We start from the raw sequence: 144,179 nt of genomic DNA, 5'->3' as shown, positions 1-144,179 counted from the left end.
GTTATCATTTATCATTCCTTCCGGGCCACTGGCGTTTGAGCGCGGAACCCTGGTCTCCCTCCCTGCCCACTCTGTTTTTCCTTGCCCCTACCCATTCAGTGGAGTTGGTGAGGGTAAGCAAATCTAGCACGCCTGTCCAGAGAGGAATGCTCAGTTCTTTAAATCCAGGTATTGCCAAAACAATTTAGCCTTCCTCTGTCTAATGTGAGCATGGGTAGCTGAATCGGAAGGCATGCAAAAACTCTGCATCTAGTGACTTCCCGGGCCTGGCAATCATTTAGTCTTATAAATCAACCTTCTCAGGCTCCAGTGGAATGAAATGGGACTTGTGAAAATAAACCTTTTTTAAGTTATTGAATGTCTGCCAAGAAGATGCCCTGGGCTGAGAACTCTAGGAAGCCATCTAGTGGCTTTAGAGCAGGAAGCCGCAGGCCTCTGTGGAAGTTCCCGTCACCTGTCTGCAGTCAGTGCCTGCGGAGGGCAGGGGGTGGATTTGTACTGCGCAGTTGCTATGCAACAACGCACCTGGCCCTTGCCATGCAGATGTGATAACCTTTAACTCACGCACTTTCTTGAGCATACGGCTAATTTCCAGGCACGCGGCCTCCACACTGGTTCCACCTCTCCATTAGAAATGGCGGAGCCATGCTAAATAGTGTGTGCATGACATACACACCGGAGGCCTGGCAGTTCGGGTTAATCTACGGCGCCAGCTCTGCACCGTGGACCTTATGGTGATGAAGAATCGAAAGCTGTGCTCTGTATCACTTTAATGGGCCATGGAGTTATGTTTTGGCTTCAAAGCAAAGCCGGATAACTAATCGCTGCCTCCCATTTATTAGCGGAATGTGAGCTCATTATTGCCCTTGTAAACTGAGCATGCTTGAGATGCTGCCCATTGAGCCTTGGTCAGGAACAAGGGGCATCCTCCTTCATCCATAAGTGGTTGGTTTTTTTTCTTTTTTTCACCCCAATTCAACCCTGAGCCACCCCGAAAAGCCAGATCCTATTGTTGGCCACCCTAAATTTTGTACCAAGATCATAAGATCATAAGTAGCACCACAGAGTTTTTAGAACAAGTTTCACTTCTTCACACGCTCATCTCTAACATAATCTTCACAGTAGTCCCTGACAGGGAGCATATGGTCCGCAGTCTCAGCTTATGGCACATGGTGAATTCTCAGTGATATTTATCAAACGTGCAGCCTGACATTAGCCACTGAAAGTCTTCTCCTCCCTTATTCTAGAAACTTAATCTACACACCCTTGCCCCTCCTTGTCATGGTGTTGTGCCTGTCACACAGAATAGTCCAGTAATAGTACCTTATTCTTATTGCCATAGTGAAGGAACAAAAAGTGGGCACATGACCCCAAGCCATGCTAGTCAAAGCCCTTCCTAGGAGTGTTTGAAATGATTTGCAGGGCTCAAGGCAAGAATACAAACACAGCATACGTAGCATATGACTAAGGATTTAAACTTCATTAATAAGAATAGTCTTATTCCTATTAATGTAGCCCAGCTGGCATCCGTGACCATCAGTCATTCCTAGGGTCCTGCCCCAGGAACTGCAAGTCGAAGGGACCCAACCCCTCTCCTCCAACCTCTTAGCCCTGCTACCTTCAAGCCTGAGTGATGGCAGACTCCTGGAAGATGAGTCATCCACCCAGGAGACCCACCCTGCCTGGTCACTGAGACCTGGGGATGAGGGGCCAGCACGGGGGGATGTTCCCCCTTCTAAGGTCACTTCCTGACTTAGAATCCCCAGACTACAGCAGCCCCCCATTATCCACAGGGGTACGTTCCAACACCCCCAGTGGATGCCTGAAACTGCAGGGAGTACAGAACTCGTATATAAACATACAATGTTTTCCCCTGTACATACACATCTATGATGGGTTTTTTTAATAAATGAGGCACAGTAAGAGATTTACAACAATAATTAATAATAAAATAAAATACTTATAATAATAAACTATAATAAAAGTTATATGCATGCAGCAGTATGAAGTAAAGTAAGGGTTACTGAAACAAGTGCAGTGATAGAAGATGGTCAACCTTATAGTTGGCGACTCAGGGACCACTTGGTGGGGTCCATCTACGGCGTGGAGACAAAGGGATGAGTCACATCCCTGGCAGGACGGAGTGGGAGGCCTCGAGCTTTTGTCACACAAATGATCAATTGTTTATTTCTGGACTTTTCTATGTAATGTTTTCGGACTGAGGTTGACCAACAATAACTGAAATCACGGAAAGCAGAACTGCGGATAAGGGGAGCTACTGTGTTCTGGAATAGCAGTCCCGGATAACGGGGAGAGACCACCGCAGGGGTCTGCAGAACCCACTCTTCCAGAACACCCGCTTTGGTTTTAGGATTTACATAAAAGTGTTTGTCTTCCTTGGTGGCCCAGCACAAGGACTCGAATTTTCCTCTCTTGCAATTTCTGTTTATAGAAATTAACAAATGCCCTGGCCGGTTGGCTCAGCGGTAGAGCGTCGGCCTGGTGTGCGGGGGACCCGGGTTCGATTCCCGGGCAGGGCACATGGGAGAAGCACCCATTTGCTTCTCCACCCTCCTCCCCTCCTTCCTCTCTGTCTCTTCCCCTCCCACAGCCAAGGCTCCATTGGAGCAAAGATGGCCTGGGCGCTGGGGATGGCTCCTTGGCTTCTGCCCCAGGCACTAGAGTGGCTCTGGTCGCGGCAGAGTGACGCCCCGGAAGAGCAGAGCATCGCCCCCTGGTGGGCAGAGCATCGCCCCTGGTGGGTGTGCCGGGTGGATCCCGGTCGGGCGCATGCGGGAGTCTGTCTGGCTGTCTCTCCCCGTTTCCAGCTTCAGAAAAATACAAAAAAAAAAAAAAAAAAAAAGAAATTAACAAACTTTCAAAAATATTTTTATAAGAATGAAAAAAAAAGAAAACCTGTATTTTAACACAAAGCAAGGCCACTAAGGTTCAGGTTCCTGAGCTGTGGTTTGTACAGACAGGTGCCCTAAGGGGCTGGGCCCTAAGATGCTCAGTGTCGGAAGGGCAAGGTCTTTAGCCTGCAGAGCATCCTAAGACAGAACATTCTTCAGACACAGCCTACTAACATAGACGTCCCCTAGTGTGCAGGGTCCTCTGACATGGAGGGTCCCCTCTCAGAGAAAGTGCAATGAGGGAATCTCAGGGAAATCCCTGTTAGGGGCCTGACCAACGCATGTTGTAGTTTCTTTCTGCTTATAAGACGTCAATCCGATTTTTATTTTTTGTAAAGATTCTTATGGTGTTTCTCAGAAAACAGATTCAGAAGTATTAAAATAAGAAAGAGAGAGAGATAATAGTATCTACAAATTCCTTATTGCCAAGATGTCAATCTTTGTCCTAATCTACTAAAGATTACACACACACACACACACACATGCATTTCTGTTAGCATTCTCAATGAGATCAGTCATGATTAGATTTTACTATTGACTCATAATTACTTCATAAAAAAGTAAGAAAGAAAACCTCACCCATGCATGTGGGCTGCATTCAGTATATTGAGGGCCAGAATGGAACATCAAGACCAGACCATGGAAGGGCGGGTTGGCTCTCAGCTTGACCTGGAACATCCATCGTTCACTGCCTACGGACATTGATGTTCTTGGTTTTCAGATTTCAGACTCAGACTAGGACTCATACCATCCCCCTACCCCGGTTGATTCTTAGTTTTGGGGTTTGGTACGCCATGTTACACCGGCAGCAGCCTTGAATATGTAGTGTTTACCATATCTCTTGATTATATCATTTTGTCTTGTGCTTGTTTTAATCTGTGTAGTCTTATACATCTAATGTAGCCTAAGGGTACAGTGTTCATAAAGTCTGCACCAGTGGACAGTGTGTCCTAGGCCTTCACAGTCACTCAGCACGCACTCATGACTCACCCAGAGCAACTTCCAGTCCTGCGAGCTCCACTCATGGGTGCCCTCTACCAGTTTTGTCTTTTAAACTGTATATTTGCTGTGACTTCTCTACGTTTAGGATACGCTCAATCCACAAATACTTATCATTGTGTTACAATTGCCTAAAGTGTTCAGTACAGGAGCATGGGGTACAGGTCTGTAGCCTAGGAGCCATAGGCTATATAACACATAGCCTAGAGTAGAGTAGGCTGGACCATCTAGGTTTGTGTAAGTGCACGCTATGATATGATAATGATCATCTTGATTATAATAATAATCAACTACAGTGTGTCCATAAAGTCATGGTGCACTTTTGACGAGTCACAGGAAAGCAACAAAAGATGATAGAAATCTGCACCAAATAAAAGGAAAACCCTCCCAGTTTCTGTAGGATGATGTGGCAGCATGCGCAGATGATGACGTAGCACTGTGTATACAGCAGAGCAGCCCACGACCATGCCAGTCGAGATGTGGACGGTACAGAGGAAAGTTCAGTGTGTTCTGTGGCTTGCTAAATTCGAATCCGTGACCAAAGTGCAACGTGAATATCGGCGCGTTTATAATGAAGCGCCACCACATAGGAATAACATTACTCAGTGGGATAAACAGTTGAAGGAAACCGGCAGTTTGGTGGAGAAACCCCGTTCTGGTAGGCCATCAGTCAGTGACGAGTCTGTAGAGGCTATACGGGATAGCTACCTAAGGAGCCCTAAAAAATCTGTGCGTGAGCCCACATTGAACTGCACTGAATAGGTATGAAACTGGGAGAGTTTTCCTTTTATTTGGTGCAGATTTTACATTTCTGTCATCTTTTGTTGCTTTCCTGTGACCGGTCAAAAGTGTACCATGACTTTACAGACACACTGTATATTACTGCTTTATGTAATGATGCATTTGTCAGAACATGCCCCCATTGTTATGTGACCCATGACCGTGTATTTCTCTATCCTGTTTCAGTTGACCCTTGAACAATGCGGGAGTCTGGGGTGCCAATGTCTCATGCAGTCAGAAATACACATGTCTCTACATAGTTCTGTTTCTCTGAAGAGCCCTGACTAATCGCAGTGCTGATGTGATTAGTGCTGACAGAAGCTTGCCTGTGCTTGGCTGGGACACTTTTCATCATCCACCCTGAAGACTGAGTGAGCTGAGTCAGCTCTGGTTCCCAGAACCGCACAGGCAGTAAGAGGAGTCCACCTCCTGGTAGAGGGCAGGAGGTGAGACATGAAGGGTGAGTAGAAGCTAGCCAGGTGAAAATCTGGGGTGCGGGAGGAGGGAGTCCTTGCTGGACAAAGGAGATGTCGGAAGAAGAAGCTGAAGGCTGGAAAGGGGTTAGCAAATTCAAGGAACTGAAAAGTGTTCTAAGAGGGAGGAATAAGAGGAGGAGAGAGGGGGAGAGAAAGGGCTTGGATGAGTTTGGAGAAATTGACCCTTATATAAATATAAAACATTCTAACCTTCCAGCCTGAGGAGGAACTTGCATATTTCATTCTATGCCTCAGGAAATCATTGATGAGTTCCAAAGGAATGACTAATAAGATGTGACTTAATTTTTTTTAAAAACTCCTTCGGTGGGTTTGAGGACAGGAAAGTGAATCCAGCTGACATCAGCTTGGACTAGGGTGGTGATAATGGGCATGCTACGATGTGTATATCATGAGCTAACGCAAATGAATGTTTGCGTGAAATGGATTTCTGTCTCCTGTGTCTGGGTTCTGTGTGTATTTCTCACAGGCATTTTCTCTCCTCATTTCTCTCTCAGCTATAAGTTCAGCCCAACTTTACCTATGACACGGGAAGGCCAGCTGTGGCAGAAGGGATTCTTTATCTCCATGTGAGATGAGAAGCCAAAAAGTTCCCTGGGTCACAAACATGCCCACATAGACTGTTGGAGTTTTAAAAAAAATACCCCTTTAGACCAACTTCTGCATGAAATGAACTCAAAGAACAAAGAAAAGAAAGCTTTGGTAAATGTGAAAACCCTTCAACCTCTCTACCCTTCATGCATGGTTTTAAAATGTCATACTCGAAACAACTCAAGAACAAAGGCTGTTTCTACACAAACAACAAAAAGTACCCATATAGGACAGTTACCTGCCCCAAATTCCAAAATTATCCACAACTTTGCCTGAATGACCTATATAATATAGGGGAAAAAAATATTTAATTACCCAAATTAGAATTTGAACATTATGACTTACTTTTATTTGCAGGTAAAAATAGCCATTCAGGGGGTCATTGACATCTGTTTTCTGTTATCCTTTTTTTTTTTTCTTTTCCTAGATAAAGTGGAGAAATTTTAAGCTGCTCAAAATGATCTTACTCCAATATTTATCAATCAAACACTTTGCAATGGATAAAGTGTTAACGGATATATTATGGGATTTAGAAATCTTATCCTAAAGCAAACTTCATCTCAAGGATGAGCTTGTGTGTGATTTGGTCATATCCTCCCTCCCTCATTGTAGAAGAACCCAAAGAGAAATGTAAACAGGGAGAGAAATGAAAAGTCATTTCGGCATAGAGAACCCAGCTTCTGTGTTCTGCATTGGGAGAATTGAGTTTCCTGGTATTCAAGAAAAACAATGATTTCTAACCTTAATTGTGTTGCCCAAATCCATTGAATGTCTTATAGTGAAGAGAACTCTGCACTCTATATTCTAATATTTATCTATAGAGCTTTCTCAGCCTAGACACTGCTGACATTTTGGATCAGACAGTTCTTAGATCCATAGTGGGTGGGGGAGGGAGTGGGGTGCTGTCCTGTGCATTGTAAGATGCCTAGTGGCATCCCTGGTCTCCACCTACTTGCTACCAGGAGCACCCCACTCCCATTTCTTGAACACTAAGCATGTCTCCAATTGTTGATGAATGTCTTCTGGGGACAAACTGCTCTTTTTTGAGAAACATGGTTGCAGAAGACATTGGAAAATATTTGGGCAGCCAAATCATTCTTTGTTTTAGGAATTACCTTTGGTCATCAATATAATAAATTCGTCTGACCTATGGTGGTGGCGCAGTGGATAAAGCCTCGACCTGGAATGCTGAGGTCGCCAGTTCAATAAATTTGTGTGCCACTTCTTCCACTACAAAAGCTGGAGGAATCCCTAAAGTCTATGTTAGCCAGATTCCTTGGGGAGACTCCTAGGGAATCCTGCTGGCACAGCTCCTCAGTGAACCATGACCTCTCTGACAAGTCACATCACAGTCCTGGGGGACGGAGGGCCACTTCCGTGGGTGCTGTATCTCAGCCCGAGACATGGCAGATGCTTTCTTACCTGCTATTTCTGAAAATTCTTTTTACCTCTTACTAGCCAAGCCCATATTACTATTATCCCCTGTTAAAGTTCAATAATTCCTTTGCATTATACTTTTCATATTCAAATTACTGGGTAGTTTCTGTGTGCACATTGGACCCTGATGCATTATATTTTTACATCACTAATGTCCTTGTCTGTTAATTCTGACATGTGGATCATGTATGAGTATTTTTCTATTGATTTTTTTCTTTTAACTATAAATCACAATTTTCTGTTTGTTCAAATGCCTAGTCATTTTTTATTGTGTAGTGGACATTGCGGATAATACTTTGTAGAGATTCTAGCTTCTCTTGTCTTCTGAAGAATGATGACTTTTGTTCTATCATGTAGTGTGATGACTGAAAGATCTCCTTGATGTGTGGCCAAACTTGCACTAGCTGGGGTTTTGAGTAAACATGACAGTCACATATTGTTTACTTTTTTATATACTACCTTATAACGTTGCAAATTTGCTTACACACTTTATGTGGTCCAGTATAGCTTGACTATTAAATTGGAGGAGAGTGAAGCATTACGACAGTCATGATTATGCCTCATATATGGAGGACACTTTCTATACAAGAGATTTTTCTTGACAACTAAGCCTGGTTCAAAATTCCCACGATTCAAGACAAACTTTGATATTGTGTAATTCTGGATACAAAGTAGCATATAGACATTAGAATTATTTCCAATTTCTCATAAGGTCAGAGTTTTTTTTATGTAATTGAATAATTCAGTTTCTGCTAAAATGCAACCGTGATATATATTCAGAGATACACTGAAGTAGCTTTATTCCCAGGGATGCATAAAATAAATTAATCTGACAATTTGAGTTAGTACCTTTTGGGATTGCAGTATATTATTGTTTGGTATATAATACTTGGCAGGGCAAAAGAATTTATTATAGTTTCAAAATAATTTAATGGTATTTAATAAAATCTAAATAAAACTGAAGCCTTTGAATATCTCTGCTAAAAGGAACAGAGTTTTAAATTCTACTTCATATGCGGGCACTGCTACAAAACGATTGATGTCTTGGAAATAGACTCCCTGTCCTATGGTGTCCTAAACTCCTAGAAGAAATGATGCCCAATGATGTCCTATTGTGTCCTAAACTCCTAGAAAAAATGATGCCCAATGATGTCCTTAACTGAGATTTAATCAAGTTATGAGCAACATGGTTAGTGGTGACCTAAATTTTGTCCCTGAATGGTGGTTTATTTTGCAGTGAAGACTGTAAGTAAGGCACCATAAATAACATCGCTTATTAAGTTATTCATTAAACATTATTGAGGTCATATTATGAACTCAGGTGCTGTGGGAAGTCTAGTGGATACCAATAGGCATACTGAATAATTTTTTGTAATTATGCAACTCACAATATAGAAATGATAATAAATATAACCAGGGAGCTTATTCTAAGGAGAAATAGAAATAGATCCAGTGCTTATGGGCCATCCTGATGGCAACATTTTAGCAGGCCAGTGGGGATCTTCTAAGAAAGTCTGGATACAAACCTATATTTGAGAATCATGAACATGGTGGTTCAAACCATGGGAGTAAACTAGCCACAATCTACCTGTAGATCGAAAAGAACTATTGTTGGTCAAGAATGGAATCCTGGGTGATCATGAGGGACTAGACCAGAAAATTATTTTGTCTGATGCTTTTCAAGCTGTATTTCTTAACAGGCTGAGTCAGTAGGAGTCTTGTCTTCTGTACCCACTTTTATCAAAATTATTCAATGTTTCCTCCCTTCTGTATGAGGAGGCAGGTTGGTAAGGTCTTACAGATGGCCTGTACGAATGGTGGTGAAATATTCTAAACCATTCCCGGACTCCTGGGTGGTTAGGGATTACCTGCTAGTGGGATTAGGGAACATCTTTAGACAGACAAACTGCTTAAAATGTTATAAGTACTTTTAATTGGCAAAATAATTTGCTAATGAATTGAAAGCAATGAATTTCTGTCTTTCCTGTTTCAAAAGATTGATGCACATTACAATATGTCCGTAAAGTCATGGTGCACTTTTGACCAGTCACAGGAAAGCAACAAAAGATGATAGAAATCTGCACCAAATAAAAGGAAAACCCTCCCAGTTTCTGTAGGATGACGTGGCAGCATGTGCGCATGCGCAGATGATGACGTGGGCAGCAGAGCAGCCCACGGCCATGTCAGTCGAGATGTGGACGGTACAGAGGAAAGTTCAGTGTGTTCTGTGGCTCGCTAAATTCAAATCTGTGAACAAAGTGCAACGTGAATATCAGCGCGTTTATAACGAAGCACCACCACATAGGAATAACATGACTCGGTGGGATAAGCAGTTGAAGGAAACCGGCAGTTTGGTGCAGAAACCCCATTCTGGTAGGCCATCAGTCAGTGACGAGTCTGTAGAGGCTATACGGGATAGCTACCTAAGGAGCCCTAAAAAATCTGTGCGTGAGCCCACATTGAATTGCACTGAATAGGTATGAAACTGGGAAAGTTTTCCTTTTATTTGGTGCAGATTTTACATTTCTATTGTCTTTTGTTGCTTTCCTGTGACCGGTCAAAAGTGTACCATGACTTTATGGACACACTGTATTTTATTAACTCAACTACAAAAAGGACTAAAATATCCTTTTAAAAAAATTAAACTTGCCCGGAAATGAGCAGAAATTCCAAAGAAAGTTGATCAGAGACAGCATCACTGTTTGTTTGTTTATTTTTCTTGTGGTTTGTGTTTATTGCTAATTCACTGATTATTTTTTCTTAAAATTGACTTGTAGTCTTCTAGATTTGTAAGAGAATTTACAGGTAGAATGGAATTCAGTTTTCTCAATTTTATCACTGGAAGGTGAAGTTTCTATGTGTAGTTTTGGATTTGTGACTTTTCCAGAGTCATAAAGGTGGAAGAAAACTTGAGATGAAACTTCATTCACTCCAGAGTCCTACGCTGATAGACCATGGACCAGCTCTGCCCTTCGCCATGTTTGTTAGATTTCATTACAACTTTAGTCAGTTGTAAATTTCTTTAAAGGGGAGATTTATTGTAGATCCTGGACTTTTCAGTTTTCTGTATAAAACATTCAGAGGAGTATGCAGGACAGGGGCACATTCTCACGTGGGAGCCATCAGCCAGGACTGAGCTAGCTGATAAGGGTGTGAGTTCCAGTTGCTAAACTCTGGCTCCATCCTGCCAGCTCCATGGGTTTCCCTGCCTATCTATCTCCATGGACACCCAAGTTGAGACACCAGAGATAGGCCAACACACTGACTCATATCATTTATATCAATCAGGTTCCACTAGGCACTGGAAAATAAGACCCCTGAGGGATAATTTTGTTCTCTGCTCCATCTCCTGCACCTAGAAGAGTGCCTGGCATAGAGTAGGCAGATGGACAATACATTTTAAATGAAAAATGCCAAGGTTCTGAGGATTCTTACTGTCAGGCAGCTCAACTAGGCAAGTGGCAATGTCTACAAGCTACCATAGCACCTGGTCAGGACAATGTTGAGAATATTGCTTACAAGGAAACAGACAAGAGAAATGGAAAGATGTGATAGCATCATTCAGTGGTTAGTGTTAAAATCAATGCTCAAACCCTAGCCTTCCAAGTTATGTTAAGTAAGAATACAAAGTCAAATGAAAGACAACTTATCTTGGGAAAATGAGCAGAAAGAGTTATATGCCAAGGAATGTGGGAACAAGGAAATCCCCATTTAATGTTGGCCAATTTCTTAAACATGTACGTTCCCCTAAACCAAGAAAATAAAATTCAGTATTATCCAACCATAATTTCTGTTCAACCATAATTTGTTTGTAGTTATTACTAGATTAATCTGTAGATACACATGGAGATTTTTTAGATGTAATTTTAGACAATGTCTGTTGAACATGTTAGCTGAGCATACTTTTGCCCAACTGGTTTTATTCCAGAGGAAACTAATTCGTGTTGTCACTTCTATGATAATTTCTTGCATTTATAGGACAATTTGAGACTCAGTCTGGTACTATTTTCTCTTTAGTGTGCAAAAATAATGTAATTTTCTACTCATTATATATAGATGTTATAGGAAGTATATGAACATTCTGGAATAAAAAAAAATTTAAATACAGCAACTTTGCATCTCTATTAAAGCAATTCAGACTTGAACATCTCACAGTATTCTTGCCAACATCTGTCTAATCCAGGAAGTGAGGCTGATCCGAGGCTGATCCAGTGATAATAGCCTGAGCTTGAATTTGAGCTCTTTACTGTGAGATTCTGGGCACTTTCTTGCTTGAATTATTGTTCTGAGTGATGCAGAAACTGGCTAAGACAAAGCACCTTTGGGACTAAGACAGATGTTGTGACATCTTGTTCCTTTAATTTTTAGAATCTATTATTTGCCTGGCTTGATAAAGCTGGTGTCAGTAAATTGAGACTATCTAGAATTTAAGATAAAAATATGTTCTATAATTTTTACAGGAAGAATACTTAGAGAGTCGGGGTGTAGTCTGGGACAGCTGATGTTGAAATGTCAACAGCTGTTCAAAATGCCCGAGCTTCATCCAGCCTAAGTCAGAACAGACCCAAGATCGTCTCTACAGGTGAAAACTAAATAGTTGGTATGAAAGAGACAATGAAGCTACAGACTGAAATTGTCCAGAATAATTGACAGCTAGTCTTCATTCTTTGGTGGCACTTTCCTTGATAACTAGAATGCTGAAGTGGAGACCTCATTCCTGGTTGAGCCATTGATCCACAGGTCAAAGCTTGAAAAGCAGGAGTGGATAAAGGTTCAAAAGGAAATCCAGTGTCCAAGAAATTCCACAATCCAGATAACTGGAGGATAGCAAGTCCAGAGACGCACACTTAATCATCCTTGGCCCATGGCATCGTTAGTCAACTGGGCACTCTTTGCTTCTCAATCCCATCATTCAGAGAGCTCACAGGTTGAAGCCGAATTACTATCCTAGGCAGAAGCTACCTAGTTCCCTTTCCTTAAAGACCAGAGCAGAATGCCTGTAAGGGCTACCACTGAGTCACACTGTTATTTATTACATTAGCACCAACCAAGAATGGACCGAGCATCTTCTCAAACCACTCTAAGGATGGAGCTTCCAGGTGAGAAGGAAGAGAATATCTCTCAGTAAACTCAGTGTCTGTGAACAATGGTTGCTACCACTTTCAGCAAAAGGGTTTATTTTACTGAAGGAGATGTGTTGGATTTAAATTACACTATTGATTTGCACTGCTTGGAAAGAATCTGTTTCCTATTCATGTTGAGTTGTATGAACATGGCTGAATCTAATTTACTGCTTCAATAAAGGTTGCTATTGTGTATCCTGGGAAGCTAAGAATATGTTGTTCTTCATAAAACCCATTACCTGTGGGGAGAATGTTACCTTCTGGATAGAACGTTCTGTTGCAAGCTGGTTGTTCCTTCTGTCACTCACCAGTGAGTTTGTGACACTCTGACTATCCAACCTTTGTCATTGTATTCATTTGTTCTTTCATGAATTTTATACATGACCCATGTATATTTAGGCTTCTGTTTGAATATAACCAACTAATTCTGGATCTTGTCAGAGTCTCCTCTGTATTTTTGCTCTCGCCTTTGTCTTTCATTGTTGTGTTATTGCTTTAAGATATTATCCATCAGCCGCATAAGGCATTTTGTCTAACGTGACCTTGTCTTCTTCAAGGTCTTTTTTTTCATATATCTTCATCTTTAGGGAAGAGTGGTATAGAACATGGCCAAGAACATGCATGAATAAGCTATGTTGCTAAAACCGGACAGAACTTTCCGGTAGACCTTTATATTTATATTTCTGACATTGAAACTGCTGGAATAAAATATAGACCCATAGAAGCTATTGATAAGCAATTGATAATTTCTAAGTCATCAAAACATTTTCACCAGTAGTGCATACTAACTGTAGAAAGAATGATAAAAGAATAAAGTAAGAATGGCTTTTCATCTCACTCACCTACGATGGCTTTTATTGTATAGTGTTATAGACTGCGTTTATTAAATACACCAAATTATCTTCCTATCTGCAATCCTTGTGGTAGACAATACTCCTTAGTATATGATAAATGATCTACTACAAAACTTGTTGTATGCAATATGTTATAAAAAATATGATGTAAGGTAGGTGATATTGCTGTATGTTATACACCACCTAATAATTTGTCATTTTCATTATTGAGATCCTACATATTGACCTTTGTTTTTATTTTAAATGAGATTTCACATTTCCTCTTATTATGGTAGATGGGTCATTTTTCTTATATGATATAGATAAACATTGTTACTACATACGTAAGCTATCGATTTAATATATTTCATTTGTAGCAAGTCAACTTACTAAGCTCTCTTAAAACTTTTAATGCTTTTTTTTCAGGTAATTTTTGTGAATTATCTAGACAAAATAACTTTCCTTTTTTTAAAAAATAGGATAATTTGGTTTAATCATATCTGAGATATTTTTTCTTCCCCTTTTATCCTGCCTTCCCTCAATTCCCCCTCCCTCCCTCCCTTCCTTCCTTCTTATCTTTTCGCTTTGGCTGAAACCTGACGAACAATGTTCGATAATAGGGCTGACTATAATTATGCCATTTCATCCATTAGTTCTGAAGGCTACTGTCTGTTGCATTTTTATTAAATGCTGGAAGAAAGGGAGGGACATTTCATGACTGTTATTTTATTTTATTTTATTTTATTTTTTTTAATTCTACCTGTGGTATTTTTTTGTATTCATCTGCTAATATTTAATTTGTGGTTTTGTTCTGACTTGGTTCTAAATTCTGAAGAGAGGTGGGACTGTGAGCTCGTGTGCGCGGGGCACGTGTACATGCATGCGTGTGCTGTCTCGGCTTTGGGCCACATGGAAATACTAGCCTTTCTAGCTGAATTGGAAAATGTACAATTTTCTTCTGGGCTTTAAAAATGTTTAAATATCCTGAAACTTATCTTTTTCTGAGAAAATGTGAGTGAACAGCTCCTGAGACGATCCTTGTCTGAGTAGCACCATCTCTTGCCCAGACCTAACGGAGGTCCCAGCCCCCTGCCCCCAGTCCCCTGTGGGATAGTCTTTATCCGGCAGCCAGGTGGAGCCTGGTACTGTATCAGAACATTCTCCCACTTCTCTGCTAGGAATTATCCAGAGCTTCCTGCCTCCTCCTGAGGGCTACAGTCGGTCCGCCCCCTTCTTCTCTGATCTTCTCGCACTGCTCAGGGTATCCTTTGGTTGTTTCTGAAATATTCCCAGCATGCTCTCCCCATAGGGACTTTCCGTCAAATCTTCTCTCTCCCGGAACTTACCCCAGTTCCCAACCAGGTGTCTTACCTTGCTTCCTCCAGGTGTTCTTCTAGGGCAGTCTTCTCAGAAGGGCTTACCTGGCACACTATAGAAGAGAGACCCTCCACTTGCGTCCCTTAAACTGACGTAACTGGAATTCATTATTTGCCAGGCACGATTTTGAAGATTTGCAACGTGATCTCATTCGCCACCGCAACACTGTTGGGTAAGTGCTATTCATCCCATCTTGCAGAGGGGAAGGATAAGGCACACAGGTTTGAAGTTTGAAGTCACTTGCACACACAGCTTCTGCCTGGGTTGTGTACTGGGGCTCAGAGCTGGACAGGGAGGTTCACTGGCCACCTCTCATGCTTTCCTCTCCTCTGCCTCGTCCCCCTGGATTGCTCCTTTCCAGGACTTAGCCAACACCCCACGTTTGAGGTCTATCTCTGTCTCACCACAGTGGGGATTTGCTCAGCTCACAGCTGTTTCCCTGCTGTTTTCCCGGGCCCGGGAGCAGCATGAGGCATTCACACGTTCCCAATGATATAACATTTTGAAGTAATAAATGGAAAAAAAGAATCTGAAAAGTGAGCTTAAGTATAGAGATACTTTTTTTTATAGTAATTCTTTGATAACTTTTCAAAACTTTCGTTATAGCTTGTTCTATTAGGTTATGGACATCCTAATAGATGTAAATAGTGGCCGTTTCCCCCCCCCCCCATAGAAAATTACTCATCTGGATGTACCCAAGCCCATCCCAGCTGTATATATAGAAAGCTACCACTTTAAATATTGCGTTCATGTGACAGTCTCCCTTCCCTGTCTTACGATTGTGCTTGGTGACTGATCTCTTGTTTCTCTCAATGAACCTAGTGAGGCCGTTAGAAACAGGGAGGCAGGGAGGACAAAGGACCAGCAGTTCCTAAGCATCTTCAGTATATCCACTGCTTCTTCTGATTTCCATTTTTTGCCAAAGTTCTACTTTTTTGTTGATCTGTTGTTTTTCTTTCTTTCATTAATTTCCATCAGCATTGCTCCTCGCCCATTCCGCGCGTGGCTCTTTCTCCTCAGGTCACACTGGGATCCCTTGATGCTGAGCGGGTTCCACACTGCAGTTCGGGGGGGGGGCACCTCACAGTGCACACATCAAGTGTTTTATTGTTTTTATGTTCCAAATAACCTCTGATTGCAATTTAAATTACTTCTTTTACTCAATAGTTAATTAAGCATTTTTTTGTTTTCCCAAAGGCTGGGGCAGTTTAGGTATTTTAATCTTTTTACATTAGCAGCTATGTTTGTTGCATGATAATCAGATACTGTGGACAGCAGGATTTACACTTTGGGGGAAATTGCTGAGGCTTTTGCTCAGGGCTCGAGAAATGGGGTAATTTTTACTATTTTTTTTTCAAGGAAGTGTAAAAATAATGCATATCATTTTCTGAGGGTTCACACATCTATATATACATATACATTTCATCTACTGAGATTTATTGTATTGTTTGCTTCTTATACTAAATACATTATATTATTAATTATGTAACACAAGGCTATCACTAACAATAAATGTCATGAAAGTTTTAGAATGGTCAATGCTAACTGGATAAGCTATTCTGTATATTATCTCATTAGTCTTTTCTTTAACCCAATGATGAGTTACTATTTTCATTGATTAGTAAACTGAAGCGTGGAGAGGTTAGTTAACTTTCTCATGATTACATGGCTGGTAAAGAGTAAAGCAAGATTTAAACTCAGACCTGGCAGAATGTAAAGCCTGTGAGTCTAATCATGGTCATTTACTGCTAGCATAATCCATCTTGTTTATCACCTATAAGAGCAATTGATAAGTCAGTGGAGGGTTCTCTACTTCCGAAAAAGGAGCTGCACCTTTCAGACTTGTATTTAATGCAGACTTGTATTTACTTAGAATAGTAAGAATATTTTCCCCAGGACACTACTTTATACATCATCTCAAATAGTTATATAATATTTCATTTTATTAAATTTCCACAATTCTTTTATTTTTTCTTTAAGTGAGAGGCAGAGAGGAATAGAGACAGACTCCCTCATGCACCTGGATGAGATCCAGCCAGTAAGCCCCCTAGGGGGTGATGTTCTGCCCATCTGGGGCCATTGCTCCATTGCTCAGCAACCAAGCTATTTTAGTACCTGAGGCAAGGCCATGGAGCCATCCTCATTTCCCTGGAGCCAACTTGCTCTAGCCAATTGAGCTATGGATGTGGGAGAAGAAGAGAGAGAGAAAGAGAAGGAGGAGGGGGAGGGGGGAGAAACAGATGGGTGCTTTTCCTGTGTGCCCTGATGGGGAATTAAACCCTGGACATCCACATGCCAGGCTGATGCTCTATCACTAAGCCAACTGGCCAGTGTCCCACAATTCATTTAATCAGTCCCTTTGTAATTTATTCATGTTAAGTATTTCCAGTGTATTTTTGTCATTATTATTTTTCACAGCCTTTTGATGACAACCCAGTAAATAAAGTCTGGTTATTTCCATGTGAGAAAATGTTAGAAGTGGAAAAGCAGGCTCAAAATTCATACACACTATAAAGGCCTTTGATCTCAATTTCTAAATTTCTCTCCAGAAACTGCTATGCCAATGATGCTGCTCTCAGCAGCTTGGGGCCCGTTTGTTTGTATCTTTGCTTATTATTCCCATTTCAAAGGGTTTTTTTAATAATTTTCAAGGTAAATGTTATCATTTTTTTCTTAATTAAAACATTTCCTGGCTCTCACTGCCCACCGATATTCAGGGTTGAATGAAGCAGTCCTTTTCTCTTTTATTCAATTGTTTTTGTGTACTCTCCATAGTAAAGATGCTGTGAAGTTTACACATATAAACTGCTCACAAAAATTAGGGGATATTTCAAAATGAATATGAAGCAATAAAATATCCCCTAATTTTTGTGAGCAGTATAGGTTCAGAATATAAAGGTTTCTGTTACCCTTGGGTATTTCACGTGAGTTAGTTTGGCAGGGATCCCCAAACTTTTTATAGAGGGGGCCAGTTCACTGTCCTTCAGACCGTTGGAGGGCCACCACATACAGTGCTCCTCTCACTGACCACCAATGAAAGAGGTGCCCTTTCTGGAAGTGCGGTGGGGGGGCTGGATAAATGGCCTCAGGGGGCCGCATGCTGCCTGCTGGCTGTAGTTTGGATGCCTGGTTTATAGGGAAGTTTGCTTTATTTTCTCCCTATCAGCCCTTCCTAGGTACTGTTAATATATGGAGATGTTATTGCTGTTTTATATCTATTTTTGAGTCCTGCAAAATTATCAAGGCTCCCATTTTTTAAAACGGTTTTTCAGTTGACTTCTCCTTGTGTTTTTATTTTTATCCAGAGGAATAATATCTTCTCTGCATAATGAGAATTCTATGTTATCTTGGTATTAATTTCACTTAAAATTCTTTTTGGTGGTGTTTTCTAATTTCACTGGCTAGGATTTTAGGACATTATTAAATTAGAGTGGTGATAACAGGAATCAGGTGGTCATACTTTAGTCAGAATGCCTCTCTCTTTTATTTCTTTCTGTACAATGTTAGCTATTGGTTTCGGATATATTTTCTTGCTCATAAATATTTTTTAAATTCCTAGCTTCCTAATGTCATACCTTATTAGAGATGGATGTTAAATGTTATTAAATATATTTTTTCACATATAGACTATATGGATTTTATAGCATAACTTTCTAATGTGATAAAATAGATTTATGGATTTCAAAATTATAAACTATGCTTGTAGTTCATGAGATAACCTGACTTGATAATGATATAGATGGGGAGAGAGAGAGAGAGATGTCATTGATAGATGTGATTTCTGCTCTGTTGTACGATTCTGTAGACTAATATTTACTTAGAAATATTTCTCTTGTAGCAATAAAAGAGATAGATATTACTCTGGTGTGTGTGTGTGTTTGTTTATGTATGTGTGATTCTTTTCAGGTTTTGCTCTAAAAGATGTACTGATATTTGAAATATGAAATAGGGAGCAGTGTGTCTATAGTTTGTTTCTTTTCCTTTTTCTGGGATACTATAAAAAATGAGGTTATCTGTTCCTTCACTTTAAAATAACTTATCTTGTAAATATGTGCACACTTGTCATGATAAAATACACAATAGAATGGAACAGGAAGCCAGAAAATATGACCACACATATGTAAAACTTTACGTGTCACACAGCCTTCATCACAGGTCCCTGAAAGAACAATAGACTATTGAATAAACTATGTCAGGGCAATCCTGTGTAGACTCATGAAAAGTCAAATCTCAAGCTCATACTAGACAGAAACATCAGTTCCAGGTGGATTTATGGTTTAAATTTAAAAGAAAATTCTTTACTTCTTGAAAGAAAACTTAGAAGAATATCTTATAACATTGAAATAGGGCATTTTAAATTACAAATATGAAGAAAATGGGAAACCATAAGGAAAAAATATTAATGTTTGATTACATTAAAGATTACTTGTTACCAAAAAAATATTATAAAGCTTCCTGCCTTAGTGCCTTTCTGAATGGAAGTCCCACTTTATATCACACTTGTGTATTTAAAGGGCTATTTTGATATATGCTTTATTTAGAGTTTTAGACATTTTATAGCAGGAGGGACTTTCAGATTTTGACTATATTTTTAGGAACAGGGTCAAGTCCCACATATATTACAACCTAAGCAGCACATTACGCTTGAAATCAGTTTGTTGTTAACTCTAGTTTGAAGTGACCTCAACTGCATATGAAAAACCAGGAGACAGAGAAGACTTACCTGCCCTCTGTTGCGAGCTAGATTTTTGCCTCTTGGTTGCTGGTTGCCTTTCTGTGAGATCCTCAGATGAGAGTACATTCTTGTGGGAATTAAATATGTCAGGGATCCACTCTAAGAAATATTGGAGAAAAACAAAGCTCATTGAATGAGGCTCTTCAACTTGAGAAGTGGAACGCAGCAGAAGGAGGACACAGGAGGGTTGGCAGGCTTTGGAAAGCCAACAAAGCCGCACAGAATTCTGGGTCCTTTTCAAGGGAAATTACAAGACAGTAAGGGGAGCATGAAAACGAGATGGTGGAAAACAATGACAACTGCATATTTCCAAATACAAGAGATGGCTGACTATTCGAAAATCTGTATTAAGAGTCTTCCAAATGCCCTCTTTCAATAATACCTCAATTTACTTGTATGCATCAGATAATTATTTAAAATTCTAAAATTCTGTCCTCATTATTTGAATACAGAAACAATTTGACTCATTTTTTTTCTCCCCTATTAGCTATGTAACTCTGATTTGTTTGTTTTCGGAAGAAAACTTTTTTTGAGACTATGTTGAGCTTATCTTCAATCTACATTTTGGGTTGGATCAAAGTGAAGAAGTGGAAAATTTCATGAGGGTAATACAGTTCTTATCAGCGATGGGTTGTATCTACATATTCAATTTATAAAAAGCTAAGAATAATGCGTAAACATGTTGGCTAAACACCTGGGCCCCCAAACTCTACGTTTTCTTTACCATGCACTTTCCATGATAAGTGTATGCAGCAGAGGCAGACTTGGTTGCTCTGCCCCCCATTATTCACTCACACCTCCACTTTCAGTCACATTTGGTCTCTTCCCACTCATCGCCTGCAGATTGTAAATCCTCCCCGAGTTGCTTAGCAACTGCCACTCAGCCCCACCTGCAAAAGGTTAGCCCAACATCTTTCTCCCCCCTAATGTTTTTGACTCTAGAAATAAGCACGCCAGCTGGTAGCATTCTAAACAGAGCTGTTCAGGTCTGGGTTTTCTGTACAATACTATTGTCTTCCCCATTGTTGCCACTTTAGGGATATAGAAAGAACACTCTATAAGGAGGCAGGGAACTTGCCAGGAACTGGCCATCTTGACTGCGCCTTCTCTCTTGTCTTTTCTTGAGCTCATTTTTCTCTTCTCTATAATGAAGTCATATAGGAGTCATTTGGGTTGCTTCCAGATCTGACATTCTGGCCATCACAGGAAGAAAAATATTTGTGATTTAGTTAAATTACTTATAGAATCCACAAGGTCACATTTTGTGGTCTATGCTTCTATGTTCAGAAGTTCGGAACGATTGAATACATTGCTTAAGGTTATACGGTAAAGGGCAGTCTTGGAATTTGAACATTAGGCAGCTGGATTCCCTAAGCAGGGCCCCTATAGTCAGGTTTTAAGATTACCTTTTATTTGACGATGGCACACACACACACACACACAGACACACACAGAGTATTTTTTTAGGGTTCGATTGGCAGAAAATTAGAAAGTCATTTCAATCTAGCTTTGAAAGTAAATAAAAATTAATTAATTAATTAATTAACCTGATTCTTAGCTTAAGTAAATGGAAAGTCCAGATATGCATTTTATCAGGCTTCAGATCAAGGCTTCTCTCTCCACCTCTGAACTCTGCCGACCGTCATATTAGCCTTGTTCTAAGGCAATGGTCAGCAAATCACGGCTTGCGAGCCACATGCGGCTTTGGCCCCTTAAGTGTGGCTGCTCCACAAAATACCACGTGTGGGCATGCAGGTACCCGCAGGGGTGTTGTTGGCTGAGCGACAGGAGACGCGGCGCAGGCGGGAGGGGGGACACACAGCGCGGGGGAGGCACACGCAATTCACGCAGGAGTTGAGTGAGCCAATCAGTCAGCAGTCTCCTGTGCAGTGGTTGGTGCTAGTCGCGTTCGCAAATCTCGCACGGGTGACAAAGGTACCACTCAAAGCATAAAGTTACCTGTATTTTTCCAACCAGCTGCAAATCCTACAGGTGCTTTTGTCATCAATTTAAGAATTGTAATTATTTTGTGTTGGTGACTTTCTTATTATTAAATGAAACATTTTTTTTAGGTGCCCTGTTTGACATGGCTACAAAGAAGAAGCAAAAAAAAAAAAAAAAAAAAAAAAAAAACGAAGACGAAAACCGTGAATTTAAAGTTGAATGGACTGAGACTTTCGCGTTTATTCAAACCTTAAATGGCCTTCCGACCTGTCTTATTTGTCAGGGAAAAAATGGCGCATAACAAGAAATCAAATTTGGAGAGACACTTTACAACTAAATACATTTTAGTACTAAATGTCCTGTTGGTGATGCAAGGAAGAAAGCAGTTGAGGAACTTCAGAAGAGTCAAGAAAAATCAAGTTCTGTATTTAATTACTGGATGCAATCTTCCAACAATGTTAATATTACAAGTTTTGTGGTTAGTCAAGAGATTGCTAAAAGAGGAAAACCATATATAGACGGCGAATACATAAAAAGTTATTTTATAAATGCATCCGGAGAGCTATTTCAAGATTTTAAGAACAAAGCAGATATTCTAAAAAAAAAAAAAAATTAAAGAGTAAGAGTTATCATTGTATGTTAAAACAGTGAAAGAGTCTGATCTGTGGTGGCACAGTGGATAAAGCGTCGACCTGGAAATGCTGAGGTCGCTGGATCGAAACCCTGGGCTTGCCTGGTCAAGGCACATATGGGAATTGATGCTTCCAGCTCCTCCCCCACTTCTCTCTCTCTGTCTCCTCTCTCTCTGTCTCTCCCTCTCCTCTCTAAAATGAATAAATAAAAAAATTTAAAAAAAAACAGTGAAAGATAGAACAGTCAAAATGTCTTCGAATATAACCAACTAGCAAGTCGAAGATCTTAAATTGGTTTCAGCTTTATCAATAGCAGTTGATGAGTCTTGTGACATAAATGATACAGCACAAGTTTCACTTTTTGTACGATTTATTTCATCTACAGGTCCTAAAGAAGAACTTTTAGGATTATTGCCACTCAAAGGTCAAACACGTGGAAAGGATATAGCAAATGCTGTAATTGAGTGCATGGTAAAACATCATATTCCACTCAATAAAATTATTCAATTTCAACAGATTGGGCAAAAAGTATGACCGGTGTAAGAAACGGGTTTGTTACTATTTTGAAAGAAAAAATCACGAGATACTTACTTATCATTGCATCATTCATCAAGAAGTGCTTTGTGCGCAGACATTTCCGGAAGAAATTTGCAAAGTTATGGAATTGGAGATTAAGATGATCAACTCCATTATAGCTAAAGCTCTTAATCATCGCCAATTTAAAGAATTTTTAGTTGAAATGGAGAGTGAGTATGCAGATCTTCTGCTGCATAACAAGGTACATTGGTTATCAAGTAGAAACGTTTTTGAAATGTTTTGCTTTCTTATTAACAGAAATTAAAGCATTTCTCCTTGAGCTGTTTACTATCCAGAACTGACAAATGATCCAAAAATTTTATTTCATGGTAGACATTAAGTCTCATGTAAATCAGCTTAATCATGCCTGACCAGGCAGTGGCGCAATGGATAGAGCGTTGGACTGAGATGTGGAGGACCCAGGTTCAAGACCCCGAGGTCGCCAGCTTGAGCACGGGCTCATTTGGTTTGAGTAAAGCTCACCAGCTTGGACCCAAGGTCACTGGCTCAAGCAAGGGGTTACTCAGTCTGCTGCAGCCCACAGTCAAGGCACATATGAGAAGGCAATCAATGAACAACTAAGATGTCACAACGAAAAACTGATGATTGATGCTTCTCATCTTTCTCTGTTCCTGTCTGTCTGTCCCTATCTATCTCTGTCTCTGTTAAAAAAAAAAAAAAAACAGCTTAATTGTAAACTACAGGGGAAAGGAAACAATTTTTTTTATGTTAGAAGAAGTTATTTCATTCGAAAACAAATTCTCTGTTTTTGCTCAAGATTTTGAAAGAGAAACTTTGATTCACTTTCCAAGCCTGTTGAAATATTGCCAAGAAAATAATTCTGATATTAACATTTGCTATTTCAAAACAACACTTTTAAATATGAGGGAAGCTTTTCTTAACAGGTTTCAGGAATTCAGAAACAGCAAAGCAATGTTAGCCTTTGTTAAAAAACCTCAATGCTACTGTAACAGAATTAAATTTTTCTCCCCTTAATATTGACATTGGCAACTTTGAAATGCAATTGCTGGATTTAAAAAACAAAGAATTGTGGAGCTGGAAATCTGAATGTCTTTGTGCTGATATAAAAATATGGAGAAAAACAAATGTGAACTTAATTCACAGCACAAGTGGTCTGCTTTGAAAGACCTGGAGAAGGAAGACATGTTGATTTTTAACACCTGGAATAGTATTCCTGACTCATATAGTCAGCTGAAAAAACTAGTGTTTGCTGTTCTTTCCTTATTCGGGTCTACATATTTATGCGAACAATCATTTTCAAGCATGAACCTTATCAAGAGTAAATTGAGAAGTTGTCTTATTGATGAGAACCTGGAATCATTCCTAAAATGAAAAACAACAACATACAAACCTGATTTACCCAAACTTTCCAAAGAGATGCAAGGCCATTGTTCACATTAGTGTTTGTCAGTCACTGTCATGATTTAATTTTATGGATACTTTACAATTTAATTTTGTCAATAAATAATATCATTATTAAGTATAATATCAAGTTTTAGTCAATGTACTTATAGTTTAACTAAGACTTAAAACTATAAGTAAAGTTTATTAAGTTAATATTAGGGAGTGCTGTAAAGTGAAAGAAGATGTAGTGTCGAGGATTGAGAAAGGTATGTTGAGATGGTTTGGACATATAGAGAGGATGAACGAAAGGAGACAGACAAAACAAGTATACAAGACGAGTGTGGAGGGGAGAGTTTGAAGGGGTCGACCTCAGCGAACATACCTCAATCAGATTGAGGATGTTTTTAGCAAAGGCCAGTTTAGGAGTACCCTAATTAAGTTAATAACAATGTACCTATCTACATAGTTTAAGTTTAAAAAATTTGGCTCTCAAAAAAAATTTTAATCGTTGTACTGTTGATATTTGGCTCTGTTGACTAATGAGTTTGCCGACCACTGTTCTAAGACAAGCCTACCCCATGTGGTGATGAGTTGACAACAGAATCTTAAGCCTTACATTCCCAGAAATCCCAGTGGAAAGACAAATCCTATGTCCCAGGAGCTCCAATTGAAGTTATACATTGAAAGTTTTTTGTCAGTTGGCTTGGGTCATCTGCCTAGCATTGCAGTGACCATTGGGAACAGCATCCCCTGTCCCCAGACCTGAGATGCCTGCTCCAACCTGAGTTCTGTGAGGGAAGCGTTAACCTCACTAAAGCCCAGGGATAGAAACAGCATCAGGCGTGGGCTCTGGGAAGGAAATCATGGGGCCAGAGTGGGGCTGGCAGACGCTGGTGCGCAAAAGATAATGTTCATACATCACCAGTCTTTTCACTTTCCAAAAACTGACACGCAACAGCTGTCCCTGTCAGGCTCAGGAGCGAATGCAGTGATGGAATAAATTCTGCGTTTTGAAGCTCTATTGTCTATGTAATAGTTCAGCTAAGCCGATTGACGTTGTATTGAGAAGCCTGTGCATTGCCAGGTTGTAGCTCTGGTTGACATAGGAACAAATTATTTTATATACATCTCCTCTTCTTCTGTCCTTCATGCTCTAGCTCTGATGTTGTCTCAAAAATGGAGATGGACAAAAGGAGACACTGCTATTGGTCAGTAATAACTTGGAAGGAAACCACTGATTCTTCCAGTATTGTTTTCTTTAAAATATCCCATATTCATCTTTTAATGTCTTGGACAGCAATCCCAGGAAATTGGTTTTCTCCCTTGATGGAAAGTGCTTGTTCCCCTCACAGACACGGGCAGAATGTTGGCTTTCAGACTTCTTCTACCATTTCCAAAGATTATTACTATGTCATCTTTCTCTTAATAGTGATTTTTCAGAAGTATCCAGTATTCTCTCAGACAAGTTTTCAAGTCAATCTCTTGAATGGCTCTACAAGGGAAAAGGTTATTAAATAATTGCCTGATAATTTGAAAAGACACGTTCTATGTAATGAAAAAGGTTTTACTCAAAAAACATGCTGACTCTACAGTTTTGGGTTTTGTTTTCTTTTTTTGATGGGAGGGTTGGCTTAAAAAATGGAATGGTATATTCTCATCAACAGAATCTGTGGTTTTATTTCCTTTGTGGCTCCCTCAGCAAACAGTAAGCTCATACTTACTTTTGATTGCAAGAATTAATTAGATCATACTTCAGCATCAGCAAGTGATACCCTATGCAAAATTGATACTGTATTTAATTTGATACTGTATTTAATACATATACAAAATTACATAAAATTGATGATGATTGGAGAAAAGCATGTTTCTTTACCATTGTGAAAGGTACAACTATTTCATAAAGTGGATATAATTTCCTTATTCTCAGAAATATTTATATAGTAATAATTCTTCTTGGAGAAAGTGTCTATGGACCTTTAAACACTATCCCAATAAGAACAGTGTTTGCCCTGGCAAGGATGGCACAAAGAAAGAAAACTACAGACCAATATCTCTAATGAATACAGATGCTAAAATACTAAACAAAATACTGGCAAACCGAATACAACAACATATTAAAAAAATAATACATCATGATCAAGTGGGATTCATCCCAGAATCTCAAGGATGGTTCAACATACGCAAAACGGTTAACGTAATACACCATATCAACAAAACAAAGAACAAAAACCACATGATCTTATCAATAGATGCAGAAAAGGCTTTTGATAAAATACAACACAATTTTATGTTTAAGACTCTCAACAAAATGGGTATAGAAGGAAAATATCTCAACATGATAAAGGCCATATATGATAAACCATCAGCCAACATCCTATTAAACGGCATAAAACTGAGGACTTTCTACCTTAAATCAGGAACAAGACAGGGTTGTCCACTCTCTCCACTCTTATTCAACGTGGTGCTAGAAGTTCTGGCCAGAGCAATCAGACAAGACAAAGAAATAAAAGGCATCCATATCGGAAAAGAAGAAGTAAAGGTATCACTTTTTGCTGATGATATGATCCTATACATCGAAAACCCGAAGGACTCCACAAAAAGATTATTAGAAACAATAAACCAATACAGTAAGGTCGCAGGATACAAAATTAACATACAAAAGTCCATAGCCTTTCTATATGCCAACAATGAAATATTAGAAAACGAACTAAAAAAAATAATCCCCTTCATGATTGCAACAAAAAAAATAAAATACCTAGGAATAAACATAACAAAGAATGTAAAGGACCTTTATAATGAAAATTACAAAGCATTGTTAAGGGAAATCAAAAAAGATACAATGAGATGGAAAAATATTCCTTGTTCTTGGATAGAAAGAATAAATATAATCAAAATGGCCATATTACCCAAAGCAATATACAAATTTAATGCAATTCCCATCAAAATTCCTATGAGATTTTTTAAAGAAATGGAACAAAAAATCATCAGATTTATATGGAACTATAAAAAACCCTGAATAGCCAAAACAATCCTAAGGAAAAAGAATGAAGCTGGGGGCATTACAATACCTGACTTTAAACTATATTATAGGGCCACGATAATCAAAACAGCATGGTATTGGCAGAAAAATAGACACTCAGACCAATGGAACAGAATAGAAAGCCCAGAAATAAAACCACATATATATGGTCAAATAATCTTTGATAAAGGGGCCAACAACACACAATGGAGAAAAGAAAGCCTCTTCAACAAATGGTGTTGGGAAAACTGGAAAGCCACATGCAAAAGAATGAAACTCGACTACAGCCTGTCCCCGTGTACTAAAATTAATTCAAAATGGATCAAAGACCTAAATATAAGACCTGAAACAATAAAGTACATAGAAGAAGACATAGGTACTAAAATCATGGACCTGGGTTTTAAAGAACATTTTATGAACTTGACTCCAATGGCAAGAGAAGTGAAGGCAAAGATAAATGAATGGGACTACATCAGAATAAAAAGTTTTTGCTCAGCAAGAGAAACTGATATCAAAATAAACAGACAGCCAACTAAATGGGAAATAATATTTTCAAACAACAGCTCAGATAAGGGCCTAATATCCAAAATTTACAAAGAACTCATAAAACTCAACAACAAACAAACAAACAATCCAATAAGAAAATAGGAAGAGGACATGAACAGACACTTCTCCCAGGAAGAGATACAAATGGCCAACAGATATATGAAAAGATGCTCAGATTCATTAGTTATTAGAGAAATGCAAATCAAAACTACAATGAGATACCACCTCACCCCTGTTAGATTAGCTATTATCAACAAGACGGGGAATAGCAAATGTTGGAGAGGCTGTGGAGAAAAAGGAACCCTCATTCACTGTTGGTGGGACTGTAAAGTAGTACAACCATTATGGAGGAAAGTATGGTGGTTCCTCAAAAAACTGCAAATAGAACTACCTTATGACCCAGCAATCCCTCTACTGGGTATATATCCCAAAACCTCAGAAACATTGATACGTGAAGACACATGTAGCCCCATGTTCATTGCAGCACTGTTCACAGTGGCCAAGACATGGAAACAACCAAAAAGCCCTTCAATAGAAGACTGGATAAAGAAGATGTGGCACATATATACTATGGAATACTACTCAGCCATAAGAAATGATGACATCAGATCATTTACAGCAAAATGGTGGGAACTTGATAACATTATACGGAGTGAAATAAGTAAATCAGAAAAAAACAAGAACTATATGATTCCATACATTGGTGGAACATAAAAACGAGACTAAGAGACATGGACAAGAGTGTGGTGGTTACCAGGGGTGGGGGGAGGGAGGACATGGGAGGGAGGGAGGGAGAGAGTTAGGGGGAGGGGGAGGGGCACAGAGAACTAGATAGAGGGTGGCGGAGGACAATCTGACTTTGGGTGAGGGGTATGCAACATAATTTAATGACAAAATAACCTAGACATGTTTTCTTTGAATATATGTACCCTGATTTATTAATGTTATCCCATTACCATTAATAAAAATTTATTTAAAAAAAAAAAAAGAACAGTGTTTGCTTTGTTTTTTAATTTCTCTTCTCAGCATGCAACACAGTGCCTAGTACACCATACATGCTTAATAAATATTTGTTGAATGAATTAGTAAGTACGAATGCACCTTTATTTTTCATCTTTTAATTAGTCTCAGATACTTGAGAAACCAATTATGAGATAGAAAAAAGCCTCCACATTTTCTGTGAGTGGAAATTATTTTGACAGGAGCTTGAATAGGATCTGAATCTCTTTTAAAAAGAAAAAAAAAGAAAAAAGCATAATTTACTATTTGAAGCACGTTGACTTGATTTGTAAATAAAAGGAATCAAATCAAAGGAGCCCCAGCCACCCAAAGAGTAAAGCATATTTCCAATTGAGTTGTAGCTGGTAACCTTTAATTTGTGATTCATAATGAACATCCCTGTTTCAGAAATTAATTGAATGGGACTCCAGTATATATTTATAATATGAAATGAACAAGAAGTCGTAAGAGAAAACCAAACAGATCTTAACTCAGTGACCGTGTCATACTAACATTTTCAGGAAGTGGAGACTCCAGCTGATACATGATTTAAGCCACAATGTAATTACACACCTGGGCTGCAAATGAAAGCCTGATGTATCCCGAATAAAGTCTGATGAGTTGTCATTCGAATGACACCAATGTATCAACAGCCCAAATAATGCCATGTTGATGGTTAAAACAATGAATAATTAAGTTGTTCACTGTGTTGTTAAAAACAAAAAAGTGGTATCTTGCACGGTCAGTTGCCATTGCAATTATAAATGGGCATTCTTTCCTCCCCGTACAGGGATACTGAGCAGTCGGTTCTTTTAAGTAGCGTTTCCGAGGCATCTGGAATAGGTGTTGTGAGTCAGTGTCATTTTAGATTTAACCCAGGTATTAAATTTGACCAGGTATTATTATGTCAAAAGTGGTCAATTGTTACTAAGTTAACTTCTCTCAATATGGATAAACACATACTAATTTTAAACTCTCCAGAAAGCCCTCCTACAAGAAGAATTTGTTTAAAAGTTGTACGATTTCCTCCATGCTGTGTAATTGCCCATAAATTACTGTTTCATCCCATAGCAAAGGGAGAACACGCCCTGGCAATTTATCTATTAAGTGGAAGGAGTCAGATTGTTCTGAGTCCATGTCTGGGAGTGAATGTATCACCAGGAGTTCATGTGAGCAGAAGCTAAATTGTTCCAGTTGATTCTCTTGGTGTCTCAGATTGGACATCACCCCTGTAATGCAGTTTCATGTTCTCAGGGCATTGACCTTTTGGAAAAAGAACATGATCTTGAACCCAGTCTGGCCTCTAGCACCCATGACCCAATAGATGGGTTGGGTATTTTTCTCATCTCTCATTATCTGGACACTTGCTCCAATAACTCCTTATATCATTAAGAACTTTTAGTTGTCAATGACAGAGAACTATTTCAAATTGTTCTAATGAAAAATAAAGAACTTACTGATTTTTCATAAATTAAAAGTTCAAATTTAGTGTTTGCTGTTGGCACAACTAGCTCCAGCACCCCGAACAATGTCATCAGACTCTTTTCTCTCCATTTTACTGCTTCATCAGTTAATAGTCACTTGGGTTACTTCTCCTTGTCTATTATGAATAATGTTTCCAGGAACATTTGTGTAAAGTCTCTGTGTGAGTATGGACATGTTATTTGCAGCTCTCTTGGATAAATACCTAGGAGTGGAATTGCTGGGTTACAAGGTAACTCTAAGTTTAGTTTTCTGAAAAGTGATATTGATTTCTACACCTTGCTATATTGTCATCACCAATTAATATTTTCAAGGGGATCGGAGTAAGGAAACCGTTAGCAACATTAGACAGTCCGTGTTGAGCAAACAATTTGCCATTCTTTTTTTACCCACAATTTATTTCTTATAGTTTACCCAATAAATGCTCAAGAAATAAAACTCGAAACAGAAATACTAAACACTGACCAAGCATCATGTGGTTTGTGTAGCACATGGACTTTGTGGAACACAGGAAAATTTATACCCACACCCCCATTTTTTAGAACTATTTCTATAAATAGGGGTCCAATGACTTCTTCTCTATCAATTTGCAATAGTGGGTGCCTTCTCCTCGTGGTATTCTGTAGGTACCACGAGGAGAAGGCACCCACTCATATTCTGTTGAATTGAGAATGATGCTCCCTCATATTCTGTTGTGTTGAGAATGATGTCTGTGTCCTGGTGTTCAGAAAGAAAAGCAAGCTGTTCTTCGAAAGAGAACACCAAAGGGAATTTCACTTGGTGTTCTTCTCCTCCCTCTGTGATTTTCTCATTGAGTATGTATTAAGGGAAACTTTGTTTTTCTAATTGGAAAGCTTTGCTATTTTGCATCAAGACAACCGAACTTCATTAAACAAATGAGAACTGTGTATAAAACAACAGTGATTTTCTGCGGTGGTTTTGGCAGCAGGTTGGTGTGGAAATATTTCATCTTCATTTTGATTCAGAGCTTTTGTGCTTTCTGGTTGTTGTTCCCACAAATACGTAGTTTAGGTACAAATGCTTGCAGATGTTCCAAGCTTGATTTATTAAAATGGTTTCCATACAAATCCCTTATGCAATTAAATGCCTTATTCATGTGCTCTTTTCACAATGAAATGCTGTTAACAAATAGCTCTAATATAAGAGCGTAACAGTTAAGGGGAAACTTGGGTGCAAGTGGCTAATAGATACGAGCTGGTATAATTTTATAAAGAATAGTGTTTCTTTTTTTACTCACTAGAAAGTAAGTGTGTGCCCTTTGTGGGGAATTTGGAAAAGGCAGAAAGGTACAAAAAATACATATTACTTATAATTCCAACCTCCCAAAATAAGCACTCTTAATGGTATGCTATGTATTTTCCCAATGTTCTTCTTAGTGTTGTTAATTTTGAAAACGAGGAATTTCACCTGGATTTGTCTTAATGTGCGTCTCTTTTTATTAATTTTTCCTGAACAGCTTCCTATTATACTAGAAAAAAAATCAGTAGTAATAGTAACACAATTGTTATTCTTGTTCAGTTTTATGTGAAAATCTGGATTAAAATGCTGATATTAGTTATTTTAATTTTTTTAATCTTAAGAGATCTTTTTCATGATTGAACACAAATAACTTTTTAAAACATAGCTTATTTTATTTTAATTTTATAATTTACTTAATATGCTTTCCTTTATATCATTACATTTTTGAAAAATCCTTAATAGAGCACAGATTTAGTAAAGATCTTGATTAGGATGATGTAATGTGTGATTTTGAAGAAACGAAAGCAAGAAAAATATACTACATGTTATAAATATATACTAATTTCATTACTTATCCAAATAGAACACACAGACAGCTACAATGATAATTAAATGTACTACTTTTTGTTAGTTTCCCAACGTTCAGTCTCATCAAAGCTTTAAATTACATATTTTAAAAAATTTGACTTTGTGACTATGTGCTTGCCAACATAGGAAGATAAACTATATTTTACTTAATACAGTGTTAGTGGAATTTATAACTGTAAAATATTTAGACATCTGCTCTGTGGGCCTTCGTGTATGTGACGGGGTGGGGGGATGGATGATGGAGGAGGAAATCGTGTTTGAACCCCCTGCGGGAGACTCCCCGCTAGTGTGGCTGTTGTCATCTGGCTGAGAAAAGTTCTGCCTAAGGAACAGATGAAAATGTGGAGTGATTGATGGTGTGTGTGTGTGTGTGTGTGTATGTGTGTGTGTCACCCCGCAGTTCTTTCTGGGGCCCTCCCACTCTTTTTTCAAAATGAAATGATGCCCAGAGTACTAGTGTACTAGTGATTTTTATCTATTGATCTGAACACTGCTACCACTTTGCATCACTTTATATATTTTACTATGCGTTTGTGAAGACTTGTGGGAAAGGGGATAGAATGCACCTATTGGACATCACTATCTAATGCTGGAGAAGTCTTTTCTAATCCAGTGTTTATTGTCCCCCCCCTCCCCCGTCACAGCATTGCTGTTCTTTACTTCCCGTATGTCTTCATGCTACTGTGCCAGTGCCTTCTCTGGGCTGAGCCGGAATGATTGCACTGCAGGGGAATAGTTACACACTTACGGTTGAAACGAATACAAACAATTAGCTATGTTAATGACAATCATGCCGAAAGTGCACTTCCATTATGTTCTCATCTGTTTAATGGAAATTTTCAAAAACTAAATATGTTTAAGGGGCATTTACATAGCATGCTTGATTAATTTTATTTTAATAGCTGTTATCATAATTTAAACACATTTACGAGTCTGTGCAAGAACCCTTCCAAGAGGTTGTCAAAGGCTCTCTGCATGCAAGTCTAAAGCAGGTTTTATGCTATTTGGGGGTCAAAGTTTTATCTTTTCGAATGCGTGTGCCCATACGTGACAGTCCTCGAGCACTTGCCATTTCTTTGTATCCAGTCCAAACTCCTCACTTTTCACTGACTTGTCTTTTGAATTTGCAACTCTGGCTGTGTTCATTATCAGCCAATGAATGCACTCCTTCAGTCATAGTTTTGCATATTAGTAATCGTTGGCCATGAAGTCAATGATTGATTCAGTGAACATGTGTGACAAACCATTGTGCCAGGCATCAGGGATGCGATGGCTTCTGTCTTCACAGAGCTTCCATTCTGATGGTGGAAGTCAACCACAGACAAAAAAATTAGCTTTGCCAGTTCTATGGCCATGTCAAGCGAACACCTGGAAAGCACTTAGTGCAGAAATGAAGTCAACATAGGCTTTTCAGGGAAGTCAGGGAGGGAGCATGATGCCGCGGCAGGTGGGGAAGGACAGGAGGCAGGGGAGGCAGGCAGGGACCAACCGCAGGAGACGTGACAGAGGAGGGCGGTGTGATGATAAAGGCGACGTAGGGTCCTCATCTCAGTTTTTCTCATGGGGATGGAAAAGCGAGTGGATTCCAGAGCTGCTCATAAATCAGAATGTGTAGGACTTTTAAATCGATTTAATTGGGGAAGGAGAGAAAAGAATTCAGTGTTTCCCAACCCTGTCCTATCATAAAAGTTACTTGACTATTTAAACACAGAGTCTCAGCCAAACCCCAGGTGACCTGAATCAGAATTTCAGGGGAGGACCTGGGAGTCTGCGTTCACACCCAGCATGGGGGGAGCAGGTGATCAGAGGAGCTGGGGAAACCGGAATAGAGGCTGAGGTTCACATTTTTAACTTGAGCAGCTGGGTGGTGGTATTCGTGCTCTAAGGGCACCAGGGGAGAGCTGGTAGAGTGATGGAGAATGGATAAAAGGATGAAATTGATTTTTGCACACTTGCGTGTCACAGGCCTGTGGGACTTCGCAGGAGAGCTGGCCTGCAGGCAGGTGGCTAGGAAGTCCCCGTGCACAGGCAACTGATCTGGCTGGAAGGTGTGGTGTTGAGATGCTAGCAAGTTATAAAATGTGGTCATCACCATGAATACAGCTGAGACTGTCCACGCAGGGTGAGAATAGAAGAGGCCCACAGCTATTAAAATAAATACAGAAGAAGACTTTCCTGCAAAACAGAGTACTAAGAGGAAAATAAGACTGCTTCACCAGGCAAGCTAGTTAAGAATGCCTAATTGAGGGTCAGGACACTATGGATGGGGGACAAATTTCCAATACAGACAGGCAGAGGATAAGACAATGAATAGAATAGTCTTTCAAATTAGCAGTAAGTTTATAGATGCTGGAATTGAGTTATAGCCACTTTGATGTGGGTTAGGGAGGAAACATTATTTCTTTGTAAAGAGTATCATAAAATAACCAGCTGTTCACTCAAAATAATATCTAATCTAAAACTAACTTGCACTGTATATGTTTTAAGAAATTCAGTTCTCACCATAACTCATAGTAAAGCATTATGGTTCAGGTCAGAAAAAAAAAAGGAGGAATATCTGAGGGTTTTTGTTTCATTTATTTCATTGAACCGAAAACATCTTAGAGTAGTATAAGTTTCATCTAGCATGCAGATTACATTTCCATTTGGCATTATCGGGATTGAGGCCATTTCCTGTGTTGCTTCCTAGTCATTAATTATGATTGATATTTGAGGAAAAAGGTCCTCAATCTTTTCCTTCTCAAGAATCCCAAGAAATTAAAATCTGTCCTATAAGGCCAATATGGCTATTGACTCCCTAAATAAATCATTTTCCCCTTCAGTCTCTCTAAGGTATTCATAGTTGGGTCAATGTCAGTCTGGTGCCTCCTTATGATTCTTAGTGTCTGGACAATCAGCCTTCAATGATCCAGAGATTGTGTGTATAGCCCCAACACTATTGTATTGGAAAAAAGGAGGAGTTGATTCTATGGTTTACTATCTAGTTTTTGATAGATTTTGTTTAATATTGTCTAGAATCAACATAAATGTAAATAAATAAGACCATTAAAAAATAACTGACTTAACTGATTACAGCTTGAATATTTTACGTTTTGTAGTATACATAGATCAGTAATAAGAGGACATTATAAAATTTGAAATAATACAAAAGGGTCTATAGTGAAAAGTTCCCCCTCTTTTTTTCTTTTTTCTTTTTAAATTTAGTCTCTCAATTCCTTGGCCCTATTATCTAGGGCAAATGTTATTAGTGCAATTTTTTCTGCATCCTCTCCAGTGTGTCCGTAAAGTCATGGTGCACTTTTGACCGGTCACAGGAAAGCAACAAAAGACGATAGAAATGTGAAATCTGCACCAAATAAAAGGAAAACTTTCCCAGTTTCATACCTATTCAGTGCAGTTCAATGTGGGCTCACGCACAGATTTTTTAGGGCTCCTTAGGTAGCTATCCCGTATAGCCTCTACATACTCATCACTGACTGATGGCCTACCAGAACGGGGTTTCTCCACCAAACTGCCGGTTTCCTTCAACTACTTATCCCACCGAGTCATGTTATTCTTATGTGGTGGTGCTTCGTTATAAACGTGCTGATATTCATGTTGCACTTTGATCATGGATTCGAATTTAGCAAGCCACAGAACACACTGAACTTTCCTCTGTACTGTCCACATCTTGACTGGCATGGCTGTGGGCTGCTCCGCTGTATAAGTGGTGTTATGTCATCATCTGCGCATGCGCACATGCTGCCACATCATCCTATAGAAAGTGGGAGGGTTTTCCTTTTATTTGGTGCAGATTTCACATTTCTATCGTCTTTTGTTGCTTTACTGTGACCACTCAAAAGTACACCATGACTTTATGGACACACTGTCTATAAAATTCGATATGTGTGTATCACTTTTGGCAGAAAGGGGAGCAGACGGCTGGGTTATAATTTAAGCATATTTTCATGTCTAAGGAAATCAAATATCATTTTATATATTTGCATTCTTTTATCATCTTATCTGAACAAGAGATGATAATTAGCCTTTAAATGTCATTAATTGATAATGACTTTAGACCTATGCTTATGTCAATGCACATAGGAAGATATTATTTCTATAAAATAAATACTCCCATCTGGAAACCATCAAAGTGTTCTCTGTATTATTTAATTTTTCCAATTTATGGAGTATAGTATAATAATATCTCCATCATGCAGATGAGAAAATTGAGGCTTTGAGAATTGATTTATTAGATTTTCATAGGAAGTGAAGTCACAGAGCCAAAATTTAAAACAACTTCTAAATTTAGAACCTAAGTTCTACATGTGGCTTTCCCTCCCTTCCTCCTTCTGTCCTTCCCTCTTCACCCTCCTCCTCCTTCTTCTCTCATTCTCCCCTACCTCCACTAACCTGGGTTTGAAAACGAGCAGTACATTTTAAGGATAGCTTCTGTATAAAAAAGGATGCACACCTGCTCATTGTGCAGCACAATAACATGAATTCTAGATACAGGCCCTTTTGTTCCTGGCTTCACCAAGAAAGAAGGTCCCATAGAGAAAAAGAGGATTGTGATCGCCTGAGTAAGACTCTTGCCCAAGAGAAATGCACCGCTCTTGAAAATTTCAAGGGAAAATAACCACCAGTGACCAATCCTCCTGTGCAGTGAGCTGGTAAAAGAGATCAATGAAAGTCGGTGTCTGTGATCCATCGCCCTGAGCAATGCCAGTCCCAGCTCTGTGCACAGAGAGACACTTCTGGGGGTCAGGATGTGCTGAGTCAGCGGGCATCTGCTCACCCTGCAAACGGAGAGCGATGCATGAAGAGGAAACTGTCTGGCTGCCCCATTAGTAATGTGGTGGAAGAAAGGAGATTCAAAATCCTCTCCTTAGGTTGCTAGCTGAAATACATCTTTTAGAGTGTGGAGTCGGGGAGAACCATTTACTTAAAGAGGATAAAGACAGTTATGCAAACCGCCAGCTCAGGGAATCTAGAGACTTGAGGACACTCCAAGTGTGGTCAAGTCCCCGTCACACCTCTACCAGGAGCGCCACACTAAACGATGAAAGCGGGACTCCGCCCTGGCCGGTTGGCTCAGCGGTAGAGCGTCGGCCTGGTGTGCGGGGGACCCGGGTTCGATTCTCGGCCAGGGCACGTAGGAGAAGTGCCCATTTGCTTCTCCACCCTGCCCCCCTCCTTCCTCTCTGTCTCTCTCTTCCCCTCCTGCAGCCAAGGCTCCATTGGAGCAAAGATGACCAGGGCACTGGGGATGGCTCCTTGGCCTCTGCCCCAGGCGCTAGAGTGGCTCTGGTCATGGCAAAGCGAGGACCCCAGAGGGGCAGAGCATCGCCCCCTGGTGGGCGTGCCTGGTGGATCCTGGTCCGGCGCATGCGGGAGTCTGTCTGACTGTCTCTCCCCGTTTCCAGCTTCAGAAAAATACAAAAAAAAAAAAAAGGAAAGAAAAAAAAAGAAAGCAGGACTCCCTCCATTTCACAGTCCGCAAAGATAAGTCTGGAACCTGCTTGGTTCCACATTTATCAGCCCGTAACACATGCGCATACAATGCAAAGGGCTCTCCTTTGGAAAAAGTAACATTAAACTCCTTTTAATCTATGTGAGTTAGAATTATATAAAGGTACTTTACATATGCTGGAATATGGTAAGAAATCATAAGCTCAAGGTTGGTAATGATACTCCTCTACCCTTGGGAAAATGCTCAATGACTGCGAAAAAGGAAATGTTTGGTACCAGTGAGTACTGAGGGACCCTGATACCTTTGTGCTCTAAAAGGTTGGGATCCCAGCAAAATACTGCTTTCCCTTTTATTAGCTGTATTGCTTGCAGCTTCTCATTTTTGTTAAGAAAACCACTGTGAGGCTGTAACCATCTTATACTCACTGTTTAGTCTGTGTTCTGCCCCGGGAGGAGAGAATCAGAATTCATTATTTTATGTCCTTGGTTTTCAGCCTTCCATTGGTCATTTCAACACTGGGTATTCGTATGTGCATTTTACTGCATTGTGTGTGTTCATATATACATACAGGTGCACACTTGAGTTTATAATTTATATGCTAGAAAAAAATTGTGATTGAACTATCTTCTGCCCGTTGTTTCATTAGAGCTCCTAATAGATGTCTGATATTATCTAAAATTTAATTGTTCTATATAGGACCTCTATCTCCGAAACTGGGATTACGATGGTACTGCGTGAAGGTTAGAAAAGATAAGGCACCCTGTGCTTGGCATGGTGCCCGGGGCAGAGTACCTGGGGAGTGCACTGGTTCTTGTGCTGTGACTCCTTCTATTACTATTATCATGTTCTTCCCTTGCTAGCCTTAATTTAGGGATGGGTTTTACAGATTGTGAATGTTGCAAATCCGGACTCCAAGTCATTCTATTATTAGCTAGCAACCTAATAACCTTTGGTCTTTTGAATCTCAATCACCTTGTCCCTGAAACAAGGGCTACTAACCCACCTCCCCTGCGCCTTTCAGGTGTGAGATATCCAGGGTATTTCACTGTGGCTGCACACGTCTGGGAGCATGCTTCTTTGTCTCTGCTATATACAGTCCCTACTCAATAACTAGAAAGAATGAAGACCATTGAAAGGATAACTACCCAGGATCTTTTTCTTCCGAGTATGCTCTTGATAAACAGGGAGCTTCATTCGGTGTATTTACACAAATATGGGAGAAGCTCACATCTCTGAACCAACACTGTGATGGAAGCCCAGCCTTGAGTCAGAGGCCCGAGTTGCCAGGAAACCGCAATGCCGGCTTCTGTGTTCAGCAGCTATTTATCTGTGTTCTGGGTAAAGCTTCCACTTTCCCTTCTGTCACCTCTAATAAAAAATGCTTTAGGCATGCTTAGAGGACAGAAAGAAAGAGAAGGAAGGCAGGAGGGATTGGGAAAGCCAGCTTTATGTTAAATTAATTTCTGAAGAAAGCCATCTCCTCGGGAACTTCTCCTATTAATTTTCCATCCCCCTGCTGCCATTTCCCAGGCTTTAAATGGGATGAAGGGTTAAACCTTTTACTGGTGGAGAAGTATTTATGAGTATTTACGCGCATTTAGTTGAAGAGAGAAAATATATTTTATTGGCAGACTGCTGCTGGGGAAGATTGATCCACCTGCTTTATGTGAGAAAGTAAACGTGTCCCTTTAACCTGAAATTGGTGCATCAAACTCTACAAACTCCAATTATCTTGACAAAAATAATTTATCCAACACAAGAGAAATAGCGAAACGAGGAGAAGGGCTCCGGAGGAAGAGACAGATACTGCCAGATTCAAGGCTTGGGCCTCTCACCACACACAGAATCTCTGAAGCAGAACCAGCCATCCCAGCGGGTAGAGCAGCCTGGCCGGTTTGTCTGCAGGGACATGGGCTTCACATTTCATAAGAATATGTGGTCTTTTGTTTCTGCTGAGTGAAGTCCTGGTTGTGTTTTCAGTTCAGTTAGGTCACTCCCGTCTGCTAGGAAGCATGGAATGAGATCCCACACAAACAACAAAGACACAGAGAAACAAAAACACGTCTACCACCCCCCTATTTTCTCCACAGTGTCTGGGGCACCCCCATTAAGAGTCGTTAAATGTAAGAATGAGACAAAAACCAATACTATCAATTTGTGAAAATATAAGGTCTACCAGAAAGTTCTGTCTGTTTCTATCACAATAAGTTTTGACACGTAAGCACATGTTTATTTGGCACATGTGTGCCTCTCTATTTTTATCACTTAATGTATACATACTGACGTAGCAAATTAACCTGAACGAAGTTGATTCACATTAGTCTTATGTGTGAAGCCATAGTGTACCCATGGCTACTGATAAAGTTCATTTACGCCACTGTAATTTTTATGAATTTCAACAAGGAAGAAATGCTACAGAAGCACGTCTGTCGCATCCACCATATTCCCTGGACTCAGCACCCTCCGACTATCACTTGTTTTTGTCCTTACAAAATTTTTTGAAGGGCAAAAACTTCAAAAATGAAGAAGATATCAAACAAGCACTGGTTCAATTTTTCGCATCAAAAGATAAAACATTTTTCAAAAATGGGATATATAAATTGCCCTCACGCTGGCAAGAAATCATTAATAATAATGGCAATTATATTATTTAATAAAGTTTATTGATGGTAAGAAAAATTTGTATTTTGTTTTATTCCAAAAACGGACAGAACTTTCCAGTAGACCTTATATTTACTAGAACTTGGCTTAAAAGCCAATTGGTATTACCACTGTTTTTTCATTTTAACTTGATTAGGTCTTCTATGCAATGGCCACCCAGCACTGGAACAGTATTCACTTACCAGGCAGGACCTCATCCTTCCTGCTTGGGTGCAACGGGAACTTGATATTCTGCTATCCAGGTAGGAACCAGGCCCGACCCTGCTCAGCTTCTGAAATCAGAGGAGATTGGGCGTGTTCAGCGTGGTATGGCCGTGGACAGGAACTTGGTTTTCTAAGGGTAGCAGACCTACCCAAAGTTGCAAGATCTGGCCTGTGCATCTGAAACTGTTTAAAGTTTGAATTGGTCTTCAGCAAGAAAACCTCAGACAATTCCATACGTATGTTCTGATGTTTCCACTTATTCTAAAGACTGGTTCCCTCAATACTAGGAGTGCACAATGGCAAGGCAATGGATTATGCCGAGTAGAAACTGCCCGCTGGGCACAGAGATGGAGTTGCAGGTTTCCTTGTCCCTACCAGACTCGTAGTGCTCATTTGCATCAGGTCGCTGGGTCCTGGAGACACTGACTATGCCCACCCTTGATCTACCCAATATGCCCAGCAGAGGTACTGTTGTTTTAATCCACCTTATCGACTCCTTTTCTTGGCAACAAGCTTGGCAGTGGAGGCTGTGCATGGACTTTTAGAGTCTGGATGAAATTTCAACATAAATGGAATATTGAGATATCTCTATGCAAAAAGACTGAACATGGACACACGCATGCGCACACACACATACACACACACACACACGTCTGCTAGTAAATAACAGAATGCTAAGTTGAGAGAACAGCAGAGTCTTGGGGACTCTGATAAGAACGGTTTTCATCCAGGGTCTCTATACTGATTCTGCTTTTTAAGGAGGGTGCTTTGTAAATTAATAAACCTAAAAGAAAAGAGAAGAAATTGCATACCCACTGAAGGAAAGATTAAGAGGGTTTTGTTTGGTTTTGTTTTCCAACAGATCCTGTTCTTTGGTAATAGTGCTCTAAACCTTAGTGTCTCCCCTTAAGAAACCAGCCGAATCCGATCCTCCACCTTGGGACTTCACAATTACGTCTGCTTATCTCCAGCTGCCAGCGCCATTTAGGCATTCATCATATCTTTACCTTTGTTAAAAATGCCTGCGATTCCAGCAGAGCCTTTATGGGAGCTGTTGATTTTTAGTATTCATCAGTTCAGAAAATTACCTTTCTTTCTCCTCATTTTTGAGTTGAAATTGCAACAAATGAATTGCATAAGAATGTCAGAAAGTATACTATATATGATTCCTAACTTGAAGTAGGTGGTATTTTTGAAGTTCTGAGGATGCTAGCCCGGCTTCCTGTTACTCTTAAGTATACTTTATATTGGAGTTAGATATGTTGATCCAGCACTTGTTAGCTTTCATGAAAATGGGACTGTTTCTCAAGAATTATTTTCTAGTTACCTGTAAGTAACTAGAAAGGAGTTTTATTGTTTCTTTTTCCAAGAAATCAGTATTTAGACCTTCTTGTCATTTTCCCCAGCTTTCATGGTTTTTATAGCACAACATTTTTTGGCTGTTATGAGCTGAGTCTCTTAAAAAAAAAAAAGGCAATAAACAGTACTCCATACATTTCCCAAATATGAACAAGACCTAAAATATAGATGGAAAGTTTTCTTAACCAAAGGTCAGTGACATCAATTTGACACCAACAGGAAGCTCCAATTTAGGGTGCGGTGAATAAGGAAAGTTTATTCAGTGTAGAACAGCTTAGTTGTGACACAGCATGACTGTGAGGTGGCTCTGGGGCCAAGTCCCTTCCTTGTTGGACAGTTCTATGCTGTACCTCGCTGGTCTGCTCTGCTCTGCTCTTCAGAGGAAAGGGATAGTGCACTCTCAGAGCCTGAAGGGAGCGACATAGAGACAGTTCTAGCCCTTGATTACTGATTGGTCTGTCCTCATGCAAATGAGGACTCCAAATCCTTGCAGTTTAATTGGTCCAAATGGATGAGAATGGAGTCACTCTGATTGGCTGATGAAGATGTTGCTGGGTTATAACTGCATAGCTTTGATTTGATGGGGAAAGCCTAAGTCCTATTGGTTAAAATAGGATTCCAAGAACTCCTTTATGAGAGTTGGCTCAGATGGCAGGAACACAGTGCAGGTGGGCAGTTCAGTGAGGGCTTCTCCCTGAAGTGCAGTTTGCATGAGAGGCCTCAGGGTAGACATGGCTGATAAGTTCTGTTTAAAAAAAAAATTTTTTTTTGAGCCCAGTTAGCCACTGGGAGCCCTTTTTAGTAGGTATCTTCTTTCTCAGGATCCACGGTTTCATTATAGTTACATCCCCAAAGTTCAGGTTTTAAAAAATATCTCTCAAAAAGTTTTACATAAGCACATGCCAAAAAAAGAAATAAAGTAAAACAGGTATGACAATTATTCTTATGCATAAGAACAAATTCACATTATAATGTCACTGCCTTTCACAGAACATTTCCGGTTGGCAAGGTTCTTTATTTTTAGCGTTATAAAACTCCACAGATTATCCTTTGCTCTCCCTAATCTGTGTGTATATTTATAATAACAGGAGAAGGGAAAGTGTCCTTTCAATGGGGCCCTTTCTTCTCCTGGAGCTTGGATTTTCTTAAGGAGCACCAGCAGCCTTGCTCACAATGACGATTTGCACTTAAGTCATTAGCTTTATAGACTGCCCCCAAACCCCTTCTGGAACAGACGCCCCGGTTGCCCAGGCAGTGTTGTGCTGACATTCTTATGCAGAATGCTTGTTATACGCATTGTCGTGCATTTCCAAAGGACCTTAAAAAAATAATAAAGCCGAACCATCTTGCTACTATTTTCATGAATAAATGCCAGCATCTGACCTTATCTTTTGGCTCCGCCTGGCAGTAGCGGCTCCGCGCCTCTGCACTATGGGGATTGTCAGAGAAAAAGGCTGCAAGGCTTTATTATTTAGAGAATTATTCCATCTTCCCCAGACCTTTTCTAGGATGAATAATTCTACATGGGGATAAATAGAGACTGATAAAAAACGGGTCCCTCCATAATGTAGTTCCCCCCCCCCCGGGGAGAAACCAGAAAAATTGGGGACACTGTAAACCCTGATCCAGACATAAGTCAGTAAGAGGACGTTGTAAAAGGGAGGCTGACCTGGGATATAAATGATTGCCTGAAATGGAAGGGAAAATGTCATTCTGGGAAGAGCCATCACCCATAGGCTGTAGAAGTTCTGCAATCTCTTTGTCGCGTGGATCTGTAGAGTTTGCCTGATTTTTGCTGCTGGTCTGAAGAGAACATACTGTTCATGATAAAGTTCTCAAGTTTGTGAATGATTCATATGCTAAAAGTAACACATTAAGTCCTGCCACAGTTGTTAATGCTATCTGTCACGTGCATTCAGTGAATGAATGAATGCGTTCGTAAATGGAGGAGAGCTCTCTCCTTCAGGCAGCGTTGATTACACTAGTAGCCTCCACTTTTTATGGGCGCCCTTCTGTGAGCACTGAAAATAGAGAGAGACCAGCTCTTTCCAGCCGATGGTTTTATCCAACTCTTTCTTAGAACAATGTCATTATTACTCATAAGTCTTCAAGTTATCCACACCAACTGCTTGATATTGTGTATCAATTTAAAATACAGTATATGAACATAAGCACAATTTAAGTTGTGTATGCATTAACTTTCTTTTTTTAAAAATTTTTATTTATTTATTCATTTTAGAGAGGAGAGGGAGAGACAGAGAGAGAGAGAGAGAGAGAGAGAGAGAGAGAGACAGAGAGAGAAGGGGGGAGGAGCTGGAAGCATCAACTCCCATATGTGCCTTGACCAGGCAAACCCAGGGTTTCGAACTGGCGACCTCAGCATTTCCGGGTCGACGCTTTATCCACTGCGCCACCACAGGTCAGGCCTGCATTAACTTTCAATCACCATTGGTCTTCACCACAAATCAGTTGTTCTTAAGTCGGGTGGTTTGGAACTGTTATTGTTTCTGTCTGCTCTGTGTCCTTTCCTCATGCAATCTCCTGCTTCATTCCATATGGTCCTGATGAAGTCCGAGGAGGGACCTACAGGTTAGGCAATCATGGGACCACATATTTTAGGGCAAGTAATCCAGGCCAGGCCAATCTGTCTTTATCCAGAACATTATGAACTAGCATTGTAAATCTCTGCAGCTCTTGTGTCATGAGGTGTAAGCATGTGTGCTTGGGGTCATTGTGGCCATATTTCCAGACAAAGGGAGAAAGCTTCCTATTAGGAGAAGCAGAGCCAGTTGATCCAAATAAGCAGAGCTAAAGGAGACAGAGATGAAAAGATACACACACATACACACACACACACACACACACACACACACGAAATATTGGAGGTGATCTTGATTGAATTAGATGCCCAGTCCAATTTGCTGAGATGAGTTTGAGTTTAGTTTCTTACATTTGCAACCGAGAGGGACTGCCCACAAGAATACATTGCACATTCCTGACTTACAGAGTCTGACGAGTAGACTTACCTGCAATTCACCCAAGCTTCTTCCTTGTTGTCCTTTGGGTCAAGAGTCCCTTAGGGTGTTTCTTCTCCCCCAGTGGAAATTATCCTGATGCAGTTCACTTAGGAGTTGTTGATCACAATGAAAATTACATCTTTGGTTTGGTTTTCCTAATCTAAATCACCATTGCTGTGTCTTGAGCAATGAGAGAACAACCTTCCCTCCATCTGGCCTTTCATAGCTTCTGGTTTCTCTGGTAGATGGCCAGGAAAGGGAAGAGACACTTTTGTCCCTCCATCCTACAGTCTGATAAGGTTTACCCACTTTCTTTACATCCCAAGCAGAAAAATGTTACTTCGGAAACTGTTCTTTCCTGTTATTAGCCACTCTGAATTCACCCTTTATGTAAGTTATTTTGCATTAGGTATCTTACTACTTCATTTATGTGTGTGTGTGTATATATATATACACATATATATGTATGGATGCATATATATACACAATGTTTATATATTAAAATATAATTATTTAATCACAAGTTTATAGAATTTTACTGACAACCTCATTGGAGTAGGAGCTCAGTTTGAGGCTCCTTAACTTTGGGGAAAATGAAGGAGCCTATGAATAAATGGCATAATCGCTTTCTCAAAGGCTAGTCCTTGAAATGGCTGCATTAGCATTGTTTTGAAAAACTTAAAATACAGAGTCCTAGGAAATATCTGCTGGACACTAGAAATTAGTAGGTCTAAATTGGGCTTTGGGTTTCCATTTGATTTTTTTAAGCTTTCTAGGTTATTAGACATGCTTCCTTGCAATATTTTTAATCAGTACCTTTGAGGTAAAGAAAATAAATAACAATTAGGTCAGATAACTGGGCCTATGGGGGAAAATGTATAACGAATAAGAATTAAATATGAGAAGAAGAAACAAAGTAGGTTGATAAGGAATGGATAGAAAAGTTTACTGTATTACGAGTACATCTTTCATCCACAGTGACTCCTGGACTAGGAAGTGGTTTGGGTTAGTTACAAAGGCAGTCTGAGGTCACATAACAGGTGATGAGATACTGGGTTCCAAGCGTAAGGTTGGCTTAGCTCCAGAAAATCTATGTGACACTCAGTAAGCCACTTAACATCTCTGAGCTTCAGCTTCTCATCTGTAAAGCCCTATGATGATGGTAACTATTTCATAGTATTTTTATGGGGGTAAGAATAAATCACAAATATGCTTTGGAAGATCAAATAAGTCCTTTAAGTTCAAGTTCTTCCCACTAAGCAGTAGCTACTTATAAGGGCTGCATGGTGTTAAAGAAGATTGAGGTGAAGAAAGAGAACAAGCTTCTTCTTTCTCTTTAGGACAGTCTTGCTGTTGGATAGTTCATTTCCATTTTCTTTGAGGTCATGGATCCCTTTGAGGATATAATTACAGACAGATCCTCATTTTGAGTGATGCCCACATGTATAAAAAAATGAAAAATACTTAAAGACCATTTCTGGTTGCTGTGGACAATTTGGGAGTCCTGTCTGCTCATTATTTAGTGCTTTCTTGATTTTTCCCCCTTCATTACTTGAATGTGAGCTTTATGAGCTGGTGGGCTTTGATTTTTTCCTCTGTTGCACCAGCAGCAACAATGGCAGTGCCTGTCCATGGCGGGAGCGCCATAGCTTCGTGTTGAACACGAGTGGATTTGAATGCACACAGGCACAGAGCTAGGTTGATGGAGCTTAGGAGATAAATACCTGATCCCAGTGACTGAGCCCTCTAGTGGAGAGGGCATACAGGCAAATAAACGCAAAACTGTTAGGGAAATATTGGTCAGGTGTGTACCAGAATTCAGCATATTGCACTTTGGAAATATTACAGAGGAAACAACCGGGAGGTGACCTTGGCACAAGGTCTTGAGCATGGACTTCAGACTAGAAGGAGTCAGAAGGAGAGTTCAGGAGTTACCAACTGGCTTGGGAAAAATGCGGGAAAAGGTTAATAGTAGAGCCAAAGTTGAAAACCAGCTGCTTTTCATTAAGGTTTTCTAACTCACATACTTTGTAGAACCCTCCTGATGCTTTTAAAAGTGAGAAATTCTACTTAGAAGTATACCCATCTGCCTTCTCTTGAAGAGGAAGAGGATGCGGCAACTCGGACCCCGGGACGGGAGCACAGCCCCAGCGGCCCGTTTGAGGAGGTGTGTGCTGTGCTCTTGGCCACACTGTCCTATCACACCCTGCCACTCGTTCATGGGACAGCTTGGTCTGCGCCATCATAGACTGTGGACCCTGGTTCAGAGAGTCCTAGAGCACATCAGACATCAGATGCCGCATCTTATGAAAGGCTCATTTATGGAATGACTCCTGTGGTGAAATAATAATGAACAGGGAGAGCCACTGTATGTTCGAAGCTTTCTATTGCAGACTACCAGAGCCAAGGTAGATGAATTTAGAGCAAATGAACTTAACAAATAATATGATGAGAAAATGTTTGTATGCAATTAGTGTGAATAACAATGAATTGAATCACAGTGATGGAGGCAAACATGGTCATGGACGCGAACACCCAGTCAAGGGGTCACGGCAAATTGTGCAGAGACAATTGCATACAAGAGGTGTTTTTGTGTTGGTTTAGGAATTTTAATCCTTCAAGTCGATGATTGTATGCATCTCTCACGGACTCATGATTTCTAGTATGTCAATCATCATGTTAATTGAACTCCTCCATTAAAAAAAAAAAATAGTGCTGCCGATGCTATAGCCTGGCTCCAAGCAACAGAAAGAAGAAAAGACAAGACCTGGGAGAAAGATTAAAAACCGCGGCAGCTGGGGCTGGAGGAAGAGAAAGTAATTTGCTTTGACCCAGGCAATAAATCTGCTGGGCAGTAATGACCATCTCTCGACATCAGTAGTGACATTGATCAAGTGCACTGTCCCAGACTGTTCTCCCCAGTCCCCTGAACCATGGAGCCTCTCCTGATCATCCGCGTCACTATTTATGAAGGGATGTCAGAGAGCAGAGGGAAAGGAATGACAAAGGGACGATGGCCTCTTTGAGTTAATGTGAGATCTGATGGGAATCATCGCAGGTGCTATTCGTGGAGTAAGACAGGCCACTCCTGGGAAAATGTCCCCAGAACTGGATACTTGGACAGTTTCAAAGTTCTTATTGGAACAAAGGCAAGCAGAATAGATCAAGAAGGTTTGCCCACTGGGGATTCAGCCAAGTGGGTGTGGTCCCAGGCATTTTCATTTTCCTAATTTGGAAATTTTAGGGCAGAGTTGCAATGATAAGATGAGCAGATTTATTTCCCACCCACACTGACTTTATTGTTATAAGTCTTCTTTATATAAATTGTTGGATTCAGAGTCTGATTTTTTTTTTACCCAGTTGCATTTTATTGCTTTGTCACTTAAAATTAGCCTGGTATTCATAAAATGATAGATAACCTGCATTTAAATTTTTTTATTAATGAGTATGTATAAAAGGATATTTATATCACATGTAATATATGAGGAGCAAATATAAACTCCCTTGTGTTTAGGCTCTAGGTTTAAGAAATAAAACATTACTAATGCAGTCATTCCTCAGCATCTACAGGGGATAGGGGATTGGTTCCAGATACCAACAAACACAGATGCTCAAGTCTCTTGTATACCATGGTGTAATATTTGCATATGACCTATGCACAGCCTCCTGCATGCTTTCAATTACCTCTGTATTACTTATAATATGTAATACCATGAAAATGCTGTTTAAATAGGTGTTATACTGTATTACTTAGGGAATAATGACAAGAAAAAAGCCTATACAAGTGTAGTACAGGTGCAGCCATCCTGGGCCTAACTACATAGTACACGTCAGCAACAACATAACACTTAAAATGTGTGTGTGTGTATGTGTGTGTGTGTGTGTGTGTGTTTATAGCCTAAAGCTTAGTTTTTTTTGTTTGTTTGTTTGTTTTTACACAGACAGAGAGAGAGTCAGAGAGAGGGATAGATAGGGACAGACAGACAGGAACGGAGAGAGATGAGAAGCATCAATCATCAGTTTTTTGTTGCACCACCTTAGTTATTCACTGATTGCTTTCTCATATGTGCCTTGACCCATGGGGCTTCAGCAGACTGAGTGACCCCTTGCTCAAGCCAGCGAGCTTGGTTGGGTCCAAGCTGGAGAGCTTTGCTCAAATCAGATGAGCCCACGCTCAACCTGGCGACCTCAGGGTCTTGAACCTGGGTCTTCCACATCCCAGTCCAATGCTCTATCCACTGTGCCACCGCCTGGTCAGGCAAAATGTATATATTTTTGATCCGCAGTTGGTTGAACCCAGAGATGCGGAGCCCATGGATACAGAGGGCCGGCTGTATGCCCTCCTCACATACATCCCGTGACCCTCACAGAGTCCATTTGTCTCCCTCTGCATGGACAGGCCACGGCTATTACAATTTTGTAATTCATCCTCCCACTGTTTTCCATTTAGTTAGACCACATGTGCATAGAGTCCTCAGCAACCTATTGTCTGGGTTCACATGCTTTTGGAATTTCTACAAAGAATTATGCATAATGTGTCCTTCAACTACTTTTAAACCCCCACTGAGCATTATGTATTTTGGATTCAACTCTGTTAATAAGAAAATGTCTGCCCCAGGGGTCAGCAAACTGTAGCCCGTGGGCTAGATCTAACCCACCACCTGTATTTTACTGTATTTTTTTATAGCCAGTTAGTAAAAAATGTTTTTGCTCCTCATATTTTAAGTAGTTATATTTCAATTAGCTTAGTTATATAAATAAAATAGTTGTGCCAGCACTGACTATTATAATACCCTTGATTTTGCCCCATGGCCCACGAATCATCAAACATTTCCTTTCAGGCTCATTGAGAAACTGGGCTGACCTCAAGCTCCAGGCCATTAATTCCATTGTCAGAGCTTTCTTTTTTGTAAACTATCCTGTCTCAAGTTGAAGGCCAGTTGGATTATTTCTATTCATTTGTTTTTCTATTATAAACACTCTTAGGCCAGTCCTTTGGCATACAAGTTTCTCCACAGTACTGTCAGACTGTAAGTTATGCCTGTCCCCAGTTGTATCAGACTGGGTCGTGTTGTTTTCCAAAATGATTGTGCCAATTTGTGGCCCCACCAGCAGTGCCATGGTAACAGGCTATTTTTTCCACTTCCCTTCCCAAACTTTGCCTTAGGTGGTTTTTTATTTAAGTGTACAGACACCAAGCTAAAAAACTCCAGTACCCATGTCCTATGACATTATGCACAAACATGATTTTAAAAAGTAAGTATCTGAATAGACTGTCAGAATTTCTGATAGAGGCTGTTGTACTAAGCGATAATAATTTCTTAGTAATTTATCTTAAGATGGCTTTATTTGAAATTGTAAAGTTACATTGAATTTTATGTTCTTGATAGATGTTTATTTATTCATGATATTCAATTGTTAATAATATCTTTGTTGGCATGGGTGTTTAAAAACACCAAAGGAACATTTTTTAATGACTTGCCAATTTATATCCAATTTCAAGATACAAAATGAAGTTTTAACAGAAACTGAATAAAGCAGTCTGTGCTGGATGCAGTGTGATTTCTGTGTCTCCACATTTCAAGGAGACAAGGAATTGACAATCAAGTGACAACCTCTAAAGACTGTTTTTCTCTCCGAGTTGATTTCCAGGACCGTACTCTCACTCTCAGGGAAATTGTGCTTCATCTTGGAAATGGGAGCCCATCCATCCAGAGGAATGGTGCTTATGTAGATGGTTCTATTTAGAAATACTATTATAAAGCTAACCCAGGAAGTTCAATTTCCCTCCCCAACCCACGTACGTGCCTTCGAATTGTTTCCTTTGCAGATCAAGGGGACAGAGAATAGAATGTGGTTCTCTTTGTCGGCATTCACACCGAGGTACCCCCAAGTGCTTTGTGTAATGAAAAACCACAATGGTGGTGCCTTTAACAAAACATTGACAATGATGCTTTCTTTTTCCCTGGTCTTGTTGCAGAAATAGGGCTGACTTGGAGTCAAAGAGCATGAGAAAATATGCATTCTTCTAAGTGAATAGATCTGAAAGGCATGCACAATTACAGATAGGTCAAATTCTGCAAGAGTAAACTCCTTGTTATCCAGAGTGGTCAGAGAGTGAGACTTCCTTGTTTATGTTCAGTTAGGTGTCTGCCTTCACTGTATCTACGGTGAGTAACTGAGGACAGGGACTGTATTGCCTTCAATGGTATATTACTTAGTACATAGATACCTAATAATTTATATTGGAAAAAAATGAATAAATGTAATACTTTATATGAGTGCTCCCCTATGTCTGTGAGATGTTATCAACAATAACTATATTTTTTAAATTATTATTCAGTGAGAGAATGGGAGGCAGAGATAGACCCCCACATGCGCCCTGGCCGGATCTACCCGGCAAGCCCACTTAGGGACGATGCTCTTCCTATCTGGGCCATTGCTCTGTTGGTCAGCAACCAAGCTCTTCTTAGCACCTGAGGCAGAGGCCATGGAGCCATCCTAAGTGCCTGGGACCAACTCACTCCAATCAAACCGTGACTACAAGAGGGAAAGAGAAAGAGAGAAAGGGTTGGGGGAGGTTGAGAAGTAGATGAGTACTTCTGTGTGCCCTAACCGGGAATCGAACCTGGGACATCCATACACCATGCCAACACTCTACCAGTGAGCCAACCAGCCAGGGCAATGACTACATTTTTATTGATTTCCTAATGGGTACTAGATTCACATTCAATTGTAGCAAATATGATTTTGTTACAAATAATATAAGAAATATTATAAGAATACCTCATGTACAATTTATACAGTTGCCCTAATAGAGATATTTCACAAAACTGTAGCATAATGTCACAGCCAGGCTATTACCATGGACATAGCCGACTGGTCTTATTGAGATAGCATCCATTTTACTTTTACTCATCAGTGTGTACATAAGTTTGTGTGTGCACTTGCTTGTATTTAGTTCTATACAATTTAGTTCATATTTTTTAAAACCACAATCACCTTTTTCCTGCCCCAATTCCTGACCCTTAGCAACCACTAATATATCCTCTAACACTAAAATTGTATCATTTAAAAAGTGTTACATAAATGTAAATGATTCAGCAGCTAAGAAATTACAAATAATAAGGAACATGGTAAGAGAATCATCAGATACCTGAGCTTCTAGCTAGAACCAGAGATCTGCAGTAACCAATGATCAGGGCGCCCAGGACAGGTGAGATGGGTGGAGCATTCAGGGCCGCAGTGATGGTGGGCAGAGGAGCTGGCATACTATTAGACATGAAGAGGTTAAATAGGTGAGACTTCTTCCATTCAGGGGACACTTAACAGTGGTCGACAGGAAGTGTCCTGGAGCTGGACAATAGGACTGTCTAATTTTTAACAAGGATGCTTATAGAAAACTGACTATCCTAGTAAAAATGAGCTGAATTGTTTTCCATTCTCAGATCAAACAGGAAGCAACCACTGGAGAGAGCTAATTGCTCCGGCAAGCACAGTGGCTATAGAGCCAAGCAAATCGAGGTCAGCCCCTGGGGTTACCGTCACTTTGTCATGTTACAGTGTGTGTTGAAAGAAGCAAAACTTTTGTTGATGTCAACTGATAAAAATCGAAGCTAAAGGGATCTCTGAGCACCTGAAGTAAGAGTCTAAAGAACAGCAGCGTGTAATAATACACTCCTGAGACAAGGCATCAACCAGTCACAGGGCAGATGACAGGAAGGAGCTGTCAGACCTGAGCCACATGGTGGGCTTTCAGAAGAGACTGGACCAGATCTGACCGCGCGAGAACAAAGAACATCTTATCCCAGAGCCTTGTAAGAAGAAAACTGAATTGACACGAGATACTCTTGAACGGTATTTACAGTTGTGCACGCTCGGGCCACGCCATTTACAGCTGAGAATGACAGTTAAACAGATTGAAGTCTCATTCCAGGGGGAAGGCCATTCATCTAAACATTTTTATTCTTTTTTTTTTTTTTTTTGCTTTCATTAAGTCAAGAGTTAATGAGCCACTTCAAGTATTCATTGATTTAACAACTTCTATGTGGCCAGGGACCTTTTCGTATTTGTTTCCCACTCTGTCTCTATAGTCCAAGATGATTAATTTATTCAGCAAATATTTATTGAACACCTACTGCAGGCCAGGCACTGCACAGACCATCGAGTCATTGAACGGAAGAGACCTAATCTTTTCTCTCACTGGAACTTAGATTTTGGTGGGTAGCTCTCTTCATTTATTCAGTTGACAAGTATTTGGTGAACACCTGCCACGGACCAAACTCTGTCCCGGACACTGGAGAGAGCCAGCTGCTAGAAAAGAAACAAGTCACCAAGCTGATTATCAGGGACAGACACAGATGGCTGGCTTTTGGAATCAAAATGTGCTGCAAGGAGATAGACTAGAATGGTGTTATGGAACTTGACCGGATGGCCACAGAGACTGGAAGTCAGGGGAGGCCTCTCAGAAAGGACACTTTGAAGCGGAGATCTATCTGCGTGACCAGGTGAAGCAGCCAGGAGAAGCCCTGGGCATGGAAGACTTCGGGCTGATGGAATGCTCAACAAATAATTAAATAGAATTGTTCCATTACCATTATCTTAAAAGCCGTACTATCCTGATTTTTAAAATTTAATTTATTGGGCTGACACTGGTTAACATAATTATACAGGTTCCAGGTGCCCAATTCTACAACATATCTCTGTACACCGTATTGTGTGTTCACAAGTCTCTGTCCATCCCCATTTATCTCCCCCTTACTGGCCTGCACCTCTCCCCCAGCCCCCACCCCCAGCAGTCACCATGCTATTGTCTGTGTCCGTGAATTTCTCTCTGTTTTGGTCCTTTCTTGCTCAATCCCTCCACGCCCCTCCCCCAGCACCCCACCCCTGACAGCTGTCAGCTTGCCCTCTATCTATGAGTCTGTCTCTGTTCTGCTTCTTTGTTCCCTTTGTTCATTAGATTCCACATATGAGCGAAATCATACTGACTTTTACAACCTGCATCCCCTTTTGAATTTACATTATTTTCCTCCATTCTTCCTAAATTTCTGTGACTCTAAACAGACATAATCAAACAAACAAACAAACAAACAAAAACGACCTGTTTTCCCTTTACACAGGAAGTGCTTCTGACGTGGTTAGCAACTTTTGATACTTCTCCTTCCCTGGGAGGGTGGTTGTTGGCAGCATTCTGGGCACACGGCTTGCTCCTTACTTCTGCCTGTAGGGTGAGGGATAGTGCTGTTTGCCAAGCTAGTTTTAAACTTCTCTAGATTCAAGATGCCAAAAAATAAATGGGAGAGCAAGCAAACAGCAGAAAAATATTAAGCAATTGACACTCCGTCATTGTTAAAAAAAAAAAAAAAATTAAAAGCCGGCTAAATGGATCATCACGTGCTCAAATACAGCTTCAAAGCGCAGCCAGGAAGATGTTTGTTTTTATTAAGAGTTGCTCAGAGGCATCCTCATAATGACAGAGGCTCTAAACATCTACAAACACAAAGGCCTGAAAAAGAACTCTGCATTGATCTTTTTTCTTTTTTACCTGCTGTGTTTTATGTATTCCGAAAGGTATTGGTATTGTTTCAACAAGGGCTCTTCCATATCCACCAGCTTTTATGAATGACCATTCTCTGCTGATACAATCTGGGAAAATCCCTTTTTCTGAGCCGGTCCCTCCCTCGTGGCCACCTTTATGGTCCCTCACATGTTTTATTACTCCAGGGATTTTTTTTGTCCCTCCCGTCTCAGCACACAGGCTCCGAGCCAACAAAAAATAACTGAGGCTGGATTTCCCTTCGGGCAAAGGGAAGGCCCTCAGTGAGACCACGTGGATTTTTAGATCTTAGAGCTCCTATCACCAGAGGCAGCTCCTAGAGACACAAATTAAATAGGTTGTTGCATCAAGCGGACCCAAACAGTACCTTCTGGTTTTGGACTTCTGTTCATCATGGCTCCTTCCAACCCCCCCACCCACCCACCCATCCAAATACAACTCAGAACTGCTAGTCTTCATGCTTAGAGACCCCCTGGTGGATGGAAATGGTCACAATAAGACTTGTCAGGTTTTCTCAGTATAGAATCAAACAGAATGGATTTACTAAGGGCTCTCCGGAGAACTTGGGAGGGTGTGAAGGAAACAGGGCAGAACAGAGAGAAAAGTTCAATTAAGGATGTGGGTTTCGGTACTGTCCCACCTCAGCCTGATCCCACAGGGAACTTGGGGGCCCAGTAGGGCCACCAAATGGCCCCAGCTAAGAACAATGGGCCTTTGCACCACTGTGGCAGTCAGCCACCGGCTCTGGGCCCTGCCTGAGAGGCGAGGTGGCCTGTCCATCATTTCCAAGGGAAGCGGTCCCCATCAGGCCCAGGGAAGTTTTCCCGAAGTGGGTGTAGCTAGGAGCTGTGACCACCCGACTGGCCAAGCCCTTGCAGGTGAGACCACTTGTCTGGCAAAGGGGATTCATGCAGGGGGTCAGCATCTTCTTTGGTGCTTCTGTTGTTGTTTTGTTTTGTATTTCCTGCCATCAGCCATCCAGTTTCTATGTTTCCTAAGCAATTTTCCCTTCAGAGTCAACACTTACCAATTTGTACCTGATTCTTTTTCATTTACTCCTAATACAGCTCAGCTTGAGCTTGAAGCATTAAGAAGCTCCAAACAAAAGGCATAATTACTGAGGTTAAAAGTGTCATTGATGATTTATTGTCTGCGGGTTGGTCAGGGTACCCTGAAAATGGCATGTTGTGTTTGTTGGTTAAGAGGACCCTTAAACAGCAATGTAGAATTTCCCATTAAGGAACAACAGGCTGTTTTAAAGTTCCAAGCTTCAAATGAATTCCTAGCTGCCAGCCTCGGGGAGGGGGCGGGATGCATGTGCTACTAAATAGTTCTTAGAAAGCAAACCGGTAATGAGAGCTCTAGGTGGGGGTGCAATTAGGTAGAATGCTTAGACCCAAACTTTTAATTCAGCCATGAAAGGCTAATGTAAGGATGCCTCCCCTGACATCTAAATTAGAAAAATCACTCAATCTTCCAAACTTCCAGAGACAAGTGGGGCAACCAGTTTAGAAACTACAGAGCCCTGGAGAACAGAGATAATAAAACAACAGACACAATAGCAGCCACGGCTATGGTTTAATGCACTTTCTGTATAATTCGGGCACTATCCAAAGAAGGTGATGTATCTCCTTTAATACTTACAGGAGCACTGCCTAGGATGTATCGGTGTCCTTGTTGTGTAGATGAAGCAACTGAAGCAGTGGTTCTATTAAGTGCAGATTAGTGGTCCTATTAAGTGCTGAGAAGCAGTGGACACAGCCTCTGCCTTAGTCCAGCTCACGATGAAATGCAGGTAAGATTCCAACTCGAATAGATGAGGCAGTGAGGAGTTACAGAAATTTAAACTAGGGAGGACTAAAAATAGATCCTGAACTAACCAGAAAGAAAGACCAAAGTGTTTTAAATATTTTCTAATTAAAAAAAAAAAAAGATCTCTTGGAATAGAGGTATATGATTAAGTCATATAGGTCTAAGAAGTCTTCCTTGAGATAAAGAGGAGGAAAAAATATATTTTGAGCAGGGGGAATCGCAAGTGCAAAGATCCTGTGGCCAAGAGAGCATGGGCTATGTGGCCAGCTGGAAAGAGACGTGGCTGAAAAAACAGGCAGCAGTCAGAAGGCACTTGTTGCTGGTGTTAAGCAGTGAAAACCCATGGAAGCGATGGGAAACCATTCATTTTTTTAAAGCTAACGTTAAAGGCAGGAGTTCAGTGTTTGCCAAACATGCTCAGTTTCGGCTTTTAGAAAAGCTTTCTGGTTTTAGAATGACTAGAGAATTGGAAGGAAAGTGAAGATACAAATTATGACCCATTGCAGATAAACTATGCTGAATGCTGATGGCAGCTTTGACTGGACGGAGTGCTGTTGAGGGACATGAACATAAATTTGATATGATAGAAATATTTTGTCAAAAAAAATTGAGGGGAATTGGGGGAGGAGGGGATTTACACAAAGAAGATGCTAAAGTTTATTTCTGGTTTCTGATGTATACAGCTACAAGAATAGTCGTGATTTGCTAAGAAAAGAAACACTCAGTGGAAACAAAGTCTGTTGGAAAGATATGTGTTTAGTTCTGGATGTGTTGACTTTGACATGCTTTTGAAAAGAAAAATAAAGGGGACAAGCCCTGGCCAGGTAACTCAGTTGGTTGAAGTGTTGTCCCAATAGGCCATGGTTGTGGGTTTGATCCCTGGTCAGGGCACGCACAGGAATCAACGAATGAATGCATGAATGGGTGGACAACAAAACAATGGTTTTCTCCTTCCTTCCTTTCCTCTCTCTCTCTTTAAAAATCAATGAAGAATATTTAAAAAAAAAAAAAAAAAAGAGGACAAACAAGCAATAAAATAACAAATCTAACATAGAACTCATGGTCACTGAACCCATGAGTGTGAATGCCATTAACCTAAAAGTGTAGAAAAAGACACTAGTTTTGAGTACTCCAATATTTAACGAGTTGGTAGATAACACTGGTGGAATAGCAAACTCATGGATGAGTTGAATAAATGGCATTCTTAGTTTGTAGTCAATGGCAGGATTAGCACCTGGCACAATGATCAAATTCAGAGTTCTTCACTTTGCCTCCTTGCTTGGCAAAGGAGACCTCCAGAGTGACAGAGTAGAATTAGTAAGCAAGGGGAAGGTTTTTAACAGAAACCAAAATTGTTTGCCTCCTTTCTGTTCTCTTAACACTTCTGTTTTCCATACTCCTGCTCAAATACAAATTTCTCACCAAACATTACCACCAGCATACCAACCAGGCATCAGACACTCTTGTGTCTACCAATGATCAACCTGTGGCCAATCATTTTCCAAGAACTCAAGACACTGCTGAAGAATTTAATTGAAAACTCTAAATAAAGTATGGCTCCTAGGTTACCTCTTAGAGCCAAAGAAGACAGAGTGAGCTTTCTAAATGCTCTTTGTCTAAGAGCAGGCAAGCATCTGAACAAACACATCATCCGAAATGCACAGCAGCCTGAGGCGGCAAAGGAGAAGAAATCTAAACACATTCGAGCATCTCTAGCCCAACTTAGAGGTTGGAATTAATCTGTCACCAGAAAGCTTCTCCAGGTAAAGGCTACTGCTGTCCTTGAGCAACCTTGCCTGTGTCTTTCTCTATCAGCAGAGACAGACCAGCTCCCTTCCTCACTTGCTCACTTTCTCATTGCAAATAAACAAAGTGGCAAGGTTGCAATTCGCTGAAAATAACAGTCAGCCGATTAAATCTATTGCACATTTGCTTTCTTCCAGATAAGCTCAAGAACGTAGTGCTCTTCTATTATTTTATTTTTTAAGCATGACTAAAACCTGAAACTGTTTTTCCAACAGAGGCTGCAGTGTAAAAATAGGAATCCTAGGTCAATGGAGGAAAAACAGTCTTGCCCGATTGGCCAGTTCAGCCATATCCACCGATGGAGTGGCATCTAGGGAGCTAGTGTCCGTTTGTCCCTTTGGATTACTCCTTATTAGTCTTTTTCTTTAACTCTACTCTGTCCTGCAGGGGGCTAATTGGTTTGGGAATCTTCAACAGGCTCCTTTACCTTCTGACTTAGGTTTAGAGTCAGCTAACCGGAAGTGCCTAGCAGATCAGAAATGGACAAGGGAGTGGGGCTTAGGTACTTGTTCCATTCCCCGGTCTCTGGGTGCCTGTGGGCTAATGCATGTAGCCGGAACAGATCGGCACCCCTCCCATGGTCCGCTCTGTCTCCGGGGTTGGGAATCTGCATCCTCCTTTTGTCCCTTCAAGCCTGCATCATGGTACTATAGCCCCCTCTGTTTCCAGCTGAAGTCAGTTTCCAGAGAGGCTGGGGAGTGGCGGACTCCTGCTGCAACAGATGGGGTCACTGGAAATAGATCAGCAGGTCCTGTGGAGGGCTTTGCGGTTTCACAGCATCTGATGCAGCATCTTTTCAGTTCTTCAGACTAAAAACGCTGCAGTGGTCCTTCCTTTCTCTATGTTCCATCCAAGTTCTACCTTCCCACTGTATCCAGAATCTGACACTTTCTGACCACCTCCGCTACGGCCGGCCTTCTTCACGCCACCATCCTAAATTGGATTATTTAAATAGCGTTCCTATTGATCATCGTGTTTTGGTCTTTAGCCTACCACTAATTTATGCTGGTCACAATACACGGTGTGAAACATATCCCATATCAGGCTGTGTCACTCCTGTGCTCCAGACTCCCAGGGTTCCCCGTCTCACTTAAAGCAGAAGTCATTGATTCTCGAGCTTTCTACCAGGGTCATGCTCTTTCTGTTCATGGCATTTCTGACCTCATCTCTTACCACTTACTGCCTTGGTCACTCCACTTCAACTGGTTCTACCTCAAGTACCCCAGGCACCTGCTGCCTCAGGAACTTGAATTCTACTCTAGGGCCAACCTGCAAGGCGTAGTCCCCAGGTTCTCCTGTGACTCCCTCCCTCCTGCTCTCAGGCCTCTGCTCCGATGTCACCTTCCTGGCAGAGCATTCACAAAGTCCCTCACAGGGCAAGGATCCCCAGCCCCTGCCTTTTCTTACCATTTTACACGCTTTATTTAGCTCCAAGCCCTTTTCATCATCTCTCGTGTTATTGGCCCTTTTGTTGGCTTGTCTGTCTCACTGCTAGAATGTAAGCTCCACAAAGCTGGGCCCTTTTGTTACTCAGGTATCCAGAACTCTGTGGGACACAGAAAATGCTCAATAAATACTTATTGGTGGAAGCTTTTATATTTTTCGCCAAATTTAGTCAGATAAAGACCCCTCTTCTTTGCCTCATAACACTCAAGAATGAAAGAGAAGCATTTGGAATTGGACGTGCTCATTGGTTGCAGTAGACAGAATTCTAATGGCTCCCCTCCCACACCCCAGATTACCATCCTGTTATACCTTCAGAATGAATTTAGGTGCTGATATGTACAGGGTTTTGCAGGTAGAATTAGGTTATGGACCTTAATAAGATTATCCTGGGATTCCCAGGTGGGCACGGTGTAATCACGTGAGTCTTTAAGGGCAGAGAACTTCCTCCAGCTGAGATCAGAGAGAGACGTGGTGAACAAGGAGAATAGAAGAGGTGAGGCAGATGGGGAAGCTAGAGAGATTCAAGGTGTGGGGAGGACCTGACCCAACGATTTGAAACTGAAGGAAGAATTCACAAGCCAAGCAATGCCCACAGCGTCTAGAAGCTAACTGAGCTAGGACACCGGGGACTCGGTCCTACAATGCATGTGACTGATTTCTGCCGACATTCTGAATGAATCTTGGAGTGCATTTTCCTCCCAAAAAGAACACAGCCTTGCTGACATCTTTATTATAGTCCGAGACCCTTTAAGCAAAGTGTTCAGTAGAGTCACTGGACTTGGAACCTACAGAATGGTGAGATAATAAATGGTTGTTGATTTAAACTACAAAGTTTATGATAATTTGTTAATGCAGCGTAGAAAATTAGTACATTAAAAAAAATGTGTCCTCTTTGTTCTCAGATAAAAACCGTCTCAGTAAACAATCTGCATGCAAACAGAAAAGTTAAGAAAATCGTAATGTTCTAGACAGAACAGGCTTCCAACCTCTACATAGTCTACTTTTTATTCAACAGCTGAAGACCAGTAATTGGAATCACTGAAATGCACTGTGTTTTACTAATATAATTATGACTTTGTACTGTTCATTCAATGAGTCTGTATTTTACCTGTCACAGCCTAAGAGGGGGGTTTCATTTTATTCGACAATGATCTTGGGAAGGTTCCTTGTGCTTGTTGGTGAGCTTGTTTGAGTGCTGTACTCCGGGCAGTTAATCCAAGAGAACAGCCTAAGAAGGCAAACCATACCCGTGATGTCAATCACGGGCAAACCGTACCCACGATATCAAACACAAAGGCCGGCACTTTAGATTTGAAAACAAAAAACTCTCACAGGCTAGTCTGTTGATGCATGATTATCCTGGCAATTAAGAGGTTTTCCAATTATTTGCATTGCTTTTAGCAAATCACTTGCGTATACTGTTATCTTTCTCCTTCAACCTTCAGGAATTGGTCTAAAGATGTGATTGTAGAGGCAGAAGGCAAAAGTTAAAAGGATTAACCTAGTGCGAAGTAATGTATGTAGTTATTAATAATCTTGTTCAGCTGAGTTTCTATTCCTATTGGTGTAGACGTTTCTGAAATGAATTTTCCAGGGCAACTCTTTCTGCTATTAAGATTCCCATTGGTAAATCTATCTCTCTGTGACCATCTTAAACTCTGCACGTTTTCTCTTTCATCATCCTTCCCATACCTTTCTTCTTCCCCTCTCCATTCCTTCTTTCAGAACCCTTTCACACAGACACTATTTCATTAGAATAGTCTCCCTGGAAATACTGAGTGGTTCAACTCACAGGAGAAAGAAGTTGGCAACATCTGGGAAGATCATGATGCATTTACCCTATGCACCACCTCTATGAATCTCTCCCAACACTAGTGAAAAATGCACCAAAAGGTAGTTAGCACAAGGCTATTCACTGAAGCATTATTTTTAATAAACGAATTGGAAGTAGTCCAAATATTCATTAATAGGAGACTTGTTAAGCAAGGATGATATATCTACACAATGAAGAACTACACATTTGTAAAAAAAGAATTAGAAAGACCTCTTTCTTATGTTACCTTCAGGTAACCAAATGATTGATGAGGGAAGATGCTCTTTACAGAATGTCTTGGATAATGAATGAGTAGGAACGCTGGACCTTCTCCTGCTCTGGCGTCAGCAGGGCTTAGTGGGAGGCTGGTCTTACAATCCCCATATGGAGGGAGTTTAGCATGTGGGAAGGCACTCAGTAGGCACAAGGGGAAGCCAAACCTCTGCCTCACCCCTATGCAGTAAGTCAGTGGGAGTCCATACTCCACATTGGCTAGGGCGGAGTTGGCAAGGTCCAGCACCTCAACAGAGAGCTATTTGCTAAAAACATAGCAGATTAAATAGAATTCAGGCTCTGATAACAAAAAAATTTTAAGTATACAACTGAAAACCACTCATATAAAAAAAAATAGCATAATGAGAAAATCAACTGGCACCAATACTGATGATTCAGATGTTGGGTTATTTTTAATAACAATGAGTGGGAATACCCAGTAAAAGAAGTCTAGGCTACAATGATTTCACTAGAGAATTCTACTGCACATTTTAAAAAGTGTTAACACAAATTCTATATGATCACTTTCAAAAATCAAAAGAGGGAACATTTCTCAGCTCATCTATTTGAGGTTAGCATTACCCTGATACTAAAAACAAATAAAACAGTCAAATGAGAAATCCTCCACAAAAAAACATTGGCAAATAGAATTAAGCCCCAGTGTTGCACAATGACCAGAGGCAGAATAAGGTTGGTTGAGGCTGCAGGTGCAGTAGAAAATATTGGTCCCCTTAAAAAAAAGAGAGATGGGGAGAATAAAAATACATGTTAATCGCATTTTTATATAAATAAAAATATTATGTACTATTAGTGTTAAATTGCACATATGAAACCAAACTTGTTGTCTTTAGAAAAAAGTGTGAAGTTGGGGTTTTGCAGGGCCCTTCAGAAGTCGGGGCCCAGGGCACATGTCCGGTGTGCCCACCATTAAATCTGCCTCTGACAATTACCATGTTGTAGCCAGTGAGGTTTATCTGAAGTGCAATTATTGCTCAGTGAAACAAATATACAAGCCGACTTAAACACTTGAGAGTCACTCAAACTGGTATCTTAAAATTATGAATTAAATTGTGTTAATATTTATAGAGCTATTTAAATTATCTACATCATATTGAGAAAGATAATAGTTTGTACTTCTGTATAGTTTGTGCTTCTTGATGAATTGGTTCATCTATATTGTAAAACCTTATCATAGTCTTATATTCCTTTATTATAAAATTGCTTTATCATACTACCATATTCCCTTATCTTTTCAGTGGTTACAGAATCTGTTGTGGTATCATCTGTTCTATTCTTAATACTGATAATTTGTGTCTTTTCACATTTTAGCTTTGTCGGTTTTGCAGAAGGGTTATCAACTTACTCCTGAAGAACCAGTTTCTTTGTTTCATTGGCTTTGCTTTTCTGTTTCTACTTTCACTAATTCCTACTTGTGTGTGTGTAACAGAGACAGGGACAGATAGGGACAGACAGACAGAAAGGGAGAGAGATGAGAAGCATTGATTCTTTGTTGTGGCACCTTAGTTGTTCATTGATTGCTTTCTCATATGTGCCTTGACTTGGGGGGGGGGTGCTATAGCAGAGCGAGTGAACCCTTCCTTGCTCACCCAGTGACCTTTGGGCTCAAGCCAGCAACCATGGGGTCATGTCTATGATCTCACGTTCAAGCCAGCAACCTCAGGGTTTCGAACCTAGGTCCTCCACATCTGATGCTCTATCTACTGCGCCACTGTCTGGTCAGGCACTAATTCCAACTCTTTATTATTTATTTTCTCTTTTTTACTTTGAGTTTATTGTGTCTTTATTTTTCTAGTTTCTGGAGTTAGAGACAGATTATTAACTGGAACTTTCCTTCTTTACTAAGTAATATTAGATGCTACAATTTCCCCTTCATACTGCTTCAGTTGCAGCCCACATATTTGGATATGTTGTGTTTTTATTTTCACATCTATGTATTTTTAATGTTTTTTTATTTATTGATTTTAGTGAGAGATAAAGAGAGAAACATCAGTTTGTTGTTCTACTTTATTTATGCATTCATTGCTTGGTTCTTGTATGTGCCCTGACTGGGAATGGAACCTGCAACCTTGGTGTATTGGGAAGATGCTCAGCCAGGGCACTTCTATGTATTTTTTCCTTGAGAATTTCTGTTAGATCCATGGATGAATTTATTGGTTATATAAACAATGTTATATTTGGAATTCATAGTATGAATACCTATCCATGAAACAGTATTCATTCAGTACAAGTGAATTTACTTCAAGTGTAGCTTCAAACTTTTGGTCAACAATGCAGGGACATAGGTTAACTACTGTCCAGTGGAAATAAACTTCAGCCCCACAAAAAGAATAAAATATTTCTTATATTCAGTATATTAAGTAAATGTAGTTTTTAATTAAATTTATAACACATCATACCCATTGCCCTAGTCCATTGCATATTCTATGAGGAGACTGACATATCTAGACCACATTGAATAATGAAATTTTTGAAGTAATAATACAAGTTTTCAAATAAAACAGAAAAATTAAAAGTTGCTGATCAACTAAAGTTATAGTTAAACCCTAAGCCTCTATGCATTCCTGTTTATGATGTCCTCTATCTAACCAATAAATTTAGCACTGATTTTTGTTTTTTTTAATCTCTAGCTAGACCTGAATGTTTTTCATGGAGGGAAAAAGAGTTAAACCAATTGAAGGTGTTAGTATCACTTAAATATTTTAGTTTGATCTCAATGTTTTCCTTTTCATTTGATGCTTTGTACTTTGGTTAATAATTTCTAAATACTACATAAACATATAGGGGGCTAAGTTTTTATAAAAATGGAATCACTTTTTGAAAAAGCTCTTATTTTTCTCAAGCGACACCTTTATCATCAATGTATTTAGGATTTTCTGTTTTGATGTAAACAAAAATTTTGATGGATAGTGTTAATACAAAGAGTTAGGTACGATACCTTCCATAAGTTGCATTTAGCAGCTCATATTTTTGACTTTTATTATATTGTAGATAGTAAAAAAAACAACAACAACTCTCTAAAAGTAACAAATTTCTTCAGTTAATATGGTGTTAAGATGCAAATGGAAGTGAATTTAATACAAAGCTGTCTGCCTAAAAGACACTTTGATGTGTGAGAAACAGTAGCTCCCATAAATTAAACCATTTGCCGACTTGAACGCATTGTGCTGTAGCTTAGTTTAATATAGCTTCAAAAGACCATTAGGTGTAGTATAAAAAGCTTATACTTATGAGTTGTTTTCTAAATAAGACATAAATAAATGAACAAAGCTTATGTTATGAAGCTATGCTTTAGTGGTGTGTAGACATATGTAAATAAAAGCAAGAGAAATCTTGGTTTACTTTAGTTTGTTCTGTTGATCTCTGATGTCATCTGAATGTAAGAGATTTCTTAGAGTTATAACAAGCCTTAAATTTCAAATGCTTGGGGTATTTTTATCACACACGGTTGCTGCAGGCTTCTAAAATAAAGCAAATTTATGCATTAGCCTTTGAAAATGAAAAACTGCATTCAAATATGCGTACAATTTTAACTTGATTATATTTTAAAGTAATTCATGTGAGTAGAAGTCATGTCCGGGCAAGAGGAGAGGATGTTGCGGTAATTACAGTACAGCCGAAGTGCCCAACGATGTGGAATACTAGAGAGAAAGAAGATGATAGAAACGGAAAATTGGGATTGAATGGGCAGGCTTTTCAGAATCCTCGAAGGAGAAGGTAAATTCAAACTGTAGTTATTTCCTGATTATTTAGAGATGAGCATCCCGTTTATAAATTACATGGGCCAGGCCTACGGGATGAAGGGTTGCTGGTAAATTGCTTTGGGTGAAACCCACCCACCAGTCTTATTATACAGCAAAAATCAGATTAATATTGAAATCAAAGAAGCTAAAAAGAGGAAAGGCAGACCAAAAACCCCACAGGAGAAAAAAAAACAGTCTCTAGTCTTGGAGAGAAGAAGGAATGAGGTGGAATAAAAATGTACATGTTAAGTTAAAGACAGGGATTCGTAGAGAAAGGATTAGGCCACATCCTGACTAGTAATGTGAATAAGCCCATGTTATATTTTATAACCATCACAAAGACATGCATGTGTTCTTTACACGGCTTCACCTCTATAAGTTAAGTGCATATGTATATCAATTTTCAGGCTAGATCATTGTTTTTTATGTTTATTTGGTTTTTTCCAAGTAAAACAAGGGGTGACAGAGAGATTCCCAAATGCACTCCAACCGGGATCCACCCAGCAACTCCTGTGTAGAGCCGATGCTCTGCCCATCTGGGGCCAATGCTCAAAACTAAGCTATTTTTAGTGCCTGAGGGGGTGACTCCACAGAGCCATCCTCAGCACCCAGGGCCAATGTGCTCAAATTAATTGAGCCATGGCTGTGAGAGGAGGAGAAGAGAGAGAGAGAGAGAGAGAGAGAAGGGGGAGGAGAAGAGAGGAGCAGATGGTTGCTTCTTCTGTGTATCCTGACTGGAACTCAAATCCAGCACATCCTCAGTGGTTGAGTAGGTCAACACTCAACCTCTGAGCCAACTGGCCACGGCCTAGATCATTGTTTTATTCTATACAAGATAGATGTATTTATTCATTGTTTCAGTATATATGTATTAAGTATGTACTTGGTGCCAGATTTTATTCTATGCAATATGGATACAGCAGTGAAGACAAAAATGTGTGGCCATTTATAACCAGTAGGAGGAGAAAGATTATAAAACAGAAGTAGACTATATAACACATTAGAAAATTACAGTTGCTGAGGAGAAAAATATACCAGAATAGGTGGACTGGATATTTTGGGGTGAGGGGAAGTACCGAGTTAAATAGAGTGATCAGGGTTGAATTCCATGAGGCGACCTTTGAGAAAAGAGCTGGAGGATGAGAGGACAGTGGCTGAGCAGATATCTGTGTGTAGACCTGACACAGAGCATGTCAGAATGTTCCAGAACAGAAGGGGCCAGTACTGGGGCTGGCACAGAGTAAGATCAAGTGAAGGGGATGACAAGATGACGTGATTTAAATGCCCGGTGCTTTCCCCGGGGCGTGCCTTTTTCTCTGAGTGAAATGGGAAGCCATTGAAGGGTTCTGAGTGTGGGGCTGACGATGAGACTTGCACAGTGACTCTGGCTGCCGTGCGAAGCATGGACTCTGGGCAGTCAAGACAGACAGCAGTGGAAGCAGAGTCACCGGTCCTGCCATTTTCATGAAACTCCCTGAACCTCCCTGTGCCCCAGTTTCCTCATCTACAAATTACGGCTAACAGTACCTACCTCATAGGATTGGGGTGAAAATGAAATGTGCTGTGTAAAATTCATAGCACCATGCCAGGCACAGATTCCATTGTTGATATTTATTATCGTTATTGTAATAACATGGAGAAAAGAGGATAGGAGGATGGACTAGTGTAAGGCCAGTAGTCACAGCCACCACAGCCAGGCACGTGCAGGTTCCCATTAGATTCAGACAGACGGTAAAGAAACAGCAGAGCCAAAAACTGGTGGGCCATTCCTTTATTCTAGCTGCGCACCCAGCTGGCAAGTAAAACACACACACAGGGAAAACACTTCCCTTTCCATTCAGGGCTCCCAAAGCCACTGACTCATCAGGTTTTTCCTAGAATCAAAGGCCCCCACCAGTCTTAGTCACCTCTGGTTCCCCATCGGCACATCTTCTCCCTCCTCTTTGCTCTCACCCTGCAAAAATGGCTTCCTACTCCCTGCAAAAATGGCTGCTTTCTCTCTCCCTGCAGAAACTGGCTGCTGCTTCTTCCTCCTTCTAAAAACCTACCCTGGCCCACTAAGACCCCCTCCTCCAGCACACATTAGCATAACAATGACCCTTCCCAAGCGGGAAGGTAATTAGCAATTTCAGACCAGCACCATTTTTAACAATAAAAGTGAGCAAACTCAGAAAATACAGACTGTACAAACTCATTTGCCCAACAGCTAGCCTGGAAATCAGTGGTGAGCTTCTGGATATGTACTTGGGGGTAAGGGGGACAGAGGGTGCTGACCAATGGGATGTGTGTGCGGAAAGAAAAGGCTGACATTGTACTCCAGCAACGGGCGGATGGCTACAGTGGTTTAGGAGAGCAGGTGTGGGCGGCAGAAGGCTGTATCAGGATCTCAGGTTTCACCTGATTTGTGAGATGCCTTTCACTTCTCCAGACAAGAGCTTGAGTGAGCCCCTGGGCGCAAACGTCAGCCAGCCTTGCAGCTGCCGCTGTTTGATAGAGGTATACAGACCACCATTCCCATCATGTTTTTCATACTTAGCATTCGTCTTGTGTACATTTTCCGCTAATATGTCATAATAGCCAATGTTTCTGTATTATAATAGTGTTCGATTCTTAAAGAGTCGCATTTAGCACAAAATGGCTCCTCAACACAGCAGGAGAATGGTCGCCTATGCACCAGCTACACAAAGCAATGAGGAGGACTGATGGTACTTACAGCTGCTACCAGAATCCCAGTTGCTATAGGAACTTTGCATGATATTAATGTAACAGCAGCATTTACCAGGATCCGCAACATGTAATTATGGGCACGTTTATCTTCCCTCTTACCAGCTTAATGCTTCAACTTCCTTTCCATTACTGGAGACATTTCCATCTCGGAGGTCATTAGAATGGAAGTTAATGGTGGCTTGTGTGGGCCCTTCTGTGGGCCCAAACTGGGCAACTGCTAATGCTCCTTGAGCATGAACAAGGGAAGCCTCTGTCCCTACCTTTCTCTACCCAGAGCGAGGAGAAGGAGAAATCGAAGTAGTAAATAGAATGATGACAGTTAAAATTATTGGGGTCTCTTACATCCCACAGGCTGTGCTGTGCATTTTCATATTTACGTAAGGAAACCGCAGTCCAATAGAATTCTGAATCGCACCTGCAGCCCCGCTTCCGAAGAGTGGAGCTAGAGTTGGAAACCAAGCCTTCTGACTCTCAAGCCCCGAATCCTTGCCCCACAATATACTGCTCCGGACCCAGAGTTCCCTTCTTGCTCTCATTCCAACTTTTCAGTTGTTCTTTTCAGACAGAATGGAAAGTTGATATAACTTACACAGCAAAGTTTTCCCTATTTCAGGGACACTTTGAGCTGGAGCTACAATGAACAGTCACCAGCTAAAGAAAAAGTATAGAGAAGTGCAGGATACAACTAATAGCAGAATGAGGTCTGCTTATTATCTGTGGATTTTCGTTTCCTGGTAGCTCCATTCAATAAAGAATGTCTCTCGCTCCCTTTTTTTTTTTTTTCCTGGTGGCCAGGAGTAAAGGGATTTCATAAAGCTCTATAATTCCCTCTTATGAAACAACAGACTTGTTTCATGGGCTTCGCAACCTATTACCTCTCATAGAAACCAAACCCCTAAAGATGAGGATTGGAAATGTGGAAAATGCTGACACAAGCCTAATCCACTTGATAAAAAGACTGACAGCTTCTTTTCTGGTGGATTAAGCTAGTGGGGTATATTTCCATCTGGAAATAAGTCCTATTACTGGAGTTTGAGGGGAGGGAGTCAGGAGATTTTACATACCATCAGGAGTGGGGGGGGCACTGCTTTTGATCAGGGTCACTTGAAATTATTTACTAAATAAATGAGCTTAACTGTTTTAGAGAGAAACAAAGGAGCTGTAATTCCTTTGGCTGCTCTAGCCGATAGTGCTCACTGCCCAGACGTCGTGAGTTTTGTTCGCCCACAGTGAAGGGCACCGCTCTTGCCTTGAATGTCAGAGTGACCACTGGGACTTGAATTAAATCGATGCTAAAAAACAAACACATTCTGATAGTGAGTTAACTGTTTCTGAGAAATATCCGTGAGAGTGACTGATGCTGTGAATGAGATTCTATGCCTTATTTTGTGTAGAGAGATAAATATAGATGTATCAACGCTACCCTTGATTATAAATTGAATTGTTTTAGTTTCTTTTTCTTTTTAGAAACTGCTTCGTTATCGCATAAAATTTAGCCACTGTAGACATCTACAAAGATGAAAATATCACCTTTAAAGAGACATCTGCTTTTTTTTGTTGTTCTTGGTTAGCAGTGTTACCTCCCCCCTCCCATTTTCTAGAACTTCTTCCTTTGAAGACTTTGGTGGGAGAAGGGCCCTACTTCCTTCCCCAGAAGCATAGAGGGGACATATATACATACATACATACATACATACATACATACATACGTGTGTGTGTGTGCATATATATATATATGTCCTGTATATATTTCCCCCTCACAGATCTAAGCTATGGGCTTGTGAGTTAGGCTCAGGCTCCCGGAGGCTCCCTCGCGGATGCTGAATTTTGAACAAGTGATGCAAACAAGATGGCCTTTGGAATTCATTCAGGACAGCGATTTTCAGGAGGCGGCAGCCAAAGTGAGTCCAGTGGCCACAGTGTCCCACCACAGTGGCGACACGGGGTGCAGCAGCAGTATGCTGATGAGGCTGTTGCTGATGGTGAGCTTGGCCTTGGCTCCAGAGGCTGCTGCTGCTCTCAAGCCTTGCTTCCCAGACTCCCCTTCACCTTTGCCAGCCAGCCAATGGCCGCCGAATGCCTACCTTCTCCTAAGTCACCAAGGGATGGGTTTTACAGCTTACAGCTCAGAACCTGACTGACAAAGCACTTGTAGATATTTACTGTAAAATTAATTTAAATATCAAAGTAATCCACGTTAAATTGTAGGAGAGAAGAAAATATATAACTAAAAAGCCAAAAAAAAATTTCAACTATAATCTCAACATCCAGAGACAGCGTACTTACCACCGTGTATGCAGCTATAGATATATATCAGTGGTTCTCAACTGGGGGTGGTTTTGCCCTCAGGGGTCATGAGGAAATGTCTGGAGTAGTTTTTGGTTGTTACAACATGGGGGTTGCTACTGACATCAAGGGGTGGAGACAGAGGCAGATTAACAGTTGGTTGAGGCCTTGGGTGTAAAAGAAAAAATTGGGCCCCTTAAAAGAAAGAGAGAGACAGGGGAACTAAAAATACATGTTAACCAGATTTTTAAATAAGTAAAAAATATTATGTACTATTAATGTTAAAATTGCACGTATGAAACCAAACTTGGTGTCATTAGAAAAAAGTGTCAAGGCCCTGGCTGGTTGGCTCAGCGGTAGAGCATCGGCCTGGCGTGTGGGGGACCCGGGTTTGATTCCCAGCCAGGGCACATAGGAGAAGTGCCCATTTGCTTCTCCACCCCCCCTCCTCCTTCCTCTCTGTCTCTCTCTTCCCCTCCTGCAGCCAAGGCTCCATTGGAGCAAAGATGGCCCGGGCGCTGGGGATGGCTCCTTGGCCTCTGCCCCAGGCGCTAGAGTGGCTCTGGTTGCTGCAGAGCGACGCCCTGGAGGGGCAGAGCATCGCCCCCTGGTGGGCAGAGCGTCGCCCCTGGTGGGCGTGCCGGGTGGATCCCTGTCGGGCGCATGCGGGAGTCTGTCTGACTGTCTCTCCCGGTTTCCAGCTTCAGAAAAATACAAAAAAAAAAAAAAAGGAAAAAAAAAAGAAAAAAGTGTCAAGTTGGGGTTTTGCAGGGCCCTTCAGAAGTCGGGGCTCAGGGAGTGCGCTTGGTGCGCCCACCATTAAATCCGCCTCTGGGTGGAGATTAAGGATGCTGTCCAATATTCCACAAGGCACAGGACAGCCCCACAGCAGAGGATCATCTGGTCCCAAATGGCAGCAGCGCAGTATGATTGATATGCATATACACATAAATTCACCAGCCCCGTTCTTCGTGCTTTGACGTTTAGTTTGTCTTCAATCTTTCAACGTTAGGCTTCGTGCTGCTGTGAGTCCCCCTGTGCTCACACACATAGTGGCGCATAGTTCTCACTGTTTAGAATCAGGTAAATGTCTAACATTAGCACGGCTAGGATAATAGAGAAAATGATTTTTTAGAGCTCTTTATAAACACACCCAGATTACCATCCTACAGAGTCGTATTGCCATCACCACCTGGGTGTCCTGTCATTTCCATATCTTCACCAAAGCTGTGCGTGACTATTTTTAAATAACTGACTATTTGCTGGGCAAAAATGTAATGTAATTTTGTATATGTTTTCTTTTATTACTGGCATAATTGAAATAAGAGAGTTAAAAATTGGCTTCTCTCATTTTAATTATAATACCATTAGCACCTAGTAAATATGGTGTTGTCTGTTAATTTGAGTGTTTTTTTTTAATTTATTCCATTTAGAGAGAGAGAAACAATGATTTGTTGTTCTGCTTATTTATGCATTTATTGGTTGATTCTTGAATGTGCCTTGACCTGGGGCCAAACCCGCAACCTTGGCATATCGGGACAATGTTCTAACCAACTGAGCTACCCGGCCAGGGCCTGAGATAGTTTTGCTTTTAATGTTTAAGAACTATTAAGTTAGTCTCGACCATTTTTTAAGTGATCTTTTTGTGAATGAATTAATCTTTCATTCTTTGAATTAATGGCAAAGCTCTGTGACCTTGAGCATATTACTGAAGCTCTCAAGGACTGTGGGGTTCTGCATAGATGAAGAGACAAGAGGAGAGTGGATTGAATTTGTAGTTATAATTTTCTCAGCTCAGATGCCTGGGAGAATTTGGAAGGAGCCAAGCAGCGGATGGCCAGACTGAGTTTGCCTTGACAATAAAGCATTTTTCTTTTGTTCTTTCACAGCGGCCTGGAGTCCGTCTCCGTGGCAGCCCTGGCCCAAGCAGACCTGCAGAAGGTAAGAGGGAGACAGTGGTATTGGCTCTTCCTTCTGGTGCACACTGCAGAGGAGCGGGCACATTCCGGGTGTTCCCCCTAAGGCTGGGCAGCCTTTCCTGCCTTCCGTTTCTCTCTGAGTTCTAGATGGTTTGTTCTTGCCCAGATGGAATAGATCTGTTCATATTCAGGACAAATGGAGACTATTTTTTAGTCCCGGTCTGTGTGCCCCACTTTAGAGCCAATATCATTCCCAGTTTCTTACTGAGCCCTATTGAAGATATTTAAATGCATTATTTTGGCAGGGGTCCCCAAACTTTTTACACAGGGGGCCAGTTCACTGTCCCTCAGACTGTTGGAGGGCTGCCACATACAGTGCTCCTCTCACTGTCCACCAATGAAAGAGGTGCCTCTTCCGGAAGTGCGGCGGGGGCCGGATAAATGGCCTCAGGGGTCCTCATGCAGCCCGTGGGCCGTAGTTTGGGGACGCCTGTCTAGAGTTTCTAGAGACCACCTCTCCTTAAGGTATTAATGTTCATGCTGTCTTTCCATGATTCTATTTTTAATTGGCTACATGCAGTTAAGTTCTTTTCTAAACATTTCTCTTTAAGAAGGAGAGATATATCCCAGCATTGTATTTAACGACCAAGAGACTGTTTGATTTGCTCTTGAGTCTCCCCAGGTCTCCCCACTGCAATTTGAACAGGGTTGCTTTTTAAAAAAAAAAAAACCACTGCATACTCTGGAGTAAGGCCTGTGTTATCTATCCAAGAAGCAAATGGCCCAAGTAGCATGTAATGCTTTTATGAAGAAGGAGCAGAACATGTGAGCCTTGACAAAGGATGGTTTTGTCCGCATGCACATTTCTGCCCAACACTCCTGGATTCTAAACTCCTGGAGACATGTCTGTGTGCATCGTTGTTGGACCAAGTCCAGAATCCTATAGCTCTTCACTTCATATCTTAACTGTGATTTAATCTTTTCCTGTTCTTACTCTAAACCAGTGGTATATGTTAACAACCAAAAATCTCCCTCATGTATGTTTTATATGCTAAGTGACTTATTTGATACACCTTATAGTACAGTGTACAACCTCCAGTATCTTTACATATTTGTAGCTGGATGATGATGATGATGAGGGGAAGTAACATGCATTTAATACAAATGGCTCAAATGCCTATGCTGTGTAACTGAGCACATCAATCTTTATTGAATTAAATCCAAACAGTTGGAATAAGGGCATGCGTCTATGGGTTGGCTAGGAATGTTTATAGATTATAATTAGACTTGGCTGATTAGGCGGGCTTGCTCGCCTTTGTATGTGCATGTATAATCAGTTCAAGGTAAGCTAACTATAGGCTAATTGAAGCCTTGGCTGGGATCACTTCTGTGTGGTCTCTCATTATCTACCAGGAGAGACTGGGCTTATTTTCAGGGTGGAAGCATGGTTCTAAGAGAAAACAAAAGTACTCGGGACCTCTTGAGGCCTAGGCTTGGAACTACTCTGCCATTACTCTTGCCATATTCTGTTGGCCAAAGCAAGTCAGAAGGCCATGCCAGACTCACTGTGGAAAGAGAGCCTCCAGCTCTTAATGGAAGGAGCTACTAAGTCATATGGCAAAGGGTACAGATACAGGGAAGAGTATGGAACTGGGGTATTGCATTTATGCAATCATGCTACCATAATTTACTTGGTGTCAGGCCTTGCATTAAATACTACATACATATTCAATCACCTTGATATATAAGGTCCATATATTCCTACCTGATGATAAATAACAGGTATATATGGGTGGGGACAAAACAGAATGTTGCCCTAGCATAGAAATTGTTCCTTTGTAGAGGACAGAGAGGGGACTATTCTTCTTTTTACCCTCCATACTGTGTTTTCTAAACAGAAAAAAGAGAGCAGGGGACAGTGGAAGCACTTTTCACGATGGCAAGTTTTCTCTTTATCAAATAAATGGTTAAGTGTATGTTAGAAACTTGCTATGCAAGGAATCTCTGTCCAAGTATATTTAACTAGTGGGAGTTAATGAATAATTCTAGCTAGAAGCTGTGGTAAGATTTCAGCTTTGGTTAGAGTTGTGAGTCTATATTTATTTCCAAATTTCTATCAATACTTTGCTATAATTTTGAAACCAGCTGATGTGAGGACTGCTTGTCAGATTCTATCTACTTAGAAACATGCATCTTCTTTGAAACAGGCCATAGTGGTGACTGACAGTCTGTCACTCTTGAACAGGTCACTGAGTCAAGCTCGTGACGTGACAAGGCTATGTGACTTGTGGCTCTTGCTGGGATTGTTGTAAGTGCTTTTCCATGATGAGGCAAAATCTACTCTAAGCCTATCCCTCGGTCACCTCCATGGTCATCCTATCCCATAGACCAGTGGCCCCCAACCCCCGGGCCATGGACGAGTAACAGTCTGTGGGCCATTTGGTACTGGTCCGCAGAGAAAGAATAAATAACTTACATTATTTCCATTTTATTTATATTTAAGTCTGAATGATGTTTTATTTTTAAAAAATAACCAGATTCCCTCTGTTACATCCATCTAAGACTCACTCTTGACACTTGTCTCGGTCACGTGATACATTTATCCATCCCACCCTAAAGGTTGGTCCATGAAAATATTTTCTGACGTTAAACCGGTCCGTGGCCCAAAAACGGTTGGGGACCACTGCCATAGACCATTCCCCTGCCATTTTCTATTCTCTTACCTTGTTTTATGTTTTTTCTGGTACTTCTTATTTCCTTATTGGTTTCATTGTAATAAAATCTTATTGCATTAATTTTGTTTATTTGTATGTCATTGTTTTTCCTATTGGGATGTGTACTCCGAGAGGGCAGGACTTGAGTGTGGTTGCTGCTCTGTCTCCTGTGCCTAGAATAGTGCCTAGCACATAATAGGCTTTCAAAAAACATTGCTGAATAAATTAACACCACTTCCCTCCTTATTAGATATTATATAATTATTCAATGTGCCTGTGGTCTGCAGTTGTGAGAACAGTACCTTTTGTGTGTTCACCAAAACTTCTGAGAGAATGTTGATCAAGATGGAGTTATGCGAGGAACAATATAGAAGGAGTAAAAGCTCCTATCACTGAGATATTGGAAAAAAAATCAATGGTGTATTAGGAGTCATACTTTAATTTTTTTAATCTCCTGCTTGCAGTTGATTCTGAGCTATTTTAGCTATAATTAAAAAAAAAATGGCAACCAGATCAGATAAAACATGGTTAAAGAGCCCTGGCCGGTTGGCTCAGCGGTAGAGCGTCGGCCTGGCGTGCGGGGGACCCAGGTTCGATTCCCAGCCAGGGCACATAGGAGAAGCGCCCATTTGCTTCTCCAACCCCCCCCCCTCCTTCCTCTCTGTCTCTCTCTTCCCCTCCCGCAGCCAAGGCTCCATTGGAGCAAAGATGGCCCAGGCGCTGGGGATGGCTCTGTGGCCTCTGCCTCAGGCGCTAGAGTGGCTCTGGTCGCGGCAGAGCATCGCCCCCTGGTGGGCAGAGCATCGCCCCTGGTGGGCGTGCCGGGTGGATCCCGGTTGGGCGCATGCGGGAGTCTGTCTGACTGTCTCTCCCTGTTTCCAGCTTCAGAAAAATACAAAAAAACCCACAAAAACAAAAACAAAAAAAACATGGTTAAAGACAGTAATATGTATAAAAATATAATGGATCAATGAAAAGGAGTAATGGACAACCGTGTGGTGAACAAAATAAGAATATTCACAGAGGAAAATGTCAGAGATGTCCATCCAGGGGAGTGGATGGGAGGGTCCTCTGTCTAAGAGAAGCTAAGTCTTCATTGCAGAGGTGTGTGACTCGACAGGTATGTGAGCTGTTTAACATGCAAATGATATTACCAACTTCCCTATTCTGATGCCTCAAAATGAAAGAACGCTCTGATCATTTTGCTTTTGACACAGCTTGCCTTCAGGGGATGAATGTGCAGTCAAGCTGATGTTAATATCCTGTTGACTTGATCATTCTATTTCTCATTTTAATTCAATAGTTGCCATTCTGGCAAAGCCCATCAGTTTCTTTATTAGTATGATTCACTACCCCCAAGTCAGATCAGTTCCAGGACAATGACATGACCATGTACCTTATCTTGGAAGGCTGAGAGACTCTAAACTACTTGAATTCACCATTCTGCACAGCCAAGTAGCCTTCCCTAGTGCGAGGTACCCACCCTTCCACTGGTGTGCAATACTTTGAATATCCACATTATTCAAATCAGGATTCACTTTTTACATGTTCCCAAAGTAAACTTGTGGGGCAGTTGCATTGAGGAGTCTGATTCAATTTTTTTCTAAAACAAACACATGCAAAAAAAAAAAAAAAAAGTGAAATGATTGACTTAGCACAGAGTATGTGCCTTGGTTTCAAGGTTTACTTCCCCCAAAATTTACTTCCAAAAACTAGCTGATGTATTCATGAGAGGGGTCATGAATATTTCTCTCTGCCTTTCTATTTACTATGGATTATTTCTTGGAATTTAGGAATACTGTTTCCAAAGTAGCATAAAGCGTACTTATTATCTTTACCTGGTATCCTTCATGCTGTTATGCAATCTGATTGCCCAGCCATTTATGTGCAGATTCTCGCTGCAAACATCATTTGCTTCTTTTTTTTTTTTTTTTTTTTTTTTTTTAATTTTTTTCCCCCTGTATTAAGTGACACAAAAGACTTGTGATCTGCTCTGGGGAAATGAACACGTTACTTGCTTGATGCAATGCACAAGCTTAAACTTTAATGGATTCTTCAAGAAAGACCAGTTCACAGACAGAATTCTTTTATCCCACAATGGTGACAGGAAAAAAGGAACCAGGGATTTTCAGCAGTGAAGAATAGAAATACAGGAACTTTTTCAAAGGATAAGATGATGTACAAGTTCTAAAAATATTTCATTTGCATTTAAAATATGCCCTTCTAGTCTACAAAGAAGACAATTTTTTGTTATATTTTAGATAATTATACAGACATATTGGTGCTTTAAAAAGTCACTGGCCATCTATTATTTAAAAGAAAATAGAGTGGATTTATGAATAAGAACATGTTTAAATGTATTCAACCTTGTGAGACATAGTAGTCATTCTTTTTCCTTGGGCATTGAGTTGAATAATAGCACATTAGATAATTTTTATAGCTTGTTTATTTAAAAATTAGTATTTTTTAAAATAAACTAATGCTGAAGTCAAAAGTTTTCATTCACTGATTTCGGTCAACCCTTATTACACAACTCCTTCCTGTTCATTCGACTCACACTTTCTCCTTGTTTCCACACGGCAGTGCAAGCTGAGCCCGCAAGTAAATAAGTCAGTAAGTAAATGACACTATATGGTGTGCTCAGTGGTGGATGAAGAAACACAAACAAAAAACCAAAAACATTTAAAAGATGGTCCATCACCTTTGAGAAGCTTATAAGTCAATTGTTCCAAATAAGCTGGGGTTTTGGTTTCAACAAGAAGCATGTGGGTGGATGAGCTTCACCATTCACCGGTAAGTGGCTTGATCTTGGACAAGTAACGAGCACAGAAGGCTCTGGTTTTCCTCTATGAAATGGAGTTTCCAAGTTTGTCCTTAAATTAAGTAAAATATTTTTTAAAAATATAGCTCAGTTCCTGACATATCACTCAAAATATGAGTTACATAACCACTCATTATTTCATTCATTTATTGATCTCGTAGACATGTATATAATGGCATGGTTTTAAGCACTGGGAACACAAGGATGAATCATCTTCTTCCCTCAATAGATCTATCTATGAATGAGAGAGACCAAAACATTGTTAAGATAAAATTCTCGTTATTCAACTAAAGGCACATTTATAAACAACTTTCCCTCTGTCTGTTACCTGTCTCCTATGTCTGTGCCATAGAGCAATGAGAAAAAAATAATGAAATGATAAAAATAGAAGCTAGCAATTACTGATTGCATATTATGTGGCAAATACTTGCAATATCTGATCTCAACTATTGTCTTCAACAATAATGAAAAGAAATCACCATGAAGTGCATTTAAATTCCTATTTCACAGACTGGGAAATGGAGGCTTATCAATCCCATAAACAGACTGCACATCTGGAGCATGAACGTACTGTCTTTCACAATGAGGCCCCGGAACTGTGTGGCAGCCACTTAATTTTAGAGACATTCGATGAAGCCACAGAGAAATGTGCAGTGGACGTAATTCAATCATCCTTTATTGAAGCATTATAGGTAAAACACTCTGCTAGCAACTCTCCAAGGTAGCAGTAGATAGCTGTGAGATTATATTCCCAGCACCATCCCCTACTTTATCTGGTAACTACCCTTTTTCAAGCCCTAAATGCACAGTCCCCACAGAAACTACCATATTCTTACATGCCTTTACTAGCCTATTCATAATCAGTTGTTTCATGGGTGACAGTGGCCCATGCTAATGTACCCCTCTCATAAGATTTTTGAAATTAAGAGCCAGACAGCTGAGGCAGCTAAATCTATTATTATTTAGGACTCTTGGTTGCAGTGGACATAAATCCAATTTATGCTGGCTTTAACAGTAAAAAGAATCCAGAGGCTCATGTAAGTGAAAGTTCCAAAATAGTGTGGAATTTAGATTAGGAGTGACTAAGAAATTCAAAATATGTTCCTAACCCAGGATCTCCTGTCTCTCTGCTCTGTGTCCTGCTGCAATGTTTATTTTCCTGATCTACTTGACTGAATTCCCCCAACTTACAAAGGTTTTTCCCCGATACCAAATAGGGCAGGGATTCCGAACCTCGTATTCTTGTACTATGTAACCAGAGAGACGGAGATTCTTCAATGGTTGGTTCCTCAGTGTTGTTGGCGTTCATTCTCATATCGGTCCAAATCAGGGCATGTGTGCATCCCTATACCAATCACTGTGTCCAGGGTTGAGCTGGGTGAGTGGAATGTGCTAACTAGTTTAAGGTTATCTGTATCCAAACTTGAAGCCATAGAGGTGTCCAAGATTTATAAAACATATCTGGAAATGGAATATGAATAAAAATTGAAAAAAAATCAAAACACAGTTGGTAGGAAAAATATGGGAGAATGGATGCTGAAGATGTATTTATAGCTCTATACATATCTAGCTGGCTATCTACACATGCAATATAGTCTATGTCAGGGGTCCCCAAACTACGGCCCACCAGGCCGCATACGGCCCCCTGAGGCCATTTATCTGCCCCCCCCCCCCCGCTGTACTTCCGGAAGGGGCACCTCTTTCATTGGTGGTCAGTGAGAAGAGCGTAGTTCCCATTGAAATACTGGTCAGTTTGTTGATTTTAATTTACTTGTTCTTTATTTTAAATATTGTATTTGTTCCCGTTTTGTTTTTTTACTTTAAAATAAGATATGTGCAGTGTGCATAGGGATTTGTTCATAGTATTTTTTATAGTCCAGCCCTCCAACGGTCTGAGGGACAGTGAACTGGCCCCCTGTGTAAAAAGTTTGGGGACCCCTGGTCTATGTCTTTGGCTGCATGATCTAACATCCATCAATACCAGTCTTTCCATTCAATGTGAGAGGAAATACACAAGAGCTGATATAGTCCATGTCCCCTGCCGTGTACAGAATGCAGGTCTGCTGAAAAGAGAGAAGAGAGAAATGGGTGAAATAGGCATATGAAAAGAATCTTTTAAATTGCATATGGCAGAGGCCTGATAGCATCGAAGTTTCAGTTGTACCTTGTTTGTGACATCCTGTTCCATGTGTGCCTTTCCGGAAGCTTGTTTAGCTATGGAGCGCCTTAGCATCCTTCTAATAAATTCCCACTTTTACTGGAGTTTGTTTATGCTGGGCTTTACTAAACTGCAAACTGGGGAGCTAAATGATACTCACATGGAATAAAACACAAAAATAAACAAGATGTGATTTCTTCCCTTGAGAGAAAGATTGAAAGGGCGGGACAGGACAGGAAACATGTCTACTTAAATGGATACCACCTGTAGTCTTCCGCATGTCAGTAGATGTCACCCTTACCTCCAAGTCTCTCCAGCTGGAAATAAAATAATTACCCTCCATTCCATCCTCTTCCTCGCCTCCATCTAATCTATCAACAAGTCTTCAGACCCAGTATCTTTCCAACCCAGCCAGCCTATAAAACATCGAGTCTTGCCTGGATGGGTGATGACCTCTCACTGAGGACACACTCCGGTTGTTATCCCCCTTTCCGATACATTATCCATATGAGAAAGTCTGTAACACACATGAGCAGTCATGCTACTCTTTACCTTGAATCCTGGTCATTCCTTATTTAAATTAAATTAAAGTTTCCTGCACGGCCTCCAAAGCTGCCCTGCAGTACGGCTCCCCGGACCACCTGTTAGACTTTCTCTCCCCTTCCTTGCTGGCTCGTTGCCTTGCAATTACTCTGTTCACTTCTCAGTTCCTGTTGGAGAAGCGCTTGCTGCCTCCAGTTCCCCACATTCAGGCCCCTCTGGCTGGACTTTGCTTGCCTATCCTTCGATGGTTGTCACCTTCTTATCCTTTTGGTTTTGCTTGAATTTTCTTCTCTCCAGACCTTCCCTGAGTTTGACTCTCACGTCAGTCTTCTGCCATTGTAATGTCTTTGTTTCCTTCCTGGTTCTTACAACTTATTATTTTTTCCTTTCTCTTGTGTTTTTATTTTTCAATTATGGTTTACATTCATTATTATTTTATATTGGTTTCAGGTATGCAGCATAGAGGTTAGACTATTATGTACTTTACAAAGCATTCCCCCTAATATTTCCAGTACCCACCTGGTGCCATATGTAATTGTCACAATATTATTGACTACCTTCCCTATGCTGTACTTTACATCCCTGGCTGAGTGAAAGAGGTGAAGGGATTAAGTACAGTTTGGTAGTCACAACTTTTAATTGTTTGATTGTACTGACTTGCTTACGAACCATCTCCCCTACCCGATTGCCATTTCATGAATGTAGGTGCGAAGCTGTTTTGTTATCATCTGTCTACATCAGGGGTCCCCAAACTACGGCCCGCGGGCCACATGCGGCCCCCTGAGGCCATTTATCCGGCCCCCACCGTACTTCTGGAAGGGGCACCTGTTTCATTGGTGGTCAGTGAGAGGAGCATAGTTCCCATTGAAATACTGGTCAGTTTGTTGATTTAAATTTACTTGTTCTTTATTTTAAATATTGTATTTGTTCCCATTTTGTTTTTTTACTTAAAAATAAGATATGTGCAGTGTGCATAGGGATTTGTTCATAGTTTTTTTTATACTCCGGCCCTCCAACGGTCTGAGGGACAGAGAACTGGCCCCCTATGTAAAAAGTTTGGGGACCCCTGGTCTACATCCTGCCCTACATAACCTCTCAAATATATTAGGTGCTGAAAGATTGTTGTTAAGTGAATAAACTGAATGATTTTATTAAAGAGAGGATTGGCTTATTCCACAAGCAATCATTTAATTAGAGCTGAGATTTGGTATTGGTTTGATGAGAAAGATGCTAAAATGTAGTCTGTCTGGGAGGGGGTATCAGATGCCAGCCTTACAACTTGGATTTTAGCTGTTACCATGTATGGTATTTGGAAAAAAAACCCCATAATAGACAGTTTACATATGTTATGTCACCTATTCTTTTTGGAAACCTAAAGAGAGAAACATTATAAGTAACAAGATGTCTTCCCCCTGCCAAGTAGGGAACACGATGAAGACAGCTGCTGTCATGATTTCCATTTAACGTATTTCTGGAGGTTCTACCCAGGGAAATAGGAAAGAAAATAATAAAAAATAATAAAAAAAAGTCATACATATTGGAAAGTAAGAATTAACGTGATTTTTACTTGCAAACAATATGAGATTACATACAGAAGCTCCTGAGGAGTTCACTAAAGTGAATGGAACTAATAAATGAGTTCAACATGGTTACAGAGTACAAGGTTAATATACAAAAACCAATTGTATTTCTACGTACTAGTAAGGAAAAATTCAGAAATGGCATTAAGAAAACAAGCTCATTTACAGTCACATCAAAATGAATAAAATACTTAGAAATAAATTTAACAAAGAAGTTCAAGACTTGTATCCTGAAAACTTCAAAGCAGTATTGGAAGAAATGAAATAAAATGTTAAGAAGTGAAAAGACATCCCATATATGTGTGGGAAGCATTAATATTGAGAGGGCGATACTTCTCTAATTATCGACAGATGCAACACAATCCCTATCAAATCCCAGGTGCCTTGTTTACATAATATAACAAGTTGACTTAAAATTAATATGGAAATAGAGGAGGCCCAGAACAGCAAAATCAATCTTGATGAAGAACAAAGTTGGAGGAGGACTTTCTCAATTTCCAATCTTACTACAAAGCTGTAGTAATGAAGGCCAGTGTAGAAGTGGGACATGAATAGGCCTACATCTCAGTGGAGTAGAATTGAGAGGACAGAAAAACACCCCTCACCATGATGGTCAACATGTACATGAAAAGATGCTCAATGCGACTAGTGTTTAGGGAAGTACGAATCAAAACCACCATGAAACGTCACTTCACTCCTACTCCAATGGCTATAATCAAAAAGCTGAACAGCCAGAAGTGTTGGTGAGGGTATGGAGAAATTGGAACCCTCTCACGTTGCTGATAGGAATGTGAAAATGGTGCAGTCCCTTTGGAAAACAGTTTGACAGTTCTTCAAAAGGTTAAGCAGAACTGCCATATGGCCCAGAAATTCCACTCTTAGATTTCTGGCCAAGAGAAACAAAACTATATGCCCATGCAGTAGCTTGTATACAAATGTTCATAACAGAATTACCCATAATAACAAAATGTGGAAGCCACCCAAATGCCCATCAGCTGATGAATGACTAAACAAATATGGTATTGTTGTGCAACTGGACACTATCAGTAAAAAGGATCGGTGCACACTACCAACATAGACAAACAGCCATCGCACTCTGCTAAGTGAAAAAAGACCACATAGAGCAGGGTTCCATTTATGTGACGCCCAGATTAGGCAAATCTATAATAGAGGCAGACAGGAGATTAGGGCCGGTGGGGATTGGGGGTGGAGGGAAGATAGGGACTGACATCTCATGGGCATGAAGTTCCACTTAGGGTAATGGAAACATTCTAAATTAGATTATGGTGGTGGTTCTACAACTCTGTAAATATACTAGAAAAGCATTGAATTGTATACATTGAATAGGTGAGTTTTGTGGTATGTAAATTATGTGTCAACAAAGCTGTTTTAAAAAAGGGAGAGAGGGAAGCATTTTTAACCCTAGTTTAGAAATTAAGGAAGGAGCGCCCCAACAGCTTCTACCTCTGGGAAGCAGCAGATAGGATTGGATTCAGTCTGTCGGCTTCAGCTCAGTGCCCATGTGTCAGCAGCCCCCCCCCCCCCCCCCCCCCCCCGCCGAGCTGCAGAATCCAGCTGCCTGCCTTAATCTCATTTTCCTGAAAAGGAGCCACAGAAAGGCATCTATTAAAAAGCTACTAATCAACCTGACCAGGCGGTGGCACAGTGGATAGAGCATCGGACTGGGATGCAGAGGACCCAGGTTCGAGACCCCGAGGTCGCCAGCTTGAGCACTGGCTCACCTGGTTTGAACAAGGCTCACCAACTTGAGTCCAAGGTCGCTGGCTTGAGCAAAGGCTCACTCACTCTGCTGGAGCCCCCCGTCCCCCATCAAGGCACACATGAGAAATCAATCAATGAACAACTAAGGTGTTGCAATGAAAAACTGATGATTGATGCTTCTCATCTCTTCGTTTCTGTCTGTCTATCCCTCTCTCTGACTCTCTGTATCTGTTAAAAAAAAAAATCTACTAATCGCCCACAAAACTGAAGTGCTGAGAACACAGGCATCATGAGAGAAAAGACCTATAAAATCAGGGGACTTGAGCAATGGGGTCACATCAATGTCTCCTCAGGGCTGCTCCTCCATCCCTTCTCATCCCAGAAGTACGCAAATGTCCTGTGGGCCTTGTTCAGATTCTTTGTCTACCATTATGATGAGGGAGTATGGGTCCACATACTGGCGATTCCTTGGATCTGCGTGGGGTAATGGGCTGGGCGTTTCCCGAAGGAAACAGCACACAGCGGCTCCTCCCATGTATGCAGCCTCCTCTCAAGCCCTGTCTTCCCTGTACAGCCCCTGCCCCTCTGAGCCCTGGAACGGCCACGTTTGTAACAAAAATCAGGCAGGTCAACTGCTGGGCTGAAACTGTTTATATACTGTTTATGTCACACAGATATACCCTCAGAACTAGGGCAGTAAGCATAATAGTATTTAAGATTACCATAAGCAGGGGGCATACTAATACATATCGGAAGTTTCCTAATTATCAGATAATAGGTTTCTAAGCTTATCCCAATTTTTCACTACCTCTTGCAACTGAATGCATTTATAACCAGTGATGGCAACAGATAAAATTCATCTTGGCAGATTAAAATAAGTAACACTGGTCCAGGGAGAACCAAAAGGATTGTGTAGAAGTCACACTCTGAAACTGCAGGGTTTAGAAGAGCAAAGGCATGCTCAAGTGAAATAAAATACATCATTTAAAAAGTCTGCTCTCACCACTCTATTTTTTTCAATCCCAACTTTAGAAAGTCTTTAAATAAAAACAACTATTTTGTAAGATTTTGTTGCTTTCACCGTTCAGAGATTTAGAAGTAAAAGTAGTTGCTATATTTTGGTGACCATAAATAAGCATATAAAATACTTCAAATGTCAGGTGGGCATCTTGAGAAGTCTACATAATGTGGAGTCTATTTAAAGCAGGGGTCTCAAACTCAACTCAGCATGTGGGCCGCAGAGCAAGATCACAGCCATTCGGCGGGCCGCACTAGGTCTACAAAAGGCAACTGTTACGCAACACTTCTCTCACTGCAGTTGAAAACAAAAAAAAATCAGTACAACAAGCACAATCGTACATGCAGTTTACTCAGTGTCACAAAATGACCAGAAACTGGAGTTCACATCACAACTGCTGTTAACTAAGCTAATATCTAGCTAGGTTGCTAGAGAAATGAAAAATACAAGTAGGCCCCTAGGCTTACTTAATTTTATCCAAAATATTTTGAACTTCGTGGATTAGTCTGCGGGCTGCACAAAATTGTTCGGCGGGCCGCATGCGGCCCGCGGGCCGCGAGTTTGAGACCCCTGATTTAAAGTATGCTAAGGCAGTGCTGATAAAGGTATTCCTATGAATGAAATTATCATCCTCTAATAAAGTTAGTTTGTAAGTACTTATTTGAGTTTGGTGGTTCTTTCTTCTGTATATTTCAACTGTCCCCTTTGTTTCTTACCCTTCTTTGTCTACTGTCTTTTCTTCTTTCCTTACTTATGCATTCATTTAACAAATATTTAGGTTTAATATACTATGCTAGACATGAAAAATAAAAAGTGAGCAATAGATCAATAATCTGTCCTCAGGAGTTTGTTATCTCACTGGAAGGAGAAAGACATTAATGAAATTCTCAAACACACGCACACATACATATGTAATTTTAACAGAAACGTAGAGTTAGGTGTAAAAATATAACTTGAATGACCTAATCTAGCCTGGGGGAGCCAGAAAGGCTGTTTAAGAAAGTAGAATTGGTGCTGAGACCTGCAGGATAAAGGAGTTAAGAAGGCAAGTGGATGCTACCTGTGTGGGAGGAGCAGGAAGAGCATTCCACAGAGAGGGAACAGCATGTTCAAAGATGCTGATGTCAAAGAGAGTAAGCTATCCCAGAGGGTCTGAGCAGAGGTCGGGAACCTTTTTGGCTGAGAGAGCCATGAACACCACATATTTTAAAATGTAATTCCATGAGAGCCATACAACAACCCGTGTACCTTACGCATTATTCAATAAAAATTTGGTGTTGTCCCGAAGGACAGCTGTGATTGGTTCCAACCACCCGCAACCATGAACATGAGCGGTAAGAAATGAATTATAATACATGAGAATGTATTATATTTTTAACATTATTTTTTTTATTAAAGATTTGTCTGAGAGTCAGATACAGCCATCAAAAGAGCCACATCTGGCTCGCGAGCCATAGGTTCTCAACCCCTGGTCTGAAGGAAAGGCAGAACAGGGAAAGTCAGGGCATGAAAGGAAGAGTGGGTGACAATGAATTGGGGGACCACAGTCTGGTGAGAAATCATGAGAGCACAGGAAGCCCCGACAGGACTTTAGACAGGGAAGGGAAAATTTCAGACTTGCCATTTACAAGCTCTGTCTCACTATTTGGTGATGAATATACTGCAGAATGCAGGAGCAGATACATAGAAAAACAGTTTGGTGAGTGCAGCAGTAGGCCAGGTGGCAGAGATTTGGGTTTGAATTGGTCTCCACTTTAAATTTCTTTGGTCATTTGGCTTAACTGTCTAGATCAGGGGTAGTCAACCTTTTTATACCTACCGCCCACTTTTGTATCTCTGTTAGTAGTAAAATTTTCTAACCATCCACTGGTTCCACAATAATGGTGATTTATAAAGTAGGGAAGTAACTTTACTTTATAAAATGTATAAAGCAGAGTTACAGCAAGTTAAAGCATATAATAATAATTACTTACCAAGTACTTTATGTCGGATTTTTGCTAAGTTTGGCAGAATAAATCTTGGTAAAACAACTTACTATAGTTAAATCTATCTTTTTATTTCTACTTTGGTTGCTCCGCTACCGCCCACCATGAAAGCTGGAACACCCACTAGTGGGTGGTAGGGACCAGGTTGACTACCACTGGTCTAGAACCTTATTTTTCTTATTTGTAAAATGGGAATAAAAATGATACTTCTTTAGTTAGGTGTCTGTGAAGACTGAGATGTCAGTCATGGAAAGTGTTTACCCTGATACTCAGTACAATAAGTCTTATCACTAAGAAATATTATATTTTCTTAATCTTTGATAATTAATATTTCATATTTTGAAGTTTACATTGTCTGATATTAATATAGTTATTCTTTTTCTTTTGATTAATGTATATATGTTCTGTCTTTTTTAATCCTTTAGCTTATGACTTGATATATAAAGGATTTCTAATCAGTTCTGATTAGTTCTCTCCCCATTGAATATCTGTCATCAGAGCATTTCCTCCATGTAGAAAGTCAAGACAATTCTAGAGTTCACTTCCTCTATTCCTTCTCTCTCACGGACCACAGGCCTATGCTGCCTGTGGTCCAGTGTCTTTAAACAGTGATTTCCTATATTCTGTCTCATTTTTCAGCAGGAGGTCCAATCTAGTCCTTTTTACTCCATAATTGGAAATAGACCTGATATTTGACCAGAGACTTGGAGGGTGATGCATCTTATATTTTAACTTAATTATAAGCAGTAATATTTTCTACTTTGAGTTTCTATAATCTCTTATGTACCTACCAGTCACTATATAATTAAAGTTATCATCTATCAGGCATCCCCAAACTACGGCCAGCTGGCTGCATGTGGCCCCCTGAGGCCATTTATCCAGCCCCCCCCACTGCACTTCCGGAAGGGGCACCTCTTTCATTGGTGGTTAGTGAGAGGAGTACTGTATGTGGCGGCCCTCCAACGGTCTGAGGGACAGTGAACTGGCCCCCTGTGTAAAAAGTTTGGGGACCCCCGATTAGTAGTTTAGTTTCCAGTACCACTTCAATTCATCCATTTGATATTGACATGACATTCTCACTTCAGTTTCAGGATCCTGAAACTCCTAAACATCGTAAAACAAAATGGTTATTCTGATGGAAAAAAAAATCCCATAAAAATCTTAAAGTAGAATGTTACTGAGTGTTTTAAAAGTTAATGTGTGTGCCCCAAATATATGAAATTGATTTCAGGGGAACCATCAAAATCTACTTATAAGACATTAAGTTATTTACAAAGCACTTACTAACTGTGCTTGCTATTGGATGGTTAATAACCCAGTTCCTTAAATATTATATATCACTAGAATTCATGTCAATGAAGGTACTTGGTGCCTGGTATGCAATCTTTTCCTGTGTTTGTATTCTATTTGATTTTCCTAACTCCTTGAGATTGGCACAAAGTCCTTGGTTGGAGCATGCCCATAGGGAACAATTTTAGCATTCATTTGTTAAATAGGCAACATTCTCAGCTCTAATTCACACTGATGGTACAGAGAAGGAAATGACTCTCTTCCAGGTGGGAATCCCGGGGCAGAGTGGGTCCACCATTGTGAACTGTACAACCTGATTACTTCACCTGACTTGTGTGAGCCATGCACGGTTATCAGTCACCCTTGAGCAGATGGACTCAGTGAAATTTGTTTCCATTCCTACTAAATCCATACTCTTGTGGTTGCCTCATTGGTCTATGAAAAACACTCTTGCCAAATTCATTCCAATCCTTTCACCAAGATTGAACTTACTAGCTCATGTGTTATTTTGCTATTGATTACTGTTTATTTCATAGGGTGGTCAGTTTACTCATTTCAGTATCTTTAACCTAAGGAGAGAGAGAGCTCAGTGACCAGAGTAGATACAACCATGGTGGAATCTTTGGTTCTCTTGGCCAACTTGGACCCCTGATAGACCTTACAAATGGTGTTCACAAATGGCCAGCATCATTGGGCCTTCTTCCTTCTTAACCCATTGCTATGAAATAAATATGAAAGTTCTTCAGATTTTGGCTTGATGGCCAGAGAAATTCAAATAAACGTGTTGTATTAGATTATTGTGGCTACAGCAACGAAGTGTCCCAAACTGGGTGGCTTAACACAACAGAAATCTATTTTCTCGGAGTTCTGGAGGACAGACCTCTGAAGTCAAGGTCATGCCCTCTCTGAAGGCTCTATGTGGGGGTCCTTCCTGACTCTTGCAGCTTCTGGTGGTCACAGCAGCCCTTAGGGTATCTTGGTTGGCAGCTGCATAGCTGAAGTTTCTGTCGTTACCTGTCCTTCTCTATGTATCTGTCTCTGTGCCACTTCTCTTCTTCTAATTGGATTAATACTCTTATATGGCCTTCTCTTAACTAATGACATCAGAAATTACCCTATTGCCAAATAAGGTGACATTCTGAGGTTTGAGGGGTTAGAAGATCAACAAATCTTTTTTAGACACACAATTCAAACAATACTATGAATAAAATATTCTAAATTTTGATATCTGACCATAGCATTATCTTTCTCTTAAATGTTCTCCCCCCATGCAAATATTATCATGCTCAATATTAAACATGCATTTACTTATAAAGTACTATTATTCTCATGCTAATATATTCAATTTTACTCATTCTTTATTGGCTCAGTGTGGGTTGCTAGACATCATGATAATCTCAAGGGATTATATCTTTTCAAAGAGCTATATTTTCATTTATAACTGACTAGTTTTTCATTGCAGTTTCTTCTTTTCTCTCCCAATATCTCTCAAATCTCTCATTAGGAGCTGGGTTTTTATTTTCTGTCATTGTTCCTTGTCCAGGTGTTCATTTCCATATAATAATTTTTCAGTGAAACTGTACCTTTTTAATATGTGCCTGAGAGTGATCTGGAGGCAGAGAAAGCCAGAATGTGATGTGATCATGATAAAGAGAAGGTTTTTTCCCAGAGCCTCTTTTGCAACATTTTATCTAGGAAAGAAATCAGAAAATCTCCAGCCAGAGACTGTCACTGACCTATAACTGAATCCTCTCTCCTACTGTCTCAAAGCCCAAACTCACGTGAGATGACCATCTGCAGGGAGAGGACAGATGGACATAGAGCCATTACTTTTCTTTTTCTGTACAAGGTCTCAGTTGGACATTTTGTTGTGGGGGGGGGATTTTTTTGTTGTTGCTGTTGTTTGGTCAGTGAAGGATGCGTAGCCACGGGAAGTGGTGCCCTGACGTTAAATAGAAGAACCCAGAATGAAAGCTTTAAACATGGAAATTTCTCTTTGAAGCGATCTCTCCAGCGAAACATTAAACCTCACCTTAAAGGCTGCTTGGGGAACATCAGCAAAAGTGGGGGGAAAAATAATTAATGGTGTTTCCTTCTCCCCTTGTTGTTGTTGTTGCTGTTTTGACACATTTTGCTCCATCTCCCATGATAAACACCCTATAATGGCTACACTTTTCATTCTACATAAAACCCGAAAGAGCACACATTGCATCCTGATCAGGTGCTTCTGCCTAATCCCATCTCATGTCCCTGTCCCCTTTGGGATTTGGTGCCTCTGCCCAAGTGTCCTTCTTCCTTAAGATCACAAGCTTTTCTCCTCCTCGTGGCCTATATTCTTACCTTTATTTGGGGACCTAAACCTCTCTGTATTGAGACTTTTTAGGACATAGGTCAAATATCACCTCTCACCCCCACTGACTACATCGTTCTACCCTTTCACAGTTTACTGGCTCACCGAGCTCCTCTATTGGAACACAGGTGGCGAGGGAGCAGAGACCCCGTGGGACTCATCTGTCGCTACATATTCTCAGCTCTGAGCTGAATGTAGTATGTAACGCGTGCTCAACACTATCTTGCTGAAAAGTTAATTGTGTGTTTCCCCCTTTCTCACTCCTCAAGCAATAAGGGACATGGTAGTTTGCACCCATATGTAAACAATGTAATAAAATCAAAACTTTCCCAATCAGAATTGGAATGAGGCTATTCTTCACTCTGCTTTACCTCTGTCTTTGACTAGGAAACAGAATGATTTATTAATTAAAAAAAGAATTAAGACCTGTGTCTAGACCTGGACCAGACTGAGGCAAGGGTGCCCAGGATGCAAAATTTAAGGAAGTTCTGATTCCCAGGGCTGTGTAAGTGGTGATTCTGCAATTGGGAGGCCCCACGAGTCAGTGCCTCCTTAAACTGTGTGCCCTCTGCCTCTCTTGCTTCTGTTTCCTCTTTGACCCTGCCAGTGTCTTTCCAAAGGGTTCTTTGGAAGCTTAAAACACTGTCCTATGATAAAGTTAGGTTACTTTTTCTTGCATTAGAAGTAGGGCTGCTAGTTAAAAACCCAGACCACCCAGTTAAATTTGACTTCCAGATAAACAACAAATACTCTTTTTGGTATAAATAGGTCCTGAATATAGCATGAGACATGATTATAGTAAACAAATTATTTGGTGTTTATCCGGAATTCAGATTTAATCACGCATCCTATCTTTTTATTTGCTAAACCTGACCACACGTGCATGGGGTTTTCTGGGGGTGATACCCTCCTGACAGTCCTGCTGTGGCCGATTTCACCCCAACACTACTCTCAGGGAGGGACGGTCTCATCTGCCCTAAGAGGCAGCCTGTCTATAATGAAGTACATACCAGCTCAAGAGTCCCACCCATCATTACTGCGCTCTCACCTTTCCAAACCTCTCACTTTTCTTTACAATGAGAACCCAGCAGCTCAAGTAAACAGTGCAACTCAAAGCCTTCATAAAATATTGAACATTTAATTTGAGTTTCCCCAAGCAGCCAAGCCTGCTGTACCTGTTTGAAAATTTTGTGTATTTGCTAATCACCAGTTCCCCAGAGGTTTGTGCCCGGCAGCGAGAGAGAAGACGGTACAGACCCCTTTCTCCACTACGTTCTTCCCAAGAGGGTCACACGGAGGCCGGCTATGCAGCATGGACACCGACTACATTTCCCATCCCTGGGAAGAGTGGGAGTTCCTTTTAGCCTGAAGGAGAGGGTTTCAAGTGGAGAAAGATACTTGCTTTCTTTTCTTCTTTGATTGGCAACAAACCGAACCTGTCTCGTAGCAGGAAATGAGTCTGTGGAGGCGGAGGAATCCAGCCCAGCTACATCACATAGGAAGATGCATCCAGGGTGACTGAATTCTGCAAGAGGAATTATCTGTGATAGGAAAAGAGAAGGCATTTATCAAGAGACAGTGTGATCAAATCTAAATAACAGAACCAATAATCTAGCATCGCGGAATCAAGAAGTAAAACCACCGGTTATCGTAGGATGAACAAAGTACCAAATACAGTTGTAGGAAGACAGAGCTGTCTTAGATACCTCGGTATCGGTCTGCTCATTTATCTGAATACTACGGAGACGTTGATAGCGTCAGGCAGGGTATTCTACTATTGTAGCGTTGTCAAACTTGGCTGAAATTATCAGGCCCAGAAGATGTATTAAGGTAAATTCCCCTGGGCTTTACAACTGGGAGCCTGTATTTTAAGTCTTCGTAATGAATTCTGATAGAACACCTTTGGGGATACAGCCACGCTTATTTATTTGCTGATTCAACAAATACCAGAAGGCTTATTAAGTACCAAAACTATTCTTTTTTCCCCCCTAAGATTACAGCTCTCATAAACTTTCATTCTAATAGAGAACAAACAAGCAAAGTAAAAACTAAATAAATAATATGTCAAATAGTGATAAGTGTTATATTAAAGGACAATAAAAGTGTAAGTGGGCTCTGGCTGGGTAGCTCAGTGGGTTGAAGCATTGTCCCTGTATGATGCCAAGGTTACAGGTTTGATCCGTGGTCCAGGCACAAGGAAGAAGCAAACAATGAATGCATAAAATAAGTGGAATAACAAATCACTGTTTCTCTCTTTCTCTCTCTCTCTCTCTCTTTCCCCCTCTCTCCCTTCTTCTCTCTAAAAATAATTTTAAAAATAAGAGTAAGGAGGGAGAGTATGTGCTTGATAGAGGAAGAAACACTATTTAAAATATGGTGATGATGAAAGTCTTTGAGATGAGACCGGAATAAAAAGAGCAGTACAGATGCAAAGAACGTTCCCGATGTCCTAAGGAGGAATGTGTTTCGGGAGAGTTCATGGAAGAGCAGGCAGGTAAGTGTGGCCAGAGACGCAGTGAGCAAGAAAGGGGTGGTGAGAGGTGAGGTCCCAGCAGCATCCACAGGTCAGATACCCAGGACCCTGCAGATGTGATAACAAGGTGGGGCTTTACTCCATGGATAATACAAAGAAAGTCCATGAAAGGTTTAGAGCTGGGAAGTGAGGTGATCAGATTTTATCTCAAAGACTCACTAGAGCTGTGGAAATAGGGACACCACTAACACGGCTGTGTAGTTGTCCAGGTGCGTAATGACATTGGAGACAGGAAGTACAAGGTGGTCAGGATGGGAAGTGTCTGGATTCAAGACATATTTTTGAAGGTTGAGAGTCTGTGGAATTTACTAATCAATTGGTTGTGGGTTGTAGAAAAAAGGCAAGATTCCAAAATGACTGAAACTTTGGCCTGATAACTTGATCAACGAAGATGCTAGTTATTAGGTTGGTAAACATTCCGGAAGTAGCAAGTGTGGATGTTGAAGGGGTTGGAGTAGTTTTGGACACATTAAGTTGGAAATGCCTCTTAGATCCCAAAGGGGCGATGTCAAATAGGCGGTTGAATCAGAGTCAGTTTTAAAGGAAAATTTCAAGACTGGATATACGAATTTGGGAATCATCAACATGCAGAGAGTACTTTTCATTTGGCATTAGATACATACAGAATAGGTGATAGATAGCGCAGTTTCAAAATCACTAACTTATGGAGTACTTGTTCCATGAGATACGGTATCCATCTTTTCATTTCTGGGTGGTGATAATTTCTACACATGGACTGTGGCTTGGGGTTGGGTTGGGGTTGCCAGGTGTATGCATTTATCAAAACCCCCACCTCCAAAATTAACCACTGTGTTGTATTTTTTCACACCACAGATCGTTTTTTCCTATACTATAATTTCAACTAAATTGAATTTCATATAAATTGTGTTGTATGGTATATAGTCTTTCATGAAAGGCCTCTTTCACTCTACATGATGTGTTTGAGATTCATGGGTAACTTTTAGGATATACTAAGTATATTACTAGTTTATTATTTTTTAATTTATGAGTAGTGTTTCATTATGTATAAAAATCACAATTTTAAAAAATTTATTGTCCTATTGGTGGAGAGCTGAGTTGTTTCCAATTTGGGGCTATTCTGGGTAAAGTTGCTGTAACTATTTCTGTACATACCTCTTTGTGAACATATATTTTCATTTCTCATGGGAAAATACCCAGTTGAATTGTTGGTCCACCAGGTAGGTACATAATTAGTTTTATAAGGAACAGCCAGAATTTTTTCCAAAATGATTGTTTTTTTATATTTGCACCCCAAACTTAGGAAAGATCTGATTGTTTCACATTCTTACCAACACTTGATGTTATCAGTCTTTTTTCATTTTAGCCATTCTGGTGGGCGTGGAGTGATATTTCATTGAGGTTTGGTCTCTAATAAGTGTTAATGCTCATTACTTATTCAAATGCTTATTGGTCATTCGTATATCTTTTTAATGAAGTATCTATTCAAAAAGTTTGCCCATAGAAATCTCTTCTGCAGCTATTTAAATGCTGAGTTGCTATAAAAAAAATGCATCTTAGAATGGTTACATGTCGGTGGATTTTGAGGAAAGTTTGTATATGCAATACCCAGTGATCAAGGAGAAAGTTATTTATGGATTGAGTTTAAAAATAATTATATATATATTATATATAATTTCATAAGTACTTTTTTCTCTATTGGCTAATTAAAGTAAGCTGGTTTTCATTAAAAGCTAACTAATTTACTCTAATTTTTTGGAGAATAATATTGGATAATAGTGAATACATATAATTTTTACAGATTTTAATTGTGAAAAATATAGAAACCCGAAGTCCCTTACTTAGTGTCCTGTTTAAGTATAGTAAACTGCTCATTTGTTTCCTCTTTTCTGCTCCTACTGATATAAAAATATTTTAAAATATTTTTGTATAAAAAAATAGCATTCAGCATACTTAATTTTTATAAAATACAAAAGTCTAATTTGGTTTGCTTTATTCACCAACAAAAAAAAGACCCATATTTGAACACCGATATTCAGTGAAAATTTCATGTGAAAACAAATTTATAATAAATACTTTGTTGGATATGTTTCTGAGTGGCTCCACTTTTCATTATGAAGAAGAAAGAATGAAAAAGAATGTCAAAAAATGCAATTTGTCTCCACTACTGGTCAGAGAGATCAGTAAATGGCCTGTTACCTTCAAAACCCTGAGGTGAACACATCAAATACACATTCATATAATGAGAAACCAGAACCAAGCTTGTCCACCCTCATGAAACCCATAAATATAGTCTATGAACTTGGATTTTAAGTGGTCATTGGAGATTTTTATTTTCCTAAGTACAGTTTTGACCTCACAAATACGATAACGTTCACATAACTCAAAGGAATAAAGGACAAAACAAGATATTCCGCTCAAACTTTGGTCATCAACCATTTACCCACAAGCCTTTCCAAGACAATAAAATAGTAATTTGTAAAATAATGTCTTTCAGCCTTGGGTTCAAATATACAAAGCAAAATGCATTGTCATAATCCTCTGGGCAGTCCGGTTTTTCTCAGGTTGTACCAGTTAACCTGCCTCAGGCACACTGAATGAAATGGCTTACTACCACTTTAAACAGCTCCCCACTCTACATAATAACACCATTTTACAACTGGCACTTGCTACAGTAAATCTACCTTGGAGCAGTGCTCTTGTCAGTCTGGATTATAAATCTACCTTGGAACAGTGCACTGGTCAGTCTGTATTGAGGGAAGGTCGAGCCTAACAGTCAAAGAGAGGTTTCTTGTAGCGTAAGATCAGAAGTCTTTTATCAGACTTTTAAATCAACAGCCTAAAAGAGGTGTAAGCTAAAGCAAATAGAATAGGTTGTTGTTTTTGTTTGTTTCTTTGTTTTTGGTTAGTTGTTTTTGTTACCTGTTAGTCGAGGGTAGAGCAGACCTTAGTTTTTCTAAACATGTTAGAGTGAACTTAACAGAAGCAAAGTAATGGTGCGGTTTTAGAACAGGTGAGTTTTACCGTCTAAAGCTCACAAACTGTTACAATCAACTCAGGACACTGCAACACCATTTTTTTTTTTCAGGTGTATTCAGCGGGTAAAATTGTTCGCTACCAATTCACAAGGTAGAAGGGATGTAACTTTCTGTATTCTAGACCTAAAATTAAACTCTTGTTTTGAGGCCCCTTCCTGCTAGGTTGTAGAAATGTTCATTTCAAACAGTTTAGGGTTTCCTAATGTCTCTTCATTGGGGTTGGACCTCACTTCTGGAGTTTTCTCTAGTGCAAAGACTTGGAGACACATTGGACTATACTTCAACAATGCCACTCTTAAATTTTAAGAGATAGTGACATCAATCACTCCATGTTCCCTTTGTAACAAACTTTATATTCATCATCAATCATTAAATTAAACCCAACCTATCTTAGTGGTACTTGTTTTGTAATCCAAAATGTTCTCTTGGGATAACAATTATTGTACATTTTCTAACCCAGTGCTTCTTAAATTCTTATGGGTGTGTCTGTCATCTTAGTATCTTGCTAAAATAAAGAATCTGACTCAGAAATTACGGGATGGGGCTGAATTCCTGAATTTCAACAAGCTTCCAGAAGATACTCTTTCTGATGGATCATGGACCAAAATTGGAGTAACAATGTATAAGCATAAAACTCATGTATAAGCATAAAATTGTTCTTTATTTATTTTATACTTCATTAGATAGCCTCTTTGTTTGGGCTGCTGAATTAACATGTCTCAATTTCTCTATATAGACCATTTAGTAGTTCTTTTAAAATTAAAATACAACTTTTTTGTTCATTTTTGTCATTACAAGCTGAAAACATCTGTATTTTAAGTAATACATCTTTTGAATCTCTTTGTTTACCATGCTTTATGATACCTTTTGGCAGATACTAAGTCAAGGGGAATACATTCAAGTACAATATATACTGTACTGTATTCAAACTATGTCCTTGATCAGACTCTCTTCTTGAGTGTATTTCAATTTGTTGAGGGTACCATATGCCCCACTTACTCCCACAGTGTTACCATTGAATCATTTTCTCTGACCCTCCATGGAGTTGGCAGCTATGCCCTCAGAATGTTGAGAATCTTTCTCATAATATACCTTAGCTCCACCTTCCTTGGTGGCTTCAGACACCGTCAGCACTGATATTTTTTTAGCCGGGCCCCAGCTTGTGTTGACAGAATCCTTCAAAGGGGGCACAGAAACATCCTGAAAGGCTTAAAAACACTGCATCTGGTTTGTATAGGAACACATCTGTCCTTGCAACTGTCACAGTGGGGCACACTCTTCAGACATGGAAATAGCCTCCCACATAGCGTCCGTGTGGCCCTGCCTGGCATTCCCAGAGTTTGGGGACCATCAGCTCAAATGCTCTTTCTTTTACAATATCTGCCTATTTATGCTGAAGATTCTGTATTAAAGTAAAGCAAATGTAGGTTTGTATGTCCTCGTTTCCAAATCAGTTATTGCTGCTCAAGTCTGATAAACCACACTTTGAAAGCCAGGCAAAGCAGATAAATAATCACAGCAGCAACAAACAGGCAGACAGCGCACAGCTGAGGCCTCCTGATCGTTCGGGGCAATTTTAAAGGTACAGCTTTCTCAGCCCTGTCAGAGACAGGGAGATGAGAAAATGTCATCTGATCTAGAAACTAGTGTTACAGCTACTTTTTTTTTTTTTTTTTATCAAGAAAGAATAGGGAAGCGGGCCCCTGGTGTTGGATTCAGTAACAGAGAGAATAGTCTATTTTCTGAGATAAATACCCTAGAGCCATAGTCAGCAACCCCTACGGTAAGGCGAGGCACCTGGTATTGTGCCCACAGACACTTGCCCTCACTCCTGGAGCCGGATTCACCCAGATTCACAAAACATCCTTTAGAGATTTCCATAATTGATTTAATTAGCACCATCACTCCTGGCAGTGATTTGTTATTCTCAAAATATGATCTAAGCAGGTAGATTTCAATTTCACACTACCTGTTGTCCTATGAGTTCCCTGTCATTCTTAATTTGTTCATCCATTTTTTCAAAGAATACTTTCTGCGGCGCCAATACTCCTACATTTATTGTTGATAGACGTACTGTAAATGCTGAGCATATGAAGATCAGGAGAACAGCCACGATGCCTTCCTGGAGGAGCAGTGCTCTTCTCTGAACTTCTGGGGGAACTCACACAACCCTCCCTCTAATGTTTTCCGGCAAGGCTAACCACCTACTTCTTCTCTCGGAAGCAGGAACAAGGCTGTCTCGAGTGCTCCATTTGAAGCCCAGTCCACATCTCGTCACTCAAATTCTGCAAGCATGTGGGCTCACTCAACCTCCGCCCATATTCTTTGATGATATTTTCAAACCGCTCTCTGTGTGATGGCCCGGCATGTACTCTGAGAACCCTACGATGCAGAGCTGCTTATGCAACAAGCCCCAAAGACCTCTAGGACAGATCTGTCCCCTACTGCTTTGTCCATGGCAGACGTTGGTGACAGTTTGGCTTACATGTTCTCACTGGGCTACAGCACTGTCTTTGACCCATTCTCACCCAATATACTGACCCTGGCAGCCAAATAGATCAGTTGGTACTGGCCCAAGAGATGAAATCTATTTATTATCCTTTCTTGAAATTTGTTATGTCTTCTCCCACTCCTTGTATGTCCCCAGGGATGGTGTCACAGATGCAAAGCCCCAGGATAGAGCTTGGGTCTTACTCATTTAGATCCCAGCAGGTCCCATTAGCAGAAGCACCTACCGACTTTCATCTTAGAATAAATCCAGTCTGTGCAGTCTCCACCCATAGCCACAACTTCCAGCACCTTAAGTCCTTTTAAACCTCAGCCAACAAAGGGATTGTGTTGGTTCACACAGTTGAACGATCATGGCACAGGTGGATCCAGGTACTTAAATGATATTGTCACGAATTTGTGCCTTACCCTCTTCCAGCCCCGTTTTCCATTTGTAGGCTTCTCTCTCAAACAGTCTGTTGTCAAGTTGTGGCGAGACAGCTACCAGCAGCTGCAGGCAGCGCCTCAGGGAAAGAGAACGAGTCTGTCTCAGGGATTATAATGGAAGTCAGGGAGACAGTGCTCATTGGACTGATCTGAGATATTTGTCTGTTCATTTAACCAATTCAAGGGGTTAATGGGATGGGCCAGGTTTGAATTCAGGTGTTAATGTCACCCCCATCTAAGCTGCAAGATAAAGATGGGAGATGAGGAGTTTCCCAAAGGAAAACCTGACTGTTGTTGCCAGAAATTAGATAGAACCAAAAATACCCATACAATTTTCCACCGTGGGACACAAACAGGAGGAGACAGCCTTCTGCCCTAACTAGAGTCTCAAGTCACGGTGGCCCACAGTCTGATCATTAGATTTGCGTGAGGATCTAAAAACTTCATTTGTTATTGTAGCAGGAGACGTTTGGGCTCTGGGATAATGGCTTATGCCAACCCCACTCATAGTGACTGATACATAAACTAGAACTCTTGCTTACTAAATGTCCCTAAGAAATGTAACATAACTTCTGTGTTGACTAGAAAATGTGAGCTACGCTGACGAGCTCCTGTGGAAAGCTGCAAGGGGAGACAAACTGAAACCAGTAGGATATTAGGCCAGAAACCAGACTCAGGGGAATTAGTTATAGATGGACATGTTGTGACAGGTAACTAGTATTGCTCAGTAATGCATTCTGGTAGAGGTGAGATGCCCGCCTTGAAGGCTGTCATTCAAATAGGCTCATTGGAATACTCCTCTCCACACACCTGTGAGTTCTGGGTGATGACTGCTAAATTTTGCCCTTCTGACTTTCTGATTCCTGTCACTTTTTTCACAAAAATTATTCCCTTTTGTTGATACCGTATTTAACTAATTTGTCACCATTTGCTTTTTGATTAGGCATTAGAAATCTCAGCCTATGTATTGATTACAATAAGTGTTTATATAACCACTTATTAGGATTTTTTAAAATATAATTTGCAAGCATTATAACAGGTTAAGCTCTTTAAAGTCAATGTGGTAAGCTGAGTATACCTCTTGGCTTCTCATGTTATCCAAATCTTGCCTTTCTTCCTGGAATCTTGCCCACCACATCAGTGAAATTTGTCAATTAAGAGAATTTTCCCTTTTTATATGGAAACAAATTCAAAATAAGTTTTAAAAACATAATCATTTTCTTGGGGTTTTATTATTATTATTAATTTCTGACTTACACTAAGTTACAAAAATAGTGCAAGCAACTTTCTAACCCAGATTCATTCATTGTTTACATTTTGCCCCAATAGCTCTATCATTCTCTCTTTACAGGGGAATTGAAGACATTGTGCTCGAGTCTTCAGTGTGCATGTTCTATAAAGAAAGACATGTCTTTCATAGCTATCATATATAATGGTCAAAATCAAGAAATTTAAAATTGAAACAGTGCTGTGATGTAATCCACAGTTTGATTTTTTTAAATTGTTTTGATGATGTTATTTGTAAACTATTTGCTCCCTAACTCAGGTTACATTCAGAACCATGCATTTAATATAGTTGTCTGTTCTTGTTGGAATCGTGTGTGTGTGCGCGCGCGCCTGCGCGCATGTGCGTGTGTGTGTGTGTGTGTGTGTGTGTGTGTCAGAGACAGAGGGAAAGACAGAGAGAGGGACAGACAGGGAGAAAGATGAGAAGCATCAGTTCTTCGTTGTAGCTCCTTAGTTGTTCATTGATTGCTTTCTCATATGTGCCTTGACTGGGGGGCTGAAGCAGAGCCAGTGACCCCTTGCTTAAGCCAGCAACCTCTGAACTCCAGCCAGCGACTATGATCCCATGCTCAAGCCAGCGACTCCGTGCTGGTGAGCCCATGCTCAAGTCAGATGAATCTGTACTCAAGCTGGCGACCTTGGAGTTTTGAACCTGGGCCCTCTGCATCCCAGTCTGATGCTCTATCCACTGCACCACTGCCTGATCAGTCTGTTCTTGTTGGAGTTTTAACTGTTAACAGTTGCATTGTGTTTCTTTGTCATTTCTCATCTTGATGTTTTTGAGAAGTATTTTGTAGAATGTCCTTAAGTTTGGGTTTTTCTGTTTTATTTTTCCATGATTAGATTCAGATTATACCCTTCTGTGCATTTTCTTTTGTCTTTTTACTGCCTCAGGTTAAGATGTCTATGATGTTGGTTGATGGCTACCTTGACTTTGACTAAAATGGTGTCAAGGTTAAGATAGTGTCTACCGGGTTCCACTGTGAAGTTATTTTTCTTTCTGTTTGTAATTAGTAAGTAATTTGGATATTTTTTTGAGATTCTGTATCTACTCTGATTCTAATATCTGCTTTCTGTTTCATTCCTGCCAATAATGTGTTAAATAAATGTACATATCCTTAGCCCATTTGAGATGTCCGTGAACAGAAACCAGTGGGCTAAAGGAATTGTCCTAACAGGCAGGCTTTGTGATTAGAACCCGGGTTTTGCATTCTTATTTCAAGTTCTTCATCAGATATTTCCCCCACTTATTTTTGTTCAAAATCTTGATTACCTGCTCAGAGTGTTTAATATTTGGGAAACCTTTGAAGGGACAGGTAAACCTGGGAGGGAACATGACTCTGTCACTTGTAGGCTGTGCAATTTTTGGAAAGTTGCTTAAAGTTTCTGAATCTCAGCTTCTTTCTCTGTTAAAAGGGTATCATACTACTCAACTCTCAAGGTTGCTTTGAGATTAAATGAAGGTTGTTTTTTAAATGAGGCTCTGTCTATACTGGAGATGCAGTCATGCACAAACCCAATTTTTGTTGAAATGGAAAGAGAGAGAACGTTCACTGCTCAAGTGAAGTTGTGTGCCCTGTGTTGTCTGGGAGAAGAGCATTCTAGGGAGAAGGAGGAACCAAGGGCTTTGACATGTTTGAGAAAAAATAAAAAAAGTCACTGTGGCTGGAGCAGAGTAGGTGAGCTGAGAATTAAAGGGATGAGTTCAAAGAGATAGTCAGGAGCCAGATTATATAAATCAGAGCTGGGGATTATTCTTAGTGAGAGATCAAAGACATTGTATGATTTGAGACAGATAAGTGATTTCTTTTTTTCTCCTATTTCAAATGAATCGCTGTTGTATGTTGAATGTATCCCTCAAAAAAAGATATACTCGGCCCTGGCTGGTTGGCTCAGTGGTAGAGCGTCGGCCTGGCATGCAGAAGTCCTGGGTTCGATTCCCGGCCAGGGCACACAGGAGAAGCACCTGTTTGCTTCTCCACCCCCACCCCCTCCTTCCTCTCTGTCTCTCTCTTCCCCTCCCGCAGCCGAGGCTCCATTGGAGCAAAGATGGCCTGGGTGCTGGGAATGACTCTGTGGCCTCTGCCCCAGGCGCTAGAGTGGCTCTGGTTGCAACAGAGCGACGCCCCGGAGGGGCAGAGCATCACCCCCTGGTGGGCAGAGCGTCACCCCCTGGTGGGTGTGCCGGGTGGATCCCGATCGGGCGCATGCGGGAGTCTGTCTGACTGTCTCTCCCCGTTTCCAGCTTCAGAAAAATACAAAAAAAAAAAAAAAAAAGATATGCTCAAATCCTAATTCCCAATATTTGGAGATATAGTCTTTGCAGGTGACAGCAGATTGAGATGAGGTTATACCAGACTAGAGTGGGCTTTAGTTTAATATGACTAGTACCTTTATAAGAAGAGGGGAGTCTGAATGCAGAGAAGAAAGCCATGCCAAGAATGAGGCAGGTGTTGGAATGATGTATCCACAAGCCAAGGAACAGCATGAATTTCTGGCAACCCCTAGAAGCTAGAAAAGCAAGGAAGGATTCTTTCTTAGAGCTCTCAGAGAGACGGTGGCCCTGCCAACACCTTGATTTTGAACTTCTAGACTCCAGAACTGTGAGAGAATAAATTTTTTGTTGTTTTAAGCCACCTAGTTTATAGTAACTTGTGATGGCAGCCCTGGGAAACTAACACAGCTCCTTTGGATGTTATGTGAAGACTATGGAAGACCAGTGTGGAAGCACGAGGCTATTAAATTCAGTTTGAGCTCTGTTAAAATTTGAGATATCTATTAGACACACAACTGGAGGTTTGAGTAGGCAGTTAGAAGAAGAAACCTGATCTATAAATTTGGGTTGTTACTTGGTGAGGACAGTTAAAGCCATAAGACTCTAGAGAAGGTACTGAGTCCTTACATGTTCTCCTAATTATTATTAGATTTCCAAACAATGGCAGGTGCTTGTGCTTATATTTTTTGATTGCTTGAAGGTGAAAAGATAGTCTATTTTCAGAAACTGAATCTTACCTTGGAGAAAAGTGAGAAAGTTGTTCCTCAAATCAGTAATGCCCCGAGGAATTATTAGGGTGCCGAGGAATTATTCTAGATTAAGTGTTAGAAATTGAACTACTTCCCCTCAATCTCATAAATTCTGCTTCTCTATATCTGGGATGAGGCCCAGAATTCTTCCTTTGTGACAAGCACAGTAAGAAACTGTCAGGAGGGGATTCATAGGCCACGCGTGTAGAGACACTTCTTTGACAGATCTCTCTGGTTTTCTCGTGCGGCATTCACTCCCAACCTGTGTGTTTCCTATGTTTGAGCCTCTGTGCGTTTCACTGTCTTCAGTTGCACCGCTACCATAGCATCCTCTAAACACTCCCAGGCTGACAAATGTGCATGGAGGTGATGTCAATATCTATGAAGCTATAAATCTGCCCTGAACAGAGGAGCTACAGTACAACAGACAAATAGCATCAAGTTGGGTGGCAGACCAGGGTGAGGTGGAAGCCCGTGTACTGTGTCGCTGTGCTCAGTGTCAGACACCCCTCCTCTCCCTTCTGCTCACCCTGAAGTGAACCTTAACACTGCGCTGCCTGGAATCATAGAGCACATCTCTCACGTCTGATTTCCTCTTCCCATCTGCTCCTGGTGCCTCCTAGAGGCATGTTGGCTCCGTTTTACCTATGGCTCCAGTCATTCCAGATTGATTCCTAATCAGAAAAGCAGCAGGACACCCCCTCCACTCTGCCTATCTGTAATTGGCTCTTTTTATATTAATATAAATCCCTGCAAAAATATATCAGAAATATGGCACAGTAACAGCAGAGGACCTACGAGTTCAATTACTTAAAAATGTTCTATAATGTTCTCCATTAGCTAATTACAGTTGGTGTGTGGATGGGGGAATGTTAGAGGTTAAAATACCTTTTAAACACGGTGGAGCTGCCTGAGAAAAAATGGAAACATTTCCGATGAAATTTTTGAATTGCGTCCTTCTTCTTGCAACAATAGTGAAAGAACTAGTTCTTTTAAAAAGAAAGACAGGGCCCTGGCCAGTTAGTGCAGTCGGTTAGAGCATTGTCCCGAAACAGCAAGATTGCAGGATCAATCCCTGTTCACGGCATGTACAGGAAGTGACCAGTGAATGCACAACTGAGTGGAACAATAAATGAGTGCTTCTCCTGCCCTTTCTCTCTAAGATCAATCAACCAAAAAAAGATTTAAAAAGAAAGACAACTAAGAAAGGGAAAGTAAAAAATTAAAATTAAGAAAAAAAATATTTCTTTTCACTTAAAGATTTTTAAAAACATTCCAATAATTTTTATTTAAAATATCTGAAGTATTTTTATTCTGATGATATTTAAATAAGTTTTATCCAAAATTCTGATAGCAGTTATACTTCATGCTGTATCATTATTCATGGTGACCAAGACGTGGAAACAACTGAAGTGTCCTTCAATATATGGCTAAATAAAGATGATGTGGTACATAATACACACTATGGAATACTACTCAGCCATAAAAAAAGATGAAATACTGCCATTTGCGACACCATGGATGGACCTTGAGAATATCATGCTAAGTGAAATAAATTAGACACAGTTAAGAACCATATAATTTCACTCATGTGTGGGATATAAAATTGAAAGTAACAAATAAACAAGAAAAACAAACAAAATCTCATAGGCACAGACAACAGTATGGCACTTACCAGAGGGATGGGGTCAAATATATGGTGATGGAAGGAGATCTGACTTTAGGTGGTGGACACACAATGCAATATAGAGATGATGTATTATAGAATCGTACACTAACAGCCACACACATAAATAATATTTCACCAGCTCTCTGGGAATCCCTTAGTCCAGTGAAGTTGACACATGAAATTAAGTATCACACGTGATGAATATACATTTTTTTCCATATGCTTATCTGCTATCCATATATCATCTTTGGTGAAGTGTCTGTTCAAGGCTGTTGCCCTTTTTCTAACTGGACTGTTTGTTTTCTTGCTGCTTAGTCTAGATAATTCTTTATATATCCTGGATATGGACTTGCAAATATTTTCTCTCCGTCTGTGGCCTTCCTATTCATCCTTATAACAAAGTCTGTTGTATGAAAGAAATTTTGAGTTGTGATGAGGTCCAATTTATTAATTCCCCTCATATATCATGACATAGGTGTCGTTTCTGAGCATTCTTTGCCTAGTTCTAGGTCATAAAGATTTTCTTCTGAGTTTTCCTCTATTAGTTTGATTATTTTACCTTTTATATTTAGACCTATCATCCATTCAAGTTTATTTATTTAGGTATTATTAGTTTTAGTTGCAGATTTTTTTGGGGGGGGGGCTTAAAAATGTTTACTTGTTCAAGCAACATTTGATCCCTCCATTGAATTGTTTAGGCACTTTTGTCAAAAGTTATATTTATGGGGATTATTTCTGACTTTCCTATTTCATCAATTTATGTGTCTATAATCTTTTGCTAATACCATACCATCTTAATTATTGTAACTATACAATATTAAGTATATTAAGTGTTAAACATTAGGTATTGTGATTCCTACTTTATTCTTTGTTTTCAAAATAATTTGCTATTCTAACTCCTTTGCCTTTCCATATAAACTTTAGATTTATCGATATCTATAAGAAATCCTCCTGGGATTTTGGTAGCGATTGTGCTAAATTTGTAGCTCAATCTGGGGAGAATTGATGTCTTTACTGTGTCAAGTCTTCCGTTCTATGAACACAGAATTTCTTCATTCAGTTAGGTCTTCATTGATTTCTTTCATTAGCATTTTGTAGTTTTCAGCATTCAGATTCTGTACACCTTCCTCAGATTTATATCTAATATTCTTTTCATCTTTGGGGAGTGATTGCAAATGGTAACAAAAAATACTTTAGCACTAAACACAACATATCTATCTAGCTCTTTGACAATATATGAATTTCTACTTACTTTTCCCATTTTGCAGCTGAAATGTTCTGGGAATATAAGTGTTTGGAATCTATTGTTCTAAACATAAGTGCCACATGGACATAGGTACTGGGTTTCTTTCACTGACCTAGAATAGAATCTGATGTGGAATAGGCACTATAAATATTTTAAAGGAATGAATAAAAATCTTTTACATTTTAAAATGTTTTAATTAGTTTCCAATGGATGTGAATGAGATTGTGAGTCACACAAATGGTACCTACACCTCCAAATGTGACATTCAAAATTTCTCTCCGGGATAGGACATACCTCAGGAAGGCCTATCAGCTGTCCGAATTCTGACTGACAGAACTCCCATTCTCTGTGACGCTTGCCTGTGTCTAGTGTGCTCTATGAGATAGAGCAGAGGCTTAATGAATATTTTTTGAATAATTAAAAAAAAATGTATGACTGAAGCAAAGAATAATTAAGATAGTGAAAAATATATGACTTCTAACCGTTAAATGTGGTTCATATCATTCCAGACATTCCCTGCACCTAGAGATATGGTTTCCATTTCTCAAGTTTGGATTGTACTATATTGTCAACACTTTTTTATTAAACTGATGGGTATATGTGGGTATTTCCTAAGTCATTAGAAATTCATTTTAATGTGATATTAAGAGATAGGCAATATCCATTAATATAATATTTCTATAACATAATCTGATATGAGCGTTCCGCCATTTTAAAAGATCTTTTTATCATTCAGTGTATATTTTGTTTTCTCATTTTTTGCATGTATAATTAATAATTACATACATAAAATAAATATATACTTATGTGTTTAATTATTTCCTCAGTGTACCATGGTGGAAAAATATTTACTGACTAAATATGCACACATATTTTAAGACAAATGATACCTATACAAAATGGTACCCTCGAAAAGATTTTCCAACTAATTTTTGCCAAGTAGTGTTAGGGTGTTCTGTATACTGAACTATAGCCATTACTGAGCAGAAACTGTTTTTTATTCTATTTGATGGTTGAGAATAAAACCTTACTATTCTATTCATTTTATTTCGCTAGTAACTTAGAAGGAGGAACATTTCCTTACACATTTACTTGCCTTAAACATGACAATTGCTTTATATTCTGTATGTTGCTTTTTTGTGTGCATCACTTTTATTCTGCTTCCTCGTGCTCGCCTCTAAGAGATGCATTTGCCAATTAGCAACTGACTGCATAGGTTCCCCTTTTCCCCTCATCGATGTGCATGTAGTTCACACTAGAACCCTTCTGTTGAATCTTAAGATGAGGGATGTGTTTGTGCGCATTCCTTAGAAAAAACGTCTGGAGTCCCTGTGAACACAGCTGTCCCCGAGCTCTGTATTTCAAGGTGACCGAGAGCTGGCTGGCTCTGGGAAGAGTGGAGAGGTGTGTGTGAGAGGGTGGGGTGCAGTAGTTTGCTGTGTCTCTCTCACTGTCTGTGTTCTAGGGAGCAGACAGAGGTAATTACATGTGATCCAAGTCAGACATTTCCAAACCCATAGAATGAAACCCAATGTAAACTGTGCACTTGGAAGAGATGATGATGTGTCTGTGGATGCTCGTCAGCTGTAACAAATACCCATTCTGGTGCACGGTGTTCATAATGGAGGGGGCTTTGCACGTGTGGAGGCACGGACGGTATGGGGAGGGAGGTTCTACTCCTTCTCAGTTTTTCTGCAAACTTAAAACTTTTCTAAAAATATATAAATAAATTCTTAGACTCCCCCCCCCCCAAAAAAAAGATTAACTGTGTGTTTTTCATCATAATAGATGCTCTCACAAAAGTATGATGATGTGACGCAGCCTGGTCTTGAGGCTAAAGGGATATTTATGGTGCTAAACTTGAACCGGCAGCACCGCCGTGTGCCAGCGTTAGAATGCTGTATGCGCAAACGGGAGCTGCAACTTCAGAAACAGAAATTGGGGGTCGTGAGGCTCAGCCAGCATGCTCCACAGTGTCATTCTCTTTCCTTGTCAGTTTAATACATTTCTGTGCACCGTTGAATTCTGAGACTTTTCTTCAGTGAACCATTCATTCACCCATCTCCAATTCAGCATCTATTCATCGAACATGTAAAATACGTGAGGCACCAACACCCTCCACAAGTGTTCATTGATCATTGTTATGTGTCAGACACAATGGTGCCTAGACTGTTTTCCTCCCTCAAGGTATATTTACTATAGTTTTGTACACGTCAAACATATAAGTGAATGTCATACTAAGTATAGTGTATGAAAACTACAAATACATAATATGGAAGTTCAAAGAAGGATGATGTTGCTTTATGATTATGGATGTCCAGAAATAGTTAAGCAAAAGGGTGAATTTTATTTAAACATGAATAAACAAGTTAGGTAGGGGGTGTGGGGCAGAGAATACTTTGGTAAGGGGAAAAGACAAGTGGTACAGGAACAGAAGGGTAGAATAGCACTAAGAATAGGTATCTCATTAGGTTTGACTAAAAAACAATGTTGAATACATGAGAAAAGAAGAAGATGAGGTGAGATCGAGTTGGGTCAGAGAACAGAAGGGTCAGATCATAGTGACAGTGAACCTTAAGGAAACAAGGAAAAACATTAATAGTAAAGACCAGGATAAAGGTTAAAATATTCTTAAGGAGATTTCTGCTGGATTCCTTAAGGCTAAAAAGGATAAGGAAAAATAATCATTACAGATGTACAGTGAACCCACACAAAGCATTATCACAAAAGACTGTTTCTGAAATTGAGACTATTAAGTACAAAGAAGATAATCTCCACTTACTTGGAAGTGGCAAGAAAATAGGTACAATTGGACTAAGATAGAGATATTTATTCCATACTTACATTAACAGCTCTTGAAGTGTGATGTGTAAAGAAATGAATAGAATCTGATTGAAATAGAAAATTGGCCATGGAGTGCCAATGCAGAGGGAAGAATGAATTTTATTGTAAATAATGTAATTTCAAGCAACCTATTTATGCATCTTCCATTTCTTCCACTACCCACCCACCATTTATTTACTTGATAAGCTGTTATAAATGTCTATTTATGTGTTCTTCTCTGCCTATTAGGCTACATACTCTTTAAAAACAGGGACATGTTTATCTCAGTATTCATAACGCCTAGCACAGCCTCCAACCTAAGGACGAGAAAAGAAAATATTTAAAGAAATAATGGCAACAGGCAGAGGGGTGCTTTAGCCCACATTCCATGTCTATGATTAGATGCACTGTGTCTGATCACCTCCATGACAATGCAAGTGATTGACACCTTAGAGACCCCACGCATGAATTTCATGGCTCTCAGAGATGTCACACTGTAGTCATCCAGTGAGTATGTTTTGCCAGGGAGAGGGGGTAGGCAAGGGGCTGTTAATCAATACCATATAGTGGCCAGAGGATCCTGAACTGCCAAGGGTGGGACACTCCTGGATCCATAACCCCAAGAGGATTTCTCCTGTGTCGCTTGTTGGCTGATAAACTATAGCGACAAACAATAAAACCAGACTAACAAAAATCAGAAGAAGAAAAAACAAATGAACAATTGACAGTAGGTTAGCTAACTCTACTGCAAATAAACACACAAACAAAAAATTAACAGATAAACACAAAAGATCAATAACCACTGTTTTCTCTAATTTAATTACTGTTTGCTCTTCCTCGAGCAAGACCAGTATTTCCTAGGCTGAGGGCCACCTCCGGCTGTCTCAGCTACCGCTGTCTTTTCTCAGGTGATTCGTTTAGCTCTCTCTTCCATCCAGAGCATGGCTCTCCCCAGAATCTGACCACCACAGGCTTCCAGCAGAAATATCTGTGACATGCAGAGCAACCATCATAGCCATTTGTCACTCAACAGTAAGAAGAACAGCTGTCTTCTCACAAGGGGCCCCAACACTTCCAAGATGCTAATTTTTTCGCTTCCCAGAAACGTGAATGCAATCTCAGACACATAATAGAAGCAATGCCAATAAAGTCTATTCTTGTCAGCCTCGCAAACAGCCTTATTATGTGGTGACTGCAAACAGGATTTGAAGTTGCTGCTTCTGCCAAGCTGAAGTCTTCAAATGCCGAGGTCGAGTGATTGAAAATTCTAGATTACAGGCAGAAGGGGATGAAGAGTTGTTTATAGCTCTTCCTCAACCGCTAAAAGCCTCTGGCCAGAAACAGCTCTCTGTTTGAAGAAAAGTAAATTTCTTCCACAGCTGAAAATAAATGTGTTTTTAGGGAACTCGAGGCAGGCTCGCAGACCTGTTGAAGGCATGGAGGGTGATAACGACCAGTCATTCGTCAAACTGTGGAGGTTCCTGTCTGACAAGGTCTAGAGCTGAGAGCACTAGGATGTAGCTGTTTCTCTCCTTGGGAAGTGGGGTTAGTTATGCCACTGTACGAACAAGCCTCTCCAGGTTGAGTTTGACTGTAACCAGAGTAACTTTATCCTATTTGATGTAAGGTCCTTGCTTTACCCAACACCTTCTACAACTGGCACACAAACCATTGGAACTGGAGGTGCCAGGATTCTGGTTGAATATCCAATGATACACGGACCTTCGTTTGGTTACTGAAATCTTTTTATATTGGACTGTCTTCCATAGCAAACTGTCTTGAATTACAGCTTCAAGGAAGAAGAAACAGGAATGTGTTTCTTCTGTTCTGTATTTCCTTTTCTCAGCATTCATTCACTTGTTAGAAATTAAGAATTGACCTCGTTCTATGCACCTGACATGTGTTCGGTGATGGTTCTGCAAAGTATCTAGAAGAGCAAGTCAGTGGCGTGGTCCCTGCTGCCAGCTGCCTCATATTTCGACTGGGTAAACACACACTCAGGCAAATAATCACGATGGAGTGTGATGAGTCCTATAATCTGGGTAAATAGCAAGGGCTGGGAAGCCCGGACGTTGGAGTGATTTGTGGCACTCAGTCATTTTTAGAGAGGATGTGACAAAGGTGGATGGAAACCATAGAAGTTACATAGGATGAGATCTCCAGGTCTAGGTCAGGCATGGAGGAAATGGACAAGCGGTTTTCAAAACAAACAAACATCTTCAGAGCTTTTTAGCTCTGGGGGTGGAGTTGTGGACAGACCCTTTGAAGAATGTAATGAAATTGATGACTTTCTCCCTCAGTAAAATAATACCCAAAAACAAACTCACAGATTTAGGAACGCAGTTCCACGGAGATCATAGAGCCGAACAGCAGGTGCAGGTTAATACAAGAAGACTTTCATCTAAATTCCCTTAATTCACTTTCACCTTTAATGCAGTGTTTTTCAAAGGAAAGGCTGTAAGCCAAGTGAATTAGGAACACCTGAGAAGTTTGCATAACTTGCATAATGATACGAAGTATTCAAATACTGCCAGGGAAGAACTGGACTATGTGAGCTCCCCTTTGCAAGCCCTTGCTGGTTGGCCAAAGCCTTAGCTTTCAGCATGCAAGTAGCAAAGATAGCAAGAGACAGACAGTATCTGATCCAAAGATGGTCGTTTCATCCCCAATGGTTTTAGCACGTGGAGGGGCGAGGGAGCGGCCGGATGCTCTCCACTTGCAAAGTTACTAAGAAAACTACACACAGGGGTCAACACAGACACAGTACCTGTGTAATAGAATACCAGGCTAGGCTATCTTAGTAATTTTTATATTTTATGGATAAAAATGGAATCTCTTATAAACCTTAGAGAATTGGCTTCTTAAAGAAATCTCTTACTCTAGTGAAGCTGGATTCTAAGCAAACCACAAAACTTATGGTCATTATTTTTCCATAGAATTTGGCTCACTGTTGTGAAAAAAAAAATGTGGTCTTTGAAATTAAAAATGACCTACCAAAATGCTTAAAAATAGCAATGGTAAATAGAAGATCAGCAGTGTGCAATCTTTTGCATTTATATTTTTTAAATCACTCTGTTTCATCCATTTTTATTGTCACAGATTTAGTTGACAGACTCACTTTTTCCGCTGTGGCCCATTTCAGTGGTTTCTAACTGGTTACCTCGCCTATGTCTTACCCCACTGTGCTCCACTCTCTACTCTCCAGTGGCACAGAGACTTCCCAAAGTCATAGCAGGTCATGTTATTCTTATTAACTCTCTTTGTTTGCTTTGGGGGAGGTAGGGAATGCCCAAAATAGAACAGAAGGTCTGTCATAGTCCCCACCTCTCAATAAATGCAGATAAACCTACTTGACAAAGGGGTCTACAAGCTTCAATATGGTCCAGTTTCATCTATACCTCCTCGTTAGGGTACACTTCATTCTCTACCCCTCACTCTGTCTACCCTCCCTTGACCATTGTGTTTACCACGTCAAGTTCTGCAGAATGTTGATCATGAAAGATGTTAACTGGAGCTCTTAAAAAGTTGGTCAAAGAAATTTGAGAAATTGGTGAAGAAATTGGTAGCGTTTCTAAGATATTCTATTCTAAAAAAATAGTAATATTTTTTTTTTTTTTTTGCTTGTTTAACCAATCATTTCCCAGGCATAGCTGAACTCTGAATGTGTCATTTGGAAACACACCTCAGTTACTAGGCTTCCTGGACCAACAATCCAGAAAATTTACTTTTAAAGCTCCTTGCATCCGGGTCCCTCTCTTATAGCCTCCATATATATATATGTGTGTGTGTGTGTGTGTGTGTGTGTGTGTGTGTGTGTGTGTAGAGATGCGAACCCTTCTGTTTGCCATACGGCATTCACTCACAACTCCTAGCACAGTGTTAGTTATTTTTATATTAGACAAGACTCCTTTAGTTATAATTTACAAAAAGCAAAGTCAGATTAGTTCAAGCAAATGGGAAAGATTTCGTAACTCGGTAATCGGAAAATACAGCAGGGGATGACACTCTTGGTTAAAACTCAGTGGTTCTCAGTAGAGGGTGATTTTCCCTCTTTCTATCTCCCCTCATCCCCCACTTTTACGATAAATTTAACAATAAAGACATTATTTGTTGTCACAGATGCAGGAAAGGGAGTGCTACTGGCATCTAGCTCCAGCTAGAAGTCAGCCCAGGGTAGCACCCCTCCCAGCCCCAGTGAAATATTGGGCCCAGAGTGTCAGTATGTCAGCAGTGCCGAATCTATGAAACCCTGGTCGTACCTAGATCCAGGCTCTCAACATCATTAGGAATTCTTTGGTGTCCCTCTCTCATTTCATCTGTCAAAGCTTGGTTATCTTTGTCTGCATTATAATAAGAATTATGACTGCTTATATCAGGGTCACTTATAGCTGATAGAAGTCTTCTTTATCAGTTTTAATGAGAACACTGTAAGAATTCATTTAATTGATCCACATTCTACCATGTGTTTGATCATTATGAAATCACTTCCTGTTGATGTTACAGTGATCTCAGCATAGGTCATGACTCCATCTTTGGAGTGATGGTGTAAAAATGATTGATACTCCTGTGCTGTGCTCAAGGCTTTTGGTTTGCTATGATCCCATTCACCTAATTTTGCTTTTGTTGCTTGAGCTTTTGGTGTTGTAATTGTTGGTAGATATTTAATAATAATGCTGATTAAAAGACAAATAAAACAAGATAGTGGGTCACTGATATGAAAAAAAGTCTATATCACATACAGTCCAGAAATTACGATAGAAATCATATTATTCTATCTTTGGTTTTGAATTTTATTTTCAAATATCAGCAATTGGGCTTTAAAACTTTTTTGCTTACATAAGTATACCATGAGCTGATGAAATAGATCTCGTGGTTGTCTCAGGAGTCCGTTTAAAGTTGTGATATACACACAACTTGAAATGTTTGGTGTCAAGGCAGCATTTAAATCCTTAAACCAATTAAGTCTAATTATTGAGTGACTAGTAATACTTATCTTTAACAAAGTGAAGGTTAAATTAAAATTCATTTTCAAATTAGAAAGCAGCACCTACTAACTGTCAATCAGTGAAATATTTAAGATTCTTTTTAGAAGAAAAAACAACCAGGGATTAGAGATACAAAACTGAAGTGAAGCCTTTCTTCTAGTATAAGCATTATACTTGAATTATGCAAAAATCTTCCTCCTCTTACCAGAAATGTGGCAAACCTAAAATACGCCTTTCTGAAACTCATAAACAAGGTCTAGTAAAGATTTCAAGCATATGTGGATTGGAGGTAACTTATAATCTTGGAAGGCCAGAAACGTCTCATCAATTGTTGAGCGACTGACAACAAATCTCACTGTTCTCTCTAGATGTATTACAAATACATACTATTCTCCTGTTTGTGGGGCTACTGAAGGTCAGCCAATTGAGAAGCACCCGGTTGTAGAGCTTAGTGCAGGGGAAAACATTTACAATGGTAGTTGACACAAGAAACCATCTTGTTGGGTATACACATCACTGTGTATATATACCCAGAGAACAATATGTGAAGAATATCCCAAAACTTCATCCACTGTGCTACAGAAATACACAGAGTGAGCTAAACTTTTGCTCACTGGGGTGCAGATGAAGTGTTGTGCAGTATGAAAACAAAGATATCAGAAATGGCCAATATTAATCAAATTTTCTGATGATCACTAACTAGGGAGGAGGCTCATAAAACTTATAATTAAGTTTTATACTTAATTATATTTCTTAATAATGGCATGTAATCAGTGATAAAAGATAATCCAACAACTACTTATGGACTCTACCAACCCACTTCACTACCCACATGGACGATGTCTTCATGGGTTATCCTCTCCAGCCCTATTTTCTTCCCGTCCTCATCTGTCTTATGATTTAGCAAATTGTTCCCAAGGTTGATTAATGTTAATATATGTAGCTTTAATTCAAATAATCTATGACATTTTTTTAAAGCGCCATTAATATCTCTGACCCTGTATACTAATCTGTGTGCTAACCATTTTATTTTTTCTAGTTTATATAAACTTAACTATAAACTTGATAAATTAATCGTTTATTTCCTATTTTATTTTCTTGCACATTTGGGAAAAAACGAGTGTTAGAGAATAAAAACAGCTTGCCAAGATGATATTCCATAATACCGAGTAACTTATCAAGTGCAAATATTCAAAAATATACTCAATCTTGGAGGCTAAGTATGTTCTGCTTCATTAGCTATAAATGTACTATATAAATGTTTCTATTTTTCTAGGAAATAGAATAATTTATTTACTGTAGTTGAATATTAGAAAGTTTTTTTGCTCACATTGAAATTTTGGGTTTAAAGAATCAGAAAAACTGTATTGTTCTTTGCTGCATATAAGAACTCCACCATAGTGATTTTATTGCACAAAGTAAAGAGGAAAATGAAGACTATTACTTAACTATTTCACCCTATGCGATCGTGAAATTGGCTGTCTACATTTTTATGAAACCTATATATTCAAGTCCATAATTAAGTGGGATCATTTCTCATTTAAAATTGTGTTTTAGCCTGACCAGGTGGTGTGGAGTGGATAGAGCATCGGCCTGGGATGCAGAGGACCCAGGTTCAAAACTCCGAGGTTGCTGGCTTGAGCACAGGCTCATTATGCTTGATTGAGTGCGGGCTCACCAGCTTGAGCATGGGGTCGCTGGCTTGAGTTTGGGATCATGGACGTGACCCCATGGTCACTGGCTAGAGCCCAAAGGTCACTGGCTTGAAGCCCAAGGTCGCTGGCTTGAGCAAGATGTCACTTGCTCTACTGTAGCCCCCTGGTCAAGGCACATATGAGAAAGCAATCAATGAACAACTAAGAAGCCACAACAAAAAAAATTGATGCTTCTCATCTCTCTCCCTTCCTGTCTGTCTATCCCTGTCTGTTCCTCTCTCTCTATCTCTCTCATTAAAAAAAACAAACAAACAAAAAAAACTGAACATAATATAACAACCCCTCCCTTCCTTAAATACAGCCCATTATTAAATTTATATGGCAACTTCCTATTTCATGACAATCACCTTTAACAACTCATATGTCTGCATTGTGTATGATCAATGATTTAAAGTCTATAAAGCCAATTTAAAAAATTATCAGTTGTGACAGCAACATCAACAAAAATGATCGAATTCTCTCAGGTTTAAGCTTTACCATTTTAATAAAGACTCTTTTTGTATTAATGTTTTCTTCTTACTCTTTTTCTCCTCCATCTCTTCAAAGAAGGAATCTTTAGGGTGGAGTTTGGGTGTAAATGTCTGCTAAGCCATATATTAATACACTGGTATGTTTCACTCTGGCACCAACTTTGTGTCCGTAAGATACACATGCAGTTAGATGGGCCCCTGCCTAATTTTTACCTTGTCCTCTGTGAGTCATCTATCCCCTTTCTAAGTCACATGAAATATATACTCAGAGTATATATGAAATAACTTTTCTTCATAAAATATAAATGTAAGTCATTGATTTTTATATTCAGATCAATACCTACCTTTTTCCTGAAGAAAATTTTTCAAAAATCACAGCAGCAATAAGGGGAAAAAGGACTTGAGTTATTTTTTTTTCCCTTAATGAAACTATACTTAGCCTACTATAAACTTCAAGCAAAGTCCCCACTGTCAGGGTCACCATCCTGGGCTCTAAAAATAGATCAGACGATGAAGACTAAGAGAACCAAAGACCTCATATCCCTCTGCCCACTCACCTTCCCCGTATATTCTTTGCTGCCTACAATTCTAATTCTATTGTTTAATAATCTCGCTTTTGTTTAAAGAGGAGGCCCTACTTGCAGCCTCTGGACCCCAAAAGGTTGACAATGGTAATAAAGGGGAACAGAGTTCTTAGCGGAGTGACTCAACATATTCTGGCTTCTGCACAGGGAGCCTGTGTTATTAGTCCATTTGTGACTCACCCCAGCTGAGAATCACTGAAGTAGTCCTGGTAACAAACATAGACTGGAAACGCTTCCTCACTAGAACGTTAGCATCTGGCGGGCAGGGAGTTTGTCTGGTTCAGACCAGAAACCTGACCCTAGGAACACCGCCTGCCATATAGCAGGTAGTTAGTAAGGACTTGTGAAACAAATCATTGAAATGTCCAACCCAAGTGATGCTTCATTCATAAAATAGAATACTGTTCAGCTCTTTAAATGTGAGAATTCTAATATGTTTACTATATTTATTGCTGTGGTTAGGTGCTCATGAAATACAAAGTAAAAGAGACAATTACAGGCTTTTGAAGATGGCAGCGGAGTAGGCGGACACACAGATGCCCAGCTCTCAACACCAAACTGGAATACAAATCAATTTAAGAAAAAATCAGCATGAAAAACCAACACTGAACTGCAAGAACAGCCCTCAAAAACCAAGGAGCAAAGAGGAAGCCACAATAAACCTGGTAAGGAGTGCCTGAATCTCCTCTGCTTACAGGAACAGCAGGGGGGGGGGGAGTGAGGCTGAGAGCCCAGAGAGGATTTCACAGAGGAAAAAGAGCAGAAACTACTGCTCACAGCCACTTACCTGGCGACCAGGGAGCAAGGTGGGTTGAAAAGACCAGCTTATCTCCCAAGTGGAAAGGACAAGGAGAGGGACAGACTGTGAGGGGCTAAGGTATGCAAGAAATGAAATAAAAAAGCTGACTCATTCATGCTGGAGGCGGCCATAGCTGGGGGAGGGACTGAACCTTTCGCAAAACAGAGCTGAAGTGCTTCCGGATCAGAGATCTCCGGACATCTATCCAGCTCCAATCAGCGCAACAAGACACAGCTGAAAACAAGAAGTGGGGAGGAGGGGCAGTAACTCAGGTCTCCAAGGAGATCTGAGATACACCTCCCCCTACTGAAGCTGAGAAAAAACCCTGCCCCCAGTGAGATTAGTTGGTGGAACAGACCTTCAGCGTCTCAGGTTACACCCACAGCATTCCTGGTTACAGTTTCAAGGAAGCCCCCTGCTGAGATCAGTTAACAAGACTATCACCTGTTAAGAAAACAAACAATTCAAGACTTCAAAGCTGCCCAAATCCGAAAGTGGATTACAAATAATAGCTGATACCAATCCAAGAAGACCTAGAAATAACACAACTGAAAACAGGAGGCAGAAAACACCAAGCCTAGACTCAAGCAACTTTACAAATAAAACACCATTATGAGAAGACAAAGCAGTGCAACCCAAATGAAACCACAAGAGACACCCTTGAGAGATGAGCTGAGTGATATGGAAATAATCAAACTTCCAGATGCGGAGTTCAAAATAATGATTGTAAGGATGCTTAGGGATCTTAGAACAACAATGGAGGGGCAGTTTGAAAACCTAAATAAAGAAATAGCAAGTGTAAAAAAGGATATTGAAATATTAAAAAAGAATCAGTCAGAGATGACAAATACAATATCAGAAATGAAGACCACAATGGAAGGAATTAAAAACAGGATGGATACAGCAGAGGATCGAATCAGCGAGTTGGAGGACAACTGGAATGAAGGCATGAAAGCAGAGAAGAAAAGAGAAAAGAGACTCAAAAAGTCAGAGGAAACACTTAGAGAGCTCTGTGACAACATGAAGAGAAATAACATCCGCATCATAGGGGTTTCTGAAGAAGAAGAAAAAGAACAAGGGATAGAGACTTTGTTCAATCATATCATAACTGAAAACTTCCCTAAATTAATGCAAGAGAAACTCTTACAAGTCCAAGAAGCACAGAGAACTCCATTAAAGAGAAACCCAAAGAAACCTACACCAAGACACATCATAATTAAAATACCAAAGCTAAGCGATAAAGAGAAAATATTAAAAGCTGCAAGAGAAAAAAAAGTTATCACCTACAAAGGAGCCCCCATAAGGATGACATCCGACTTCTCAACAGAAACACTTGAGGCCAGAAGGGAATGGCAAGAAATATTCAAAGTAATGCAGAACAAGAACCTACAACCAAGACTACTTTATCCAGCAAGGCTATCGTTTAAAATCGAAGGAGAAATAAAAAGCTTCCCAGACAAAAAACAACTCAAGGAATTCATTACAACCAAACCAACACTGCAAGAAATGTTAAGGGGCCTGTTGTAAACAGATCAAAGTTGGAAAAGAATATAGCAAAAAAAGGAATACACCTTTAAAGAAGAAAATGGCAATAAACAACTACATATCAATAATAACCTTAAATGTAAATGGATTAAATGATCCAATCAAAAGACATAGGGTAGCTGCGTGGATAAGAAAACAGGACCCATACATATGCTGTCTACAAGAGACACACCTTAGAACAAAAGACACACATAGATTGAAGGTAAAAGGATGGAAAAAAACATTTCATGCAAACGGAAATGAAAAAAAAGCTGGGGTAGCAATAATTATATCAGACAAATTGGACTTTAAATCAAAGGATATAGTAAGAGATAAAGAAGGCCACTACATAATGATAAAGGGAGTAATCCAACAGGAAGATATAACTATTATAAATATCTATGCACCTAATAAAGGAGCACCCAAATATATAAAACAGACTTTGATGGATTTAAAGGGCAATATCAACAGCAATACTATAATAGTAGGGGATTTCAATACCCCACTAACACCACTAGATAGATCCTCAAGAAAGAAAATTAACAAAGAAACAGCAGACTTATTGGAAACAATAGATCAACTCGATTTAATAGATATCTTCAGATCCTTTCACCCTAAAACAGCAGAATATACATTCTTTTCAAGCGCTCATGGTACATTCTCTAGGATAGACCACATGTTAGGGCACAAAAGTGCTCTCAACAAATTTAAGAAGACTGAAATCATATCAAGCACCTTCTCCGATCACAACGGCATGAAACTAGAAATGAATCACAGCAGAAAAGCTCAAAAATTCTCAAACACATGGAAACTAAATAGCAGGGTGCTAAATAATGAATGGATTAAGAATGAGATCAAAGAAGAAATAAAATAATTCCTAGAAACGAATGACAATGAGCATACAACAACTCAAAATTTATGGGACACAGCGAAAGCAGTGCTGAGAGGGAAGTTCATAGCACTACAGGCACACTTTCAGAAGCTAGAAAAAGCTCAAATAAACAACTTAACCCTGCATCTAAAAGAATTAGAAAAAGAACAGCAAGTAAAGCCCAAATGTAGTAGAAGGAAGGAAATAATAAAGATCAGAGCAGAAATAAATGACATAGAGGCTAAAGAAACAATACAGAGGATCAATGAAACTAGGAGCTGGTTCTTTGAAAAGGTGAACAAGATTGATGAACCTTTAAGTAGACTCACCAAGAAAAAGAGAGAGAGGACTCAAATAAATAAAATTAGAAATGAGAGAGGAGAAATAACAACTGACACAACAGAAATACAAAATATTGTAAGAAAATACTATGAAGAACTGTATGCCAAAAAACTAGACAACCTAGATGAAATGGACAAATTCCTTGAAACATACAATCTTCCAAAAATCAATCTGGAAGAATCAGAAAACCTAAACAGACCGATTACACCAAATGAGATCGAAACAGTTATTAAAATACTCCCAACAAAGAAAAGTCCGGGGCCCAATGGCTTCACAACGGAATTCTACCAAATATTCAAAGAAGAACTAACTCCTATCCTTCTCAAACTATTTCAAAAAATTCAAGAGGAAGGAAGACTTCCAAGCTCATTTTATGAGGCGAGCATAATTCTGATTCCAAAACCAGGCAAAGACAACACAAAGAAAGAAAATTATAGGCCAATATCTCTGATGAATATAGATGCTAAAATCCTCAACAAAATATTAGCAAACCGGATCCAACAATATATGGAAAAAGTCATACACCATGATCAAGTGGGATTTATTCTGGGGAGGCAAGGCTGGTACAATATTCATAAATCAATCAATGTGATTCATCACATAAACAAAAAGAAGGAGAAAAACCATATGATAATTTCAATAGATGCAGAAAAAGCATTTGATAAAATCCAGCACCCATTCATGATCAAAACTCTCAGCAAAGTGGGAATACAGGGAACATACCTCAACATGATAAAAGCCATCTATGAGAAACCCACAGCCAACATCATACTCAATGGGCAAAAATTAAAAGCAATACCCTTAAGATCAGGAACAAGGCAGGGGTGCCCCCTTTCACCACTCTTATTTAACATAGTCCTGGAAGTCCTAGCCACAGCAATCAGACAAGAAGAAGAAATAAAAGGCATTCAAGTTGGAAAAGAAGAAGTAAAACTATCATTATTTGCAGATGATATGATATTGTATATAGAAAACCCTAAAGTCTCAGTTAAAAAACTACTGGACCTGATAAATAAATTCAGCAAAGTGGCAGGATATAAAATCAATACTCAGAAATCAGAAGCATTTTTATACACCAACAATGAACAGTCAGAGAAATTAAGGAAACAATCCCCTTCACAATTACAACCAAAAAAATAAAGTACCTAGGAGTAAACTTAACCAAGGATACTAAAGACTTGTACTCGGAAAATTACAAAGCATTGATAAAAGAAATCAAGGAAGATACAAACAAGTGGAAACATATACCGTGCTCATGGTTAGGAAGAATAAACATCATTAAAATGTCTATATTACCCAAAGCAATCTATAAATTCAATGCAATACCAATTAAAATACCAATGACATACTTCAAAGATATAGAACACATATTCCAAAAATTTATATGGAACCAAAAGAGGACACGAATAGCCTCAGCAATCTTAAAAAAGAAGAATAAAGTGGGAGGTATTACACTTCCTGATATCAAGTTATACTACAAGGCTATTGTACTCAAAACAGCCTGGTACTGGCATAAGAACAGGCATATAGATCAATGGAACAGAACAGAGAACCCAGAAATAAACCCACAGTTCTATGAACAACTGATATTTGACAAAGGAGGTAAGGAAATACAATGGAGTAAAGACAGCCTCTTTAACAAATGGTGTTGGGAAAATTGGACAGCTACCTGCAAAAAAATGAAACTAGATCACCAGCTTACACCACTCACAAAAATAAACTCAAAATGGATAAAAGACTTAAATGTAGGCCGTGAAACCATAAGCATCTTAGAAGAAAACATAGGCAGTAAGCTCTTGGACATCTCTCAGAGCAATATATTTGCTGATTTATCTCCACGGGGAAGTGAAATAAAAGACAGGATAAACAAATGGGACTATATCAAAGTAAAAAGCTTTTGCACAGCTAAAGACAACAAGAACAGAATAAAAAGACAAACTACACAATGGGAGAATATATTTGACAATACGTCTGATAAGGGGTTAATAACCAAAATTTATAAAGAACTTGTAAAACTCAACACCAGGAAGACAAACAACCCAATCCAAAAATGGGCAAAAGAGATGAATAGACACTTCTCCAAAGAGGACATACAGATGGCCAATAGGCATATGAAAAAATGCTCAACATCACTAATCATTAGAGAAATGCAAATTAAAACCACAATGAGATATCACCTCACACCAGTCAGAATGGCGCTTATCAACAAAACAACACAGAATAAGTGCTGGCGAGGATGTGGAGAAAAGGGAACCCTCCTGCACTGCTGGTGGGAATGCAGACTGGTGCAGCCACTGTGGAAAACAGTATGGAGATTCCTCAAAAATCTGAAAATCGAACTGCCTTTTGACCCAGCTATCCCACTTTTAGGAATATACCCCAAGGACACCATAGAACGGCTCGAAAAGGAGAAATGCACCCGCATGTTTGTGGCAGCATTGTTCACAATAGCGAAGATCTGGAAACAGCCCAAGTGTCCATCAGAGGATGAGTGGATTAAAAAGCTTTGGTACATATATACTATGGAATACTACTCAGCCATAAGAAATGATGACATCGGATCATTTACAATAACATGGATGGACCTTGACAACATTATACGAACTGAAATAAGTAAATCAGAAAAAAAAAAACTAAGATGAATCCATACATAGAAGGGACATAAAAATGAGACTCAGAGACATGAACAAGAATGTGATGGCAACAGGGGTGGGAGGTTGGGGGAGGGGGGAGGGGGTGAAGAAGGAGAGAGGGGTTAGGGGAGGGGAGGGGCACAAAGAAAACCAGATAGAAGATGACAGAAGACAATTTAACTTTGGGGGAGGGGTATACAGCACAATCAAATGTCAAAATAATCTAGAGATATTTTCTCTCAACATATGTACCCTGATTTATCAATGTCACTGCATTAAATTTAATAAAATAAAAAAAAAATAAAAAATAAATAAAAAAAGAAAGAAAGAAAAGAAACGTTAGCCTAAAAAAAAAAAAAAAAAAGAGACAATTACAGAAAGTTATGTGTAATTTATTCCCATTCTATGGTACAAAAAAAATATGTATCTTGATGTGTAAGCAAAAATTGTGGTGGTGCTCGGTGGCAGAATTGTAGACTATTTTTATTGTCTTATATTTAATTATACTTTATTATGAGCACTATTTCTATTCTGCAAAGTTTGGTAATTTACCGAAGATGTAATAAAGTGTGGAGTGAGTCAAGCACACCAGAAAAGGTTCTTTCCTGATTTCCAATTCTGCATAACAAGGAGCTCTAAACACTTAGGATTTCTGACCCTCCTCCCCTGCCCCCAGGAAATTTATTATTCTCTGAGAAAACTACTCTAGATCAGTGGTCCCAACTTTTTTGGGGCCACAGACTGGTTTAATGTCAGAAAATATTTTCATGGACCGGCCTTTAGGGTGGGACGGATAAATGTATCACATGACCGAGACAAGCGTCAAGAGTGAGTCTTAGACGATGTAACAGAGGGAATCTGGTCATTTTAAAAAAATAAAACATAGTTCAGACTGAAGTATAAGTAAAATGAAAATAATGTAAGTTATTTATTCTTTCTCTGTGGACTGGTACCAAATGGCCCGCGGATGGTCCGCGGCCCAGGGGTTGGGGACCACTGCTCTAGATAATGCCTGAGTTTCTAACAATCACTACTGACATGCCCAGTATTGTTCTGGGTATCATGGAGGTCAAAAAAGTGTTCAGATTCCCAATGCTTGCAAGTTTAAAATCTAATTGGGAAAGTAAGACCTGTGCATAAAACACTAAACACAAGATAGAACCATATATTATGGAATGTTACAGGAGTGCTTTGAGGACTGCATGAAGGAGAGGCATTAAGGAATTAGCCCACTGGAGAAGTTGGGGCTTGAGTTGATTCTTAAGGATAAGAAGTAAAAGGAGGATGGGAATGGGCAGCCCAAGGGCTCTCTAGAGGGTAATACCACCCCACGTTCTATAATCAACTTTTTTACTGAATTTATTGGAGTGACACTGATGAATAAAATAATATAGGTTGCAGGCATACCATTCTATAATACATCATCTGTATGTCCTATTGTGTGTGCATGGTGATTGCAGTCTATCTTCTGATGCACTGGAAACGCCACCCCCGACCCAATGATGTGTGGTCTCTACAGAGGCTGTGAGCCTCAGTGATGGAGACCGGACTCTTCAGTCTCATGGACTGGATTTGAATTTAGGCTTCCCCATGTGCTGAGTGTAGAATTTCAGGCAAGCTTCTCTGTTCAGTTTTCCATTTTCTCATTTGTAAGATAAGGCTGTCAGTGAGTGTTATAGGCTGAATGGTGTTTCTGCAAAAAGATATGTTGACACCCTAATTCTCTGAGGAGGTGACTTTGGGCCCAGACCTGAGGGAGAGGGACCAGCCATGCCACAATCAAGAGGCCAAGGGTACCAAGCACGGGGACAGCTAGTGGCAGGAGGAAAAGCAGCCCAGGCTCTGAGGGAGACAGATAGAAGGCTGTTGTGACTCCAGTCCAGGGAACAAATGGTTAGAGTAGCCTGTCATTATTTCAGAGCTCGTGAGGGGTCAGATTATGAATGGCCTCGGAGGTCATTTGACAGATGTTAGACCTGATTCAAGCAATGAATGACATTTGGATGGTTTGAAGGTGAAGAGAAGAAGAGAAAGGGAGACCGAGGAGAAGAAAATATCAAGACACGAAGGATGGAACTTCCTTCTAGAGAGATTTATGCTTTTAAATTGAAGAAATAAATTATGTTCAAACAATTCAGTTGTCTGCATGGCCCGGACATACATCATTGATGGAGGTCAGAAAGCACTGTGGCTCAGAGGGCAGGTCTGAAATCTGATGGCCGGTATTAACCTCAGCTCTGTTCAGTGAAGGAGCATGGCCGTGGGCAAGCTACTCAGTTAAGCTTCACTTGCCCAGTCTCTGCGATGAGGCTTTACTAAGATCTGCCATCAGCTCAGAGCCTGAAACCTCACTTGCCCAGTCTCTGCGATGAGGCTTTACTAAGATCTGCCATCAGCTCAGAGCCTGAAACCTAACATTCATGTTAGTAACGTTTATAATTACGACAACCACCATCATCATCAACCCGACAGACTCTGTCATGGCAGAGAGCTATACACACAGTCCTGAAAAGAGCTAAGCTATTTAGGCGAATGTTGAGACTATATTTAACTTCTTACCACTCTTTTTCCCCAATGCTGGGCCAAGATCTTTGCACATAGTAGGTGATCAGTAAATCTGTGTTAAATTAATGAAAGGCAGAAAGCAGGTGGCTCAGTAAGGATTTTAATGAATTACTTAACTGAAACATTTACCTGCTGATTTCCAGTGACATGTAGCTCAGAGATGAGGTGCCCTTTTGCATTTATTCTCACTTATATGGCCATCTTGCAAAGGCCCTTTGAAATAAACCATAATTTTTTTTTTTGCATTAAATGTGAACATGTTAGGAACGAGGAGGCTTTGGATGAAAGGGAGGCTGTAGCTTGTCGTGTATAGACTTCTGTATCTGTCTGGGTGAAACATTTGGTAGAATATTTTGGTAGAATGCATCTATTTATACAGAGCCATGGCTGAGTTGAGTCAAGTACCCATACATATTTCATGTTCTCTGAAAGTCAAGGCTTAGAAATGAAAAATGAAAGTCGGTGCTGTCAAACTGAGCTTTTGGCCGACATTTTGATACAGAATCTGAATATGAGGAGAATGAATGTACCCAGAGTGAAGGAGAAAGCAAGAACGGGAAGACATCTTTGAAAAGAACTGCTATAAGTCAACGTGGTCTTACACATAGTAGGTATCTGTGGAAATTTGCTGAATGATCCTGACTACTTTAGCAGTGGAGAAACAAAGAACTTTGGTGATGAAGATAGTAAACAAGTGTATTGTATAGGATTAAAACAACTGTGTTTGGGGGATAAGGTCATTCCAGTTTAGACTGTTTCATTTCCAAGATAAGTTTCCATCAGCTATTGTATATATATCTAGTCTCTCTAGATGGAGTCTCAGGGTTCACCTCTCCACAAGGACTTACTTGTGGGGCTATTGTCAGGATTGCATTAGAGAATGTGTGTAAGCACCTAGTAATTATTCCACATACATTAGCTGTGTATTCTATTGTTCTTTTTATTATTAAATGTTCACCAATTCTATTATAAACATTATATTCCACATGGAAGAGTGAATAAGGATTTCCCCCAATAGAAAAATGGGTAACATGTATCAGACTTATCCCCTCCCTCCCCCTGAATAGAACTAAGCATGTGATTAGACTCTGGGGTGGGGGTGGGGGGGAGTTGAGTTGAAGGTTGATTCAGTCACCAGTGGCCACAGAGTTCATCAAAGCTGCCTATGGAATAAAGCCTCCATAAAAACCCAAAAGGATGGGGTTTGGAGAGCTTCCAGATTGATAAACACATGGAAATTTGAGGAGTGGGGTGCTCCATGTGAGAGCAAGAAACCCCACGTCCTTTCCCCATCTGTGCCCTATGTATCTCCTCCTTACGACTGCCCCTGCTGAATCCTTTCATGGCAGCAGTGAAGTGTTTCTCTGAGTTCTGTGAGTCACTCTAGGAAATGAACAATGGGGCCTGACCTGTGGTGGCGCAGTGGATAAAGTGTAGACCTGGAAATGCTGAGGTCGCCGATTCGAAACCCTGGGCTTGCCTGGTCAAGGCACATATGGGAGTTGATGCTTCCAGCTCCTCCCCCCCTTCTCTCTCTCTGTCTCTCCCTCTCCTCTCTAAAAATGAATTAAAAAACAAACAAAAAAAAAACAATGGGGGTCATTAGAACCTCCAGTCTACAGCTGGTCGGTCAGGAGCACAGGGGAAAATCTGGAGTTGTACTTGGTGTTTGAAGTGTGGGGGCCAGTCTCATAGGACTGACCCTTAATCTGGGGGACCTGAAGCTATCTCTGGGTAGGGAGGATCAGAATTGAGCTGAATTGTACAATACTCAGTTGCTGTCCAGAGAATTGTTGTAGGTGAGCAGGGGGTGGGGGGGAGCCTCCTCACCCCCTCCTGTTGGAATTGAATTTAGAACCTCTTAGAATTATACACTTAAAATTTATGTATTTCACTCTGTAAATCTGCATATAAAAACCAGATACTCAAGACATTATTATTTAATTCCAAAGAAAACCTTTTACAGACAATCCGGAAATTCAGTAGTGCTGTCCTCAGAGTGGATGAGAGTATGTTTACATTTTATAGATACTCCCAGGTTTCAGATGTTTTTAGAATTCATGTATTCTGTTAAAAGGGCAAACTCTACACCCAAGGTTAGTTATTATTCCCATTCATGTTTGGTATGAAACTGTAGAGCAACCTGCTTTGGGAGTTCATCCCATTTATTCTATATTGCTGCGTTCTCCATGGAAAGCTAAACATAAATATTTATAGCAGTGATGGATTCAACGGAAATATTAATATATACACCTTAACAAAATATTCTAGGTAAATATTTACTGAAAAATATTACATACTTGAGTTTCTTTTTACCTAAAGTTTTATGATAACAAAGTTTATCCTTAAATGTGCCCATATATGTTTTTTTTTATTAACTTGTATTTATCATAATCACACTAAGGGCCATGTGATAACCTCAGCACTTCATTGCCTAATAATCTTATGGATTTACAGAAGTAGCTTCCCTACCCCCTCATTTTATAAATGAGGAAACTGAGACCCTTAACCACTAGGCTGTATAGAGTGAATCAATAACTTAGAGCCAGCCCTCAAAACCTACTGTATATGCGATTAGATACTCCAAGCTAAAAGAGCCAATCAAATTTAAGGGTGTTTTAAATGTACATAGTATTGTTGTTTTCCATGACATGGAATGAAGGAGGGATGTGTTCTTGACTCTTTGAGAAACAGAGGGTTAGTTTAATAAATTCACAAGGGTCTGTACTTCTACTCTCAAAAGAGTGGGCTATGTATTGACAAATGCCATATCACTGTGGCAAAAATTTCTTACAATGCCAAATTGCTTTGTTTTACCCCTTGAACCTGAAACAGATGAGTACATTGAAAACTTAAAATCAAAAAGCCAATCTGGCTGGTTGGCTTAGTGACAAAACATCGGCCCAGTGTGTGGATGTCCCAGGTTTGATTCCTAGTCAGGGCACACAGGAGAAGCGACCATCCTTCTCCACCCTTCCCTCTCTCTCTCTCTTTTCTTTCTCTCTCTCTCTCTCTCTCTCTCTCACTCTCTCTCTCTCACTCTCTCTCTCCCTTCCTGCAGCCATGGCTCAGTTGGAACAAGTTGGCCCTGGGCACTGAGGATGGCTCCATGGCCTTTCCTCAGGTGCTAAAATAGCTTGGTTGCCGAACAATGGAGCAACGGCCTCAAATGGACAGAGCATCTCCCCATAGGAGACTTGCCAGGAGGATCACAGTCGGAGTACATGTGGGATGTACTGCCTCTGTTTGTCTGCCTCCCTGCTTCTCACTTAAGGAAAAAAGAAATCAAATATTGAAAGAGGTTATATAAAAGTTCCTTAGTAGTTTTATTTCCTCCTTATTTTGAATGTCTACCCCTAAGTCTAACCATGAAGTTGGTATTGTCTACTAGCTGTCATCTTGCCGAGTGCCCTTCCCCTCCTGCTTCCCTCCTTCCAAAAGAGAGCTCAGCCCTGGTTTCCTCCTAACTTAATATCAAAAGTGATAGAGATGATGTTTTTCTTTATGCAGTCAAGCAATTACAAGTTTATTGCTTTTCTGGGCTCAAATTATAATCCTAAACCTTGCCTTATGGCATTTCTGAGAGAATAGACCCTCATATTTTTTCCCCAAATGATGACAGGAAAATTCTTCTTTTGAAATACCAGAAAAGGTAGAATTAATAAAACATTGGTAGCACTAAAACAAATAAGAAAAAAAAAGAAAAACAGCCAACAATTATTAATCACTGAGCATTTTACAGACATTCCTTGCTTTTCCTTACGTTGGAACTGGGAGTAGGCGTCCATCTCAGTTTGAAGCTCAGTGAGGTCAGGTTACTTGCACAAAATCACTCAGATGCTAAGAGGTGGAACAGGGATTTGAACTGAAGTCACTTTGACCCCATACCTTATGTGTGTGCATTTGATGTATTTTAATCCAAATTCACTTATTGCTGTTCTCTCATAAGCTTAAGAATGATTGGATATTAACCTGTTAACCTTTTATTCATACTCACAAAATATTGTTCTTAAACATGGAATGAAGACTAATATCCACACCAGGGGGTCAGAGTTGTTAGGTCTCATTCACCCTATGAGGTCTTCCTCCATGACTTTGACCTCTCAGTATCTATTTAATGAGCTCAAAAACTGTCCTGATAAAACAGAAGCTGCTGATCCTGGAATTCATGGTTGAACTTCCATTTCCCACTCTGGGTTGCGGAGCATCGAGATTCCAACCTAGTTTCTGTTGACCCTCTACCTGCTTTCCCTGGGTGATCTCACTTGCATCCATAGGCTAAATGGTTAAATACATGCCGCTTGTTTTCAAAGCCCACTCGTCAGCCCATTGGGCCTCCGTGTGCTCCGAATCCTTGAGTCCAACTACATCTTCTTCATTTAGGAATTTCACTGGCATCTAGAACTCAACCAGGCCAAACCTGGACTCAGTCACTTGTTCGCAAAGGAAATAATATAAACTGTTGAAGAGAGTATAAGAATACAATAAGAAAGAGGAAGGAAAAGCAGAATAGGGGAAGGAGGGAGGGAGGGAAGAAGGAAGAAAGAAGGAAGGAAGGAAGGAAGGAACGGAAGGAGGGAAAGAGGGAGAAATGGAAGGAAGGGAGGGAGGGAGGGAGGGAGGGAGGGAGGGAAGGGAAGGGAAGGGAGGGAAAGGAAAAGGAAAAGGAAAGAAAAGAGGGAGGGAGGGAGGGAGGGAGGGAGGGAGAGAGGAAGGAAGGAAGGAAGGAAGGAAGGAAGGAAGGAAGGAAGGAAGGAAGGAAGGAAGGGAGGGAGGAAGGGAGGAAGAGGTTCACACTGTTTTCCACTTCTCACTGAGGGCCACTGCCAACCATCCGGTGGCCAGCCAGACACCAGAACACCACATTTGATTACTTCTCATTCCATGCAGCCAATTCATCATCACAACCCACTGACTTCACATTCAATGTATTTCTCAAACATCCATTTTCCCATTGCTTTGCCACTAATGTTGTACAGTCCTTGACATCTAGTCTCAGGATCCAACCCACTAGCTTTTGAAGAGGGTTTCTATTATTTTTCTTGCCCACTTCTCCCACCAGATTCCATGCATTACAAGGAAGTAAATATTCAAATAAATGTCTCACATGCTACTTCCTGTTTCTGGGATGAGACATCTCCCTGACTCACCTCAACATCTTGCTGTTTTATTCTGCAGAGTGGGATACAAGCCATAGTCATAATTTTTATTTAATTTTTCTCTTATTCTCACAGGTGAATCACTGTATTCTTCCACACTTAATAAAATTACTATATTTTATAACCATTATGGCATAGATTATTATGGTCTCAAAACCCAAAGATTACTGAAGAATTATAATTTGAAGAGCTATGATTAATCAGTGCTAGTTTCACTTAAATAAATAAGAGAAACTTGTTATATTTCTCTTAAATTCAATTACAATTTCAAAGAAATTTCCACAGCTATGTGTGAAGAATAGTCATAATCATTTGATTATGTTTATAGTACATTAAACCCACTTTTAATGTTTTCTTGCACCATATTTTTCTTCTTCAATTGCTAGTGGTGATACCCCGTACCACATTATATCAGAAAGTACAGTGACAATTCTTCTCCATGGTCCCAAAGGTAGTGAATTAAACCGCTTAAAAAAAATACAATAATTACTTCTGAGTTATAGCAACATTTCCTGAGCTTACTTTCAAGATATTAAGTTGCTACAAATATTTTTTTTTTGCTGAAACAAAAGAAGACAAAAAACAGAATTGGATGTGAACTGTTACAAAATATGATTTCATCAAGAATAGAAACATTTTAAATGCAAAAAAGATTGCCCTGCAGGCTCCATGCCGTCTGTGAAATAAGTGGGGAGGGAAAACTCTAGTAACTTTTCTAATCACATCTCCCAGTTTTCTGTTGATTGGATGGACAAACTTAAAAATAAAAGACCTGAATAACAAACCAGCTTTCCCTTTCTTTTCTACTGTCCCCAAGAGGCCACATTAATCCTTTATGTGCTGAGAACAGCCCCCGAAATTGTTAAGAATTTTCCAAGAGGAAATCTTATTTCAATTTTCTTCATTCAGTGTCTGCCTCCTCCGTGTCATCTGGATTGTAATTCTACAGAATTCCTTCATGTCTTTCTTATGACAATATATTGGTAATTTAATCACTATCCATCCATCTCTCCATCCACCCACTCATCCACCTACCAATCCATTTGTCCATCCCTTTACCCATTCATCCATCCATCCATCTTTCAAATCTTTAATACAACCTAGTACTGTGCTAACAATTAATAACCCTTGCTGAATCGTGGTTCACACCAAGAGAACCTGTGTGGGGTGATGTTTCTCTCCATCTGTTGTTTGTCGTGTTAAATTTAGACATCTCTGGCAGTGCCCAGATTTGATAATGATAGGTGAGGGTGTATTATACATGTGCTAACAGAAAGGTATTTTATAATTCCCGCTTGCAATGAGTAATTTTCATCCCACTGCAATCTTTCTCACTTGCAGTGAACCTTAACTACAAAATGCTCAGCTGAAATTACTAACAAATACCCTTTTCAATTGATGCCTTTTTTCTTTCCCTGGTATTAGCTGAAGCACAATGCCCAGAGAGATAGAACTTTAATTTATTTATATATATACATATATATTATATACATATATGTATTATATTTATATATATATATATATTTTTTGTTTGTTTGTTTGTTTGTTTGTATTTTTCTGAAGTTGGAAACGGGGAGGCAGTCAGACAGACTCTTGCATACGCCCGACCGGGATCCACCCGGCATGCCCACCAGGGGGTGATGCTCCTCCCATCTGGGGCGTTGCTCTGTTGTGACCAGAGCCACTCTAGCGCCTGAGGCAGAGGCCATGGAGCCATCCCCAGCACCAGGCCAACTTTGCTCCAATGGAGCCTTGGCTGCTGGAGGGGAAGAGAGAGACAGAGAGGAAGGAGAGGGGGAAGGGTAGAGAAGTAGATGGGCGCTTCTTCTGTGTGCCCTGGCTGGGAATTGAACCCGGGACTCCTGCACACCAGGCTGATGCTCTACCACTGAGCCAACCAGCCAGGGCCTATTTATATATTTTTATATGTATATGTAAGTGTGTGTGTGTGTATATGTGTGTGTGTGTGTATTTAAATAAGAGAACTTGCACTTAAAATTACTTGCTTGTTTCATTTTTTACAGATAGTAGTCATTTATCTTGGGGTGAAATTTCCCCATCTTATAGTTAGGAATGAAAGTGGACAAATTTGTATACAGAGCCCAGGGCTTTCCGGGAATGAAAGGGTAATGATCCAGACTCCTTCCCATTGAGTTTCCATGTTTTTAAACCATGTCTGAAGGACCTGGAGCTGTGAGTGGGACCTTCTGGCAGGAGATAAAACACAAATTCCTAAAGGGAGCTAACTCTAATGAAAAGAGGGATTAGGGATGGTGTCCAGGACATGCACCAACCCACTGGTTCTTGTGCCAGGACATATAGCGGGTGAATTATGCTTGTTCCCGTCCTTACCCTGTTACTCAGGAGCCATGAGAGTGCTTGAGAAAAAAGGGTTCCTTGTATGACCAATTTTACATCTTATATTAGATTGCTGCCCCTCCCGATTGGGGCACAATGACACCCAAAGGCAGTCGCAGAAGCCATGGAGAAGGAAGTCTCACCTTCTTTTCTGTGATCTCCATTGGCATGCCCAAACTGCTAGATCCTGGGAGTGAGACCTCAAGAAACCCAGTGGGCTTCTCCAAATCTGTGGGATGAGGGCTTATAGGTCTTTAATATGAGTATATTTGAAAATGGTGCCTCTACTGCATAGCTTATACTAGATAATTGATACCATCTAGTGATTCATTTATCAGGACTTTGTTTTATTCTAATTGAGTAATCTGAGTATAGATAGTTATACTATTTTTGAGGTTGGAGGAAACAAAATTGACTTATATTAAAGGAAATGTGTGTCATTTCTTTGATAGATAAAAATGGCTACTCAGCTGCCATCCGGAGAACAATGCAGGCTTGAAGGAGGAGAAAGGGCATGAAACAGAACATTCTCATCCCCCACTGTGAGGTTGTGGTTAATTTGCTTGCTATTCTCTCTCTTAATGGCTCCTGGCCTTTACTTTGAAATATAGCAAAAAGTTTACCTGTGCAGGAATGTCAGAAAAAACTTACATTGGGGAGGGACCTGACAATTAGGGAAATTTAAATCACAATAGTTGTTTATTAAAGCCTAGCCACAGGTCCAGAGGTGCCAGGACCCTGCTGTTCCTGGGAGATACCTGAACCTGGCTATCTTGAAAATTTTCCAAGGATACCAAATAGGACCACACTGATAAGGCCTGTACTACAGCAGAAAAGAAAACTTGCAGAGGTGTTTGTTTCTATAGCTGAACCCCCCTCCTTCTTTTCATTGTCAAGTCAGTAACCAAGGCCATAAACCAGGATATGCTATTCTGCCCATAGCCCCTAAATCTACTGCTCCCTCCCGCAGCTCGGGGCTGACACCCTTTTTTGATCTCAGCTCACGAGCACTCAGGCACTTTTAAAATAAATTTGCCTCTTTCAACACACTGGCCTCCTGTTTTCGGGGTGGCCCACGGTTTCTGCCTTTCTTTTTTTTTATAAATTTTTATTAATGTTAATGGGGTGACATCAATAAATCAGGGTACATATATTCAAAGAAAACATCTCCAGGTTATCTTGTCATTCAATTATGTTGCATACTCATCACCCAAAGTCAGATTGTCCTCCGTCACCCTCTATCTAGTTTTCTTTGTGCCCCTCCCCCTCCCCCTTCCCCTCTCCCTCCTTCCCTCCCGGGCCCCCCCTGCCCCCCCAACCCCGGTAACCACCACACTCTTGTCCATGTCTCTTAGTCTCATTTTTATGTCCCACCAATGTATAGAATCATGTAGTTCTTGGTTTTTTCTGATTTACTTATTTCACTCCATATAATGTTATCAAGATCCCACCAGTTTCTGCCTTTCAATCTCAAGTTGATTTAACATTTAAGCTACTTGGATACTTACTAATACAAAGATTAGGCAGCAGGGTACCAGTGTTGGTTTTGTATGTGCCAGTGTGACCAGGCAGAACCACATTTTCCAGAATCCTTTTCTCTGGAGCTGTGTGGTCAGGGAGGACCACAGAGAGATTCTGTGTGAGGTCTGGAGGGGGAGTGAGGCTGTAGCAGCAGGGTCGGCTAATAAGTCCCCTTCCCTGGTTTCTCCCTCACCTTCTCCGACTCTGGAGAAGTCACCAGCCTCATGATGAAGGGTCCAGCTCCTGTAGTCCATTCTAGTCATTGTGGGCAAAGGCAGTGATGTGGGTAACTGCCCAGCCTTAGGAGTTCCAGCTCATCCTCACTGTCCTCCACTTTATGTCAGTCTTCCTCCCCCAACCCCAACTTCCTGTCCAGGAGACACCAGCTCCAGCATCAGAACTGCAGTCGAAAGCCTTAGATAGCCTACCTACCCAGCCTCAGAAATGCGTAGGTCACGTCTGTAATAAACCCATATATATGTATCCAACCTAGAGTCCTGCTTCTTAGATTGAATTCCTACTGATACACTGTCACCTGTCACCAGTAGACTGAAGACTGATGTGCCATCACCCCACATGGTAGTTACCTGGACACTCCTGACGGTATTACTTTTCAGTGAGGCTTTCTTACTCTTTAAATCTGAAGAGACCATTTTAACCAAGTAAAAGCTCATTCTCCTGACAAAAGTGATCTCTCTCAATGGTAGCTCCCCACCCCTTTGGAAGGCACCACCATTCCCATCTTTTCCTACCTTTGTTAGATAAAAAGGATCAAGACAAAACATTTGAATCTGAAGTTCTAAAAAGCTAACACTTAGGTGTTTCTCAAAAGACTGAGGTGAGCTTTCAGGGGTCATCAAACTTTTTATAAAAAAAAACCCCACTTTTGCATTGCTGGTAGACCTGGTCCCTACCGCCCACTAGTGGGCGTTTCAGCTTTCATGATGGGCCAATCGCAGCGCTGTTTGGTTGCACGGTAGGGACCAGGTTGACCAGCACGGCAAAAGTGGGCGGTTTTTATAAAAAGTTTGACGACCCCTGCCACGGGCACAGGCTACTTGGGGTCTTTGGGGCTGTACAAGGTTTTCAATCTCAAAGACACCCAATCATGGAAATCACCAACATGCACATTGCTTTAGCGTCATCTTCACTAGGAAGTTGGCAGGAAAAGAAAGAAAGTATCTAAAAAGGCAAGAATGGGAACAGGAATGATTGATCAGTCAAAGATGATTGGTACCCATCTTTGAACACACCTCTGAACCCCTTTTTGTAAAACTACTTTTAATCATTAAATTCCTCCAATGAACAAAAATATAACCATATGACACACATGTAGAAAATTAACTCATGAGAAAAAGGTAAAGATTATGCATTAATGAGCTTAGTTTCTAGTAAAGTTCTCATTAAGGGGTAGTAATAATTTATTATGAGAGTAATAAGCAGCTGGGAAGTTGAATCCAAACAAAGGTCCCCAGAACAACTTTTGATAAAATCATTACAATAAAAATCACAATGAAATGAACAAAATTTTATATGTATAATCTATGTAATGTATATATGATATTTTGTGGATTTAATATATATTTTCAAATATATGTATATTATAGATAAGAAAAATTGTTTCTTAGTTCCTCGTAAATTTAGAAATAAATTTTTGAAAATAATGACGTAGCAATTATAATGAAAATTCGAAGCACACAAGAGATTGGACATGTAAGTGCTTTTGTGGTCTTAGGTGAATCGTGACCTTCCCCGCAGCCTCACATAGGCCTTAGGAAAGAACACAGTCCAAATCACTCATTTTACAGATGAGGAAATTGACAATGTAGGACATAGAGACTTGTGGTGGTCCCTGTAGCTCAGCGGGGTGGGGCTCCTAACTTTGAGTCCAAAGGGCTGACTGCCGACCCGGCACCTTGGGAAGGAGCGGCTGGTTCTCTAGCCTGGGGACGAGACAAAGGCATGTGGTGTGTTCTAACTCTGTGATCACTGCACAGCGCCAGTTCCAAGTAAGTGTGTTTTCCCCTCTTAACTTTAAAAGAAAAATCCACACGCCAAGAATATCCCTGTTGTTGGTGTGAAGGGAGTGATTTCACATTTCACAGAATGCGGCAAACTCAGACAGGCGTTGCTGGTACCTGCAGGCTCTGGCGTTTCTCCAAGTCCAAAACCAGCTCCATTGTCTCATTTTTTTTTTTTTTTTTTTTTTTTTTTTCATTTTTCTGAAGCTGGAAACAGGGAGAGACAGTCAGACAGACTCCCGCATGCGCCCGACCGGGATCCACCCGGCACGCCCACCAGGGGCGACGCTCTGCCCACCAGGGGGGATGCTCTGCCCATCCTGGGTGTCGCCATGTCGCGACCAGAGCCACTCTAGCGCCTGGGGCAGAGGCCACAGAGCCATCCCCAGCGCCTGGGCCATTTTTGCTCCAATGGAGCCTTGGCTGCGGGAGGGGAAGAGAGAGACAGAGAGGGAAAGCGCGGCGGAGGGGTGGAGAAGCAAATGGGTGCTTCTCCTGTGTGCCCTGGCCGGGAATCGAACCCGGGTCCTCCGCACGCTAGGCCGACGCTCTACCGCTGAGCCAACCGGCCAGGGCCATTGTCTCATTTTTAAGCTCATACAAACACCTTCCACTAACAAGAGTCATACTTATTCTGTCGATTTTTTTTTTTTAAAGTTAAAGTGTGTGGGGAAAGTTTGGTTTTAAAGCCGATGAAGAGAGAGCCATGCAGAGACAGGGCGCCTGTCACTATACTCAGGTGCAGGCTGGAAATAAAACAAACTACTGTTTCACTCCCCAAGTCATTAGGAAATACAGGCTCAGGTGAACCGTAAGACTCAGCCCTGGCCCCTGTGCTGTTGACATTTTAAAATCTTACATTTGCGCCTGACCGGGCAGTGGCGCAGTGGATAGAGCGTCGGACTGGGATGCAGAGAGCCCAGGTTCGAGGCCCCGAGGTCACCAGCTTGAGCGAGGGCTCATCTGGTTTGAGCAAAAGTTCACCAGCTTGAGCCCAAGGTCGCTGGCTTGAGCAAGGGATTACTCAGTCTGCTAAAGGCCCGCGGTCAAGGCATGTATGAGAAGGCAATCAGTGAACAACTAAGGTGTTGCAATGCGCAACGAAAAACTAATGATTGATGCCTCTCATCTCTCCATCCCTGTCTATCCTTCTCTCTGACTCTCTCTCTCTCTCTCTGTCTCTGTAAAAAAAAAAAAAAAAAAAAAAATTAAAATCTTACCTTTTGCAACAGCATGGATGGACCTGGAGATTATTGTGCTAAGTGAAGTAAGCCAGTCAGAGAAAGACAGATACCATGTGATCTCACTTGTATGTGGAATCTAATGGACAAAATAAACCAACAAATAAAATAGAAACAGAAGCATGGACCCATTGAACAGACTGGCAGCTGTCGAGGGGTTGGGAGACTGGGTGAAAGAAGGTGAACCAATTAAGCAAAAATACACACATGTGTGTAACACAGACACAGACAACAGTGTGGTGATAGAGGGAGAGGGGAGGGGGGAGGGGGAAGAGGGCAAAGGGGGAGAATAGGGACAAAAAGAGACTCTGCTTAGGGCGATGGGTACATGATGTAGTGTACAAATGAGGTTTAATTGGGTTGTGTACTTGAAACTTGTATGGTTTTGCAAACCAATGTCACTCCCAATTAATTCAATTTAAAAATAGTAAAATAAAAAAGTAAATTTACCATAGAAATTTGAAAAAACTAAAATGTTGCTTTATTAATTCATACATTTTTTTAACAGCCTTTGAATACCTGCCAACCCAATTTCACTGCTTGGTAGCTGTGTAACCTTGGATATGTTGACCCCTCTGTGCCTCAGTTTCCTAATCTTTAAAATTAGAGTGTGATAATATCAACCTCGTGGAGTTCTATTAAAGATTAAATGAGAAAATACATAAGAATGCCAAGAGATTTCTGGCTACTGCCAGCAATATTTTAGCTATTATAGGGCTCACAAAAATTAGGGGATATTTCAAAATGAATATGAAGCAATAAAAAAAGAAGCATTTGATTTGTTTTTTATTAAACAAGAACATCAGAAAAGCAAATGACAAATCAAGGAAAGTTGTGCGATTATGCAAATGAGATGCAAAACCAACTTTTATTTCACTGGTGAAAATGCACTCTACAGAAGGCTGAAAGTACTGGAGTCTCTGCATGTTCCCTGATCCCCTAATTTTTGTGAGCAGTGTATTATCATTAGAATGCCCTATTTACCTCCACATTGAATCCACACAAACTTCTGCAAAATGGGTATGAATGAAAGAAGGAATAAGAGCCCCAGCTCAGGAATAAATGGCCTGTAGTCACACATCCAATGAGCAGCAGGGTCTGTTCAACATCATGATTGAAGGTTTGCGACTGTAACCAAACTGTCTAGAATGAAATGGCAGCACTGCTATCATCTGTGTGATGTCAGGCTAGTTCTCAACCTTCCCGTGCCTCAGTCCCCTCATCTGTGAAATGGAGTTTATAGGATTGTTATAGATGTAAAGGTAATGAGTGTACCCTTGCAGAGGGCTTGAAACAGTGCCTGGCACGGGAAGCACTGTCTAGCGTTGTCCATTATTCCTGTTGAACCCAGGGCTGACCGCTGAGTGCATCCTCTTTCATTCTATTCATTTAACCCTTGGGACTTGCCCACTCCTGAGAATCACCAGAATGTGCCTATTAACAGTCTGATCCTCAGGTCAGGCTTAGGTACTTTGGTTCAGCAAGTTTAGACTAGATCACAGGAGAATACATTGTTCATGACCCCAGCGCTGCCCTCTCTAATCAGCCAGATATTTTTTCATACAGCAAGTATAGCAAACTCCACACCAGATGTCATCACACTTAGGTCCTTGTGTGGACTTAGCCATAGAGTTCTAGAAGGTCCACACCCTATGCCCCAACTATGGAAAGTATGATGTAAATGAGGAATGAGACCTAGACACCTGCCGTTTTTATTAAAAAACAATCAATAATCCCAACTGTCTTTGCTGGTGGAGAACATGCTACTATATCTACCCAGTAGCATCAGTGTGTGTAGCCTTCAGTCTGACTTGCATAACCAGCCTAGGTTCTCAGAGTTTTGGCCAACATCCAGAAATAATACCAAGGTTGATCCAAATACAGTTAGCATTTTACTACATAAAGATCATCTGAGTTGTATAAGTCAATGAGAGGGCTCTGTGGTGTCAGAACCAAACCTGTAGACTGATCAGCTTGAGTAGAATCCTAGAAATACCCCTTATGCAATGACCGAACTTGAGTAAAAACATTGACCTTTCTGACATCCCTTTCTGTTCTGCCTCCTCCACCATAAAGATTATGAAGATAGAAAAAGAATAAGTTCTAAAGTCCTATGGAGATACGGGGGGCGTTTATAATGCTGTGTATCTAACATTCCCACTCTCAGTGATGTGATCTTTAAACACCCGCTCAGGTGACCAAGTTTACTTCTATGATACTGAACTACAGACCCCTTCATCCTGTAGTTGTGACCATTGGCTTCTGGGAAAATACTTGATAGAAACCCATTATGATATTTTATCTATCGCATGTTGTTACCCCATGCAGCAACTCATGAAATCATATAATAACCAAGACTATCTGATGATCTCTTCAAAATAGTAAAAAACAAAAACAAAAACAGAATCCCATTTCAAACAAGTTAAACACTGATGCACACAAGTTCGCGGAAGAGAAATCCAGGGGTTGAATTCATGTCTCTCCCGCCTGCCTCTGCCACATCCCAAGTACCTCCATGTTGTCTTCAACTTAGTAAATTGTCAATGAATAATGATGGAGTGATGGTTTAATCTACTATACAGGTCTTCTGACATGTTTTCTAAAGAGCATGACTATTTCAAATCCTGGAAAAGATGGCTATCTAGAATTTTTTTAATGCTTTACAAAATTGCTTTTCTTTCTTTTGTTAAAATTTGTTCTGTTAAGCCCTGGGAATTTATTCTACATTGTAGGAGTACCAAACAAAATAAAAAATATATTCTCAGCCTTTTTGGCTTCATTTTATAGTGAAGATGCTGAAGTTTTCAGAACTTGAAACTTGTGATATTTTTGTTGTTGAAACTTTTAGGTAAATGAAAGATGAGGAGCATTTTCTCCACATTCTTTCTCCTTTAATAGAAGGCTGTTCATCACTCACATGGGATAACTGGAGAAAAATACGGGACAGCATTTGTCTTATAATCTGTCTCAAAATGTCTAAAATTTTGAGTTATTGATTGATTAAAATTATAACTAGTGGCAATATTTCTTCCATTTAAACCCTGCCTCTTTATTCCAGACTCACCTTCTTTCATTCATCTGTTTCCATTAGTTAATTCATTCATTCACTCACTTATTTATTCATTTTTTTATTCTTCCAACAAACATGCACTGAACATGAGATCAGGTGCTGGAGGTAGTTGAATGAAACAGACGCGAGGAGGGAATGTGGCACCTCGAGAATGCAGGTGCAGACCGAAGGTCAGCAAATACTACGTGCCTCCTGGCCGTCGTGCACCGTGCTGGGCTCTGAAGAGGCAGAGGCGAACGAGAGAGACGAAGCACTTGTAGAACTTAAAGGACAGAGAGGCAGAAAAACACACACCTGAATACACACAATCCATCCATTTCTATGCATCCCACATGCGGTCATGAAATAGCATGTGACTTTTTTTCAATAAATGAGGGAGTTAGAGAAGACCTCTGTAAATGTGAGATCTGGGAACTGAAGGAACCAAGATACAGGGGAGGGACAAGACAGCCATGTGGAAAGACAGGGAAAGGATGTCCCAGGCTAAAGGAACAGGATCTGCAATGCCACTGTTATATGAATGGTGGTTTGGAAGGGAGACAAGCCCGGATAGAGTGTAATAAAACAAGATGGGGCCCTGGCCGGTTGGCTCAGTGGTAGAGCGTCGGCCTGGTGTGCAAGGGGTCCCGGGTTCGATTCCCGGCCAGGGCACACAGGAGAAGCGCCCATCTGCTTCTCCACCCCTCCCCCTCTCCTTCCTCTCTGTCTCTTTCTTCCTGTCCCGCAGCGAGGCTCCATTGGAGCAAAGATGGCCCGGACGCTGGGGATGGCTCCTTGGCCTCTGCCCCAGGTGCTAGAGTGGCTCTGGTCGCAGCAGAGCGACACCCCGGAGGGGCAGAGCATCGCCCCATGGTGGGCAGAGCGTCGCCCCCTGGTGGGCGTGCCGGGTGGATCCCGGTCGGGCGCATGCGGGAGTCTGTCTGACTGTCTCTCCCCGTTTCCAGCTTCGGAAAAATACAAAAAAACAAAAAACAAAACAAAAACAAGATGGGGACAGGTAGGTCACCTGGATAAGGTATGCCTTAAGTTAAGACATGGTAACACATTTGATGTTCACTTAGATGAGAATGATGATATTCATGGCAGGTTATAATATATCCAGTAACTATTTGTTGTGTGAAGGATCAGAACAACAGGAGAAAATAGGTACCTTATGTAAAATGGTGAAAGATACAGAAACGATTTCAAATTTACAGATGAGTTGAAAGAGTAGTGTGCAGAACTCCCGTGTAGCCTCTGCCTGGAGGCCCCTTCCAAGTTCCTTTAATCGGCCCATTGAAGTCCTTTGAAGGAAAAGAATACAGTCCAGGATCAAGGCCAGCACCAGCTGTCAGCTCTCTGATCTCCTCCAATCTGGGACAGGTCCCTAATCTTCCTTTGACATTCGTTTTCAAAGCTTCCACGTCAGTGATTTTGTGGAATGAGGTTTCTCTAGTGTTTCTTTATGATTAGACTGGGGTTTTGTTTAGTTTTGTTTTTTTCCAGGTTATCCCAGAGGGGATGTTTCTTTCTTCTACAATAGATCTGTTTCATTGCTGGTGCTCACTCTGATCACCTGATTAAGATGGAATCTGCCTGGTCCTGTTGCCCCGTAATTAATGATAATTTGTGGGGAAATCATTTGAGACTAAGTAAAATCCCATTCTTCCTCTCAGTTATTCCTCTGGATTTAGCACTACTGATAGTCCTTGTCTGAATTAATTATTAGTATCATTAGTCCTATGAAATTGACATTTTTATAATGACATCATTTCTTTTACAAGTGATTAGTTGGCATTTTCTTGTATAGAAAAACATCCCCCCAATTTATCCAAACATTTGTTTATATTGATATGGACTTGTGGATTCATTTAGTTTAGTGAGTTAGAATCTCTTGCTGTCTGTTTATTTTGAGAGCCAAGTTATCCCTGATTTGGGGAGCCTCTTCAGGCTCTCTGCACATCCTGTCAACACATCCTCCTCATTTGTTGAACATCATATTCCTTTTTGGCTCCGGGCTATCTTGTTATTTTCCTGGCCTAGACCTGGAATTCTGCTATTTCTCTGAGACCTGGTTTCTTTCAATAGAAGAATGGCCTTTAGAAAACAAAGTCTGGACACTAGTTGTACTTATTGCTACCAGGTTGCCAATGATCTTAGTATCTCAGGAGGAAGGATTCATGTCAGTGCCTCCATTTCCAATTCAGTGACAAAGAGTTTATTCCTGCTTTTCCTCCTTCTGTATTTGCTCCTCCTTTCTTGGACATGAGAAACCTCACTAGCTTGAGAGTCTGAAGGAGGGGAAAATGATGTCTCTTGGGGAGGGAGAACACTGGAGTGGCCAAGATAGCTGGGACTTAATCAGGGATCATTGGTGATCAGTGCTGCTAAACAATCAGTAGGAGAAGCATTTCTCTCCTTTCTCTGTATTACTGGTTTGGCCCTGAAAGGAAACTTCTGTTTCGTGGTGGGAATAACAGTACCTGGTATGTTATCCAATGCCTCTCTCGTTGAATTGGTGCTGTTTGGATCTGAGCATATATGGTAATTAAGCCTGTTCTTCCTTGTTTCCTAGACATGCCTGTGTGTTTACTGGTGTCTCTGCTTCTGTATTATAAACAAAATACCCTTGGGGAAGGGTCTGGCCTGTGGGCCTGAGGCAGTAAGAAAGTGGTTCTGAGTATCTAGATAAGTGTATGCTAATCCAGACAAGTGTATGCTCTGCTCTTAAAACCTAGCTTTTCTTGGGATGGACCTCTGGAAACATGACAGAGCTTGACCCTGGCAGCTGCAGATGGAATCCCAGTTCTCCACCCTCCACAATAAAGCCCATTATTGTAAAAGCCCGATGCAAAGACTAAGATTTTGTTTCCATCTGTCTAACTCTTTTCAGTTTATGCAGAACTCAGAGGGGTTGAGAGGGGTCATGATTCATTACCTCCCAAATCTCCAAGCACAATCCAAATCAGTCAGTAATTGGTGCTGTGGCCCAAAGAGGAGAAATGCCCAGGCCTAAAGGGTTCCTTGCCCCCCACCTTGCATTCCACAGTTTTGCCCCAGACCCCTAAAAAGATGAGGATCTCACAGGATTGATTTCAGCAGTTGTTACTGAGTCCCTTCTGTTGACCAAGTCTTGAGTTAGGTGCTATTGAAATGTAAAAACTTGGGAAGTTCAGTAGAGGAGGTCAAATCTGTTGTGAGTGAACGGTACTCCATGTTAGCTCCACAGCAAGGCTGTTCTGGACTCCCTCTTACACATCAGGCTCCACTCCCACCCCATTCTCCACCTACCCCTTTCCTCTCATCACATTTAATCTCACCACAGTCCACACTCCCTGTCCAGGAGTTCAGCATTCAAGGATTCAACCAACCACAGATCCAAAATATTTGAAAAAAACACCGTTGTGTAATACTGTATACTATGTAGTTAGGCCTACCATAGTTGTGCCTGTACTGAACACGTACAGACTGTTTTCCTTGTCCTTATTCCCTGAACAGTGTAGTGTAACAACTATTTACATAACACTTCAATTGTATTAAGTATTATTATGAGTAATCTATATAGAGATGATTTAAAGCAGGGGTCAGGAACCTATGGCTCGCAAGCCAGATGTGGCTCTTTTGATGGCTGCATCTGGCTCGCAGACAAATCTTGAATAAAAGTAATAATAATGTTAAAAATATAAAACATTCTCATGTATTACAATCCATTCATTTCCGACCACTCATGTTCATGGTTGCGGGTGGCTGGAGCCAATCACAGCTGTCCTCCGGGACAACACCAAATTTTAATGGATAATGCATAAGGTACACAGGTTGTTGTATGGCTCTCATGGAATTA

Source organism: Saccopteryx bilineata, chromosome 6, assembly GCF_036850765.1.
Source record: "Saccopteryx bilineata isolate mSacBil1 chromosome 6, mSacBil1_pri_phased_curated, whole genome shotgun sequence".
In the NCBI taxonomy this organism is placed as follows: Eukaryota; Metazoa; Chordata; class Mammalia; order Chiroptera; family Emballonuridae; genus Saccopteryx; species Saccopteryx bilineata.
The sequence above is the reverse complement of the archived record's forward strand: the minus strand, read 5'-3'. Positions refer to the sequence as shown.